The sequence below is a fragment of the Brienomyrus brachyistius genome, chromosome 15 (genome assembly GCF_023856365.1).
Source record: "Brienomyrus brachyistius isolate T26 chromosome 15, BBRACH_0.4, whole genome shotgun sequence".
Lineage (NCBI taxonomy): Eukaryota > Metazoa > Chordata > Actinopteri > Osteoglossiformes > Mormyridae > Brienomyrus > Brienomyrus brachyistius.
In genome coordinates this window covers 8,136,653-8,280,831 of record NC_064547.1, presented here as the reverse complement: position 1 = coordinate 8,280,831, position 144,179 = coordinate 8,136,653, and the positions used below count along the sequence as shown (strand labels likewise).

At 39.2% G+C, this 144,179-nt stretch overlaps 1 protein-coding gene and 1 long non-coding RNA gene across 3 annotated transcripts; one reads left to right on the top strand and one right to left on the bottom strand.

Moving 5' to 3' along the window:
• Window positions 1-17,163: 17,163 nt before the first annotated feature.
• Window positions 17,164-18,116, top strand: LOC125708440 (uncharacterized). Its single transcript, XR_007382475.1, has 2 exons — window positions 17,164-17,415; window positions 17,534-18,116. It is a non-coding gene; the product is annotated as an uncharacterized LOC125708440 (long non-coding RNA).
• A 54,959-nt stretch (window positions 18,117-73,075) lies between these two features.
• LOC125708413 (ephrin type-B receptor 3-like) lies at window positions 73,076-118,454 on the bottom strand. 2 transcript variants are annotated; one of them, XM_048975912.1, is made up of 16 exons: window positions 117,815-118,454; window positions 95,258-95,322; window positions 91,788-92,460; window positions 89,355-89,510; window positions 87,783-88,118; window positions 86,419-86,543; window positions 85,937-86,099; window positions 85,330-85,438; window positions 83,654-83,706; window positions 83,343-83,465; window positions 82,039-82,286; window positions 81,320-81,535; window positions 81,061-81,210; window positions 80,775-80,968; window positions 78,743-78,898; window positions 73,076-77,364 (listed from the first exon to the last, which is right to left on the bottom strand). In XM_048975912.1, the coding sequence occupies exons 1-16, from the start codon at window positions 117,876-117,878 to the stop codon at window positions 77,256-77,258; spliced, it is 2,940 nt and encodes a 979-aa protein (XP_048831869.1). In that variant the 5' UTR covers window positions 117,879-118,454; the 3' UTR covers window positions 73,076-77,255. The 2 variants fall into 2 exon arrangements, with proteins under 2 accessions (XP_048831869.1, XP_048831870.1); XM_048975913.1 differs by lacking the exon at window positions 78,743-78,898.
• Between the last annotated feature and the right edge of the window lie 25,725 nt (window positions 118,455-144,179).

Sequence of the window (144,179 nt, the reverse complement as noted above, 5' to 3'; positions counted from 1 at the left end):
TCAGACTTGATTCAGCTTTGTACCTTTGTGTGTATTTCCAGTGCGATTATTATTGGGGTTTTGCAGCTCTGTCCATATAGCTCTCATCTCAGATTCCTTGAGTTGATTGGGTTGTGTTTAGTTTGAATTTGGGATCTCATCTGAGCCTGTATATATCGTAAAATAGACTGCATCAATAAATCATGTTATGGCGTGGCAATGAATGGGCTGTTTGGGTTGGAGTGGCCATCGTGTTTTAACAGAAATGCAAATGTGCGGTAATTTTAATTGTATCTTTGTTAGTCCTATACAAATGCTATAATGACCCATATAATGAGGCTGATAATGGCTGGCTAGACTATAACAGGGTTAGGTATGTGATATTCACGAATCATATTGATTTGCAGAATTCAATATGAATCAACTTGCACAACTTTTAAAACAACGCTAAGTTAGGAATACAAAAAATCGGCAATATATTAAAAATGGTTCACTTTGCCATTTTTTTTCATGGAGATTGAAATAGTTTCCAGTGAACGGTAAGAAACAGATAAATTTGATGAGTAAATATTCTAGAAGTGTAGAACTCATATAATGATGGTCTCCTTTATGAAACTGGGACCTGCTGCTCTTTGATTCGTAGTTCTGTTAGATATGCAACCCCCACGGCCTTTCCACCCCCACGGCCTTTCCACCCCTACGGCCTTCTTAAGGAGACTCAGATATTCCAACTCCGCTGTTTCTCTCTATTCTCTTTCAAGAAGCCTTACTGAAAACCAGCTCTATCAAAGTAAATGAGTCCTTGAGAAAGATCCAGGTTTTCAAGGAACAACTTATTGCTGGTATTTCAGTCTCAGATAACCAAGTACTTGAATACAGTAAATAAATAATAATGTAAGTGCAGAGTATAATATAATAAGAACATTATCTTGCTATAAATTCAAAGACATACCCTCAAAACACAAAAAAACCAAAAAGGTGATGCATTCCCCATGAACTTGACTATCTAAGGCTCCAGTGTGACTGGCCATGTCGCTCTCATACATAAAACTGCTTTTTGAAATTTGTTTTAGATCCTGCCCCATGAAATATTGATGTTGTGTAAGAAACATGGACTAGGCTCCTTCCACTAAAACCTTGCTATTATCCATGGACTCTGAAGAAAGTTGTCATTGTAACCAGATGATAAACCTGCTTTAGGCCCCTTCTGATTGCCATGAGCAATTGGGCATGACTAAAGGTGTTCCTCTTTCTTTTGCTTTTATTGTTTCTAACCCCCCCACCCATGACAAATGAAAATCCCACTCCCTTGACTTACTTGATGTTTTTCCTGTTTTCCCATGTTCTCCACTCCTTTAAAAGTAATCGGTGTTCTATTTGACATCCCTGCGGCCTACAGATGAATTGAGCAACTCTAGTATTTCCCCTAGGGGGGGCTTCATGCCCGCTTCCCATCACCTCTTGCTGATACCGTACTCTGCGCAGAGAGAAGACGTTTGTGATTCATGCTTCTCAAACATTCGTTAAAAAAAGAAAACTAAATCGAATAAAGGGTTCTTTGCGCCCATTAATATATAGAGCTGTTTATATAATCAACAAAATAAAGCCGACTCTCGGCTCCTTCAGCCAATATTTACATTCCATCAGCACTGATCAGTGCCGCGTTTCCACTCGTTGTCTCTCCATGATAATTCCGCACCAGGCATCACTAAGCTAGCTCCTTGGTGCTGCTTATGAATGTCGACCAAACAAGGTTTTGTCTAAATGAAAGAGAATGTTTGTTTTCCACTAGTTACTTTAAAAGGTTTTAAGGTTTTTGTTTTTTTTTTTTTTTTTTCTGCAGTTAGCCAAAGAAGTTCCCGTGGTGTTACTGTCTTGAAAGCGGAGAAGTCTCCCTGGATGAAAAAAGGCGAAAGAATCCTTCTTTCTTTGTGCCAAAGCATGCCAACACATTTTATCATACCCAAATATATGCGGCTGTAAATAATTAATCTTATGTGCTCCTCATTATTTCTGAGCTGCCTTCCTTCTGAACAATAAAACACTCTAGGCAGTGTTCCTACAGTTCTTTTTCCGCATGGTGCCAGTATCTTCATCATTATGGAGTTCAAATAAGTACTGATAGAGAGATATAGGGGAAAAAATGTAAATCTGAAACGGACTTCGCTGCAAACTGTCTCTTACATCATTATTGAGTAAAAACCAGAATGACGTTAACGCTAATTTTATCAATTAAACCGATTTTCTTTTTCTTCGGGAGTTTTTACTATAGCATTGTTAATATCTATATTAGGGAAGTAGCATTTAGCTCTTTTAAGCTTCCTAAATGAACACGATTTAATTCGTGAAAAGGACAGTATGATAGCGAAAATGACAATGTGCTGCCTATTCTCATTGACCTCAAGACTTTTTCTGGATATTAAATGCTGAAATAGTTGCTTTGATCTTTTTAATAGTCATTTTTATGCGTTTTATGCACATAGGCTGATTAGGCGATGGGAGCTCCCTATTTAGTTCTTGAATTAGTTTTTAATCTTTACATTTTTTGGATACAATAAAATATCCATCCTTACTTTTCTTCATTGTTACTGAGTGTATGCTTTTTAAAACTGCATTTTTTTAAAGCACGTGTTTCAATTATATTGAGGATAAGTCCATTTTTTTATTTTTGAGTGCATATAAGTCTGTTATTTGTTTGCTGTTTTTTACAATAAATGCCAGAGAGAGACATTTCCAAATCATAATGAATAAAATAAAGATTTTGAGTACAAAACAGCATTACTGAGCAACAATGTGATTAGATGAGCATGACCAATACAGGTGAAATTAATATATCCTACTTTTGTATCCTACTTCTTTCACATTATGCAAACTGCTGGAGAGGAAGAAAACGCTAACAAAATACAAGAAAAATTTGTATTAGTCTGATAAAACATTTCTATCCATCCATCCATCCATTTTAGTACCTGATTATCCTATTCAGGGTGTAGGTGGTGGGGGGTGGGGGGGTCCATAGCCTCTCTTGGAAGCTATGAGCACAAGGCAGGGAATAACTCAGGATGGGGAGCCAACCCATTACAGGGCACACTCACACACACCAGTCAAGGCAATACAAGTGTATTTATATAGTACAATTCAAATGCAAGGCAATTCAAAGTGAATGCACGCATTCACAGGCAATTTGGTAACTCCAATTAACCTCAGCCAGATTTGGTGAGTGTTTGGGGGATGGATTGAAAAACCCAGAGGAAACCTCACGACCACACGAACATGCAAATTCCACACACATGGATTTATTTATTTTTCTTAATTGTTTAAACGGTTGCACAGTCGGATAAGAGCGGTTCAGCATACATCTCACTGCGTATTGTACGTGTATAACTATGCACGTGACAAATAAGGAATCTTGAATCTTGGGTAAAAAACTAAGAAAAAAAAGTTATGGCGAAGACTCGAACCCTAGTCCCAGAGGTGTGAGGTGCTACAGTAACCACTGTACTAATCACATCAAAAAGGTCAAATTCAAAATATCAAACTACTGATGCTATCAATCTCTCTTGGTTTGATTTGAATATTTCAGTGCTGCTAATGTGTTAGATGTTCTCCATTGAGTAATCAATATAAAGTTTAGGTTTTTATTATTTATTATTATTTGCATCATATTTGCACGTCTGGCTAACAATTGTGGTCAACGGATGCTCTACAGCACATTAGCATCGCCTGATGACCCCCTGTGGAAGTAGTATTGAGGACAGACAACCCAGCTCTTTATATTTATGTGAGAGAGAGGATTAATATTTCTTAACTTTGTCAATAACAGTGCAAGAGAATCTGGCAAGATGAGACAAAATAACTCTGGCCACCTGTGCCTGACATACTGCTTGACCACCCCTTACTCCCAAACCACTTTATTGATTGATGACACTGGAAGCTTTGCCTTTACTGTACTGACCAGAGAAGATTAATGACGGACAGAGCCTCCACGTCTGCTTGGTGAAACCTCGCTGACTGCAAAGGTGTAGCCTCCAGCTACCGATAACACATCGCCTCATCGAGGATGTTAAATACACCACAAGGAGACCAATGGCCAAATATGATTTTCTCAGCTTATTTTTTCAGATTACAATCGTTTTTTCAACCAAAATCCCCATGGAAAATTAAAAATAAGTCAAACCAAGATGACAGTGTCATCCGTCAGGTAGATTCTGCTTAACTTCATCCATCCATCCATCCATCCATCCATCCATCCATCCATCCATTTTCTGAAACTGCTTATCCTGTTCAGGGTTCTGGAGGCTACAGGCGCAAGGCAGGGAACAACCCAGCATGGGGTGCCAACCCATCACAGGGCACAGTTACACAACATTCACACACACACACACACCATTTGGCAACTCCAATTAGCCTCAGCATGTTTTTGGACTGAGGGGGGAAACCGGAGAACCCGGAGGAAACCCCACGATGACACGGGGAGAACATGCAAACTCCGCACTCATGGAACCCAGGCGGAGACCTGAACCCATGTCCCAGAGGTATGAGGTGACAGTGCACCACCGTGCCGCCCCACTTAACTTCATTTGTAACTTTATTTAAGCGCTTGAAACTGGCCTTTTAGCTAGGACTGGCTTGGACCACAGTGGCGCTGAGATCGGCAGGTAGCCATGACAGCTCAATTCGCTTGCCATATTCAGGTTCATCTTCCCCAATTAGTTGCACATGCTTTTATTGAGCTCTTTTCATTCACTTTTTAAGATTCTGTTTAGCTCTGGGATGTCAGGTACTCAGTTACTCGTTTTTGATGTACGAGGTATGTATAACTAAGAACTATCATTAGTCTTTACCGAGATTCTTCCTTTAAACTTGTTTTCCTTAGAGAAACTGTGACACATTACACCTATTAACATGATGCAGAAGTGATTAATGGTGAAATACTGTGTGTTTCACGTAGCAATATAGTACTTGTTATACAGTTGACATAAAATTCACGCTAGATAAAAATCAATGTTATATAACGGTCAGAATATTGTTTGGGATTCTGTGCAGGGGAATTATTATTATTATTATTATTATTATTATTATTATTATTATTATTGTCATCAAGATTTTTTCTGTCACTCAAATATGTAGCTTCCATGCTTGAAGTTCTGTTATAAAATTATCTGAATCTATGCTTGCAGAAAGCACTGCATGCAACCTACTGACATGTAATCTTCTTGCCAACTAATACATAACAGTTGGGCCTTTGGAGGAAATGGGACTTGGTACTGAGATGGCAGGTTCATTATGCACACCTGGGTGTTTTGGGTTGTTGCCAAAGGTTTGTGCACAAAACACAATAAAAAGGGAGTGTGGTAGTTCTGCTTTACAAATCTTTAGCTCTTATGCTCAGTGGGTATTGGTACTACAATGCGAGAGTTCTGTAAGTAGAACACCTGTCATGTAAAAGCAAGAAATGACAGAAAACAAGGCTTGGTTTACTTTTTGTACAAGTATGGGAACAGGTACATTGGAATGTGTTAGTTTTCGCATATCCCATCCATCTTGAGCTCCTTTTTTAAAGACACACACACACACAGGGGTCTGAGCACACGGTCAGCCATTCTTCCAGCATCCTTGTAAATGATGGTAATGACAGGAAAATCTTACAGTGGCCCCAAGGCTGCAATGAATAGAAATGTATGTGCAAATACACTGTAAACCAAACCTTTCTCTTCAAGCATTGCATGTGTCAAAGGCTATTCAATCTCATTTGCTTTGCACTCATTAGTCATCGTGGATATGAATAAATGTGATTTCCACTATACTGCTTCAAACCAGCCATCCCTCTTGAGAAAACATTAAAACCTCCATTTAGGAGCAAGGACTACTGCAACATTATCCAATATAGCAGAGTAAACTAACCTGATCCTAGCCAACATTTGTTTCCTATGTTGTATGAAATTCAAATTAATTTAGGAAAAAAAACACAATGCATTTACCAACACTGAAAGTACAAAAACAACAGGAGAGGAATGTAAACACACAAGTTTACTCCAACAAAAAGGATAATTAGAAGAAGGAAAATTAAATACAGACATTAATATAAATAAATATAATAGCCAGAGCAAGGGGCAGAGATGGGTATCAGGTTGTAATAATATTACATCTGTCATTACTTTGTAATTCTATTATATTTCATTCTATTATATTGAATAGAAAAAGAAAAAACTCACTCAGAGAGGTCCTGTTCACAGCATTGATATCAAAGTTCACCATAAGCTTTTACATGAAGCAGGACTTGTACATTAAGCTGTTCAGTCCATGGACATTTGTGTCATTTGCCCTTCAATCTGTTTTTATCGTCTAATTTGCAATCCATTTGGACCAAACCAATTCTGGGTTATTTATAGAGCTGATTTAATATTGCGGTGGGCGCCACGGAAATTGATGCCACCCCTTAACTAAATCATGAGCATTGAATCCCTAGAAGACTATTAGGGAGCCAAAACAGCTGGTCCGTGGTATGAGCTGGCCAGTATCAATCTTTAATGAATGCAGCGCAGAGCCGCTCCGCCGGGATAATTGGGTTTACCTCGTATCATGGCGAAGGCTTGGAGACGTTCACATACTGATGCCAGAGGGGTGTCTTCAGCACATACAGTACATGGCATCAGCGCTCACTGCACTACATCAGTGCTTGCTGCTCCCTAAGCAGAGAGCAAAAGGGATCATTGAGCAGTAATTGGGCCTGTGGAAAGCGAAAGGGGTAAAGCGAAATCCCTTTAGCTTTCGACAGTATAGTTACTGAGCTGTTTTGCTTGTAACTTCCTAAGATGCTGGAGATAATTTAACCATTTCTACCAATTCTGCCTCTAAGAGCTGTATAATAACTACAATGCAAACAAGCCAGTCACTATATAAGAATTATATACAGCAAAATTTCACTGCTTCTGTAAAGTTATTGTAAGAACATGAGATCTCATTTTAACCCAGTAGTGCATTTGTTGTCTCGATTCCTTCTTTGCAGTTTTACGAGAAATACAAAATAAGATCAAATAGATCTCTGATCTAAAGGTATATGAGCAATTTCAGTTAGGAGAAGAATAATCTATACATAATCTTATTTCAATATGCCTTGAGATCCTGACATTATAGATAAAGTCATCAAAGGTTAGCATGAGGGTGCACTGAATAGCTATTGACCATGTCTTTACTAAATTCCATAAAATTACAAATTCTCTGTTTAAATTCCGACGCATGCACCCCCTGTCCTTTTCAACAGAATCTGCTTTTTGTTAATCAGTTAAACGTGCATGTCTTACATTGCCTTGCCAGAATGTATTTGATTCAGAAAGTTCAAATTCAGCACAAATACAAGTCTGGGTCTTATACAAGTCATGACCAGTACCAAAGGGTATTAAATCTCTGCTAGCACTTTCCTAAATCTAATGATTTACAATATGTATTCCCATTTTCAGTAAGAGATATGGGTTATATGATCTGCAAGAATAAATTATGAATTGGATTAGCTATAGATTGTAATTTTGGCTGTTGTGAAATTCATTTTGTCTTCTGCTTTCCCCTTCTCTTTACTGAGATTTATCCATTTCACGAAATCTTGCATACTACAGTCATCCATCGATGCTTGACATTTTATATAATGGAGCTTTCAGACACAAAATGTATTACTAAAACGTCATTTTATCATTAATTTAAATTACACAAACAGCTTCTTCCGACAGGAATTACCTGATTACTGCACTCTGACTCATTACAGCGCTGCACTTTCCCCCTAAACCACTGTAATTGCTTTTAGAAAAGAGGAGAACTATTTTGGCATAGACATAGCAATAACTCACCTGAGACACTGGCTTATAATTGACTTGGAATGACTGTTTCTGTCATATACCATCCCCTTTCATGCAGGGAGTTAGCACCTGAGAGAGTGAGTGGATTAAAAGGCAGGCGATATTAAGAGCGCTAAATTGCATTAGCTTTACAGCTGCGGTGCGAGTGAACAGTAAATTGGAAAGCATTGCTTTGGCAGTCTTCCCCAGAGTCTCTGTAGGCTTCTTCAAGTAGTCCAAATGCTAGTCCAGTGCTTTCTGGCAGTCTGCCTGGCAGGAATGGTAGTGACGAGGTAGAGGAGTCACAGGTCTGTAACACTATTAATACTCAAACCATCTGCTTTGACATACAGCACAGTCACCCTTCTGCTCAATGAAACACTTAAATAAAAACATGTAGACGTATCCTTTTTTCAGTTTGTCAAATTGTTACTTACATTGATAATTGTTCTTAGTAAAATATGTTAAAGGAAGCACTGTACATGTCTGTACATGTGGAGTTTTCTACTCGTATGCAATATATCATTTATCATTATTTACTCATGAGATGTTGCATCTTAAAGCAGCATAAAATGTTAATTGGCTTTCATATGTAATGCATTAAGACAAGTGGTTATAGAAAATGGATGGATGGATATGGCTTACATATACATAGTTCATCACAAAAACTATTTTTAACAATGTTAACTGGATACAGGTTCCTTAAGCTAGTGTCAAGAAATTTTTACAAATTGTTTAATGTGTACAAAATAATCTAGGGAAAAATTTGTTATATATGTGCATATATGGGGCGGCATGGTGGTGCAGTGGTTAGCACTGTTGCATCACATCTCTGGGACCCGGGTTCGAGTCTCTGCCTGGGTTACATGTGTGTGGAGTTTACATGTTCTCCCCATGTCGTCGTGGGGTTTCCTCCGGGTACTCCGGTTTCCCCCCCACAGTCCAAAAACATGCTGAGGCTAATTGGTTGATAAATTGCCCGTAGGTGTGCATGTGTGTGAATGGTGTGTGAGTGTGCCCTGCGATGGGCTGGCCCCCCATCCTGGGTTGTTCCCTGCCTTGTGCCCATTGCTTCCGGGATAGGCTCCGGACCCCCCGCGACCCAGTAGGGTAAGCGGTTTGGAAAATGGATGGATGGATGTGCATATATGTATCATATACATATTTTTTTTATGGGGATATAAAAATATTATTTCATGAAATGGTCATTCAGTCTATTTACTATGTAAACGTTGATCAGGTTTTGTCCTCCATAAGTTCATATGTTTCTCTGAATGCAAGACGGACATTTGATAGTGAGTTTTATGTTAAATTTGTTTGCTGAAAATTCAATATAATAAGCACTTTCCCGAAGACTTAGTATTCTTAACATTTTGCAATATTTAATGTATATAAAATATATTAATAAGAGATTTCACACATTAGACATATTACTGTAGCTTAACGGGCCACTTAATTTCTTTGTACTGTTTTTTATTCAAGTTTGTTTTGAACATTATGTGTCATTGACAATATGGGGTACATTCAAATTTTTATTCTTTCATACGATATTATGTTTTTCAAGAAAGTGCTGACATAACAGGACAAAAGAAAACCGAAATGTAACATCCACTGTTATGCTTTAATATCTGGGTGAAATTGCTCCCCTCTACCCCCGTATAGCAAACACAGAATAATATTTAGTCTAAAATGGGTTTATTGATGGTATTTTTGAAGATATGGCCAAATTATAGGAAATGTGAAGAAGCAGTAGAAGCATCTCTCGGCACATTATGATTTTGAATTCACTGTGTAATATACCACTGAAATAGTTGCCAAGCAATAAGAAAAGCCATAACCTCCTAGGGGCAGCCTGTGGGGTAGGAATTGATTCTCCCATGGATCTCACACTGTGCTGGGCTCTGCGTTCCTTCTGCAGCTCCCTCTTTCCCTCAGCTGGTTCTTATGAGCTGTCAGGCTAATAAGACTTGTCTGTGTACAAGAAATGACATCGTGGTTGAATTACGCTAGTTAATGTTTCCTTTAAGTCTCCATAGCAAGAGCTCACTTTTTTTTTCTTCTTGACTTGATGCTTTTCATGTTTCCATCCCCGAGAAATTAATGGAGCTTCTACTGTGCCATTGATATCAGTAAATTTAAATAATCACAAATTTTCAATTTACTGCATGAAAGCTGTAGCAACAATATGTCTGTTGGTATTTCCTGTGTGTCAGATTCAGATGCATTAAACAATCAAAAAACAGATTTTAACAAAAAAGTTTGTCTAATACATGTATGAGAAATAACCTCCCGTGCAAGGTGTTCCCATGCCTTGTGCCTGATTCTCTGTACTGAATAAGTGGCTGGAATATGGATGGATGGATGGATGGATGGATGGATAAATAAATAATAACTCTTTTTTTTTAACTATTAACAAAATGCAAGGGCACTCATTAACAGCTCATGGACATGAATAGAACAATAAACACAATATAACTATTAATTTGATGTTGTTCGCTTATAGTCTTAGTATTACAGAGAATAATACTGTACCCCTAAGGATTGGTTTATACACAATAGTATCGGGCCACCTGCATTCTAGGATGGTCATAATTCTTGAGCTAGTGCACCAGGCAGCCGTGTGATATGACACTAGGGCTGAGGTGGCGCTGTAGAGCAAAGCACCTCTTAAGTTACATTTATGAAGTGTGGTATGGATGCCATATTGAAAATGGTAGAAATTTTGGCTGCTATGGATATATTTTTAGCTAATATTGTCAATACTAATAACTGCATAACCTCTGAGCTACTACTGCACTACTTGCAGAATTTTCCGGAGCAGTTCAGCGAAATTACATTACATAGCTTACAGTATTTATTCTGTGGAAAATGAAAGATCGATATGTGAACCAGAATTCATAATGAATTATAAGAGGTCTGAAAGTACCAGTTCATAAGTGATGAATGAACTAATGCAATCCCTCGTCAGTCTTTGGTGCACATTCAATGAATGATCGAGGTGTATTTGCATGGACCGTCTGGATTTTTTCAATCTTTCAGTGCTATACACCCTCAGACATGACCCCCCCAGTATGGTTTCCATGCCTAACTTCTGTGATGAAAATTATGTTACTATAGCTGCGTGCTTGGTGGTGCGTCCACATCCACAGTAAGCATGAACCACTGTTAATATTGATAACTAAATTCCTTAGCTAATCTTCATAATATCAAGGGTAATTGACATTAATAAAGAGCATAAGACACTGAGAGTGCTTTTATAAGTAATACAAAATAACGTCAAATTAATCAGGTTAAGGTCCATGTGTGGGACAGTTCATACCCGTATATGTTTATCAGACAGGTGCTAAAATACCCTCCAAAATTCTCTAACTAAAATGTCAGGCAGAAATCAATACTAAACTGGAACAGAACCAAGTCCAAAACACAATCAGATGGGGAAATGCAATTAGAATTTGAATGGCTAGGAAAACTAGATAAACACTTGGTACAGAGAAACTTGTAATGCTTCAAACTCAACCATGGGACTGGAGCAGTATTTATGATTTTATGTAGGGAATTAGTTGGCAGTTGTAATCATTTAACAGGTAAACAGATTTTGAGGAAGAGTAAATGCAGACTGGATTCTGGATGCAGAGGTCATGCCCTATAGCCGATACACGTTAACCCGTCCCTCCAATGTCAGCATCTGACGCGCTGCACCTCCGGCGGTGCTGACGGCTGCATCTTTGTGGGGCTGGACGATCAGGGTGATTCCAACGGAAGTCTGACAAGTGATAGATCCAGGATATCACCCACCAGAACCCATATCCCTCCCTGTCTATTAGGTATCGGGCTATAACGGACAGGCTTGAGCAGAGAGACATGGAACATTGGTGATATCCAATACCAGGGAGGCGACTGGAGATGGTAGGTTACTAAGTTAGTTGTGCTGACCTCGGTGGTATAGGGGAACAAGGCAATGATGGTGATCGGCAGATTATTTTCTGTGCCCAAGTTGCCCATTGCAGATGAATGTGTCTTCCAGATGTATCCTCTCCTCCAGAACCATTCATTTAATGCAGACATGTCTGTGGGTTCTGTCACCCGTAACTATAGTTGGGGGTGATAGCCTGAAATATATTGAGAAGGTGTCATATATAACGAGGTGTGCACATCTGAATTTTTGCATATTCCACCAGGGTAATATCCTAACTCCATTCTTATTGGTTGGTAGAGAAGTATTGCTGCAGATAGCAACCAATCGCCTCAAAAAGTCACTTGGACTGTCCATTTCCTGGGGACGGTAGTCTAAAGTTAAAGCTACATTCACTCCTAGGTATGTGCAAAAAGGCCTGAAATACCCTGGAGGCAAACTTCAGACCCCAGTCTGACACAATGCCTAATGGTATACCAAAAAAAGACTTGATTCAAGAGACTTTCAGCCAGATGTATAGCCGTGGGAAAGGCCATGAGTGAGATGAGGCGGCACATCTTTGAAAATCAATCAACAATGACCAGGACAGTTGTTTTTCAATTTAAGGGAGGTAGATCTGTAATAAAGTCTAAGTCAATATGAGACTATGGCCAGTGCTGAATGGGTAGCAGGTCTAACTCCGCAGCAACTGTCCCAGTGTTTTAGATTCTGGGTACGTGGGGCAGGACAGGACTTCTTCCATCGATGATGGCAGAATCTCCAACTCCTGGGTTCTTGTGATTCCTGGACGGTCAGTACTAAGGGAGGTACAGTTTGGAGCCCCTGGAACAGGCGAGGATGGATCTGGCGAGGACAGCTGTTTATTTAGGGCTGTTTCCAGTGGCCGTGTTCCTTTAGATGGTTAACTGCAGTTCGGGAGGATACTGACGACAGCCGTGACTTACAGTAAGGTGTAGCTTGGTCATGGCTTTGAACCTATAGAAGTTTGTGAACCCTAAAAACTGCTGCAGCTCTTCAACCGTCTAAGTCTCAAGTCAGTAACTAGCAGGCCCTGATCCATTCATTCCCTGGGGACCCAATACATAACCCTGATAGGAGTTTGTGAACCTATGAAATTCACATTTCTCAGCTTCAGCAAAAAGAGGATTTTTCCCCCCTCAGGTATTGTAGGACTGCTTGAACATGGTTATAATGTTCAGCCAGGCTTGAGGAATAAACCAATATGTCATCAATAAACAAAATGACAAACTTGTCAATCATGTCGTGAAATACCTTATTCACAAAGGACTAAAACACATAGGTGGCACTGGCTGAGCTGTACAGTATAATGAGATATTTATACCGCCCCTAATGGTTATGAAAGTGGTTTTCCACTCATCGCCCTTGTGTATGTGAACCACATTATATGTGGGGCAAAGGTCAAGCTTAGTGAAAACGAATCTTTACAAACCAATTCTAATGATACTGGGATAATGGGCAGCAGGTAATGAAATTTCACGGTGACATCATTCAAGGCTCTGTAGTCCATATATGGACAAAAAAAATGGATCCTGGCAGCAAAGTAGAGGGTGTGATACATCCATTGGTCAGCACATCTTCAATGTACCAATGTCAGGATTCATTCTCAGGACGGGATAAGAGAATAACCTTACTTTGCAGAAGAACTTTGCAAACACCATTAGATTAGTATTTCTTTACTTCACAATTAAGCTAGGGGTCGCTAAACACAATTATATACAGTAAAAGTAAAAATATAAAATATAAAAGTATGGTAACAGAGAAACTCTCAATACCTCACATTGAATCTCTGTACTAGTATTTACAGTGTATGATACTAGATAGGAAATACTTTGTAGGTACGATCAGTTAACAAATTAAATTTCCAGGCATCTGGATCCAGAGGCAGATGGGCTGGAGGTTATGACATAACCAAGATAAGTGTTATATGATTGGTCATAAATGGCAAAGGTATGATTTATTGTTATCATATGTTTTTTCATGGGTTACTTATTAAAAATGATAACTTGAAAAGTATGACAATGAATCGCAAGCTCATTAACCCAAACAATTCACTAGTTTCAGGTTTTTATAATTTATCATTACCAATGACAAACTAACATCAGTCAATTCATTTCTCATTCGCAGGATCTACGTTTTACCACCCATGAAGCAGATTTCTTTGTTTATTTTTTATTTATTTTGTACTGGATTTATTCGTTGTTTGTGTTTGTTTATTATTCCTCAGCATTTTGTATGGTGACATGTCATGTGCATTGAGTTACACACACACACATACACACACACACACACACACACACACACACAAACTAAAACATTAAGTGGGGCACTTTAAGTGGGCTTTAAAGGAAATAACAAGGAACCTAATTATCAATCTGTGTGCAGTGGGCAAATACAGAGCCATGGCACTAAACTGTTTACAAACATTTAACATATGCGTTGTAAATGAAAAAGGAAAATGGGCTTGCTGGGAGATGCAATTAAGAGGCTTTTAAAACTTTAGGTCCCCTACTTATAGCTCGCCCCCCCTCCAAGCCACTTCCTTTGTTAAAATATTGCCCATATCCGAGAATTAAGGGCACCCACTTTAAAAGGGGACGAGGTCAAATGTTAACTGCTGCTCTCTTGTCTGGAAGGAACATGACAAGTCTTTAAAAACTCCAGTTGCCAAAAGCAAATCAAAGGGCTCAAACAATGTGTTTGAAACCTTTGGCCCCTCCATCATCTTAATTGCAGGAATAGCAATCAATTTGTCAAATACAGAAAAGAGTCTGAGGCCTGGAAACATTAAAGGCAGTGGGCAGCAATATCAAACCATCCTGGATCCAGCAAAGAAGGGACTGGTAGCCAACTGCAGATTAACTAAACACCTTTAAGGCCTGATTGTATGATGGTTGGTATTTATTTTTATTTTTCATATGCTGCTTCTTCTTACATCCATGTTAAGGGTGAAAACTTGATTTTCCACTGTAACTTTAATTTCTTGTTATAGCTTAATTGTAAACTGGCACTTAATATAAATGAAGATGAAACATTTTTCTCTGAATCTATCTTAATTTCTTAAGACGTTTTTGCCCCCTTTATCAAAATTACTGTTTTTTTTTTTATTTATTTGCACATGGTTTCACATGTAATTAAATGTGCAAGATTCGGGAATCTGAGTGCCTGGTGATGGGTTAGCACCTGATCCTGGATTATTCCCAGCCTTTCACACATGGCTTCCGGGATAGGCTCAGGAAGCCAACGTCTCCTGGATGGATGAGCAAATGAATACAGGAAGTATCATTTCTCAGGCATGGGATGGTGGATCACTTGGCTTTGTTATCATTATATTTATGTGCAAAATCTGAATTAGCTAATTAAACAAATGTTTGTTTTACAGTATACTTTTATTATTATTATTTTCTGATGACCCCCTCATAGACAGCAGTAACTACAATGATCTTTTATTACTCTCCTGACCTCATTCTGACTTCTGGGTGTCATTATTCATAGGAAAGGAGGATAGTTTCGACGGGGTGGGGGAGTTGTGGGGGATTGGGGTTGGGGACAGTCTGCACAGTGATCATCTATAACTCAGCTCAGCTTCAGATATTTCTTCTGAAGAGACAGAGTTGAGACCATTACCCAGAAAATGTTATAACCCATATGCTATTTTTAAATCTTTCCTCTCCACAGCCTTTTGTAATTTAAGACTGTCCTGCTCAGGCTAGGAGCAGAGAAGGCGCATTCATCACCAAGGGAAGACTGGAGTGCAAAAGTGTAGCGGAAAGAGGAGTTGGGAAGAAGGTAGTGGTGTTGGGATCCAGCAGGAGAGCCTGTGGTTCCTTGTTAGGGTTGATCCAGAAACCATTGCTCACCAACAAGAAAACATCTGTTCCAGGCCTCATTAAACGTTTCAGATGAAATGTGTTTAGCAACTGCAGTTGATTATTTACCAGAATGCTTGTCAGAAACTCAAACAGCAAACAGTATAGTGAATCATCCACGTAAACATCATCCCAAAACAGAGATATTTCTGCTAGCTTTTTCACAGATTTTGAAAATTATACATTTAAAAATACATTTGTGAGAAGAATGAGATTTAGCAGAATCCTATCATGGCTTTTGCTGTTAAAAGCATTCAATGCTAGTATCAGTTTATTAGCAGTTTGTTTCCTAACTAATGAAATAAATAAAATGTTGACTTAGCCAACATGATGTTGAACTGAATATTGTTTCTCTGAACCGAACATTTTAACTTGAATAATCTCCGAGTTGCCTTATATAAGTGCAAAGATTAAATATTCCATTAAATTTCAGTTTATTGTATGGTATTCAGTTTATTTATTCATGGAATTCAGTGAACATACAGTGATGTATGTTGATTAACCAACCTACATATGTAAAGTCAAACCTTGTACAAATATTCAAAAATGTATTCCACCATATACTATATATCTGCAGCTTCTCCATGGCAAAAAAAAAGAATTGAAATGTGTTTCAAAACTTCGCAAAAAAATTTAATTGTACTTTTTGGTATTTAGATGTGGATTCAAATTTTGAATTGAACTAATTTAACAGGATCTCTTCAGTGATAAACAGAAAGAGTTGCTAAGGGACTAAAAAAAATGAAATGATGCAATGAATGTTGACATCTCCTAAATCTGCACTGTGAATGATGCTGTATGAATACTGGATGTCACTTGTTCCCTAATTTAAAACCAACACATATATAAATTTAGCCAGAACTCAGTAGTTCTAAATTTTATTTCTCGCATGGTCTAACTGTAGCTCCTTAGCCGTGCTTATGTTAAATTTTTTATTTATTTTTTTGACAACTGTAAATTTATTATGAGGCAAATGAACCAGTCGAAATGCCCAGAAACAGAGTCAGAGGAGAAGAAAAAGCAGAAGGAGAAATGGTGAGATTCGGAGTTGGTGACACATAACAAGGTAGAGTGGGAGTAGAGGTGCCCTGTTCTCCTGTATTCAGCCCCTCTATTTCCTTCAATTAGAGCAAGGGTCGCGGCCTGCTGGGCTGACTCCATGGTGTTAACTTAATGCACCGTGAAAAAATCATTATGCTGTGCTACAGATGGGGCCGGTCATGCAGAGGGATCCTTGTGCTCCCTTCAGAAAAACCTCTTTAGACGTGGCCCTAATAAACTGTACTGAAGCAAGTGTACTGACAGCAGCAACCTGTTCAACTGGAGGGTAAGTGAGGAGAGAATTTGCACACAAACACACACACAAGCACACATTTATATAATGCATGGGTGTGTGGTAAGAAAGGGGATTTATGTAATTTTTGTCAGTTTTTCATTCTGGGTTTATCTACCTATCAAAATGAGCTATAGAAACATAAATGTGTGAATAACTCCTCCAACCAGTAGGGGGTAGCAGTCCCTCTGATATTGATCTGGTGACACTGAGGTCATCGTTCCATGACTGAGTCATGAACCTGGAAGTTTGTTCGGTCAGCCAGCTATAGTTTCTGTTTGGTAAAAACACAGGGTTTTTGACTTAATCACTCACTCCCTGCAAACCTGAGCAGGATTAAGCGGGTGAAAAATGAATCGACTGATGGATTGCTGTTCACGTCTGCTACCTTTTGCGAGTTCTTTGACAAACCTGTTTTTCTTTTCTGCCATTTAATCCAGTTTGTGTGATTTTACTTTTCACATAAATTTTGCCTGGGTATGTGGTACTTTGCCTGGTTTGCTCTGAAAATATGTTTTGGTTTGGGCTTAATTTAATCACAAGTTTATTTATTATTTATAAATCCTGATCTTGGTCCTGTTCTTTATTTTCATAGACGCTCCACTGTTGGGGAAAGACAGCCATTTTAGGCAGAAAACCAGACACACAGAAATAAGGAGGTGTGACATGAAAGTCGACTGAACATCAGAGACGGCACATAAGAAGGAAACATATTTTTGATTATCTTTTTCTTAGAATTTCCACTTGTTTTTTGCTGTTCAAAGTCAAAAGCATTCTTCTACTGCTGGGAATATAAACAAAGAACAAAGTAAATCATAAGGAATGTGTGTGTACATTACTTGTCACATGGAGGATTATGTACTTTCTAAAAATAACTAGGATCTTCTTTGATCAGAGTGATACAGCACACCCTAAAGACTACAGGTTATTGCAATGGTAACCTCACATTGCCCTTGGTCTTGGCTAGCGTAGGAATTATAAACATGTTTCATAGCTCAATAAAACTATTAGTCAGTCAAACATTTTTGTCTCTCCATACCTTTTATACTACAAAAAGAAACATTTTGATGTATAACTAGGAACATACCAGTAAGTAATGGATTGAAGTATTGAGTTGCATAGTAACGTTGTTGTTTATAATGTGTGGTATTTTTAATAAATACTTCATGTGAGCGCTATGCAGTCGTCTCAACTTATTGCAGCTGCAGGTTCTATGGAGCTGCTTATTACTCCATCACTCCAAGTTTTTCTCCTTTGTTAATATAATTTATCAATTTACAATGCAGTCTATATGAGGATACTGTATATAGCTAGTTAAGGATACTTTAGTTATCCTGTATATATGCTGTATATATGCACATTCATACTGTTTTCATACTGAATGTATTCTCCATGTCTTTCTATTCAGTCCTGTTGTCTTCTCTGTTCTACAATACTTTACAATACTTTCTGTTCTAAAATACTGAATATGTATATAGGTATAGTGCAAATTTACCCCTCTCACCCTCATTGATATCTGTCTTGTGTGCTGTTGTGTTTTATGTCATGGAGAATGACATTTCGTCCCACTGTATCCTTATTGTGTGTTGTTGGGATGACAATAAAGCTCTGCTTATAACTTCTACTTAGGATGGATATGGCTAAAGCAAAGTCATTGTTTAACAAAGAAATGAATGTTGCTGAATATGAAATAAACCGAAAGATCATAACATTATATAATATGTATTATGTATGTGTGCATGTATGTGTGCATGTATTAATTCATTAACATTAAAGTATTACATGTGTGCAGGTGCTATGATGTGCGCCTTTACTATCCCGATGTTCACCTGCAGGGTATTAAATCAAACCTATATTAAAGCAGGCTTCTCAGTCAGTGCTGTGCCAATACCCCAGCAGAAAATGAGGTGTTAGATTTTGCTTAGATTTAATTTAATAAACATTGTACTTTGTCAGAAGCCGGATGTACTGTATATTTTCACAGAGCGGCTTACACCAATATGTGTAGCCTGCGCCTATAATCCAGGATATTGCAACACAGAATAAGTAATTATAATACTGTATGTATCCACAAAAATTCTTGTTTTGTTGCAGCTCCTTTAACAGCAGTAACACAGGACGTAATGAATTTTGAATGATGTTCTATCACAAAACCACAGTAGGCCTGAATGACCTTTAACTCATACTTAACTTTAATTATGCACCCTGATTGTTGTTTTTAATTGTACTTCATCATTATTGAGTGTAGCTAGGCAGATTTCAGTTATTTATATGTTTATTTCTTTAGGTTAGAGTGTGCCTCAACAATAAAAGTTAATATGATAATTAGATGTATAAAATATGATTTACATGTGCAGCAAATGCATAATTAGCTGTCTCTGACTGGAATACAGAATATCATTTAGGTTAATGGTGAAACAGTGTTTGCCTGCACAAATACAGTACAGTATATTGTACAATCTCTATTACACAATGTATAAAAACTGAATGAACATTACAGTGAAGTTAATGACAGCTCTTGTACTCAACAATTGCAAAACACATCCCAAGGAAACATTTTATTATTCAAGTCAGTTTCAAGAAATGTTAGAATATGCACAAGATCTGCCTAATTTATGCTACTTTATGCTCAGCCATCGTGTATGAATATGGTTACTCCTCAAGGCTTTTCACTTATTCCAATTTGCGTGACCTCTAAGGGCTTGGCTGGACCTCCTAATAGCATATGAACATCACAGTTGAGGAGTATCCACCATTGCTGATGATGACCTTCCTTCAGACCTCTATTCCATGGCCATCTTAAGTCTTTAGCAGACATCATTACAGAAGCTCTGAGATTTCTCCTAATCTCTCTGAAAGATGAAATAAGATTTCAAAAAGAAAGATAATAAATTCAGACCCAAAGCATACTGCAACACTTCCTCTATTTTGGCAGTTACCTGTATTTTCTTTATGTCGCTGGTTATGAAGCATGTAGTCAAACTTAACTCAGGATAACAAGACAAAAATAATTTATATGTATCGTCTGATTATGGATTGTTGCATTTCAAACACAGTTATGAAGTACCTGTAAGGACTCAATAAAATATCAGAACTAACAAATAGATATTTTGATGTTATGAACAAATAGGTATTGATGTTATGAACATGCAACACAGTGAAATTCCGATGAATTTCCCTTTAATTTAAAACCACAGAACATCATTTACTACCCAGAACTTCATCATGGAATTATTGTTTCTCATAATAAAGAATTCCCGCATGGGCTTTACAGTATGTAGTTCACCGGTATGGTTGGTACACAGTGTAATGAAAGCAGCTTCGCTCCTGAAATCTACCTTGAGTCGTACATCCATGAGAAAACAACTGGAGGAAACAAATCCATCAGTAGCTGACTCACACACATCCATGGCCTAAGTCTGGTATCTTTTATGTACAGCTCTAAAGCCAGTGATGAATAGGGAACGACAGGAATTATTAATTAATAATTCTGCTCACAGATTAATGGCAGGCCGCTAAAACATCACTGATGATTCAATCGGGAGCTCTGTACTCCAGCCTATGCACAAGCCCCTGTAATTAATTCTCAGTTTGTAAACTTGCTTTTCACCTCCTGCTGATTGCAATTGCATGCCATTTTTGAAATCCGGTTTTTACTTATTTATGTTGTGCTTTATTTCACAGTACTGAGGTGGAAATATAGCAGTTATTTCTACAGCACAGCAGGTTTTCATCGGGAAAAAAAAAACTGCAATAAAATTGTAATAAAAGATTGTGATTTCTCTGTTCTGTGTTTGTCTCTTTCATTTCCCCCCATAAACAGAGAAGGCGTTATAGGAAATGCATGTTATATTAACTCTGAGTCATGCGACATATTAAAAGAAGAAAAAATACAACATACAGTATAGTGAAAATATAAATGAAAAGATCGAAGGAAAAAACAGAGAAGCAATATAAATCAGTGCATTTTATTTAAGTAAGATCAATACCATGAGTCAGATTAATAAAAAAAAAATCAGAAGTATAATAAATTATCCTAAATTTTCCCCCAACAGAACTCATCCTGATTTTGTGATTACTCATCAAAGCGTATGATGCGTTTAATAGATGATAGAGCAGTTTCTACAATGGTGAGGGGAGAGAGAGAATATGCTGACAATACAGAATTTCTCATGGCTTCTACCCACTCAACCGTTGCATTGGCAAAAAAATAAAAAATGTGTGAAATGGCGACTTTACATGTAAGTATAAAGTGGCATCCCTGGCTGTGCATTAAACGCACAGCAATTTACATATCCTCTGACTGATTTACACATCCTCTGACTGATTTACACAAGAACGCAGCAACACAATGTCACTGGTCAGCCTTCAAAGGTATGATGATGAATGTATTTCAGAGAGACACATTTGCATGGAACATATTTACCCATCGTATTGTGGCCATAAACTAATAAGATCCTTGCGTCTATATTGCAATACATTTAAACGTAAGATCTAATAATCTTACTGTATTATGTTTTTTGGGGCGGCTGAGCAGACTGCTTTTTTTTCTCCTGTTTTAACGCTAAACTGTAGCAAATGAAGATACGCTATAACTTCGATGGGGAAATTCATTAAAATCTTGCTGGGATTCAAACCCAGGGTCGCCTGTCAACGAACGAAGCCACAGCACTAAAAAACGTGGGATGAGATCTAAAATATACAATATGACAAAAAAAAATGAACTGATTAGCAATGTACCACCACATAGTCATTGACAGTTGGTGATACCATAAAATCGACCTGCCTGTCGTTATGGGGCGAAACTTAAAATTATACTGGATTATAGGGTTTGCTACATCAGACCCTATGATTTACTTTTCTACATCAGGCATGAATCATAATGACTCTCGCTGACATGATTAAACTTGACCTGGAATGAGTCTTCCACACCAAACCAGTTCTCAGCCGAAGTGCATTATGCTGATAGTGCCCATAAGGCCTTGGTTTATATCACTGGGATAGTTACCTTGCCTAAATGTATCCCCTTTGTATTAAACTGACAATAAGTTGTTCATCACTCACTGTGCAGTGCCCATTCTCCAGTAACAGATGTTGTTTGGGCAGGTGCGTATACTCCTTTGCCTTTTATATTCTCACTGGGGATTGGCATGTATATTCCCCCAGTCTTTATATATCAAAGACATTTTTATTTTTGTTAAATGGCTATTTCAGTAGTGATTGTTGTGTTGTGATTGTTCAGTACCTTTGTTGTTGACATGTTTGTCCAGATAGGCTGAAAGCCAGACAACCATTCACCAAAGACTTGCAAAGTCAATATATTCGTTTCACATTTTGAAGCATGCTAATATCTTTTTTTCCCCATTCTGAGGACCTCTCCAGTGGCCACTTTCAGTATTACATCAGCATGCTTAAGCAACAAAGGTCTGATTTTATTCTTTGGAAGCTCCTACGCTGCTCATACTGATGACACATTGACCACAGGGCTTCCAGAGTTTCACCTAGAGCTGACTCACAGAAACTCATTCAGTGCTAGGAAATGGATTCTGTTGTGATATTCTAGAAATAAATGTGAAGCCTAGCGGCTAGAATTGTACCAGAATAGCAGCAGAAATAAGATAACAGCTATGGGTACTGGCTGGTAGTATATATACGTGAAAGAGTAATACAGAAAAATAATCCCTTGGGAAATGAACAGGAGCTAAAATTTTATATGTATTTATATATAAGTTTTATGTGTTTGTATGTGTGCGCTCGGTTTTCTATGGTACACCTCTCTCTTTTTGCAGTGGTATGTGGTGCTTAACTGTTCTTTTCAGCTGGAACTTTGCTTTTTCCATCTGACCTCCTCAGCCAATTTAGTAGTACTCTCCCTGAGAAGAACAGAGATCAGGCTTGCAAACCTGTCGCCCAGAGTGCTAGAAATCCCCCAGGAATGTTAATCTTGTTAATCTTCTAGCCAACCTGGCACAAACTTGAATAATCCAACTTGTGCATTAACTGAACCACCCCCAAACCTTAGAGTCATAAGGAAAATCCAGCCGAAAAGGATACACTGTACTTATTTAATCACTCCAGCACTGTAGAAATGGAGAGGACAGCCCAATCCTATGCATCCTCCGAGAAATATCACACTGAAAGGATCGTAGAAGAAAAAAAAAAAAGATGGTTTATTATAAGGGGTTTGCAAATAGTTTTTTTTGCCCTTCTCTCCCCATCACTGCTTCCTGTTTGAAAGAAAAACAGGAGGATGAGGTTTTTAACTTTTTGACCTTCAGACAAGATTTAATCTGTTCCACTGCCAAATTCAACAAAAGACCCTCAGAAAAGAGAAAAAAAATAATAAATCGGGACAGGCTATCATAAAGAGACAGAGAGGTAGGGATCTAATGAAAGAACTAACTCATGCGCAACATTTATTATTTCAAAACATCTATCTGCTGCAAGAAGGAATTTTAAAAGACACTAATGAATTTAATTATGAAATGCATTAGCTGTGGGCAGCATGGCAGCTCATTGGGTACCTCACCGTCGCCTCATACCTCCAGGCTTGAGAGAACAAATCCTGTCCCTGCTCTATGTGTGTGGAATTTCTATGTTTTCCCAGCATGATGTGGGTTTCCTTCTACAGTCCAAACACGTTCAATTACACTAATTCTCTCTCTCTCTCTCTATGTGTGTGTGTGTTCTGTGATGGGCTGGCATCTCGTCCAGCATGTAACTCTGTCCTGGGCCTCCTGAGATAGGCCCCAGAACACCTATCCAGGGGAAATGGTTGGAAGATGGACATCTGTTATTATGAGCAAGTATAAATTATCTTACCATTTTCCATAACAATAACACACTTCTCAGGCTTGTGTGCAGTTCTTCTGTTCAATTTCCATGCATCCACATACCCCCCTCCAACCTCTAATTATTAAACTAAAAGTACAGGTGATGGTAAGATATGTACTTATTTTGAACTTCAACCGAATAGAACAATATCATTACATACATATTTTCAGATTGAATTCAGTTACTTTATTAGAAAGATTTGCTTTTTCCATCTGAGCTCCTCGGCCAATTTAATAGTACTCTCCCTGAGAATTCAATTATTTTATTAGAAAGACATCACTGTGTCTATATTCTTATACAGTTTAACAAATAAGGGGTTATTAATGATCTATGTAATGATTTATGTAATGTTAGCTCATCTGTATTTTTGAAACATTCCTGTTAAATTCTGTATTTATGTTCTACCATTTCAGCACTATTCCTTTTGTATTTATATTTATACCATTTCAACTGGAACTACAGAGCAGGTCAGGTATTACACTGGTAATGTTGAATTAAGGTATTTATGAAGAGTTTTAAGGGAGTTTTATATTGAATAGAAGCCAAATATTTAATTCCAGGCCATGTTCAGTGATCCAGTTCACTTTGAGTATCGGTGGGTATGGTATTAATTCAAATTGTCTTTCACTGATTCACTGATGATTCATCCTGCCTTTAACTATATATGCTGTTTCCATATATTTTAGCTTCAAATTTCTGGAACAGCCAAAAACAACCAGGGATGCAATGAAAGATGACATGGATCTTTTGAACTTTCCATACCAAAGAGCTCATTCAAAATATAGTCCATGCTAGTCAAGAATATATTAAAATCACATCAAAAAGAACAATGTTTTGAAAGGTAAAAAGCAAATGTGCAAAGACTTCTAAAAATGACAATACTGACAAGCTCATGGATAAAGCAACTATGTTTAGCTATGTGTTTTCAGTTAACAAAGATTATGTATTTTATATAATCACCACCTTATCATGAGCTATGTTGTTGGGGGCAGTTGTCCCCGTTAAAGTCTCCCAAAGCAAACTGGACCTAGGTGAGCGGCCAGACAAAATGTCAATCGAAAGCACCCCATAATGATAAATAATTATGTAACCTCACCCACATTAGGAAAATGGGGACCCCGCCCTTAAGCCAGTCCTGGGGGGAGCTTGCAGGTGAGCACCTGGTGGTCAAGCTTCTATCCATGGGGCTAGATTGGGCAAAGCTCACCTCCTGCGGGGGGACCATGGGGGTGAGGTTCTAGGTGGATCGGATGGCAGTCGAAGGCAGCGGCCGTAGCAGACTAACCCACAGCTACTGAAACTAACTTTTGGAATATGGAACATGACCTCTCTGGAGGGAAAGGAGCCTGAGCTAATGTGGTTGGTAGAAATATACCATCTAGATATACTCAGGCTCACCTCACATGGTATGGGCTCTGGAACCAAACTCCTGGAGAAGGGCTGGTGATAACCTGGGTGAAAGGCACAAGGCAGACGTGGATCTACTTGTAGGCCCCAAATTCAACACCATACACTGGAGCCCCAGTGAACAAAAGCATTGCATCCCTTTGGCTTCATGTCGGGGATGGGCTCTGGCCTGTGCTAATACACCATACAACAGTTCAAAATGTCCAGCCTTCTTGGAGGGGTGGAAGGTGCCCCCACTGAGGACTCCATTGTTCTACTGGGAGACTTTAACGCTCATGTGAGTAATGACAATGAAACCTGCAGGGGTGTGACTGGGCAGAATAGCCTATTCTATCAGAGCCCCGATGGTGCTTTCTTATTGGACTTTTGTGTAAGCCACAATTTTTCCATAATGAACATCATGTTCAAGCATACGTGCACCTGGCACCAAGATACCCTCCGCTGTAGGTCAATGATTGACTTTGTAGTCATATCATTATATCTGTAACTGTACAGTAAGTCTTGGGCACTTTGGTGAAGTGAAGGGCTGAGCTCTCAACTGATCTCCATCTGGTGGTGTGTTGGTTCAGATGGTGGAGGAAAAGGCTGGACAGAACTGGTAAACCGAAACATATGGTGAGGGTGTGCTGGAAGCGTTTTGTGGAAGCCCCTGTCTAGGAGATCTTTAACTCATACTACCAGCAGAACTTTTCTTACATTCCTAGGGAGGCTGGAGACATTGAGTTCATGTTCCATGCTCCCATTGCTGTGGGTATAATGTTGTTACTGCCTATCATGGCGGCAGCCCATGGATGTGGTCCCTTGTTTAAGAAAGGGGACTGGAGGGTATGTTCCAACTTCAGGAGAATCACATTCCTCAACGTCCTTGGAAAGGTCTATGCTAGGAAACTCGAAAAGAGGATCCATCTGTTGGTTGAACCTTGGGTTCAGGAGGAAGAGTGTGGTTTTTTCCTGGTCATGGAACTCTGGTCCAGCTTTTTACCCATATAAGGATATTGGAGGTTCATGGATCTTTGGCCATCCATCCTACATGCTTCTTTATGGAAGGCATATGTCCCTGTCCCTTGGAGGGTCTTGTGGGGAGAGGGGCATGCTTCAGGAGCATGGGGTGCCAGGCCGTTTTCACAGGCTCTGTATGTATCTATTATTGAGAGCGAGAGATTGGTTTAAATTCGTTCCCAGTGGTCGTCGCCAACGCTGCCCTATGTCACTGATTGTGTTCAGAGTATTTATGGAAGTGCAATCAAGGGATGGAGGTCGTCCAGTTTAACTGCTGGATCGTATCTTTGCTTTTTTCAGATGATGTGGTCCTTTTGGCTTCATTGAGCAGTGATCTCCAGTTGGCACTGGAATGGTTTACAGTTGAGTGTGAAGTGACCAGGATGAGTACCAGCACCTCAAACTTGGAGGCCATGGTTTCCAACCGGAAAAGGGTGGATTGCCTTCTCTGGGTTAGCGATGAAATACTGCCTCAAGTGGAGAAGTTAAAGAATGTCCAAAAGTCAGAGATCGACAAGTAGATTGGTGCAGTGTCGACAGTGATGCAGGCATTGTACCGGTCTGTTGTGGTGAAGAGAGAATTGAGTCAGAAGGTGAAGATTTCAATTTACTGGTCAATCTACTTTTATACTGTCACCTATAGTTATGAGCTTAGGGTAGTGACCAAAAGACCGGGATCATGGATATAAATGGCAGAAATAAGCTTTCTTTGCAGGGTGTCTGGGCTCAGCCTTAGAGATTGGCTGAGAAGCTCAAACATTCAAAGGGGGCACAAAATATAGCCGATGCTGTTAGACATAAAAATGAACCAGCCGAGATGGTTCAGGTATCTGTCTAAGATGCCTTGTGAACACCTTCTGACGGAGGTGCCAACTGGATGGAGACCCCAAAGCAGACCCAGAACACACAGGAGAGACCACATCTCTAAGCTAGCCTGCAAACACCCTGGTATCCCTCTTGAGGAACTGAAGGAGATGACTGGGGTGAGGGTGGTTTGGGTATCTCTGCCTAGACTGCTGCCCCCGAAGCCAGATTAGTGACAGAGAATGGACAGATGGATGGTTATATTGGAGATCATTGACAGCTGATTATTAAAGCTGAATGGCATTTTCATTGCATACAAAAACCCTTTAATTGGACATAGCAAAAGGTTCTAATTTTCCTCCCTTGCTGTTGTACTGTGATCAGACCACCTGTTCACTTTTTTCGGATTATGGATCCTACCCCCCAACTGCCTCTGAAAATTCAGATTTGACCTTGTAGCCTTATCTCACAGTATTACAGTCGTGTTCTATGGCCGTGCCCAGGGTGATTATTTAAAAAGGAATGATAATAAATGATGTAAAGCCTTTTATGGACTGCAAGACATAGAACAACAAAGAATGACAGGAGCACAAAAGATGTGGAAAATCTATCCCGAGGAAGTCTACTTCAGTTACCCACTGAGATAAAGCCCAAATCCACCTTAAACCAATTTGTAAGGCCTGCCTGCGTCAACCCTCTGCTTTGTTCTTTATTTTAAAGCGACACGGCCTGAGGAATGTTGGTCATTTTCCTGAAGAATGAGAAAGAACTATAATAACAGATTGTACCAGGCTTTCTATACAAAAAAAAAATGTTTGTCTGACACCTTGACAGTAAAGTTACCCCCTATAATCAGACACCTACTATATCTTTTTCACCCACCCTCCCCCCACTCTGTCATAACCAAGAAACAGAAACTCTTCTTATAGTAAATGCATCATCTTCACATACTCGTGCCAAGACCCCGAAGGGGTGCATTACTGACATTTTTCATCAGAAATTTTTAAATTTGAAATCATTTCACACTGATACAGTATCCCAATTCCAATTTCTAGCTTGTCATATGCCTTGTTTGAAGCTCTACTCCTAAAAGAGAATCTATAACATAATATAAAAGGATAATTCAGTATTATGTGGATTTCATGTAATGATTCATGTCTGTAATTGGTAAATGACATGCATTTTTCTCAACAACACATATAGTACACATTTTCATAGTTTACTGCTTTCTATGGGTGATGAGAGTGGAAAAACATCCTAGCTACATCTAAGCAGAGCTGAAATAGCCATCCTTTGCAATACCAACTGTGTCAAGTCCTGTCTTTTAACGTAGCTGCAGTACTGAATATTATAGTCAGCTATGGAGAGTATAGTCAGCTATGGAGAGTATAGTTAGCTAAGCAGTCATGGAGTAAAACTCTCGTTATTATCCCTGCCAGCCTCTGGTTTATCTATCATGCCACTTCAAATCCAGGCAGCTTAACCAGACCTTTATCAAAGGTCTAGACCACTATGTAAGGTTTGATATCCCTCTCAAAAGGAAATACAAACCCAAGGTACTTTTAGATATCCACTGTCAAATGTTCAATAATAGATACATACAGTTCATTAATGTACACTGCAAACGGAACAGACAAACGAATGCTGTCTTACTAACACTTCAGCCATCCACCTGCATGATTGCAGGTTTTAAATTGGCCCCTGAGGTCTGGCTGTTCAGAGTTTGCATGCCGTCCCTGTGGTCATGTGGCCGTTGCCTTGGGATGCAAATAGATATCCCTTGGGTATATATTAGTGAATGCATGTACTCATGCTCTTCAAAGGGGTGGCGGCACATGCAGGTGTCCTGGCATCCTAAACCCTTCATGCGCTAAGACAGATTCAGAATCATGGGATATTTTTCATTATACATGCTTGACCATTGTGTTCCCATGTACACGTTTTACATCATCTTCCATTGCCCAAGACCGGATCCATTACTTAGAACAGGTGTGCAGACAACCGCGAAATCCTTGGATGTCATTCTTGTCCCTCTCCAAATATTAAGGATGCATACGTTGCATCCTCACTAGCAAGAACAATCCCATGATTCATTGCATCCCAAGTTTGTTGCCGAGAAACACAAGCCTGATCGTCGCGTTATTGATGCTGAGAAACACCCATGATCAGTGGTTATTTAACAGAACATAATTCTGTAATTCTATCTATGTTAACCTGAACAGAACTTGGAGTGTGTTCTGATGCTAGCTGACAGCCGAGACTCAGGTATCAGTTGCTACATCCTTGGTGGCTCAAGGCATGTACCCTTTCTCATTAGAAGACGCACCAAGGACAGCAGAAGAGGCTGTCAAATTAGACGCTGTTGCTGAAGCTGTAGGCTGGTGAAATAAATAAAGGAATTAAACACTTTCAAGAGTATCTGGGACAGATATAGGCATTTATTCACCACCACTTGTATTTCTATATGTTCTACTCACTGCTGAATATTCTCATGTAGTCTTTTAGCAGGGGTGGCATGGTGGCGCAGTGCTTAGCACTGTTGCCTGATACCTCTAGGACTAAGGTTCTCCCCATTTCGTCAGGGGGTTCTCTCCAGGTTCTCTGCTTTCACCCCAGCACAGAAACATGCTGAGGTTAATTGGAGATGCCAAATTGTCCGTAAATATGCATGTGTGAGTGAATGGTGTGTGAGTGTGTCCTGAGATGCGTTGGTGCCCCATCCTGGGTTGTTCCCTGCCTTGTGCCCATAGCCTCCAAGAGAGGTTCCAGACCCCCTATGACCCTGACTAGGATAAGTGCATGGTTACATAAAATGGGTGGATGGATGAATGAATGAATAGTATTTGAGCAAAATAAGATCTGTTTTTATTGTCTCCACCTTGCTGCACAAGTTTCTATTGGATACCTCAGTTTCCTTCCCCAGTGCAAAGACATGCATTTTGGTGTTATTTGGTGTTGCCATATTCCTCGCGGTGTATATCGTTGTGTGTGGGGGGTTGGATTAGGTTTATATTACCAAATGTCCCCCACAATGTGATAAAACCTGTTTTCTTGACATTGTTGGGACCTCACAAAGATCTGTGAATGCAACCAAAAAAGTAAAAATGCCAAAAGTCTCATGTTTTGTTTGATTACTTATGGTTACGGTTAGGGCTGGGTAGGGGTTAAGGTCATCATGTTGGGATTAGAATTTTCCCAATAGAAATGAATGGAGAGTCCCCACAAAGACATAATTACAAGCATGTGTGTGTGTGTGTGTGTGTGTGCAGCCTAGATGGGCTGGATCTACCCCAGGCTCGTGTCCATAGCTGTTTGGAGTCCAGGAACCCGTGACTTCGATTGTTGTTGGAAGATGGTTGCACGGGTTATTTTTGTTGGCGTTATGGATGTGCTCTAGCATGTCAGCTGTCCCTTAACAGAAATGCAAAATACATATTTGACCAAATACAATGTGCTTTGTGTTTTCCATTCCGAAGATGACGGGCTGAGAGGTATACAAATTTTTGTATTCATGTATGGGTGCACGTGACTACATCAGGACAAGGCACTATTTAAGTAAAAAATTAAAAATTGCTGGCTAACAAGATTGACTGATGGTTTGAAAGATCTGACATACAGATTTTTTTCTGTACAAACTTCAGTTATTTTAACATTTGTGCTTTGATTATTTATAAGTAGGAAAGTTGTGTAGTCAGTGGTAGTCTGAAATAGACAGCTCATGACAATCCTACCCTCACTCCCCATTGATAAAAAAAAATCCCACCACCTCAGGTCAACAAAACATACCACTGCACCAATTAAGCTGCAGAAACATCTCAAGGATGATCAGTGGAAACAGGATGCACCTGAGCAATACTTATGTAAATGTGATTTCTCAGTTTTTTAAATTTTTAATAAATTAGCAAAAATCTCAAGTAGAATTTTTATTGACAGCTGTAGAATTTTTTAGGAAAAAAAATGAATTTAATCCATTTTGGAATAAGGCTGTAACATAAAATGTGGAAAAAGTGATGCACTGTGAATACTTTCCGGATGCACTGTAAATCCCGGAACTTCACAGATAAATAAAAGTAATTAGGAGACCTTTCCAGTGCATCATTATACAAACTTCGAGAAAACAAAATATCTGAATAGCTTAGCTACTCGAGTGTATGAATTTCAGATGTATTTGGGGAAACTGATTTGACAAAATACCGGATAATTAGAGCACACATCGGTTTTATCTCTCCTGAGATCATTCGAGTGCCACAAAAATCCACTCCTGCTAATCAGATGACACGCTTCAATTAAACAATTAAAGGATAGGAAATGCCCTCTAATGGCAGAGCCTTGCATGTTTGAAATTCTACTGGTTGAAGCAGCACTAATGGTAGAAACAGTGTAGATTCTAACCATGAAAAGGAGATGAGTTCCTAGTGGACATATGTCTATGCTTATTTTGTCATTTTATGGTAAAAAAGCAATGAAAATATATATTTGTACTTTAAGTGTAGATTCCACTTACTGAATGTTATGCAGGTCTCTGATTACTATCTCCTGTAAAATACTTTAATGCATAGCATTGAAAAATCAGCAACCGTAAAACTAAACTGAAACTGTTCTCCTTTGCAGTGTAGTGCTTTTGATATAGCACTGACAATCTGAAAATAGCAAGTGATGATGTAGTTTGGCCACAGGTCCAGTGTGACTAGAGATCGGTAAAACGGGAAATTTAAGTTTGACTTGCAAAAAAGATGCCTGGAATGTAAAGTGGAAAATTCAAAGTGTCACAATTCAGGACAAAGCAAAATGATCAAATGAGTAAAGAAACAGATTCAAGCACATTACCTCTCCTTTCTGTGCGTGGATGATAAAATCATAAATTCAGGATCCTGGTTAAACCTATTGCAAGCAGCAGTGAAGTTGATATTACACCAGATCCATTACCTGCAGCAGAGAAAATGCACGCTATTGCTTCTCTTAAAATGAGCTAACAGCAATTTCCAGGGAATAAGGACTAGTATAAAGTTAAACCTGTCATTCATTGGCCCATTTATGCTCGTCTATCAGGTAAATGGATCAAATAAGAGACTGAAAGCTAAAACAAAAACCTCAGATAGTAAAAGTGAGGGATTTATAAATGTGTCCAATATTATATATACTGTGTTTGTGTGTGTCTAGACATATTGGAACTCAGAAGGCTGCCGGTTCAAATCCCACGGTTGGCAGCCTGATCCCACCCTTGAGTAAGGCCCCTAACAGTTTCCCTGTATCCTGGACTCCCATGCTACCCTGCTTGACATGTCTGCAGCTGATCATGACAATAGCAAGATGTAGGTTATATGCATTTTTAGCAACATTTTTCAGGATAAACAAGGTTACCTCCGTCCTAGCTGTAATGGACTATTCTTCTTTGAGACTTTGTGCTACTCAGCTTTCTTTTACCACTGGAGTTACTGCCAAGCGAACTGGCCCAAATTAACCTAACAAGAAAAAAACAGCACAAAGATAAATGACTAACATTATATCTCCGTTGTCTGATACTGTCTCGTTAGAGTAGTAGACAGCCTGACACAAGACACAATTAAACGAACGTATGTAAAAAATCAAGAAGAAACTTAGCAAAAGAGGGAATGATTAAACTTCTTAAATTTAACCAATCAATCCTCCGGCATGATACCCCCCTCCCCCCATCAAGCAAATTGTACCAACAGCATTCCTGCCCCCACCCTGATCAGTGAGTTTTACCACTGACACCCTACACAATGATTAGAATATTATTGATGTTCCATCCTTTTTAATTCCCTCTCGTTTCTCTTTGGGCTCCAAAAATATCCATAGTGGCCCAGTTAGGGGGCCCCTTACTCATGTTAGGCTAGGGCCCCCAGAGCAGTTTGCACTTACATTTTGCCAAGGCTACCTTAAATCTGACAAGTTACCCCAATAAGCCAGTAACCTCACTTCGTAGTACAGGCTCCAGGTCATGTGATGTGACACTATTACTCTCCTTTGTAGGCAGCTTGGTGTGTCCAAACTCTTAACTGGTACTGCGTGCACATATGCACAAACACGCACAAACACACACAAACACACACACACACACAAGCATTGTCTTCTTAGTGAATTAACTTACAAATTGAATAGATGCTTTTATCCTAAGCAACATAAATTGTATTTTTGACAAAGCAGGGTCACACATTCCCAGCAGCATCAGTGGGTTAAGGGCCTTGTTCAAAGGCCCAGTGATGAATCCTCTTTTCTATCCCTGGGATTTGAACTGGTGACCTTCTCATCACAGGCAGTGTCCAAACACGCTGAGCCACAAACCAAACTATATGCCTTGGCAGCTTTTACTCAGCACAACACTTTATTTGATGAATTACACACAACAATGGATACTAATGTTCTGTACCTGGCGAAGCAGGAACAAGAAGATGTGTGATGAACTGCTTCTCTAGATCAGTATCACCTCAATAGAGAGAGAGCAGGAAGAATAGCAGGCAGGTATTACGGGGGCCTTTCTGAGACACCAAGTCGAGATAAGGGTGGGATTATTTGCTGTGTTTACCATGTAATGGTAGAACTCTTCTAGGTCAACACAGGCTGACTAATGTCCAGATTGAAACAATGATTGTGTGATGGATGGTTCACGTGTGACACCTCACAACAGCAAGGACCAGGAACTCCGAAACCTAAATCAACCAAGATCTCTCATATCATAATGTGGGGGACGGGTAAACAAAACATTTAAATCAATCTTTTAGTGTTTTGACAAATATAAACAAGGTGAAAATTCACTCTGTGTTCCTGGATTCCTTTCAGTAAAAATCAATATTACAGAGCTGTTCAATTTTCAAAAGGAAACATTTTTGTTGCAATTTTTTGCTTTGTATCACGAGTAAATGTACTGATGTATGTAACAATAAAGATCTGCTGTTTTGGAGGCTGCAAATTATTCTGTGTTTTAGATATTTAAATTAAATTTAAATTTATGAATTGGTTACATTGAGTCAGGAATAACATTGAGTCAGGAAGCATAACCAGGGGTACATCCTGGTTGTAATGAATGTCCTTTGCCAGACATATGTAATCACACTAAACAATGATGATTTATATATTTTTATGATTCTTAAATATTATAATTGATCAAATTTGTTTTCATATTAGTAATTTATACTTAAGCAACAAAGGAAACAGCTACTGAAGTTCTAGGATGAAGGATTAGGTGAAATAACAGAATGTTATTCTATTTTAAGCTGTGCTGTTTTTTTCACTTAGAATGTTTCATTTTATTGCTAAAGGTATGTTTTACAGTTGAATTATTTATGCAAAATTTTGTGGAAAAAAAAATACAAAAAAGCACAACTTCCATGTACTAGCAAGGCACAAGAGGAATATTACATCTGAGACGGCAGACTGAGATGTAAGATCAGTAGCAGTGCGACAGAGCAGTTGGAAGCACTGTGGGACCTTTCTCACATCACACGGGTTTTCAGATCGAACAGGACCTTGAGACAACTGGGCTGTGAGAAATGAGAAAATTCTGAGAAACATGCGTCAAAGCAGTCATGTTTCATCTTTGTGCTTCATTCAGGAGAAAATGAATAGTTTTTTATTATTTTTCTACTTTCTACTTGGAACTGCATGGTGGCGCAGTGCTTAGCACTAGGGTTTGAGTCGCGGTCATGTCTCCATGTGTGTGAAGTGTGTAGGTTGTCCCCATGTCATTGTCGGGTGTGTGTCTAATGGGCTGGTACCCCAACCTGGGTTGTTCCCTGCATTGCACCTGTCACCTCTGGGATAGACTCTGGACCCCCTGCTACCCTGAATAAGACAAGTGGGAAAAGATAATGGATTGATGTTTTTTACTATTAACTGTAATACAAAATGGACATGGCAAAACTTGCAGTTACCGCCATTTGGACCATAGAAGCAACCTTTTGCATTTATGTGAATTAGTTGTGCAGCTCTATGTAATGCATAATGAAAAGGTTTTTTTTTGTGGTGACATGAATAGAAAAATCTGCTTCTGCAGATGTGTCAAAACTGCTAATAAAACATATACCGTAAATGTACTTTGCCAATTAAGTCCATTCACTGAAAAGGTAAATGTGATACTTAAAAGCAGCACAGATGTACAGAAATTCATTTGTATTTAAAATGACTGAAATATATGCCAGTGTAGTTTCTGACAAAGTTTGATTAAAGAAACCAAATTTGAATTATAAAGAGAAAGCTCAGGGGACAGGTGAAAACTGAAGAAAATGCAAATATATATATATATACATATATATATATTTTTTTTTTTCTGTGCAGGGAACATTTGCATTTTAATCCTTTTCAGTTTACTACCGGGGACAGGTAGAGTCAGGCTGTATTCTTATTCCAGAGGCCCATAAGGTTAACACAGGCATATTGCCAAATATTAAGGACACATGCATAATTACTGCCTTGCAAATTATTGAATAAGGATGAAGGAAAGACTGCTATAGATACTGATGAAACTACAGGATGGTATTAACTCAGCCGGTGCAGGTAGAAGGTGGCCTGTTTAATTTTAACCTGACATCATCACTTTTACAGTGACATACTCCAGTTTCTTAACAATGACACATCTATTTTTTAATGCCAAAATAAGCATTGCTGTTTTCTGACAGAAGATGGTTTTGTGAATCTCCCACCCTCTTCTAAGTGAAAGGTGGAGGTCAGGTACTATATCATTTAGGTGGCTAGTATGGACAGGAAGGACACAAATGGGTCACACCTTGGCAATGGGCCATAAACAGTAATATCCATCCATCCACTTTCTGTAACCGCTTGGCCTATTCAGGGTCAGGGAAGGGGGGCAAAGTCCTATCCCCAAGGTTATAGGTGCAAGGCAGAGAACAACCCAGGATGGGGTGCCAACCCATCACAGGGCACAGTCACACACCTTTCACTCACACATGTACACCAATGGACGATTTGGTAACTCCAGTTAACCTCATCATGTTTTTGGACCGGGGGGGAGGAGGGAACCAGAGTACACGGAGGAAACCCCACGGTGACATGGGGGGGACATGCAAACTCCACACACATTTGGACCAAGGTGGAGTCTCAAGCCCTGGTCCCAGAGGTGTTTACCACCACACCACTCTGCCACCCAAACACTGATAAATAAATATATATTTACTTTGAGAAATCTTGATAATAGTTCCCTCTTCAGAGATTTTTCTTTTCCTCAAGTGAATTCATTGTCTGCTGAACTGTGCCCGTTCACAGAACATTATCCTCCATAAGGAAAATTATTTCTTTTAAACTGTTTCTATAAGAATGATAAAATACTCTCATTCTTTCATAATGTTATTAAATGATTGCTTATGGATATGGTCAACTAAAGCTGAAATCAAGCACATGGTAAATGCGCTTTGGGGCAACTGCTGTAAAAGCTCAATTTCAAATTACTGTAGGGTTCCTGAGTCTAGATGTATTGTGCATTGACAATTGAATGATGATTGTGTACAAAGAGTTTAAATAGCACTGAGACAGGTACATTAATTCCTTCAATTCAACTAAATAACATGTATTGTAATAATATATTACATGGGCTTAGGAGAAAGGGCTACTGTTTTGCAATGAAACAAATGAAAAATTAACATCATAATGTAAGCCTTTTCTCTTGGTCTTAGAAGCAAAGCAAGTACACCCATTTCTGTGAGACACAACAATAAGATGGAAATTCACCTCCAGCTACCAATACACTTTCAATTACAATGCTTCCATTCTGCGTCACTAAAAGCCACAAGAGATTCTGAATAACAGTCCCTGCCCTGTTTCAGACTGACTGGAGTGTCATAGTGAATTCAGTACATCTCTTTGACCTCTTTCATTTACATTTGTTTGCCATTTTGCTACATTAACCTGATGTACATAATTGTTCATTTCAAAATGAAACAGTCTATAGAATTTGAATGTTTGAATAATATTACAGTAAATATCAGGAATACCACAAAAAGCACATTTATCAAGAAGGGCATGTGGTTCCCATATAAAGTGCTAGATGAGTCCTGGTATTCTTTCCATTTACCTGCATCCACCAGGCTAATGAACAATAGATGCATCTGTCCAATAATGTTTTGTTTTATTTTTTTTATTTTACTTTTCCCCATTTATCTCCCTAAGTGTGTATAAAGGTATAAAACATATATACAGATGTCAAAAGTATTTTTATACTTAAAATTAAATATCAGTTGTTAAAATTGTTAGTGAAGCTGTTGAAAAGCATTATTATTCTACAAAAGACGGATCACTTTGTTTGGTTGGGTCATTCTACTGCAGCTCATGTTTGCCTCACCAGTCTGGTCTGTTGGTGGCTAATGACACGTAACCATATCAGCATGATTTGCTGTCAGTAAACATAGATATGTCACCGCACAGCTTGTGAAGGCCTGCCAGGACATGCTGCTGGAGCCTGGCTGACGTCTGATCTTGCTTGCTAAAGGGCATATAGCGTTAAATGTAGGTATTGCCTTCTTAAAAAAAGCACTAAATAAAAAGCATCTTCAAAACAATCTGCACTTTCAACCTCAAAGGTATTTTATGCATCCACATTCTTTTTGCTGGTTTGTTTGTTTTTGGATTGTTTGTTTTTCTAAATACATATATATATTTTTTTTTCTCAAAATGTGTTCTAAATATCCAAAGCCTTCAAAATTTAGGTGTGAATGTCAGAGGAACAAGGATATCTAAAACCTGATTGCTTTGTGTGTGTGTGTGTGTGTGTGTGTGTGTGTGTGTGTGTGTGTGTGTGTGTATATATATATATATATATATATATATATATATATATATATATATATATATATATATATATATATATATACACCATCCTTGCCATAGCTACACATTTGAGATATACCTTTTCTTGCATGGGTGTAGATGCATCTCCAGTGAACCTGCTGAAAATAAATGGCAACTACTTAGCTAGAAGTTCAGTTTGGTTCACGTTTGACAGATGCCTACAACCTGAACCATTAATTTTGTGGAGGGGGTCAAGAAGACTGTGGCCAATCATTAGATGTGGGAGGAATCTGCAGTCTCTGGCAACTAAGGTCTCGTGGTAAGAAAGGGTCAGTAGTCTAGGTTGATAAGCAGTTCCTTAGCCGCCTCCAAGGAGAAAGCAGTCTGACTCTTAGCAGTGAGAGAAGTTAACAGCCTTAGAAAAGGCCCCAGATTGTCTCAGGGCACCTCAGGTGAGGGAATCTCATCCAAAAATATGTGGAGAATTGAATACAACAAATGGCTTCCTATTGTCTTGTTTTTGTTTATGTTTGGTATCTGCCTTTTTTATTCTCTGTAAAGCTTTTTTTCCCAATGTCATTCAGCCAACAGGAGAAGTGGGTTTTTGATGTTATAAGATAGTGCTTCGCTTTGTTAAAGATTTTATTTGTGTTTTCTACAATTGCACTTGGATTGCAGAAATTTTTTTTTCCTTGCACCACCAAGACAGCTATTTTCAATATTTGATGTTGTTGATGTTTGCAGTCTCAAGCGTAGGCCAATCAAAACAGTCAGGGCATGTAAACGATGAGCTGGGAGACATTGTGTTAAAACAGAGTTACTAATACAATAAAGTCTTAATGATCACAAAGTTATCTAATCCACTTAACTATATAAGACCACAGTGATAGATTAGATTTGAAATAACTGCTAAAATAACCATCTTATCACATGCATACTGATGAACTGTTACCAAAGCATTCATACACATCAGAAATGACAAAAGAATATAGATTTTGAATAAATGTGAGTCATAGAATTTAACAAACAGTCATTGAAAAAACTGAAAAATATACAGAGAATAAACGATTGTTTCCTCATGTACATGTGATATATCTTGTGACACGGACCCTTCCGACCAATTTCAGCCTCACAGTGGATGCCCTTCGTAGATTCCCCCTCTGCATTCTGCGCACAGCTGTAGTCTGGCCCATCACAGTATATCACAATTTTTAGCATTCATCCACACCTCATTCTCACACAGTAACTTATACAAAGACATTTTGTTCACATGGAGCAATTTACTGTAGAATGCTTGCCATTGCTGGTGCGACATTATTTGGATTACCATAGTTTGACACCAAACGGTCATACTTGTTCCTAGGCTTTATGTTTTACTTATTTTCTCTTGATCTATAGGCAAACTAGGGCTTGTATGTCAAAGGATGGTAAACACTCAGGACTAGTTATGGATGATTGATAGATCAGCTTTACTGCCAGTCATTTAAAGTAACATTGTATGTACATTATACATGTATTGTATTACATTCTGAAATATGTATTGGTCTTGCTTTTTAGTTTATTTTTTAGAACAAATGCATTTGAGGTGATTGTGAGTAGAACCGCAATCTCTGTACAAGTGGTGTGTTATATTTCTCTTAGAAAAAACGTCTTTGACAATTTGTTGACCTCTGAATTTTACCTTAGGGTAACTAGATACAAACGCAAACTTTTAGTCAAAAGAATTTCACCCAAGGGATGTATGTGCCCTTGAGAGGTAAAGTGGGCTATCCCACAAAAACAAAGTTTTGAGAAAATGAGCCCCAAAGTTGAAACTTTTTTCAAAAAATCAGTGTGCCTATACCTTACAATTGTTATATATCATAGGTAGCACAGAGGTATGACTTAGATAATAACAACTTATCCAATTGAAAATATTCAATAAAAAGGGGGTAGGAGTCAGAAATGTGGGATAGCCCACTTTACCTCTCAAGGGCACATATGATTTAATAATTCATTTAACATGATCAATTATTCATGTCGGTTACTTGATTAAAATATTTTAGTCAAACATCATAATTTATAGTTAACATTTTAGAATTATTGCTCCCTAAATAAATTTCCATATTTGCTAATTGTTTGGCCAACATGCTTGAAGGATGAGGGTAAATGATCACTATTCTAACAACGAAACAAATCTAAATACAATTATGCCAACAGTTCAATATTCAAATGAGCAAAATTGGTTAAATTTGTTACTGTTTCTAATAATTGTAATAAATGTTCTTCTATTAAAGAGCATTAGCATTTGCATAAATTTCCAGCATGTCACCATGTCAAGCATTGAAAATGTGAGGACGAATTAAATATTTGTCTTGTACCTGAAACTCACAATTAAACTACAATTACTTTTTGTGTCCATGTTTTGAAAATAAAAATGGCATAAAAATTGAGGGGGGAGAAAAAGAAAATATTAATATTTCATATGTGTTCCCCATTGTTTTAACCTATGATTAACATGCTTCTTGTGGCCTCGAATTTAGAAGTTTTGATTATTGCATTAAAATTATACTGGGAATTGTTGTCTGAGGATCGTTTCAAATAAGGTTGTTCTGTCTTAGCTTTCAGTAAGATAACCTGCTACGTCGCTATTGCAGAGACACAGCCATTACTCATTTGCATTCCGCTTCTGGGGCTGTCAGAGTGTCGTCGTGTGTTTGTGTTTGTTTAAACTCTGCTCCAGCACCATGTGATGTATCACACTGTCACTGCTGCACGGAAGTCCTCTGTCAGGTTCCTCTCCCCTTTCCATCTTGCATTCCTCTGTCTCTCTCTTCTTTCAGCACTCCCTAACTGAGTCTTCCCCTGCATGTCCTCCAGGTGTGAAACTCCACTTTAACGGTGTCATGTTCTTCCTTTTGGACAGACAGCTGAGACAATCTTAAGGCAAAACGAAGAATAAAATGAAAAAGAAAAAGATCCCTCCCAGTCTCACCTCAAAGCCTAGTAACTAGCATTCAGTTTATTCAAATAGTTTAATGTTATTTTACAACAAACTTGCCAAACTCACTAAACCTGGGAATGAACATCACTATAAGTTTGTGGCTCCCTGGGCTAAGACTCTGGTTGTGATCGGAAGGATTCAGGTTCAAATCTCATTGCTGGCTGATGGGTTGGACCCTTGTACTCCTAGGCTTGGCTGACTCTGCTTTCACAACTGTATGTTGGTTTAGATGAATGTGTCTGCTAAATACATAAATGTAAATGTCCTATGGTTTTCATGAACATATTCCGAATACAATTTTCTTACTGTAACCATGGGAAATAGTCTGTATCCAAACATTTATTATATAGTCTCTCCCAAATACAGTATCCGTTTTATATCCAGCATGTCATTAAATGACATTCTGTCAAAGATGGAAATTGAAAATGGTAACACTTTCCTTAAGGCCATGTCTATAGTAATTTATAAACATATTGATAATGCATTATAATGCATTCATAATGCATTATAAACATAGCTATAAATATTTATAGAAAGGCATAACATCTTATAGCCATGTTTTCCATGCATTATTATTGCCTTGTGAAGCTGTCATGTATAATGCGCTATAGATACCTTTATAATGTAGTCCTTAATGCTTCTACTGACCATTATAATGTATTATAAAGGTATTTGTAGAACATTATGGATGAGTGCTATGTAAAGCATTCATAATACATAATACACATGGCTGTTGCCATGTTTATAATGTTTTGTGAAAACATTATTATTTGTCATGAATGTGTTTATAAATTACTAAAAACATGGCCTTAAGTAAAGTGTTACCAAAGCGAAAATTAATCAGGCTGCCCATCGCTATCAAAATGATTTTCTTAATGTTAAAAAGATTAAGGGATTGATGCTAATCTACGTTAATGAATCCATACGACAGAAAGCAAAACAAACAGACCTGCAATATAAAGAGCAGATAGTCAGAAGCTTAAAAGAGCAATACAGTGATGAGTGGGTGCCATGCCAATTTAGCTGTTGTATTCAGATTATGTCCATATTGGTTAAACTTCCCGTTTAACAATATAGTTCTCATTCTGTTTTTCTTCTTTGAGTCTCCAATATTTGGAGAGTTACATCTTCATAGCTATTCTGTTCCTGGGGCTTTTCATTTCAAAATCCAGGTCATATTATTCTGGAGGAGGGCTCACTGGTATGTGTTGCGTTACCACTAAGCAACAGCAGTGGTCAAAGTGGGAACATTTTAATTTAAGCTTAGTGGGATAGTGCAGGGAGATGATGATTGAATGTTCATAATCTTATTGATTCACTTTCATCCATCTATTTATCTACTAAAGATTCAAAGTAACCGTAGAACCTACTGAACAAAAGGAAATACCATGTAAGAAATGCTAGTTCACCGTATGTATTACACACATCAAATTCTCAAATAAAATGTAATATTATTTTAAAACGTACATTTCGTTTCACTTGTGTGGGCAAGTAGGTCCCTAAGCATTAAATTCTTCTAGATTTCTTCTAGTAAAATGTATGCTTGCAAAGAGCTGTTACAAGACATTGAGATTGTATTTCTTTGCTGCCTTCATTGCGTAAACACATTCTATGAGTAATAACCAAATAAATGTAATTCACTCTGTTTCTGATATTTAGATTACAGCATTTAGCAAACACTCATTTCCAGAGCGACTTACAACAGTAAATTTGTAGTCCATGACTGTTCTTCAATCTACAAAGCTAGACCTAAAATCAACAACTGTCATTAAAGCTACAGCTAAGTATGTTGTATAAAAACCTTGTTAGGGGAAAACAGTGCACAGACAAACATTGTTATTGGGATTTTTTTTTTTAATGGAAAGAGTGGACATTAAGGAGGTATTAGTCTCCTAGGGACTGCTTGAGGTGCATCTTCAGATGAAGTTTGAAGACGGCGAGGGATTCAGCCGTTCTTATGGCAAGAGGAAGTTCGTTCCACCACTGAGGAGCCAACATTGCAAAAAGTCTTGATGCATGTCATCCTCTTAAGTGTTGGTGGTTCGAGATGAGCTGTGCTTGATGCTCTGAGAGGACGACAATTGACACGATTCTTGATATTGAATTCATAGGGATTGTTTCTTTTCTATCAATACAAGTCACATCTCTTCTGCTAGTCCAGTCTTTACAGAGGCAAAACAACAGGTAAGTGATTAAACCGTCAAAACAACTCTACCATCTTACCTCTAAGACCTTATCAGACCCTGCATGCTAGCAAGGTATCTACAGAGCTCAATATCAGGGCATTTAACTGTACCCTGTCTGAAAGGTTGGAAATTAAAGCCTTTATGTAGTGTGAGCAGAGCATTTGTTGAAAGTCAGGTCTATATAGCCTTTCATCAAGAAAGAATTTAAAACTGAACTGAAGGCCCTGATGTTCATAATCCTCAATGAGCTTCTTGACCAGGAAATTTGCACAATTTACTAAGCATTGTCCTGTATGCTTTCTTTACTGTAGTCATTGGCAGTTATTTTCAACTTAAAATAAATAGTCTTAATGCTTTAGTTGATAGATCACTTAATTTCCCTTTTAACTCAGCTCAAGATAAGCAGATTGATGGATGGAAGAATGAATCTATGAGTAATTTAATTATCTAATTTCCAGAGAAAATCTCTTCCAAATTGAGCATAGCACACACATATTTGTTCTCCCCATAACTGCTACCATTCCTTTCTTTGAAAGCCTGTTAGATGCAGTATCTTTTATTTAATTAGTACAATGTCACTAATGCTACTAAGACTAATAACATTACATTATATTAAATGACATTATTTTAAAATAAAACATTCATCTTGAGATTACATTTTTTGTTAAATTAGATGGTTTAATTGGATCACAAACTGATTATGACATGTAAGGGAAGACGTATAAACTTCTGTGACAGTATGGAAATTCTTTATGCAAAATATTAATCAAATTTATATAGAAGATGAATAACAGCAGCTGAAAATTAATATTGGAAGAATAACAGTGGTAGGTTAATACGCTGTGTGGAAACCATAAGCTTTTAGCTACAGCTTTGTAGATTAACATTATTCTGAGAACTGAAGCTAAACTAAACAAAATGGGAATAAAATAAAACACTTCATTCTTATATTTATTTTGCATATCTCATTTCGCAGATTTCCTGGAGAATATTTATAATACCTACTATAATATTTATAGGTACTTTATCTAGACTCTCTTTGCTTGTATATTTTTAGGCTACTCGTGTGTGTGTGTGAATGTGTCTATGTAAGAGAGACAGTGAGAGGAAGATAAATTTCCAGTTGTACTGCCTAAAGCAATACACTTCCCAAGAGAGGAAGCCGCTCAAACAGTGCCAATGAGTTAAAGGTAAAAGACCTGTTCTGTCCCAGAAAGTCTGCGTGGAGAAAGAATGAGACAAGCTAGCGCAGTGCATTGGTGTGAGACATTAAATGCACAAACACAAGCGTGCTCCTTTCTCCTCCAGTGTATATTATAATAAAAAATTTGAAAAATGACAAAATAAAGCGCATAATACAGGAGCCACCAGTCCTCTACAAAATAAAGAATAAATAAATCAAAAGCCAAAATAAAGGCTACATTTCAAGTTTATCTTTCCCATGCAAATTTGAAAAATATTACAAGATGCACGGTATTGCCACTTACACTAGTTACAGTACAGCATGCCTAACTTGGGCATTCAGTTATGCCCCTTCCAAGTCAGTGACGCGTGTTTCTACATCATTTGTACTCCAAACACTGCACTATACATTTTCTTGTTATATATTTGTTTGTTTGTTTTGTAGCATGGTTATTCTTCTGGACTGCTTATCGTTTTTTTGTTTGTTTGTTTGTTTGTTTATAGTGATGCAATTGGACAACAAAATTTCTTCACTGGGGGAGTATCAGCTACTGCATTTGATGTTTAAATGCATGTTTTCTTAAAATTTTAGGAAATTAACACCCATTCCATTACTCAAAGGCCATCAATACTGAAGCGGAAAGGGTTGACCTAAGTTCATAACTGAAATATACTTACACAAACTGATGTAAATTATTCAAAATAATCAAAACTAAATCTCAGGCCAAAAAATTCTTGTAGTGGATTATGGACATACGTCAAATGTGCGTAATATTTCCTTTTATCGGAATGGCTTATTGATTTACATACAGTAATGAATAATATTTACGGCTATCTAGCATACAGGTTAACATGCCCGCAAGGCTTTTAAATTCCCTTTCTCTGAGAATCATATTGGTGACCACTGGCTAAATACATAATTGCAGAAACCAAATATATGCATTATTTTGTATGACAGTGATATAATAAAAAATAAAAACACATGATGCTGTATTAGGTAAGAGTTAAGAACCGTAACAGTAGAATTTTTGACATATTTTGGGCAGTGTTATAGAGTCATCCATTATGTTTGCAAGAAACTAACTAGTGCCTGGTTCGTGGAAACTGACAGCAGATGATGCTGTACAGTGTATTCCATGCTACTCATTACTTCGTTCGTCTCATAAGTTCCTTTATTTTTCTTTTTGTACAGACATCAAATAAAAAAAAAAACACAAACTTTAGATTAAAGATTCTTACAACGTAAGAAATGATACCAGGATTTTTCTGAGCATTTCAGCTTTGAAACTTTTGAAGTCTTTCAACCTTAATTGCCACGTCAGCAATATCCTGTAGTTTAGTGATTTTTTTTTTCTTCATAATGACTTTTTATCCTGCTGTCTATTCTGCCTCATTAAAGAAATCAATTTGTGTTTCAACAGAATCCTACACTGTCGTTTTTATTTACCTCGGAATCACTGGACCATGGCTATGGCAAACATACCCCAACTGCATCTCAAATGTTAGGTGCTACTTGTAACAGATGGCCAGTTCTAGCTGAGCAGTGAACTGCTAAGCAGTCAGGTCTCAAAAAATGATATCTGATGGGAGAAGTGAAATAATCTACCAGAACTATGAAGCAGCAAAATTGCATGAAAGACTAAGGTTGAAGTTTTTCTTTCTTTCTTTCTTTCTTTCTTTCTTTCTTTCTTTCTTTCTTTCTTTATTTCTTTCTTTCTTTCTTTCTGTTTCAGTTGAGTTTTCATCATCTAGAAGTGGTATACATTACGAAACAAATGCATTTAAGCAATAACATATGAGAAGGATGTAGTCCAATATATCGCGGCTGTGATTTGGTCATAGGCACGAGGCCACAGGCAGTTTCCAATAAAATTACTCAAGTAGCAGATGTGTAGCAGTCATTTTTTTCAGTTTTAACGTAGAGCACACTTGCACAATGTATGCATCATAAATATATAATCAATATTTGTTACATCGGTTGGTTATCTGGAATCCTTTCTCTTTGAGGCTACATTTGATGCCAAAAACACTCATGTTAATTAAAGCCTAATTAAATGTACCCAGCATGTTTAATGCATTGTCATTCTGTGGCTCTGCTGCTATACTTATATATTTAAAAATTCTAACAATGAACTGCCTTTTTCAAACAATCAGGAGACTATTTTTTTTCTATGTCGTATTAATGTCAGAATTAACCTCACATTTTCTTTCCAAATAAATCCAATATTCACTTTGGTTTGATTTCCTTTGTGTGGCAAAGCATAGAGGTCTTGTTTTATTTATGTAATTTATGTCTAATTTATTTCATTTTAAAAAGTCTATAAATTAATTACTATTAATTCTATTTAAAATGCCTTAAGATGGCTAGACTGACATCTCATCAACATTTACATCACCTTGCATTAAATATTTACTTGAGCAGACTCATTACCCGGAATAAGACAATAAAATGAAAAGTTTGGTGCTGAAACAGATGGGTATATCTTTGAGATAAAAAAAAAAAACAAATCTCATTGCCTGTTGCAGAATGTAATGGGACAAAATGAGGATTCTTTTATGACAAAAATATGTTTAAAAGGCCTGGACTGGAAGGCAGGGAGTAGACCATTAACAAACAACTCTACATGGAACAGCAACATCCCAGAGCTCTCACATGTTAACAACAGACAGGGTTGACTAGCAGAATCCAGTATGACCTCCTCTAAGAGCCATGAACCAGCAAGACAAACACCAAGAGAATGGGTCAAATTTGCAAAATCTGCACTCTTATACTGACACACAGCTTGCGTGAAATTGTTCCCTTTGAGAATCCATGCCTGAAAATGTCACTCCTGCCACAGGGCTGTGTCATTACTCAGCAGGAAGGACCTGCCTTTCATTAAGGGTCACTTCTTCAAGGGGATGACATGTCTCTTCTTCTCACTCTCTGCCACCTACCACCTCCTTCTCCTGTTGCTATGACTACTACCTAGCAAGAGTTGGGATTCAGAATGTGCCTCAGTTCAAAGAATCCCTGTCACTTTTTCTTCATTCTGCTGTTCGTTTCTGTCTTTTTGTTCCATTGTCCATAATCGATATATTGGAATAAAAAAGCAAAAAAAAAGCATCAGAACTAGGTTGTGATATGTATTACTTTTATAATAATTGTAAAGGGAGGTACCAAAAGCATTGAGTTTCCATTTATTTTTAACATCTATCATCACTATATTCTTGTGTGATGAATTGATTTTATTACTTCTTATTAAGAAGCAAATTGAAAATTCCTTTATCCATAATAAAGACACAATGCAGAATAAACGCAACTTGCATCTGAGAAATGTTAAGTCTAGGACTTAATTATAGATTTACAAGAGATTTTAGCTTATCAAAATGGTAGGCATTGACTTCTCATGAAGATTCATAATGGTTAAGGAGAATAAATTTTCTTACGGTTTCAATAATAGAGCGGAAAGTTAAGAGGAAAAACATAAAACCATGAAAAAAGACAGACACATTTTAAGATGGAATCAAAACAGGAAAAGGAACAGCATATATGCTCAAAGTAGATCAAAGTGGAGATGAGAAGGCAAGGGGGAGGGGGAAGAGTGGGAATGGGGAGGCAGAATACATCTGTGACATGGTGAGAAACAGTGATCAAAGAGCAGATGAGAAAAAGTGAAGGCAACAGGGAGAAGTAATGAGAGGCAAAGACAGAACCTGCCTTAGATTCCAATGGGGAAGTAGCTGTTAGTCTCAAATTTGGAGCAATTGCTGATAACGGAAACTGATAGCAGTATTGTGTCCACTCATACCTTCCCACCACATTGATTTCCATCAAGTTCAAAGCTTTTATCCGGCTTATATGGGCCCATTGTCTCACAAATCGGCCAGCTAAGATAATGGGGAACACATTACGTTATGACAATAGGCAAACGATTTACCTTTAAAGCAAACATAAGCGAGAAACATGCAGAAAGCCAAAATAGGAATCTACAAGCAACATGACAGGACGCCATGCTGCTTGAGGACATATTCATGACTGATAGCACTTTAGTATAAGGCTGTGTTTCATTTTCATCATTTTAGATGAATTTTTCTCATGTCCTCAGGTAGATGGTTACGTTCCATTACTACCTGGGTTTGAAGCCAAGCAATTTCTAATTGACTTATATTTATAGCTGTGTGTGTGTGTGTGTGTGTGTGTGTGTGTGTGTGTGTGTGTGTGTGTGTATGCATGCATGTGTGTGTGTGAGAGAGAGTGTGATGATTTTTGCCTTGTTGCATCCATAACCATCGTAAAGCCCCATTAATGTAACTGCCTGATCATTACTTGACTTTAAATGAACATGCTTATCCTTATGTATAATATATAAAGATTGAGAAATTTATGGGTAAACAGGTCTATAGAAGAGGGCCACTCTGTCACAGGTGAAAAAAAAACTAAACACAATTGTCAAATGCCTGCAGAATATTTATTTCGAGAGAGGATGCAGATATACCATGCATGTGAAAGTTTCTAAAAGTGCACGGAAGGTGACGCAAGTGACAAGTTGAAAATATATAAATAATAGGGGACTGTCAGTGGTTTTTATGAATGATGCGCACATATTTGGAATTCAGTTATAAAAGCAACTTGGGCAAGAGGAACAAGTCTCATGAGCTCTAATATAACGCATGTTCTTCGTGGCTGAAAGAATGAACAAACGATGAAGATGATCTTAGGTGTATATGGGACATCAAACAAGCTGAGCGTGAGAGGTGGTGAGAAAAGGAGGAACAGCTGGGGAATGGTATAAATAAAAGAACTGGAAGAGGGGAACGGGAGGAATTTGGACGATGAGAGGACAGGTGATACCTGAGAGTGTAGGGGTGACAGACTGATGGAGAACATGACGGCAGCTGGACTTTGAATAAAGACAGAAAGCATAGTGTACACATCTCTGGAGGTGATAAAGGCACATATACCACGCCTATTACGTTTAAGGGTTAATTCAATTTCACTTCAGTTTTATTTGTATAGCACATTCTCGCAATGCTACATTATCTCAAAGCGCTTTGCATTATCCCCGCCTAAAGCCCCCAGTGAGTAAGATAGAGGTGACAGGGGCAAGGAAAATCTCCCTTGTAGGAAGAGACCTAGCAAGGAAGCAGATTCAGAGGGGGAGCCCATCTTCCAGGGGCTGGCAGAGGAAGTCAAATTAACGAAGTCTTAATTCATACAATTTATACAAAGAGATGTAACTCGTGAAGCTAGTTTTCAGTAAATCCGAGGAGCATGTATAAGAGACCTTGGTAGCGTGACACAGGAAAATTGGCTCTGATGTAAACATCCCTTTCTCTGTAATTACTCAATTGCTCCAGTTTTATAAAGGTTACCATTGTCTTAGAGTCAATAGATTCAGTGCTGAGATTGTATTTTTATATACATGACTGGCACCAAGCCATAGGAATTCAGCAGACATTTTGCAGCATTGACAGTAGCCAATCAGGACCAGGCCTGGTCTGAGGCTTCCTCTGTGAGGCCTATACAGGAGTATCGATCTGCTAATAGCAATAATAATTTGCTTATCTATTAATTCTTAACAGCAAGGCTTTCCTGCTGTAGCCCTAATCAGTACTACAAATGAACTGCTTCATAAACATTTGCAACATTATTCACAGGTATTGTTCAGTACATTGGATGTTTATTCAAGGCACGTAACTGTTTATTGTAGAATATTATTCAATCAATGTGAAAGATAAAAAAGGTGATAATTTTTTTTTACATATGCTATTTATATTATATAATATGTTATGATATAGTCTTGAGCTAAGGGTCTAATAAATGGAATGGAAAATAAATGTAGGAAAATATTCTGAATGCATTTCTGTCCACTACTGAATCTATCAAAATTACCAATTAATATTTATCAGTCCAACTATTCTAAAGTGTTTTGATTTTCTGGGCAATTCCTTGACTGCATCTAAGCCTATCCTAAATTGGGGGCTTTTATGTAAGTAATTACGATGTTTACAGTCAATGTTACAGTCAATGTTTCTTTCATTACCTGGCCTAGTAGAACTGCATATGTTTTTCTTGGCTGGGTGATTGATTGCACGTAGCATTGTTCTGAAATTGCCTGGAATTTACGAATAAACCCAGTCTATTCGGAGCCTATCAAATGAGACATGAATGTTTCAGCTCTTTTAGCAGCAACTGAAGCATACAGTTAGAGTTTTCTTTCATAACTCAAACTGCAGCAGTCTTAGCTTCTGTTTTCCGTTCTTTCATGATATCAGGAAGCACATACTGTCTTAAAGTCCAATTAAAGGAAACAAAAAATGTATCACATCTCTACAAAATGCCTTAAACTAATTTCTCATTAATCATATGCAATGTCATTGTTTTCAGATTTTAAAATGTTTCTGAAGTGAAATTTTCTTTTCTTTTCATTACTGGCCATACAGTCGTTCCCTGGGAAGTATTTGCAGTTATTGCATCGCATATAGCTGAAAGATATCATTTCATCTTGTACATACTACTACTACTTTCATTCATTTAGCAGATGTTTTTATTCAAAGTGACGTACAATAGAGGAGGGTCTATCAGGCAGTCATTGGGCACATGAGGATTGAGGGCCTTGTTCTGCTGCCCAAAAGTAAAATCACGGTCACCTCTAAGATTCGAACCTATGATCGTAAGAGCCTCCTAAAATACTTAATTACATAACAAGCCCTGTAATTCGCTAAACTGTTTCTCATGTATGCATGTAATCATTATTAATATGTTGTAATATCAGATTCTGTTACATGGGTTGATATGTTCATGACTTATTTGCTACTTCAAATGTGAATTTAAAAAATTGACAAAAAAATCAGTTACGTAAAAATCGAACATTTGCAAAACAAGCATTGTATTCATTAACCTTTTGAGTTTTTACTTGTAACATTATCAACTTGAGAATGTCTTCAAATTGCATTAAAATCTGCACCAAAATTCAAAGTTCCCAGTGCCTTAGTTTCTATTACATAAAAACACTCTCAAAGACAAATCATTCCCAGGAAGGACAAGTGCATTAATTAACAGCACATCTCTATGGCACAGTTTTACTTTCACCAAATATCTCTGCCTCTGTCTTTGAAAATTCAGAATTAATAGCACTTCCAATTAATGTTACAAGTTGTCTCCTATGATCTGACTTAAATAAGCTGTCAAGTGTATTGTTTTAGCTAAATCTTTTCAGTTTCTCTTGTACAAGAAATATTATCTAAAACCCTTTGTGTTTTATTGAGAATATAACATGGACATAAATTAAATTGGATTCCAGGGCCTGCTAAAGCTCGAAGATGTAACCTTTATATCAAGACTCCACAAGAATGAAAAACACAGTAATTATTTGCAATCAAAAAAAAAAAAAAGTTGTATTACAGAAAAATGACAAAACAATACTGTTTTTAGAATTTATATTCGTCGATATATCGTCTGGTTCTCAGAAGATGATTCAGAACATAAAATCAGAAATGTAGACATACATTTTTGCCTAATACCTTTTAACAGAGATACAGCCTGTTACTTGCGTACCGTTATACAAGGAAACTACAATTTAGCTGGCTTTTAAAAAAAAAAAAAAAAAAATCATACTTTTCAAAGGCTTCTTGTGTAACTAAGTCTCCAAATTAGAACTATTCAACAAAAGCTAGGGTTCGGGCTAGAAAGGTTGTGACTTTGGCTTTTACTGGCAGAATAATGTGTTTTTGTGATAGTTATGTGCCCCTGTGTCCAGAAAAACCAGAATATGATTGGGTTTGATAGCATTTTTCCAACTTTACATGATACTGTTGAGTAACAAGTCCCCAAATTTGGGTTAACCAACAATAGCTAAGCTTAGGGTTAGAAAGGTTTTGGCATTTACAGATATCCAATGGAATTTTTATAATACTTCTGTGCTCCCTTATCCAGGGAAACCACAATGTAGTTGGGCTTGATGACATTTTTCAAACTTTGCAAGTGCCTGTTGTGACAAAAATCAGGGTTAGTTATGGCTTATAATATACAGTACAGACATCCGAAGGAGTTTTTATGCAAGGTTTGACCCCCCCCCCCCCCCCGAAGCAGGCAAACCACCGTTTGCTGGGTTGTGATTATAACCCTAAATCTCCAAATTAGGATTAGTCACAAAAATTAGGGTTAGAGTTACAAAAGTTATACTTTATACAGACATCCAAAGTAGTTTTAATGGTAGTTCTGCTCCCCTTAAATATGAAAAGCACAATTTTTCTGGGTTTGAAAACATTTTTCATACTTTACAATGGATTGTCATGTCATCCTAAATTTACAAAATTAGGGTTGGCCAATAAAAGCTAGGGTTGGGTTTAGAATGGTTTTGGTTTTTAGTTAGATCATTTTGTAACTTTATTTACTTGCAGTGTTAATCATCTTCGTATTCTTACCTCTCTTTAGTATCGTATCACAGCTTAGAACATTTATTTACTCAGCGATACTTATCAGGGTGAAAACAATAATTGTGCATGTTGGAAATAAGTACATCCATGTTGGAGAGTCTGAGGTTTTACATCATATTTTCATACTCTGTGTAAAATAAAAAATAAAACCCAGAGAAATTGCAGCTACATCTTGTGCCCTCGCCATATAAAAGAGAGTATATGACGTTTTCAGTAGAATTTTCTCATTACTTGCTTGAATTTAATTGATGCTTCAGAAACTAAATCAGGTTTTATTTACGATCAACACTTGTTTTGGGAAAGAGCAACTGTCACCACAATAGTAGTCAGCTTTCCCTCAATGTGTAGCTTAAGAATATGAGGAAGTAATGATGCCGATATTTATCTCACAATGTTACAGTGTACGGACATATTTTACATAATGTACCCTTAGGTTTTTATTTTCTGTTGTCTTAATCAGGCCCTTCTTGCCCATCTGAAATGTCCTTTGTTTTCTATCTGTGACACTTAATTTAAGAAAACTGGCTGTCTTCACCCATGTGATCACACATGTGCAGTGCACCTGTGCCGATACTCTCCCATTGTGAAACAAGACCTGCCCGGCTTATGCACTACATCTTAGTCATTGGGCTTCCTGCTAGATCAATTACGATCTTAATATTTCCTAGGTAAGTACTACGAATAATCCATTTATCCATTTATTTGCCTGAGCCAGCTTAAGTGATTTGTTTTCTTTTGTTTCATTTCTACTTCAGACTAGCCTCTTCCACTGCCCTTTTTTCCCCAGTTTGTCACTGTAATTGTAATGTTGATGTAGTTCCGGGCCTTGCCACATAGTATGTCAAACTCTCATTTTCTTTTTTTTCCTGCAAGAGTTACAATTAAAATGTTATAATGTTTCATGGGGTTTAGAATTGTGTTTTCAGCAGTTCCACCAACATTTTATATCATGGCTTATCATTGCTTAATGAGACACTCATCGCTCTGCTCATTTGACTATCCACAGAACTGAAAAAGAACTCAAAGAATCATGTAAATAAACGTAAATGCCAGCATTATGTGTAAGTGCAAAATTCCTCATAAATCTATTTCTGACAGTCCAAACGGGAGGACATTCCCACTGTGTCGAACCATGTCCTATATTCTAGGGTTGGTTCCATCCCTTAATTCCAGCCACATGTACCGACACTCCACAATACACCCACCTGACGCTACAGAGATAGTTTGCTTGTATTTTGACGATTCACATTTTTCTTACAGGTGTAATGAATACAGAAACAGAAATTGAATAATCTTCATATTCTGTACTATAGATCAGAGATCCATCAATGGATAAGATAAATTTATCAGCCAGCACAAAACATTTGCAGGGCTAACACAAAATCCATAGCCCATATTTATAAATTCCATTTTGCATTTAAGGTGAATTGGCCTATCAGTTTTACAAATTGGTTAGACTTAGCTAATCAATATTATGTTACTACTGATTTCTTAATGTATAAAATGGCATTACATGGAATAGAATTTCTGTTTTATTATAAGAAAGAGTGATTTTGTGTTATTCCAGTGAAAAAACATTTTTTATATATTTGTCTATGGCCAATTGATATGCATTGTTTCATTCGTAACAGCTCCAGAGAACCAATCAAAATAACCAAATAACAAAGAAATGCAAGCTTTTAATATCAGACTCCTGAAATGACAAATATATGTGTTGGGTACATTCATAATCAGAGGCATTGCTATGTAATTATAAGTGCACTTTGGAACATTTACACATGTAAAATTATTGCTGGAAGCTTAAAAGATATTATAACACCATTTTTCACATTTGGCTCTTTATTCTGCTTGTTGCAGAAAAACAGAAATCCAGCTAAAGTGGGATAGGCATGTAACATTTCAGATGAATTACTTTTGTGACATTTGTTACCTTCAAGCCTTTTTGGTTTTTACAAATTACATTTATGCGCTAATTTTGTGACCCCTACCTGTACTATTATAACAAAATCAAATGTAGGGCACTGCCATATATCCCCTCAATTTCCCTCTCAAAATGTCTCTGTAGAATGATAGCAGTCTGTGATGAGCTGGCCCCCCATCCAGGGTTGTTCCCTGCCTCGTGCCATAGCTTCCGGGATAGGCTCCGGACCCCCCGCGACCCAGTAGGATAAGCGGTTTGGAAAATGGATGGATGGATGGATGGATGATAGCAGTCCGGTGTACAGAAATAAACACGATTAAGAAATAAATACACTCTCAATAAAATTTAAAACTGGAGTATTCTAATATCTACCATTAATAATGAATAGCATACATTTTCTGGTTTTATGCTAAGCTATACATGAAGGAAGAAGTTGAGTAAGCAAGATGTTGCAAAAATAATAGTTTTAGAAAAAAAGCTTTCATTTTTTATGCTTGCAGCTTATTTCTTTGATAGGTTTGGATATGAAATGAGACAACACTGGTATTGAGTTTTATTTTGATTAAAAGATGAAGTTGATGGATGACAGTGAGGTACTTGCAAGGTATGGCACTCGCCTGCTTCTTTGATACTATTTTAATTTTACATTATGAATGACTCTCTCCATGAATATCTTGTCATGCTTTATGGTTTAGCTAATGCAACCTTCCATTTTTTTTTTCCAATCATTTACGAACAAAGCGTTTTGCAACATGATTGATAGGTTTGTTATTGTTTATGAAAATATACTCCCAGAATCAAACCAACCACAGTAAGCATGTGCAAAGTTTTGTAAATGCCGTGCAAAAATGTGAATTTCTGGTCCTACAATTCCTTACTGGAATATATACAGATAATAACAGATGCATAAATGGTTAGTGCTATTTGTGATTGGCGCAATGGTTCTCAAAGTATGGATGTGGAAGAAACTGCAAGTTAATTCGGATCCAGCCAATAATGCACACACAACTCATCATAATCCAACCCCCCCCCCCCCTTGTATATTTCTTTGGCACAAGTAAGATTGTAGTTTTCTTGAATCGTTGAAGTTGGTGATATGCATCTGTAACAACTAATGGCCCTTACGTACCTTTAGGACAGATGATAGGATGGCATCAGGTCTGCTTGATTTTACCGATGCTTTACTCATGTTAGCCTCTGATACCTGTAGAGGAGCTCTTCGAGCTGGAGATGCCATCATGCCTGTCGTATCTGAGCCACGACATTCAAATTGGGTGTAGAAGTTTTTCAGCTTGTCAGAGTGTCACAATTGGTGAGGTTCTGTAATCTGTTATCGCAAGTAGCCCTTTTCAGATGCAATGTAGGTCACAGCCACCAAAGTCAGTTTCCAGCTTATTCTTGTGTTGTTTTTTAGCAGTTTTAATAGTCCTCTGTAGCATACATCTGGAATTTTTGTACTGGTTCGTGTCCTTGTAAATGAAAACTGCAATCTGCTCCTTCAGCCCTGAATAAAAACAGTGGTGTTAATCCAGGGTTTCTGACTGGGATATGAGTGTACAGTGCAGAAAGACACAAGTGATTTTATGCAGAATCTGACATATCAGTATGCTTGAAAGTGGAGCAGTCAGTCAAATCAAAGAAGTCTTGAAATTTGGATTTGTGTTTGTGTGTCTAGCACTATGCTTCTATAAACACCTGCTAGGTATGCTTCAGTTCCTCATGGCAGGAGCAGAAGCACCGATCACTGGTCAGATTTGTATGGCTGTGCAATTGACTTGTAAGTACCTTTGATTGTGGTGTAGCAGAAGTTGAGAAGTCTGATTGCTTCTGCTGGAGATGATGTCATGCTGGTGGTATTTGGGGAGGAGTTTCTTAGGGATGCAGTTGTTCAATTCCCCGGCTATGATGGAGTTAGGTTCTCGGTGCAGACTCTGATCTACAAATGGCGGAACACAGCTAGTCATGCGTAGCTGGAGCCGCCAGCAGAATATAAGCAACAGTGAACCGCACTGAGGAAGGTAGAATGACTGGAACATGATCGTCAGATACACCGGCACTAGCAAACTGGACTGGGAAATTGCTTCCATATCGGTGCACCAGTCGTTGTTAAAAAAGCAGTGTCTGGGGTGTTTGGGCCCAGCCAGGTCTCAGTGAAGCAGAATACACTGCACTATTGATGGTCCCTTTGAGAGTTGATACGGCTGTGTAGTTTGTCCAGCTTGTTTTTCAGGGACTGGAGGTTAGCCAGGAGGATATTGGGGATGGGAGGTGGGGTTGAGCACTAAGGCAGCCTGGTTAGCATAGCGCTTTGCCACCCCTCCCCCAACAGGTTTGCCGACGGTCGCTTTTGTTCTACCTTTTTGAAGCATTGTTAAAAACAATATCTAATATTTCAGAAAGGTTTGTTGAAACATTATGTCTCATATTCAACAGAGTGTAGTGTTTAAGCACAATAAAATGCATTACATTTTGAAACAAATTGAAAGAGTAGCTATAAGCATATATATAGTGACAAAACAAACACCTTCAGCTGGATATGCCATCATGCCTTTTGGATCTGAGAGATGACATTCAAACGTTGTTCAACTTATTGGCGGTATCTTTAAGCACAATTAGTTCTGTAATCTGTTATCACAGGTAGCTCTTTCCTAGATCAGTTTCCAGCGTATGTCTGTACTGTTTTTTAGCAGTTTTAATCCTCTATAACATACATCTGGAATTTTTGTGCCGGTCCATGTCTTTGGAAATGAAAAATGCAATCTGCTCCTTCAGCCCTGGGTCAAAACAGAGGCGTAAATCCACGGTTTTTGGTTGAGATGGGAGCGGACAGTGTAGAGAGACACACATGATTTTATGCAGGATCTGAAGCAGTCCATCAGTTAGTCAGAATGCTTGAAGACAGACCAGTGAGTCAAATCAAAGCAGACTTGAAATTTAGATTTGTGTTTGTGTGCCCAGCACTGTGCCTCAGTTTTATCTGCCTTTATTTTTGTTTTTTTTTTTTTTGCTTGTCGGGATAAATTTTTTTCAGCGAGATTTGTCCAACTGTTTCCTCTCTGATACCAGTAATGGATATGGGCAGTCACCTCAAACACTGTGATATGATATAAATGGTTGACTTGCTCTCAGTGGGAGTGTGGAGAGAAGATCAAGGCTCATCAAGCATTGTTGGATTATAAACTAGCAAGTCAAGCAAACAAAAAACAATTCAGAGGCAGTACCATTCATTTGGTACTAATACACTTGATTTTGTCAAGAGTTGGTAAGCACTGATTATACACAGAGGACATGGCAAACTGGAGCAGGATAAAAAAGGAATAATTTACATATTTTTTATTTCTTTATAATCTAGTCTATGATTACTTAATTTTTTTCTCAGTGGTTCAATAACCATTGAGTTGTACTGCTGGTTTAATTAGTTTGTACCTGTGCTTTTTATCAGTCTCTAATCACATCATATCTCTGGTCATTCCAACTTACAAAACCAGGGAACTCCGTTCACTTAAAATGGTGTTTCGTAACCCAGTCCTCAGAGATCTATGCCTTTTCTCCCTCCCAGATCTCTACCAGGAGCAAAAATGTGGACTGCCTGGAAGGGAACTGGGAGAAAGCAAAAACATGGACCGTTTGGGGGTCCCCGTGGACAGGCTAAGAAACACTGACTTAAACAATATCCCATTCTTACATTATTAGGGCACTGCAGTTTGTATTATGCGGCTAAAGAGTTTGCAGTGAATATTAGACATTTACCTTGTTTTTGATTGTTGCATCTAATAGTAGTTACGTAAAGCAATATTTCCGAACCCGGTCCTAGGGGACCCCCAGAGGGTCTACGTTTTTGCTTCCTCCCCACTCCCTGCCAGACAGTCCCCTTTTTTTCTCCTGGTAGAGATCTGGGAGGGAGCAAAAATGTGCACTGGCTGTGAATCTCTCAGGACCGAACTGAGAAACGCTGACCTAAAGTATAGATTACAAATAAAGTAATAAAGACTAATTTATCAGAGATTGGTGGTAATTAAAACTGACACTCGGGAGGGGGGGGCAGGCTGAACATCAAGGTTGAGAACCCTGCCAGAGAATTAGGGAGTGCCAGTGTTTGTATTGGCAGCAGATGTTTTATGTTAATTCTTGTTTGTGGTGCCATGTTGTGAGAGCTACAGGTTGAAGGTGGCATGCTGAGTAGCTCATGGCGGCAGGGATCTGCTGCTGGGTGCTTAAACGCTTACTCCAGCCTCTGAATATCTGACCGGAAATAAATGCCTTCTGATTTAGGTTTCCTAGGGCAATAAACGTTAATGTTCAACTGCATTCTTTTGGAATCCTTCCCTATTCAAGGGGGCTTTCTACAATGATCCCGTTTAATAATGTATCTGATATATGTAAAGTTCTACCTTTGAGACATTTTGTAATCATTATATATACACAAAGCTGCTATACATTTCTAGAAACGATGTTAATGCAAGCATCATAACTGTCAACTGGCTGACTGTAGCAGAAAGGAGTCTCGCAAGAAAAGATTCAAAACCTTTGTATGGGACTTATACTATCTGCAGTACAAATGTTGGTTATTTAATCAAGGTATTGTGAAGTGCTTAGTTAATTAGCCGGTCCATCAAAATGAATCTCACCCTGTAATGGACGTGCTGAAAAGGATCCAGTTTGCATTGAGGCCATAATTTGTAATAATTACTTAGTAAGTCTATGGACATTTTTGTCATTTACTAAAATGTAAAGAGAGAAAAATCTCACCGTTTGTGCTTAATATGAACAAAGCTTAATAGAATACATAGGATTTGAATTTGTGACACTTTCATATTGACCACTGGAACACACGTCATTTTAAAACATTCGGTTTTACTTATTGTGATATTTCAGGTTCACTGCAAACAGGAGCCTGTGTGCCATCTGATCTCCTCATTATAATCATCTGCTGCCCTGTTACTGTAATGTCTCACATGCAAGGATATTAGTTCCATTTCCTTGAATTTTGTGTCAATGTTCAGTTTTTACACAGTAGCTAATTTTCTCAGAATTTCACAGTCAAACTATTATTATATTAGATTTCAATTATATTTGCAAATCTGTCATAGAACTTCATCCATCTTCCAGCTGCTCATCCAGAGCAGGATCGTAGGGGACGCCGGAGGACAGCCCAGGCAGCACGACCGACGAGGCAGGGGTATATCCTGAGTGAGAAGAATCCAAAACCAACTAGCAGTTACAATTATATGGATTTACATTATTGGAAAATGAAGTGCATATATTCAAGTGCTTATGTTTTTACAAATGAATGTATGTGTGTATTCGTACAAACCAGGGCCATACAGAATTACACAAAGGAACTTATTACACAATTATTTTCCCAGAGGGAAGTCTTCAGCCTATTCAGTTTGCTTAACCACTGCAATTGCTAAAAGTGTCTAATTCAGCATTCATTGTTTTCTTTTGTGTTTTCTCTTCTTTATTGCTTTATTGTACTGTGTTTCCCTGCAGAACCACATTATTTGTGCATTTCCAGCCTGTAAATTCTGCAAAGTGATGGAAATGTTGTTTTGCCTATTTAGCTTGCCTGCCAATTCAGCTGCACCCAAACTGCATAATATTTACACTTATTTGCAAAAGTAAAAAAAAAATCTTTTTTGGATGATGAGGATGTCAGACTCAGGCATTCAGAGGCAATGTTCAGTAAACAAGCCTTCATTGTAATTTCACACCACTGAGAGAAGCATTCGGCAACACAGAATTTATATTCAAATCAGTACTTTAGTTTTGATGCATATTTTTAAACAGGCATTCTATCAGGCAACCCTATTTTTCTCTTGGGGGCACAAGAGGCCTCTTTTCACCTGAGACCAAAGGTCAAATGATCATGCTTCTTTTATGTGTCATTCTAATGCATATTTTAATTGCCAACATACCACAGCTAACAAACAGAAAATAATAAAGTAAACTAGTCATGGTTAATTTTTCAGAAGAAAATTATTTCAGTTAGTATTGCATAATGTGCCAATATCCTTATTATTATTTTTATTGTTAGAAGTAGTGGTGTCATTAATCATAATAACAATAGTGATCATAATAAATATGTAATTTGTTGAATCACCTCAACCTGATGTCTTATTAATTACCAGAACTACTGCAGTGGATCTAATTCTTTGAATTGAAGTTATCGGAGCCCTACATAGCAAATCTGACCTTCGTTTCCCTGTGCCTCATTAGCAGTCCCATTGGTTACCCATTCAGATACATGTTATTCATTTCATCATTCCAAATTTTTGTTTTGTTTGGCAATACTCTTAGAGTCCTGACAGGCTCTTTAGTCTTCACGATTTGTTTTGAACTGAAGAAATGTACCAAAGAAATAATGTTTTGTATTTTAGGGTTTGGGAAAATTATGAATTGTATGTTAATGAATGTCATAGTCATAAAATTACCACTTCCTCAGCATTTCAAAGTAATCGTTATTCTGATCCATACCGTTTAAATCTAACAGTATCAGCTGAGGCCACCTAAGCCCACACTCAGCATCATTCAGAAAAATCACCCCTTGTTGATATAAATCACAGTATTTTCCTTATAATCTTTCATTAATGGTGTATTTGGTCTATATCTGATTTATGTGGCTTATATTTTATCATTACTATTTTTATTAGTACAATTTCGTTTTTTAAATGTTATAATTGTATTCTTTTAATAAAAAGTTTTTTTTTTTACAAAATGAAACACCTGGATTTATACCTGGCTCTGTGTTTATTGCAAACTGAGAAAGCAGTACTGTGGTACTGGAAAGAATTTATTGTTTTCCCCCTTTGTCTCATTTATTGCTGTTTTTCTATGAAATGGGATGCTGCTTCTGTCTGGTGTGTCCATATATTGCCATGTTAAAATATCAAAGGTTTATGTCTGCTTTGAAGTTTCAAACTGAAAAGAGACACCTGCGTTTTCCCATAATTGTCATTGAACATTTCCTACACTTAACTCATAATGAATAAGCAAAACATTTGCTTTAACAGGCCTATTCTCAACACAGAAAAAGGCAGAGGTGATACACATGAAAACACCAAGACAGTGGGAGACAATATGCATTAGTTTAGTGAGATCATAAAAGAAGGATTCGTGTGAGAAGACTGATTTATTGTATACGTGACTGCATTTTAATATAGCAAAAATATGGAAGTTGAAGAAAAATACCAAAGGGATTGAAGGTGTTCTTTTTTTCACAGATCACACAAGGATGATGCATGCTTCGCTAGTCTGTTGATGGCAGGTTTGTGGGATAATTGACTGATGGCTACATTGGTCAAGAGATTGGAGACAGTCTTGTTTTCATGCCAAAGTCAGTCCCCAAGGAAGGTTACCTGGAAGTCATTGTAGTTTGACAAAAATTAACAAGTAGAAAATACAATATATATGGCATGCAACATCATACATTTATTCATAAAATGAGTAGAGTAGAGTAGAGTAGAGTAGAGTAGAGTAGAGTAGAGTAGAGTAGAGATTAGTGGTACGGTAGGTGCTTCCATGCTGAAGAAGGCTATTAATGTAATGGTAGGTGCTATAAAAGATACTATAAAATTGTAATCGTATATTCGTTGAATCCTTTATAGGACTTCCAGCAGCATCTAATTTTAGCTGACATTCAGTTCAGTCATTTATAATATACATTCTGTCCAGTGTTGTACTTGAAGAAGGATATAGATGAGACACAAGGTATAGAACATGCAGTATAATTTCACTATGTATTGCAAGCCGTCTAAATTGCAAGTGAAACAGTTTCCTCTGAGCTGTATTAAGCAACAGCAAAGACAAAATCTGAAGTGTTAAGAGGGCATAGCAGATAGTTTGGTGTACCTTATTTTTTTAGTGGATACCAATATTTAATCATATTTGAGTGTTTGTAGCCTAAAACAGGAAACATATATTCGTATTTTGTACTTCTTTTCTGTTGATACCATAGCCGTTGGTCCCATTACTAGCAATGATGGGTGTTCAAACCAGACCGAAGTAGTGGAGCACTGCTATAACAACCACCCCATCCTGAATATCAGTGAAACAAAGCAGATTGTTCTGGAATTCACGCTCCACAGCAGGATTCACGCAGCCATCACCAGTGATGGATCTCCTGTGGAACCTGTAAGTGACTTGAGGTTTCGGGACAAAAGCCTGTCAGCACCTTCACATCCTGAGACAGCTAAGAAACAGTAGGATGACTAAGCCAACACTTATCAACTTCTACTGCAATATCTCTGAAAATGTCCTCACCAATGGTCTGGTCTGGTCTGGTCTGGTCTGGGCACAGCTCAGGTTGTGAGGCCAGCCCAGTAAATCAAAGGGCCAGAACTACCATCCATTGACTGGATATATAGCTACCACTGTTAAAGCAAAGTGAGAAGTGTATTTACAAGACCCAAACCATCCTGGCCACGAGCCTTTCTTACTCCTGCGGCCCGGTTGGCAGTTTGTCAGCATCAGAAGACCGATTACCAGATTCAATAACAATTCCTTCCCACAAGTTATCCACCAAAGCAATAGCTAAGTCTGGACTATAATAATGTTACTTACACCTATTATTATCTAATGGCCTTGTGTGATGGTCTGGTGGGTGGCTCAGTGTCATCGCACCTCAAGTGTTGGGTACGATATCCACCACCGCTCTGTGTGCATCAATTTGTATGCTATCGCCATATTGTCTGCATTTCTGGAGTTACTTCTTTTGCCCAAACAACTGAAGGTGTCCCTCTTTTGATATTCTAAATACCCCTGTTTGATAATTGACAATCAAGCACAATGTATCGAGGGACCCCCCCCCCCCAAAAAAAAATTTTTTACTAAGGCCCCTAAGCCACGCCCTACTCCACCCCTCAATTTGCAGCTACCCCTTATAAAGTCTATACACGGCATTGGCCCACCAAACCCTGCAACCCTGCACTGAACACGACATTGTAAAATTGATGGAAACCTCTGTTGATGATATCGTGATGAAAAGAAACCATTACTTGTGCATTCTATTGATTTTCAAGACCGCAATTATATCTCAGGCTATTCTTAATCATTTAAAGATCTCTGTTCTCTAGTGATAACATTAATAACTTGTAGCCAGCCGTTGACATTATGCGAATTATCCCCCTTGCTGGAGTGGCCTTTGCGCCTGTACGCATGCCTGCACCCTCTAGGCAGCGTGTAGTGCATGAAGCGTAGTGCCCAGATCAGTGTGCATAAAGCTGTTAAAATATATTTAGAATTACAGTACAGAAAACACATACTTTTGAAGTTGTTAAAATAACTCTGTGTTTCACAGCTCCTCCTTGATATATTAACTGCCATGTAATCTGGGTGCATCTCCAAATAAAGGGTGCTTATAGTTAAATTGTATGTTAAAAATACTTCATTTTAAACATAACTGAACAAAACATAAATGCAGACAAATTTTATTTTTATTATAAGCTACTTTAAGCATTTTAATGCTAAGGGAAAAAAAGAGTACGTGCTTGATCTGTTAATAAATCATTTAAAATGTTTTGATTATGTTGTATTTTGTCTGCAAGTAGCACTTCTAGGGTTGGGGGTCAGTATGCAGCACCTGCTATATGTTTGGAATTCGCCATGTTTCCTCCATGATGTCCTAGTTGTCTCCTTGACCACTGTATGCTTGTGTTGTACTGTCTGCCTCGCTTGCATGTTGCTTCGAACAAGAGCATCTGCTAAATAAACAACGCCACCCCACAACAGGTTAGATCTGCGGATGAATTATTTCACACAGAGAGCAAAAATGTTGTTAGACTATTTAGTCAGCATGTTGAATGAATGACTTTTCCATAACTCAGCTTATAAATGTGAACATGATATTTTAAATTCCATTTGTATTGTAAGTATTCTTTTAGCCTGTGAGAAGCTACAATTGCAGCTATTCTGTGAATGTTTTGTATGTAACCGAGATTGGAGAAAACTTTGAGTATATGACGTTTAGTTTTCAGAATTTAGTCTTTAGCAGCACAGAAAAGGCCTCGAAAGAAAAGGTTATTTTGGGGTAGGAACTTTTACAGTATATTTGCATTTAAAATGCATGTCCGTTTAACGCTATTTTTATGTATTAATTTATGCCTTTGGCCATTCATTTAAACTCTAATCTAATAAGCTAGAGAGGTAATAAGAAGATAGGAAGACAAGTCCATTGATAAATCCAGCCCATTAATTGTCAGTGGGGGTTTGCTGAAATGAAAATATTTTTGGAAAATGTGACACAATCCTGACCTTGCTACTCAGATGGCAGATGGCAAAGTGGAAAGTAATGAAGACATGGGATCAAACAGGAAGGGGAGAGCGATTTGGAAATGATGATCCGGCCCAGGGTTGAGAATTCCATAGCACAAAGAGGGGTTACGCTAATCGCCACCACTCTCAGCAATGAAATCACTCCACTTCCACCAGCTCTCCGGTGGGGGACACCTCATTAGTTGCTTTGCCGCCGTAAATGAGTAAGTTTGGGGGCGGGGCCTTGGATGCCAGGCTTGGGAGATGGCTCACTGAGAATGATAATATGAACAGTAGGAAAAACCATTGCCATTGAGTGGGTTGAATTAAAGAAGCAGGAGGGTGGAATGGCCCACATAGCATACTATTAATACAAAACGTTTCCGTGTCTTTAACACCGATACACTAGATCAGCATTCAGGAATGCAATATGTTTGTTTAAATATAATGTGATTATGAGTAAGTGTGAATAACGCTTGTGTTAATGTAACATCCTGTCATGGAGGCTGATTCATTTGTGAGTGTCTGAGAAGTACTGAAGACTAGACATAACCGGATCCAAAGGGATTTTTTCACCCATTGTTATATATTGTTTTGTATTTTTTCCCATTGTTTTGGTGCTAACAAAGAACACTTACATTACTTTTGCCACAAAACTCTCCAGTCCAGATACTGAAAAACTAACAATATACTTCCAGGAAGGAGGGAGTTTCCTACCTTACAACACAGGTACATCAACCTGATTTGTCAAAATTATGGTATTAATGCATTGCTACAGCTTTTAAATACATATTAATATTTCCCTATTATATAAATATGTCCCTATAATAATATTTAGATCTAAAATTACTTATAAAAAGTACAAGCCATGACTAGAGCATGGTTTGTTACAGATACTAGTTACATTTGTTAAAGATATTTCATTTGACTAATAGACATTTCAAGACATTTCAAATTATGACTAATAGCAGCAAATAAGTATTTGTACTTTAATTATATTACTGAAAATATTTATATAATATGTGCTATTAAAGACTTGTGTTAAAATAAATATTAATTATCATGGATTTCCAGATTCATTTACATTTCTCTTTATGATGGTGTGAATTGCAGAGTGTTTCAGCTATTTCCGTCAGCTTCCATTAGTATGCGAATGTGTCTCTGCTTTTAATATCTATTTATAGGGATCGACAGCCTTTTAAGGTATAATTCCTATAGAGTTTTTTCTAAAAACTCACCAGCGGATCCTTTTGAATCCCACACTTCCTACGCTGTCAAATGTATTCTCTTTCTATTGTTTTATTTTTACATTGACAGTCTGTATTTTAAAATTGGGCTTTGGTTGAATATAGTGTGTGTATATGTGTATGATCTTGTATGTGGCAGCTTATGCATTCTTTAATAGTTCAGTCTTTTCTTTTGCTTTAAAAAATAAGCCTGAATTGCATTTCTGTTATGTTCCATTCATTTATGGTTCCTTCTGTCACCCTCCTCCCCCAAGAAGATTGACATGCATAGCTCATCTCCTTACATGCCTTGCATTGTCCTCTGAATCACCCCGCCACAAAGACTGTCACAGTGCTGCTGCAGTCACAGAGAAGCATTTTTTCTTTTACCTAATCAAATTAATCTCCACACATTTTGATAGCGTGAAAAAAAACGCTTATTGCTCACAATTTTAGCTTCTTGCTTATGTGTATCTGACATTAATAGGTAAAGAAACCACTATTTTTGAAATTCTTCTCCTCTCGTTTTCCAAGGGAGAAACCCACGAATAACCAGCTGTGAGAACTTTTCAAAGACTTTTTTTTCCGCTCTGGTGCTTTATTTCGTAATAATTTCCTTTCTTGTGGTGTTTTCAGGTCAGTGGCAAGGAATAAAGGTGAAGCAAGCCTTATAGCAAGTCGACACTTTGTTGCACATTTAACCACTCATGCTCTGTCCAATCACAAAGCTGCAAATGAAGTATGGTATTCACAGCCCTTGCCCGTGTGTTCTTTGTCAGTCTGCCACCTTCTATTAGGTTGCCTCGTGTGGTTTTTTTTGCCCTTGAAAGGTAAGCAAGCAGGGATTGAAGAGACACCTGCCATTGTTCTTCCTCAAAATGACAGACTATTGATGGCAGTGGGAGCACATTTCATATGTTGTACAAATCAGGCATCAGTTCATTTTTTCTTTAAAATAGCACTTCTTTCGTTATTTTCTTCAATACGTTTTCCATTCGTTAGGAATTTTAATAGTTGGACTATCTACATAGGCTTGACTGCCACAAGAGCATCAAGCACCCACTTTGAAAGAAAGCCATTTACATAAAAATCCCACATATTTGAACTCTAATGGATAACTTTTCTTTTCAGTATCCGCATGAATGAAAAATAATATCAACATCCATAAATCTATCAGTCTATCTATCCAAATGCTTATTCATGTATTTTCCATATACTTACCATGGTTAGGGTCTCAGAATCTATCCCAGGCTGCACAGGATACAAGGGGGGGGGGGGGGTTAGGGTTAGAGTTGGGTGTACCCAGGATGGGAGCTGGCCCATGGCAGATAATATACAGTAAATCCACAGACTTATACACTACGGGCAATTCAGAGACGCCAACCTGCCAGACTGTGTTTTTGGACAATAGGAGTAAATCTGAGTAACCAGGAAAACCCAAATGACATGGAGAGATCATGCAAACACCTGTTATTGATATATATGTGTGTGTGTGTGTCTGTGTCTGTGTACCGATACATCATGACCATCCTCACGTGAAGCGGATAATGTCGACTATATCATAAAATGTGGTGCATGTCAAAGTCCTGAGATATACTACACGATTAGCTAGAAATCAGTACTCGTAGCTGACTTGTTGAATGCACCGGCAGGGGTAGATTCTGAGTGACTCTGATAAGGGCAAAATGGCCAGATGACTGGATCAGCGCATCCCCGAAACTGCAAGGCCTGTGGGGTGCTCTCAGTACCTGCTGAGAGTGGTCCAAGGAGAGAGAAACCACAAACCTCTGACAGGGTATCGGGTGGAAAAGACTCATTAATGAGAGATGTGAACAAAGGCTGTCCCGTCTGTCCAAGTCTTAGCAACCCAACACCTTGTTGGTGGATCATGAGGTTTTTTCCTTCTGTGACCACTCGCAGTAAGCACTCACTAGGGCTGAATGTAAGCACCCCACAAACCTTGCAATTTCAAAGATGGTCTGACCCAGTGGTCTAGCCAAAATAATTTGGCCCTTATCAAAGTCAGTTGGGTCTTTGCTCCTGCCCAGTTCGTCTGCATTCAACACCAATGTGCTGAGTACTTGGCTTACTATTTAATATATCCCAGATGTTTCCTCAAGACATTGAGTGTTATTTGTGTCTCATGTGGTCGGTTACTATATTTTGCATTATCGGTGTATACATACATATATATATATATATATATATATATATATACACGGTACAGAATAAGAATTTATTCATTATTCTCAGTAGGTTACAATATGTGACATAAAGTTGCAGTGCTTACAGAATACAGCACATCAGTTATATCTCACACTTCACATTATGTGCAAATAAAGGTACATGCTACAAATACATGTGTGTGTGTGTGTGTGTGTGTGTATGTATATATATATATATATATATATATATATATATATATATATATATGATTTGTCATGTATATTAGAAATTAACTTCTTAGCGATTTATTCCTAAACAATGAAGAATTTTTGTTGTCTTGGCTTTGTATTTCAACTATGCAGGCTCTCCTGTGTATTTCCTCATGCTCTTGAACCAACATTTCCCCAGTTGGCAGCTATTGCCAATTAGCTCATTTTGGAGTCTGGAGTGTAAATAGTGTTTTCAGTCACCCATGTATGTAAAGAGCTAAACCCAGACCAGCCCACTGCTAAACCCCACTGTGTTTGTTTGATAATTATGTCGAGTTTCCTTGTCACGGGGCAAACTTGACCAATTAGCCAAATGCAAGAGAAGAGAATAAATTAGAGCAGAAAAGATGAGGAAAGTGAAACACTGGAGAGAAGGAGAGAGTGGGTGGAAGGGAGTCTTAAGGGAATGAGAAAGAAAGACGGAGCAGACAGAATGGATTTTAGGGGAAGGAAATGAGTGGGTTTTCTTTTCTCAAGCTGCATTGATCCTCTTTTGAAGCGAAGTGTCAAACACATCACAGAGGTACACTGAAGGGTTTTCATAAGCATATGCAAAACTGCACTGTCAAAGAGTTTGATTACAATTCAGTAAGTTAGTTATAATCATTATTCATTTGTATGTGATGGAATGTTAAAGCAAGATTGCTTGCATTTTCTTAGCATTTTTTATTTACTGTCCAATAGTAGTATGTGCATTTATTCACGTACATTCTAAGCTACTGTACATATTACAGTATAATTTGTTGCATTCTTTTTCATGCATTTTGTCATTCATTATACTCATTTGAGCATGTCGATCACCTAGTACAGTGGAAGGTGTTCTCATTTGGGTTTGGTATGGGGGTATTCTTCATCCAAAGTCAAATTTATTCAGAAAATACTACAAGACGTAATCCTCTCTTGAGAATTTCCTAAGTGCATCAACCAGAAAGTTCCTCCAATATGATCTGTGCCCAGGTACTGCAACAGATTTTGGTAGAAATTCAGTTTAAATGGAGAGGCAGAAATAAAAGTGAAGGAGAGAAGTGAAGAATTATGTCATTTTATGTAGAAAATAGCAATTATATAAGAACAAATACTGAAAATATTTGATTTAATAGATAAGAAATATAGGTGGTAAGGAACCTTACATTTAATCTGTCTTTTAAATGAATACAGTACCAGTTAAACGTGGGCACACACCTACTGTCAGGAAAAAAAAAACCAAAAACACCCACCAACCCCCCCAAGCTGTTTGAACAAAGGGTGACGGAGTGCTGTGGCGGGTGATGGGGCCTTCGCAGTTACCCAACTTACCGGACATGGTTATGTATGATATGGAAAGAGTTGGACGGGGTAGTGAAGCAAATGCAGTCACCAAGTGCACATGTGGAAACTCCTCCACATCTGCTGGACAAGCATCCCAGGTGGCCACCTCATGAGGCTGGCTGGGAAAATGCCAGCAGTGTTCCAGGTCGTCATCAAGGCGAAAGGCGAATACTTAGAAGAACTGAAAATATAATATAGCTTTGATTTGATTAACGATTTTCTCAATCACTTTGCAGTTGCATTCGATACATGTTATTTCATACTTCTGTCATTTTCAATATTATTCTGAAAATCAGAATCATCTGGTTGTTGACTTTGAATATAATTGTTGCTTCATTTCTGTGTAAATGATTTAAGCAAATTTTCAATATAAATGTGCAAAATATGAAAAGTACTACTCTACTTATGAAGCACGAAGTAGCACGCAAAATCACTCCACTTACTAATATACAAAGTCTCTTGACTGTAATCCTGTAACAGCAACAGAAATCCTCACTTTTCCTCCATGAAATACTAGAAAGCCAAGAATTTGTTTGCATCTAGAATGAGACAAAAATTGAACAAATGCTTCTGCAGATTTGGCCATTACCTATAGTATTATTTTGAAAATTTTACTCAAAATCCATAAATATTCATCTACCACCAGAATAGTATTTTAAAGGCATTTTCTATGTATTAAAATGTATGTATGTATGTATGTATGTGTATATATATATATATATATATATATATATATATATATATATATATATATATATATTCTTTTTTTGTAAAAAGCAACTGCTATGAAATTTAATCACAAGTACCGGTAAAGAGAAAAATATATGTTTTTCTTAATATTGGCTCTGTCAGTCGAAGTGGAACAGACATTTAAATGGTATCGGTTGTGTTGACAGAATGCACTTATCCAAATTAAGGCTTTTAAACTGGACAAATAAGATCACAGTCTTTAAGTGCATTAAATAGAGTATCCTTGTCTCATTGTTGTCTAATTGGTAGTACTCATTATCCTCTAAGAACCACGGCACAAGTTTAGCTCAACAGAATCTTTAAAATGGAAAATCAATACATCGTATAACTGCAATCCCTGTAAATTGAAAGGAAAAAAAAACATCTAAAATGAAGTGAATTGGATTACCTTAGGTTTTTCCTTCCATTTCAAAGTATTTTTTGATTTTCCTTGTCAATACAAACTCCTTAAATTTTAATTAAGTTGTATATTTATAACAAGAAGTACTGGGATTTACACTTGTGGTGTTTTCGATGTTTATATATCTGTCAAGGAAGACTTAGAGTTTATTTTTACAATAACTTTAAGTAGTGAAGTAGCTGTATACTCCGTTGTACAATTTAAAGATGAAATATCTTTCATAATATGACATGCTGAATTTGAAAGGTATGTTTCTATTATTTAACAGAATCCTAGAGTGCATAATATAATGGACAATTGAAACAGACAGAAGTAAACAGAATCAAAATCTGGATCAAAAAACATTTCTGTATCAAAAAAAGCTTAATGTTTTAATATGGAAGCCAAACCACTTTGACGTTCATGCCCCAAACATCACTTCTGATAACAGAACTGGCGTATTTAACTGGCTGATTCCCTGCATCTGAGAATGGTTTGCATAGTGAGCCTAAACTCAGGTGAATAGCAGTGTAAATGTGTGGCCTTCTTGGCCGGTGCCACATGCCCTGTGTAAAAGAGAGCACTCTCCACAGGAGCACTATAAAGCCAAAAGAGCCCAGCCTATGCTTTGTCCTGTGCTCAGGTCTCAATGCAGTGGAAGCTGGCTCTTTAACAAACAGGATCCTAACATGTGAGGGCTGCTTAACAAGGTATTTAAAACGCTCTCACACAAGGAATTTATCACTGCCTGGTGTAACCCTAAGTACATACACTATACGGACAAAAGTACTGGGGCACACCTTTTAATCACTGAATTCCGGTGTTTCGTTCAGACCCATTGCCACAGGTGTATAAAATGAAGCACCTAACCATGCAGTCAGGTCTACAAACATTTGTGACTGAATGGGTCATTCTGAAGAGCTCAGTGAATTCAAGTGTTGTATTTGACGCTACCTTTGCAATAAGTCAGTTTGTGAAATTTCTTGATTTTCCACGCTTAACTGTAACTGGTATAATTATGAAGCGGAAGCATTTAGAAATAACAGAAATTCAGCCATGAAGTGGCCGGCCATGTAAAGTAACAGAGGGGCTGCGGAGTGCTGAGACTCATAGTGTGTAAAAGTCACTCAGTTGACTCAGTAATTGTAGAGTCACAGACTTCCTCTGGCATTAACCCCAGCCAAAACTGCGCGCCAGCAGCTTCAAGATTTGGGCTTCCGTGGCCAAGCAGCTGCATGCGAGCCTCACATCACCAAGAGCAATGCCAAGCATCAGACGGAGTGGCGTAAAGCACACCGCCACTGGACTCTGGAGCAGTGGAAACATGCTTTGTGGAGTGATGAATTACGCTTCTCTGTCTGGCAGTCTGATGGATGAGTCTGGACTTGGCGGATGCCAAGAGAACGTTACCTGCCTGACTGCATTGTGCTGACTGTAAAATTGGGTGGAGGATGGATAATGGTATGGGGTTGTTTTTCAGGGGATGGGTTAGGCCCCTTATTTACAGTGAAGGGAACATTTAATACTTCAGCATACCAAGACATTTTGGGCAATTCTATGCTTCCAAATTTTTGGGACCAGTGTGGGGAAGGTCCTTTTCTGTTCCAGCATGACTGTGCCCCAGTGCAGAAGGCAAGGTCCCTAAAAACGTATATGGGTGAGTCTGGTGTGGAAGAATGTGACTCACTCACACAGAGCTCTGACCACAACCTTACTGAACTGCAAGCCAGGCCTTTACATTCAACATCAGTATCTGACCTCAGAAATGCTCTTCTGGGTGAGTGGGCAAAAATTCCCACAGACACACTCCAAAATCTTGTGGAAAGCCACCCCAGAAGAGTGGCAGCTGTTATAGCTTAAACGGTGGACAAACTTCAGATGATGCCTATGGATTTTGAATGGGATGTCATAAAAATTCTTGTAGATGTAATTTCCAGGACTTTTGTCCATATAGTGTATGTGCGAAATTTCACATTAGAGTTTATAGAGTCACCACACCTGGGCAGGTTCAAGTTTAAACATGCTACCCTAATTTTGTTTTAACAATATTAAAGCATACGCTTAGCAGTTTTCTCAGTGAAGAGACACCCATCCATCTTATTTAAGCATCTTCCAACAGGTTTTCTAACTTTGTTCATAAAAGTCCAAAATCTGTCCATGCACATTCTCCAGATATCATTTTAATAATATGTGTGTGTGTGTGTGTGTGTAAAGAAAGGTAAACAGTATTCTTTTTGAAACCTTTAATAATGAAAATGCATCATGGAAATTAAAATAAGACTCAGACACTAAATTTATATATATATTTCTTAAATAATTTAATTGCAAAAGGATCTTTTAAAAATATTTCTACAAGAATGCATCTTTTCCACTTGTGTTTGTCTTCAACATTAAATACATTTCAATGTTTTCAAAGAGAAAAAAATTGCATCTCTAAATGTTCTTTATCCTTTACTATACAGGTACAGTACTCAACATTTTTCCTTTCTGGCATCGTGTATGATGAGGGACTAGAAAATAAACATTTTCACTGTATTCCTTACAATATTTCTTTCAGTAACAGAAAAAAAAACTATGTAAAAGTAATAATGTGAAAATAATGGGACAGACAGATATTTTGGACACAAACCAGCCTATAATCAAAGAAAGACTCTTGCCACAGGAGGGAAATTTGATATCAGTTCATAATACCAGCACCTTTATCTGCTATCCACAAACTCCTTCATCATTCGTTTGCAAGCACCCAAGAAAATAACTTTGAGTCTGTATAGCCCACAGTTACACAAAACAAAGGTTCAACAGGTTTCATAGCCATTGGATGAAAGACTAGAAAGCATTTCTCAATCTGTTGTATAAACAGAAAAAAAAGTAGCAAGATGTACAATTTTTTACACATTTTAAAAATTTCAAGAAAATTGTTTATCTGACTTATTTTAAAGTCTGATGTAACTGTTTCTTATTCCTCATAAAAGATTAAACACAAGTTTTTTTATTAATTTTTTTTTAGATTTTGTTTTTGTATTCATTTTTGAGGTCTACCGAACCATAAAAATAAACTAATAATATTTTTGCTAAAAATGGGCAGATTCTGCACATTGTAGCTTAGGAATAGAATCCTGCGCTTCATTTTCACTTGGCAAATCATTTGCATCACATTTGTTTTGCAGCGCAAATGTCCATTAGTTGTGTTGGAAAAATAAGAAATATTTAGCTTACATCTTTAGGATCATATTCCGCAGCTCATACCAACCATAAAAACATTTTTTTGCTCACGCTGACCTGGATGATTTTCCATGATCGGATAGCAAGGGATGACAGTTTTGTAGAACTTCTCCTTGTAATATCAAATATGAATTTTGTTGAAATAGGACAATGGCTGTTTGATTGGTTAAAATTTGTGTCATTTGTTTTTGCCTTATGAGCACGATAAAATCAGAGTACCTTTTATTAGGATACCTTATATTTGGGGTTTTTAAAATTGTTTTTTTTTCTTCAAAATATATAAGAATATCCTTAAGTTATATAACTCTATATAATTCTTCTATAAAATCACATCAGGAGAAACTGGTCACTGCTCATTTTGTCATAGTCACCCCCCCCCCCAGAAAAAAAAAAAAAAAAAAAGATTTTGAGCACAGTTCAGCACAGGAGGAGGAACACGGGAAAGCAGATTATCTTTCTCTCCATTGTATTGACTTCAAAATGTGATATTACACCTTTTAAAAATATATATCATATATATTTCAGTAAAAACAGATACAAGATGCTGTAAGATCATAACTGTTATTGTCAGACCTTTGCTGTGCTGCGTTTTGTATTCATAATGTTAATATTTTGGTTTTATTTAAATTTGTAAGTAAACAATGCTTATTCAATCTAACTTATAATTACAGGGTGCAATTTCAGTGGGTTAGTAAGCCCTTTCATGTGATTCAAGTAATGGTATGATGGTTTATCTGAACTGGGAAATGAAGAATCTAATTAGTTCGGGAGTACAAAGGTTTTGCATAATGTGGTTAAAGTCCCACGGAAAGTTAAGAAACTTAGGGATCGTGAAGAAAGGAGTTAGACGGGAACAATATATTCTTATGAAACCTGTAAGAAAGTACTATGATAATGCAGAATATCATCGGTGTCTGTTAATCCAAAAAACAATTACGGATCTTGCTGAACAGCCATACTGGCCGAGCCAGAGGAAGCTGTTGTTCGCTTCCTCTCCCTCTGCATGCTGTACTGTCCATGTCAGGCAGCTGTTATCTTTCTTTTGTTCCATCTTTCATGTTTGAAGCTAAACCTGTAAACATCAGACAGGCTGCCTACCGCTCTAATCGGCCCAAGACAGAATGAAACCGGGCGATTGCAACCGGGCAAAAAATAAGACCGATATCCGCGGGCCAGCAATCCGTCTCTGGCTGTAAATATATTCCTGCAAGTGCTGAATTCCTTGCTGCGTTAATCACTTTGACAAGCTTGGGCCAGGGGGTAGCTGATGAGTCAAAAACTGCACTTGGCTGCCACAAGGCCGAGGGGCGTTAGGCTACGCAAAGGGCTTGAGCTCTGGAATTTTCCGTAGTTTAGCGGGATGCTGCTCTGCTGCCACAAACACTTCCTATATCAAGTACCTAGATCTACAAGGGCGGTTCTCAAATGGCAAACTGGACAGAGCTGAAAAGTAACAGCGTCCAGGAACGGCGTATCTATGCACCTGTTACCAGACTTTCAGGGGAACAAAAGCGTACTGCTAAGTGCTTTACTGCAATACGCTCCTTATGTTCTCTTAAGCATAGTAGATACTGGCTGAAGTGGATTTGCATCTAACCTAATAAAGATGAGTTACACTGTAACATCCTCCGCATAGTTTTCCTCGTACTTATAGAGCCAGAGTTGGGATATTCAGTAGCTGCAAGGTCTTTGCTCTTATGGAAGCTGTTTTTGCTGCCCCTCCCCAGACACACTAACATGCAACCAAACCCTCCCCCAAACTTATCTCGCTGATTTTTCCTCCAGTCGACACATCAATGGCATCTCATTTAAAATAATAATAATAATAATAATAATAATAAAGTTCAGCTTTTTATATATACCTATTTTAGTTGCATGTTATTTATCTATTTAGTTACAAAATGTGAACAGGCTGTTTTGGACAAACAGAAATATGAAAAGAACTTAAGGTAATTTTCTTCTGTTTACTGAAAAGGGAAGAAACGAATGCACTGGTAATACAATTGAACAAACAAAGAACTGAATTTTGTAAATCCTTGTAATTGAAGAAAACTGTATCTCCGTTTGAAATCAGTCCATAAACAATGTGTATACACTTGAGAACTTGCTTGACTTTGGATCCAATAAGCATGTTTATAATGGAATAATGGTTCAATGACGATCACGGAAATAGGACTTCCTTATCACGACGGAATTCATGCAGGTATTTAGTTTGAATGCCTATATGAAGCTGTATTGCACAGTATTTCTCTGCAAACCGTTACACTCTCACATAAGAATGACAGAGGGGCCTGGTCAACATATTTGTGACGCACCATCCTCAACTCCCAGAAGTGCACCCAGTCCTGGTGGAGGGAACGTGACCCCGTGAAACACACTGAAGCGACTGGCCGCCTTAGAGGAAAACTCTCCCAGGAAAACAAAGAAAAAAAGCTGGGTCAAGTTTCCCGAAGCTCTCTTAACGCTACGTCGTTCGTAAATTTACTTTTAACCTAGAACTTACATCAACGTAGTGTTAAGAAGGCTTTGGGAGACTCACCCCTGGTAAACAAACAAGCAAACTGCATGTACATCACTAAGAAAAAAGCCTGTGAGGTTCCAAACCAACCTTAGCTTTGTCTTCATGGATTGTTCCGCTCTGTGGCAAGTCCAGCTAACATGCTCTCCTGCAATGACTGAGCAAACGAGTCCATTTCCACACCCTTTTGTTGCTCTGGCATGTCACCTATAAATATAGCATCTTCAATATGAAGATGGGAATATACACAAAAAATTTGCTACTAATGGAGAGTTTTTTGGTTTCTGTTCTTGCCTTGCAAACCATCAGAATCAGGGAAGCGTGCTTGCTCCTTTTTCTTTCTTCGAATTGCATTTAGTGTGATCCATATGTGGTCTCTGTCTGATGGATTGGGAAACCTGGGGGGGACGTGGGTGGGGGTTATCAGTGGAAGCCGTACAGATCAGGGAATCGGAGACGTTGCTGCCAACTGCACAGATCACACAAATCACACGCATGCAAACGGCACCCCCAGCCAGACCCCGGGAGGCACGCGTGGGATGTGAGTTCCAAAAAAATTTAGAAAAGAATCATAATAAATGTCCATCAGGTGGAAATGCAGTACTAACATAAAAAACAGGAAGTGTGGGGAAATGTCTGAGGCACTGCAAGCCAGTTTTCTGATTGGCAGAGACGGTCAGGCAGCTGGGGTTTCCCATTGGTTCTCTCCAGGACAGTCCCTCCCCCTTATTTCTCAGACTTGGACTGGAAGTGTTTGGTTCATCTGTAGCCTCATGTCCTGAATGCTGCCCAAAATTTTCTTTTGGTGGCCTGCCAATGTTACTCCTATCCGCAGGAGGTCCCTAAAGAGAGAGAGAGAGAGAGAGAGAGAGAGGAGATGGATGTCAGAGAAATCCCTGCAACGCTCAAGCCCATCAGCAAAAACCGAGTTTTCTGATGAAGACAGAGTTCAGTTGGGGAACAGAAGTGTACGCATATAAACACAGCCACATTTTACTCCTCAGAGTTACCTCGGACAGAATTCATATGAAGAGGTTTCTGGGAAATGCTGAAATATCTTGCAATTTGTCAAGAATGTATCTTGTGCTTATGTGTTGGTATAGTGCTGGAGCACTTAAAAAAAAATAAGAAAAAAAAACACACACACACACACAGGAGTGACATTTGCACATAGTTCTGTTTGTTTTTCCCAGCAGATAACAGGTGAGCAAATGAACAGTGGCGTCTGGGAGAGTGATTAAGCCTGTGAGGTCCTCAGACAGTGGGCCTGCCTCTCCCGGCACAGGCTACCACTGGGATTTCACATGGATCTCTCTCATATTTCCCCTATTCTGCTTTGTCACCCAGTACTGGGGGATGAGATAATAAATGAAGAACATTAGCAGAATTACCAGGCATTTAGAACCACAGAAACCAGCTCACACGCTGCACCTGTTAGCCTGTGAAATTGAAATAAATTGCTCTACTCCATCTCCAATCCTCGAACCAATAAGGCTGATGTATTTATTACCATTACATCCAATTCATTATTTGATCCTAAATGAACTCCTTATGTTCCTTTTTTGCATTTCCAATTCATAACAAGAATGATTTTTTTGTTTCCAAGATTATTTTGTTCATACCTCTTTTCATTTCCTTTGTTTTTGTTTATATCAATTGTATACGAGGGTGTTTTCAGTTGTTAATAAAAGTGCCTTGTCAAAAATCACAAGGATAAGATGATCTGTTAGTGATCTGGTAAGAAGCAGTTTAATCTTTAGCATACAGGCACCATTTTCTCCAGAGAAAGCACCAGTATGGATACACTTTAAATTAGTAAATGTGCAAACATTCTTCAGATTTAGTCACATTTCTCAAGAGGGAATGTTTTAATGAGGATTTTCTGCTAAACCAGTTGTAAAAAACCAGCTTGTACAACATATTACTGATTCCATTCTACGCAAAATTTCTTCACAAGGGAACAGCAACAGGGGGCCACTTGCTACTTGAAATTCTAACCTTCAGAGAAAAAGTCCCGCTTCCCGCTTACTACGCTACCTACTTCCTCCTTAGCATGAATATCAGAACCTCAAAAACATTCCATATTCCACCTCTCAACCAGACAACAGGCTTTCAAGCCAATTACAAACCTACTTCCATATTATACGATTTTTATCTATCTTTGTTTCTCCTGAGTATGCAGCAGTGCTGCCCAAAACATCACCCGCCAGTTGCACTCACTCTGCAGTAATTTGTGCCACTAAATCAAAGGAGGTGAAGCCGGCGTTAATGAAGTTGTCACGGTAACGGCTCATCTTGATGGCGTCCAGCCAATCGCCCACAGTGGTGAAGGTTGTAAAGTCTGGGATGCAATGGTCAAGCAAGGGCTGGGAGACCCTATGGTGGGAGAAAGAGACAGAGAGAGAAAGATAGATGGAGAATGAGAGAAGGTATTAGAACAAAGTTGTCCCCACCATAGAACCTTAACCCCCCACGCCTTGTTCGTTCTGCCAATCTGTAGAATCACTGATTACATACGTACACTTCCACTAGGGGCATTGGACTGGACAGACAAACAGATGGCTTTTCACTTACAGGGAAGCCAGTGCATTAGAATAAGTATTCAATCCAATTTCATCTACTGAAGAAAGGGAACTTAAATAGACCTAAGTAATTATCCACATCATTATACAGCTTAATGAAAAGAAGAAGGAAAAAACAGCATGAAAAATAGTAAATAATGGGCCTGCAGAGAGAGGGTAAGTGGGAGGGAAGGAGTGAGAGAGAAAGGGCACTACTGTACTTCCTCTCTGCTCTGTTGGTCCTGGTTGCCTTTTGATGGCATTATATTAAAAATTAGGCTTAAAAAAGGTTAATAATACTATACAGAAGCTCTATTGTAGAGCGGGGTATAGAACGATGGGGGGTTTTATGTTCTTTTTTTTAAATTTTTTTAATAACCCTGCTTTTTTGAAGATATGGCACTCAGGTACAAGGCTGTCAGAAAAGGACCCTTAATGAATCATTGTCACGGTTGCCTTAAGTTATGCTTTGAAGAACTGGTTCTCTGCTGAAAGGACAGCTTGCAGTCGCCCATGGACAGGCGCCGATTAGCACAGAGTCTGTCGTGAGTTTTGACCCTACCAGCAAACACCGCCGATGTCACATTTCCCATAGGGCTGGAAGATAAGAGCAAATATACCTCTAGGTCTCATAAAACGTAAATGTGGCCGGTTACATGCATTAACTGTGTTGCTATAGTGATAAGTTCACACCTGTTCCCATACCACTCTGCCCTCATGATATAAAGGGACCCTTGTCCACACATACGGCAGTTAATCGCTCATTGCTTCGGAGTAGGTACACTCACTGCTTAAGTCTCACTAGTTAATTAAAAGTGCTCACATCTGTTTTCCCCCTCTTAATACAGCTTATTAACCTTTACTCAGTGATGCAAAGGAAATCCTAAATATCCCCTTTTGTCCGAAATATTTCCCTGTCACAATCGACTAACTCATCCCCGAGACGATAAAGGTTCTTTATGCCATGTTGCTTTGGGGTCATAATGATGTTAAGTTCGCACTAAATTTAGATCAGAGACTGATGATGATGAATTTAATTTTGGCTCCTTTACCGCTCAACAGTATAGATTATACGACCCTGTGACCCTAACTTGGAGAACCGGTTAGAAGATGGATGGATGGATGGATGGATAAAAAGGTCATACATAAGATGTATTTCTCCACTGATGAAGGACCTCTCACTATCATGGACTCCTCAGTGTAGATACACTGAACATCTGCAAAGCTTTTGATGATAAGTTACCCTACACCTATTTTAGACAACGCTAAGTACAAGCGAGGACGTTGCTACATATATGAATGGGAAATGATACACTTGGATGTATTTATTCATTTTGACCATCAAAGAGTACAGAATTTTTACTTAACATCTGTTACCATTTATGTGCAAATAACAGCCCACCTGTGCAGCTACTGTACATGGTATGAAACAAATCCATAGGGAGACAGGAATACATTTTATAAAATCAAGTGACAGCTAGTTGAAGTATAGTTTGCTTATTAAAAGGCTTCTAAGAAATAGGTGTCAACATCTGCCTTCAGCTATAATGTGATACAGAGATACAGTAATCTCTCAGGATTGCGTTATATCGTGTTGCCTATGTCTGTGCTGTACCCATGTGTTGCTTGTGATTCGCTGTGATTCACGAAACGCTTATTGTGCTGGACGTGTTCGGTCCTGTCTCGCTCACCCTGCCTGCGTGCTGTTGACCACCTTCAGGCTGGCCGCGTTGCGGATGAGCTTGTCCAGTGTGTTCACAATCTGCGAGAATTTGGGCCTGAGATTCCTCTCTTTCACCCAGCAGTCCAACATCAGCTGATGGAGCGCGGTCGGGCAGTCCATAGGCGGCGGCAGTCGATAATCCTGCTCCACGGCATTGATCACCTGGGGGAGACAGGACAAAGTCGACGATTGAGATTCATGAGGGGATGAAAGAAATTACTGCAAAACTGCAGGTGAACACATGTCTCACTCACATCCTGATTGCTCATGTCCCAGTACGGACGTTCACCATATGACATCACTTCCCACATCACGATTCCGTAACTCCACACGTCACTGGCTGAGGTGAACTTCCTGTAAGAAATGGCCTCGGGTGCCGTCCAGCGAATTGGAATCTTTCCCCCCTGCACACGCAAACATACTGTCAGAAGCAGAGCTACATACAAGCAGTGGTAATGCTATTCAAAAGTACGCATAAATTGTGCTTAGGTACAAGGGAAAAAGGAAACTGACCAGTGAGCTTGTGTAGGTGGGGTCTGTGGTGTTGTCCTCCAAAAACCGGGACAGGCCAAAGTCAGACACCTTGCACACTAAGTTGCTGTTGACCAGAATATTGCGGGCAGCAAGGTCTCGATGGACATAGTTCATGTCAGACAGGTACTTCATCCCAGCTGCAATGCCCCTCAGCATCCCCACCAGCTGGATCACGGTGAACTGCCCATCGTTCATCTAAGAAGGAAACCCGAAGCTCATAAAACACACTCATCCAATCCAGAGATCTCTGTCCTTTACTCTCTCCTACTCCCAGTCATTACTCGCTTAATATTCCTGTGAGGCACTGATTTATTGTTGAACTCCCCTTTAAATGTCAGAGAAAGAGAGCGTGTTTGTCAGAGCCATATAGCAGTAGGGATAGGGCCTTGTTAAATAGAGTAAAATATGGGCAAACTGCTTCTATATTGTTGTATGGATTCAAAACCAGACTAGAATGCAGGTATGTTATTATCCCCATGGTGAAACAAGGTACTTTTTATATACCCCATCTTGCTCTCCTCAGCCAGACAGCGTTCATAGACTGTGGTTTATGTTGATGAGAAGTTGCAGTGGCAGTAATATTTAGAGCTGATTCTTGAAAACTGTGATTGGCTTATGACAAAAATATCTGTTCAGAGCTTTCTTGAGACATGAGATGAAGAAGGGGGTTTGTGACTGCAGGCTGTAGGTCGTCTTACTCTGAGAAATGAGTCCAGCGCACCGTTCTCCATAAACTCTGTGACAATCATGACCGGCCGGCTCTTGGTGACCACTCCCTCCAGGCGGATGATGTTGGGATGATCGAACTGGCCCATGATGCTGGCCTCGCTCAGGAAGTCCCGCCTCTGCCGCTCCGTGTAGCCCGCCTTCAGCGTCTTGATGGCCACGATAATTTCCCGACGGCCAGGCTGCTTGAGTCGGCCACGGCAGACTTCTCCAAACTCTCCTGAGAGAGAAGAACGTGGCAAAAAAAAAGAGAAAGGGGAAAGTGGAGGGGAAAGAGTGGAGGAGAGTGAGGGAAAAAATTAAAGGGAAAGTCACTGGTTAGAACTAAGGAGCAAGGGGCTGTGAGGTCAGCTAGAGCCAGCTGGCGGGCAGGATGCAGGGGTGGGCTGGGCTATAGTGCAAATAAAACATGGAAGACGTAGCTGAGGGCGTGAAGTTAAAGCGGGGGAGAAGGAGGGATGAAGGGGTGGATGTTGTTAGGCATCGGAGGGGAAGATGGAGGGAGAGGTATTACGGGGCGGGGACAGGAGCTTGGCAGTTCTACGGGGATTCGGTCTGGAGCCTACGTGGATGCATATGTGCAGGTAAGGAGGCAGAAAATAGGCAGGAAGAGAGGAGGAGAGGGTGGATTTGTCACTAAAGGTACGCCTAGGAGTCTAAAGGTACTAGGGGCAGCAGTTGATGTTAGATGAGCAAGGGGGCAAGTTGCATTTGCCTTCCATTCCTTCTCAAATCTTCACGGACAGCGGTGGCTGGTGCTGGGATACCGCAATCCTGCAGCTTCTAACAACCACTACCATATTACCAGGATGTAGATTAATACAGACCGCAGTCTGCTCCACAAAAGGGGATGGATGTAAGCTTAAGTGCAAATGAAATATCCAATTAGGTCAACTAGACATAATGTTAACCTTGGAGATACAGTGGTACATTCTGTTCTGAAGGTAAGTCAGTGTTTCCCAATCTGGTCCTCGAGGGCCCACAGATAGTCCATGTTTTTGCCCCCCTCCCAGGGAGATTGCAAAAATGTGAACTGTCTGGCAGGGAGCTAGGAGGGAGCAAAACATGGACCGACAGGGGGTCCCCAAGGAAACACCGGTATAAGTAACATGAGACAGGTGCTGAACTGGAATTCTGAAGATGCCGACAACTCCCAGAGTCATAACAGTGAGAGGGTGGCTAAAGGTCTATGAAATGATGGAGTGACCTTCTAATGTTATGGCCTGAAAGTGTCTAGTTGTCCTCACACTAACGCTGAGGACCTCGCATGGGTTACCTGCCCCGATGACCTCCTCGATCTTCACACAGGAGATGTCAATTTCTTTGGCAAACTCGCGGACAGCTTCATTTGGATCCTCATAGGTAAATGGGTCAATGTAAACCTTCATTCCAGGAGTAACTGTGCAGAACGCAAAGCAATACATTGAACCCTGATCATTGAGAGAAATATATCAAGCAGGCTTTGTCCTACATGCTTATCTAGTTACTAACCAAGTTAACCCAATTACGTATCCTCATGACAAAGCGAAACATCAGAATATGGATCAAGACATTTAAACGTGCGTAATGAAGATGAGGATAACTTACTATACTGCTGTAATTTCTCTGTATACTCAGACTCCGAGCCATTGCGTTGCTTCCTGCAGTAAGAACACACAGATTCAATCACATGATCATTATTCTTAAATTTCCATGACAGCTATTGTATTTAGTATTTAGTATATTAGCTATTTAGTATTGAAAAATACATTTTTCAATACTAAAAATGCTTTCTGTCTTAAACACCCTAACTACTGAGATTGAGAAGGTCACGAAGCAAATGATGTCATAAAACCGGTGTTTGACAGTAACTTAAAATAAGTGACTGAAAGGGTTTCCATAAGTAAGACCTCAAACAATGAACGTGACAATGAATCTTAACTGTTCTGTTTAACCCACTCCACTGTACACTCTCAAATGCTGCAGTTTATTTTATTTTCCCCCCATTTAATATTTCTTTCTTCAGTACCGGTCTATTAATGGAAGGGAGGGGCGGGGGAGTAAGGGCTGCTGAAATTAGATGTTAATGCGGTTCTTTTGTTGTCTAACCAGTAACCGGGGCAATAATACCCGCTGGTAATTTACATCTCATTTACAATTCAAATGCAGTTCCAGAATATGCCAAGGCCTCTGTTTCACAAACACACTACGAAACAGAAACACAGTGGAATGATGAAAGAAAATTAAAGTGTGGGAGAAGGTTACTTAATCTGAAGCAAAGAAGCAATCATTTCCAGTAGGGTGCTTGATGTGCACTGCATCGGCAAAAGCCAGGTGGCTGCCAAAGGGAGACCCCGTGGACAGCGTTCCCAAGCACAGTGCCGAGCGCGAGTGAGAAGCCCATCGGGCTATAACGAGTTCAAAATGCTTATTTAAATCCTTAAGATCTTCCTAGGAACAAGTCACCTTCAACTTGCTGTTACTGGTGTTACTACAGCTTTGTTGAAGAACAGTCACGCTACCTCAACAACAATTATATTCGTTTACAATTTTGGTTATGGTTTTTTTCCAGAAGGCTATTCATAGAAATTACCCATGTAGATCTGAGGGTTTTCAGAGGAATCGCCTTAAGGGGACAATAGCAATTTCCCTTCTGGGTCATCTAGATGTCTGCCATTTCAGCCACAAGATTCCGGCTTCACTTTGTTGCACATAAACTATGTGATACTCTCACGTACACATGACGTAATGGTTTTCCTGACGGCCACTGACGAACGGACAGTTTCAAACTGACATGAAACTTGCAGAGACTGTGTCAAATGAGACTGTATGAAACTGCTACGGATGCTGCATGAGAGAGAGCAACGTGCAGCTCTGCTCAAATTTAAACCTTAGCAATGGTCCAGATATACTGTAGCTGATTCAAAGCCATGTATAATATACAATTAATGAGAGCAGGACTGTTAAGGGAGTTCATCTGGCATGTGTTAAAAACATCAAGATGTGAAATTTTAAAAATTGATTTCAGATATATACAGAAGGCATTTTAATATGGTGCCCTGTACTTCAGGCTTGCCCTGGAGAAACTAATCAGAGCAATCTCAGTGCCTAAAAAGGGACAAAAACTCAAAGGTGTATTTAAGTGTATTTGGAATTAATAAAAATGCATGCATGTTCGATTTGAGGAAAAGATTTTAATATGAAACCGGTAATTTGGATGGGGAAAAAAAAAACTTCTGAATTAATGAATGTCCCTTAGATGCAGGGTCTTCGGAGGTCCTCACCTCAAGCAAACAATGGCGATGACAACAACGGCAATGATGAAGACCAGACCGGCGGTGGCAGAGCCCACGATGAGGGGCAGCTGTTCTTGCAGGGACTTTTCCGGGTCCCCTGAGGTTACAGAAGGGATGAAAGGGGTCATTGACTGCAAAGAGAACTAACAAAAACCATGCATCTGTGGCAGCCAGTTCCACTGATCTTTAAGATGGAAAGCCCCAATATGCACATTCTGTTGTATAATATCTTGCTATTTGTTTGCTGTGGATCTCTTTGAAGGCTCATAATACTTAATCATACATTCTGAGCTGCTCCAGGTTTTAGGGGTCTTTGGCAAAGGTTCTCTCCCCACTGAATTCCATCATGGAGGTGCTTATAGGCGATCTCGTACGCATACAGCGATAACATACCGTGATGCAAAATTTAAAATTGCGCAAGTTGTACATTGTTAACGTAATCTCCTATCTATGACCTGGATAGCTCCCTCGACACATTTGGAACCTGTTATTAGCTGAAAAAAACAAGAACTATAAAGACTGCATACATAGAATATTGTTATTTTAAGTATAATGCCGTTTCCAGAAACAGGGAGGGCGTTGATGGGGAACTCACTCTGCAAGTTGGTGCTGAAATCCGCCGGGCTGCTGTAGCGGCCATAACCGGCAACGGTTCGTGCTCGGACCTGCACGATGTACGGCGTTCCTGCTTTCAGGCCCTCTATCCTGGCAGAGCTGCGCTGCGCAGTCATCGTGTGCGCAATGGCCTCTCCCTGGTCCTGGAGCAAGAGAGACAACAGTCATACACCCCTTCCCCTGCTACGATACTCGACGAGAATTTCTCCGCAGTTAATTTGCAACTTTAGCGCTATTCAAATGCAGATATGGCAATCATTTCTCCTCTAAAATGTAAATCTCCTGTCAGTTTTCTCCCAGTGTTTTGGATTTATTCTTCAAAGGTTGAGAGAGGGAGAGCAAAGAGACAAAACCTTTAACAAAACCTGTCAAAAAATATTCTCTGAAAAGAACAAAATGAATCCATAAAAGACAAAAACTGATACAATAAAATTATCAGCATTGTTTTGTATTGTCGCTCACCTTCTCGCGGTACTTGATCTCATAATCCAAGATAATCCCATTGGGTTTTTCTGGAGGCAACCAGGATAAACTCATGGTGCTGGCTGTAGCCCCCATCAGGTGAACAGTAGGTACTGCAGATGGTGCTGTCATAACAGATAATACACAAACAAACAAACAAACAAATAATGAATGAATGAATGAATGTATAAATAGATAAGCAGATAAGCCTTCAGCATTACCACGTTACACAAGTGTTCCAGTTACCATTCCATATTTGGATTCCTATTCATCAGAAAATATAAGAATCTCATCAGAAGATAACGGGCAAATTTAATTATAGACTGAATTTTTTACTACTTCTCTTTTTCTTCGTAGAAAGTGATTCTCACACACATCCTGTCATGTATTCCCCTTCACTGCCATTCTTATCTGAGAAATACTTAAATCGGTTCTCCCACAAAAGTAAAGATGTTTTCCTATATCCGTTTTATGTTCTGCCGTGTAGAAGTTCTCCCTCTGTTTTTCAGGTCTGTGCCATCTTCTCCCTCCAGCGCCATGTTTTTTTTAAAGGATCCTTAATTCCTACGCATGTGTCTTTGATCCTTTTCTTGTAGCTCTTTATTCTTATGATCCACACCCCCCCCCCCTTCCCTACTCAAACTAAAATTCCCATTTAAAACTGCACCACCTCAATTCTCTTCTCCTCCGTGTTGTCTCCCTAAAGACAATGCATTCTGGGCCGATCTCCTAGTAATCCCAGCCCAAGGATTAAGGGGCCTGTTTCATCTTAGGTACCGTGTAGCCATGGTGGCCCAACTCTGCAGAGCCTTTATTTGTTTTTGTTCTTAAAAGGTGAATGAATATTCTAGGACACCCTGGGAGAATCTTCAGAATAATCTTATTGCAGTGCAAGCACTGCACCCCTCTGACCCAGTGTTTAGATGGAGTTTGGGCCGCCCCTGACCTCACGACTAACCCTCTTTATTGGGCCTGCAGAGCAAACAGGACGCTTTGTCTGAAATTTAGCAGTGGAGATGGGTGATCCGAAGAGTGTCTGAGCCAGTGGTGGAGGAAAAGCAGGCCTAATGCGTAGTCGCATGTCCTACGGACATATCAGATATCTGGTGTAATGTAAAGAAGAGGTGAAACTGTAATCCCTGGTTGCTGAGATGGAAGCAGAAGCCCATACAGGGAGGCCAGATGGGCCGAGTGCTGTGCACTAACTCCAGCATATTATGTGTTTCTGCTATACTGTGAGGGTATCAATTTAAAGCCTACCGTAGGCCATTCATTTTATCATGGGGCAAACAAAAGGCAAGAGAGGCCCTGACATGCAAGGACTCTGGGCGTGTTGATGCGTATCGGATTACCGGAATACCCACCGGCCTGGTTGGTGGTGATGTTGACGGCGGAAAAGTGCGGGGGGTACGGGCTCTTGTTCGACACGCCGTTGACGGCCTGGATCTCGAAGCAGTACTGCGTGTGGGCTTGCAGGTTGCGGACGGCCACGCGCCGCTGTGTCAGGCCCAGGTGGCGCGGGGAGATGTCCACGTTGTCGTCGCATCGTGTGCACGCACCATGCTCGGGCAGACATTTCTTGCAGATGATGTTGTAGAGCAGGTCGTCGCGGCTGCCTGAATCTCGAGGCTCGCTCCATTCCAGCAGCAAAGATGTTTCGTTTACGCTGGAGATGACGCTGCGTGGGGCCGAGGGCACAGCTACCAGCGGCAGATGACAGCAGTTAGGGTATTTAACGCAACAACAGGCTTCCTTCGTTAACACATTAATTAGTTTGCCCCTGCTACCTTCCCACAGATCGAAACACCACAATTACTAAACCTCATACTGTGCGCTGATTATATGAGACAGATTTAATATTATATGCTACATAGAGTACTATGCAAAAGTCTCAGGCAGTCAGAGGGAATGTTTGAAGCACAGAACAGCTTACAACGAAAAACACAACTTAACGTTAGAAAGTATGACTATCACGAGTAACAAAACTAACGAGAATTTCTTCTTTTCTCCAAAAAGTCGCTGACAACTTGTGGGATGTCTAGATGAACGCCGCTTCAGTTCCCAAACCTCTCCTCAGGGGCACCTCGGCCGTTCCATAGGCTTGTTAAATTTCACCACCCACTCACTTAATTAATTGAATTAGTTTTTAAAAGGTCAGTGAGGTATTGATTAGCCATCCGAGGTGTGCCAGTGGTCGGCTCAAAAAACACACCGGTGGATTGGAGGCTTGAGGCAAATTCTGGCGCGACTTTAGCAGAGGTTTTGAAACGGCTGAGGTGACAGACTTTGACAGACATAATATTATAGTTTTCCACCAACATTAAGACCATTTGAACATTTTTTTCGACTGCCTAAAACTTCGGCACAGTTCTGTATTTAGCATAACAGCTTTTACTCTGTTCTTATCACAGGTTATACGTCAGCTACGGCGTTTATACTGGGAGGCCAGTAGCTGTAAGATTGGATCTGTTTTTACCCTAAATTATGGGAGGAAAGTTGCTGGAAGGGTGATGGCAGAAATAAAGGAATTCTTTATCCAATTACCAAGACTGTATCTCCTGGAGCTCCGTGAAAGATTCACACAAAGTACAAAGAAACCTAAAGCGCTGAAGACATTATTTTCCTTTTTTTGATGTAGTTACATCGAACCAATAAAGTCTTCAGTTTTACTGCAGAGACAAAATGATGGCTGAAAATGATGCTGATCACGTTCTGTGTGTGTTCACCGCAAAAAAAATGGTCTTTCAAATTGAAGATAAACTGTTTCTGTCTTGAAAATATCTAATAACATTCAACCAATGGATGCGTTCCTGAAGTGCGAGAGCCTCCAAGAGTTCAGGAGACCAATGGCCTTTCCGTATGCTAATCAGCTGAGGGGGGTGAATGCTGCTTCCACTGATGGGGAGCCGATCACACGGATATAACGTGGTGCTTACTGGTGCAGGCAGAGTCGGGGGAGTCGTTGTCGGCACGGTAGTAACCACTGCGGCAGGAACAGATGTTGGAGGCCCCTGAGCTGGTGCGACTGTTGGGGGGACAGGGAGAGCAGAAGTCCTCTCCTTGTCTCGACTTGAAGGTTCCAGGACTGCAAGCTAAACAGAAGAAGAAAAGATATTTTCCATTATAAACCAAGGATGCTAGTTTTAACGAATCCCCTTGCTCTTCATTTGTTTTACCCTTTGTGTTTGGGTGTTTTTAATGAGTTTGTCTTTCAGGGTAAACAAAAAGACCAGGCAAACATAAAAGAAAATGATGCAAAATTGCATGCAGACCCTCGCATACTCCCAATAAATGCAGGAGCGCTGTAATACACATGCCAAATGCCACCAGGATGCCCCAGCCGCACCAAACTGCTGTCACGCCAGGAAAATCACACTTTCCCTGAATGCATTAGAACACCAAAAAGACGATCCACTTCAGTCGCTTCAAAAGCCAATCCTTCTCCGAGGAGTTATACAAAGGAAATCATCATTTATATTGCAGTCGCTAGAACAGCTTGGAATTTTCAATAAACTTGCAGTACAAAAACATGACACAACTTCCTGGAAATGAGCAGCAAACTTTTCCATCACTTTTCCAAGTCCAGAGCCTTACTTGCTAAATTTAACAACCGATAAGAGTGCATGTCAAACCAACTCCATATATGTTTTATATACATGAGACCTGCAGGAGGCCACAAGTTGTCTATTAAAAGTTGAGTGTAAATTGAGGGAGCACACGGTATTGCTGTAAACAAGGCAAGGCATTTTCTGAAGGAGAGAAAGTGCTGATCATTCCGTTTTAAGAAGGGGAAAGTCAGCCGTTTCCTTTCATCCTTGCTCTCCTTCAACATCCACTCCTGATAGAGTGAGAGAGAAAAAGAGACGGATAAAGGACTGAAAATGCAAATCCTGCAGGCTCTTTTTCGCAGATCTCTCTCTCCCTCTAGCCTCTTGTATAGTGCGTCAGACTTAAGGAGCAGATTAGAATTTTTGCTGAACCTGGAGGTGAGGGACATATTGTGGCGATGGTGCTTTGGCGCAGGGAATCGGGAGCAGGGAAAAAGGCCTCATTGATTAATATTCATGTGGATGTCTTCACACTGTGCTGACAGGGTATTAATGAGTTTGACGGCCTTCGGATTGAGTCAGAAAAGCGCGACGATGGAGATTTCCCCCCCCCTCCCCCGCCTTCGTTTCCGGGACGGCCTGACTCGAGCGCTTTTTATCAGAGGGACCGTAACCTTGGCCTGCCGTGAGCAAACAAATAGGTCTGATCTATAAAATGAAAAAATGGGGGGGGGGGGGGTGTCCTCCTTTGCACCTCCACTATAGCAGGACAGGCATTCAAATTCAGGCAAACTGCCGCAAGAGGACTCAGTGTGTTTCCTTCTGTACCTCCTGCATGCTTTGTGTGCCCTTCATCCGCGTTTTCCATCCTATGTAAAACGGCCCAGCCCAGGGAGAGAGTAATCACACTCCTTTCCCTTTGCAACTTTCCGTTTTACCATCTCAGGCTTGCCCTCCCCAAGGCCTTGCGCCCGCCACACAAATGACATTTGCCCTCCTTCTCATCCCCATCATCCTTATTATGTATCATGTCTTGAAAGTTTTGTTTTCCTTTTTTTTATTTTCTTTACATCATCCAATGTCAGCCTGGTTCTTCAGACACAGATGAGAGCACAGATGGTGGGCCAACCAATGGCAGACTCTGCATTGAAATGGTAGACTGGTGAAGCTACCATGCCATAGAATATAAGCATACTTCAGACAACAGAATGACAAAAAAACCTATAAAACACTATATATGATCAGTTGCTATGCTGATTGTAATAAACAACAATGATTCTTACATCAGCAATTCTTTTTGAACTGAACTGAAGTTTATAGTGTGGTAATAATTTACAGTAGCATCTTAGCATAAATATACTATGTCAGCTATTATATCTATTTTGACAGACTGACATTGCATACTGGATGTACCCCAGTTCTGTGCGCTGTGTGCTATAGGCATAAGACCCCCCCGACCCAGACTAGATTAAGCGACTGGAAGATGGATAGATGGGAGGATGAATGATTTTTTTCTATATGTTTGTCTACCTGAAAATATGACGAATAATAAATTGGCTAGTTATTCTAATGGATGATGTGTTAACACTTTATGCAAATCCTCGTATGCAAGCTGATCTGACAATGAAATATATATATATATATATATATATATATATATATATATACACTACTTAAACACCAGTTAAGGCGTTTATATATATATATATATATATATATATATATATATATATATATATATATATATATATAAACACATTCTTCATGTTGCAGTGTATTGCAGACTGAATAGATTGTAGTAAAGATTGGTAAATAGCTCACCTTGGCATTGAGTGTCCTTTATGGCAGGCTCAAACCCAGCTGCGCAGGTGCAAGCCCCCACCGGAACCATCCATTCTCCGTCTCCGTTGCAGTACAGCTTGAGAGGAACGGACACTTCGAGCGCGTTGGGAACACAGACTCCGGGGGCGATCACCAAAGAGGTGGCTTCTGCCCCCGTGGCCGTCTCCGGGAACACGGCGAAGTTGGCGATGGTGGTGGAGCACTTCTTGTAGAACACACGGACGGAGATGAGGGACATGCAGGCCCCCAGATCCTGGAAGGCCAGGTAGAACCCCGCCTTGGAGAGTGGTCCAAAACTGCGGACCTTGGTGTTGACACGGCCGGATTCCAACATAGAGAAGCTCTCATCGGGGGCGATGGTGTCCACCTTGACGTATGGGTTCTCCATCCAGAATGGACTGGTGGCCGTCGCTGAGTCCGAGTCCGACTCATAGTAGAAGAGGTTGAAGGTCTCCTTGCAGGAGCCTGGGATGTTGGGGATGCTGTTGCAGTCACGCACGGTGAACTTCATTTCCACGTAGACTCGCAGCACATCCTTGCGCGGGATGAAGTTGCTGCGCAGCCAGTTGTTCTGGTTCAGTTCCCGCACGTTGCACACCTGGTACGTCCTGATGGGGTTCATGGCGTCGTCATATCCACTGACCTCCTCCCACTGAGAGGAGAAAGGAAACGCAGCTAAAGTCTATGTCGTGACTGGGCTTCGAGGTAGATGGTATATAAAGCAAAACGCTTAGTAAAACCTAGTAATACCTAGTAAAACTGCATGTTGAAGCAGAACACACGGTAATACATTAAGTACAGCTAGCTGCGTTTCCTGCTAACGCAAGTGTTAGAGTCACACAATTGCTTCTTAAGTAGAGTAATTGTATAATTAGAAAGTATTATGTTCAGGACAGCACTGCAAAATGTGTTAAGTACTTATGGTAACTGCACTTAATTTACATGCCGATTTTTGAAAAATATAGCAATGGTACCGAATGCCACAGAAGACAAGCAGATGATAGCTTTACCCCAGTCTGAACAGCTGCCCAGATACCAATCACCAATTATATTTCTGTTATGGGATATCCGCTACGCTCGCACTGCAGAAGCTAGTGGGCGAAATGTATTGCTTATTCTCTCTATTGTAATTTGCGTTTAAAAGGGTTGAAAATCAAACAATTGAACAAATAAATGAACGCGAGTTAAGCAAATGAGTCAGGTGAATGGATAAGCTCTGGATATGCATTTGTCTCAGTGTTTAATTGTTGTTATTATCAATCTATTAGTCACACACGTCCATTCGGTGCAAATGCAATGCACAAAATATGCATCCAATATATGTCAAAAGCTAAGAATAAGAAATTAATTAACTTCACAAAACAGCAGTTCATACAACAACAGTATACAACTTAAACAGGTCATTCAGGCTAAGCAGACAGTATGTGAATAAAACCAATGGTATTCAGAGAGTTTATTTAAGCATTGCTTAGCGTAGCATATATATACAGACTGCAGGCAAATTGAAATTTTACTTTAATTTAATTACAGTTACTTTAGATGTGTAGTTAAAGTGATAAATGGCATGTAGGCTTAATCAGAGGTGTTGTGCAGCGTGGGTTAGATGCTCGCGGGACGGCGCTATCCCGGCGAATTACTTTCACAAAACTGTTACGCTCGTGAAGTGGAGGAGATGAAATGATTTAATTCATGCATGATGCAACACCGGGATCTGCTTGGCGAAGGAACTGTATTTAAAAACGCAACAGTATGTTCCCACATCCAGTAAGATGCCCAATTAACCAGCCAAACTGAAAATTATACTTTCAAATACTGCAGGATAATGATGGTGTAACTGCAGGTGGGGGAAGGTTTGTCCAGTGACTGGTGTCGAGGACAAACAGGTCTAAAACCCAATTAATTTCTGAGGTGTTTGTGTGTGTGTGTGTGTGTGTGTGTGTAAATATGTCAGAATAAGTCACATATATAAGTCCAAATGGACATTTCTATGCCCAAATGGCATTAAACTACTGTCTATAATTGTCATCCACACTCCTTAGAAATCCCAAGGGCTGTTGCCAGTATCAAATAAGACCTTTATTTCCCGGAAACAAATGGTTCTCCTTGCTCCTCCTCCTCCATCTGTTACCTGCTACCTCTTTTTGAAGATGGGGGGAGAAAAATAAGGCGTGCAACCGAGGCGACAAGAACAAAACCCTGGATCATGTCTGTTCATTTCAGGCTGTTCCATTTGATCGCGCTACGTCTGTTTGTCTAGGTAAGTCAGAAGTGCGGTACTTCATCACCGAGGAGAGGGAATCATTTTCTGCTGATGTCTTGACAGACACAATTCTGATGCAGGTCTTATTTAATCTTCGTTAAACACATTGTTTCTTTGGGTGCTTTGATTTTTACTGTTCATTGCTGAATAACCAGATGCACTGAAATAGCAGTACAACAAGCACAACACCTACTGACGTTATCAACAGAACTTGTATAATACAAAAATAACTGTGAAGTTAGAAAAAAAATGGGAATTAAAGGAACCGAGAAGAATGATTTTAAATTAGTGGAGTACAAACTTAAATGAAAAAGACAAAGAAACAAATGAAAATTGACACCCAATGTCTGATACACAGAGGTTAGAGTTTTGGTGATGTGTTAATTTGACAACACATATCAAGTTTTGATACCATGTGTAAAATTGGTGGGGTGGGTGGGGACACAGGTTCTAGGTGTGAATATTATCAGTCACATCCCCTGGACCTGCACTTTATTGGGGGATGGGGGGGGGGTGCAAAAAGAGGACCAGGAGGCACCCGGCCAGGTGCCAGGAGGCATGGAAAGTGTGGACTGGTAACAGCTGCAGTGGGATGGTGAGACCCCCAGCAGGCGGGTGTTGGGATGGAATGGGAAGACTGGAATGTAAGCGCAATAAAGGGGGTGGCTTTAAAGTGTGTGTGTGTGTGTGTGGGGGGGGGTGTTGTATGTATAGCCATTGTTGTAGGCAGGGGTGCTGTAAGGGGGGGGGGGAGGGTTAGGATGATTCCAAGGGCCCCTAAGTGACAGGGGCCCTAAAAATTTTGGAAAATAATTGAACTGGTGTGGACTGGGGGGCCCGATATGATGTGCTTTCATGGGGCCCAAAATCTTTAACAATGGCCCTGGTTGTAGTTACACAGAGGAGCAGAATACATGCTTGGGAAAGGGCAGAGAGAGAAGAAGAATCTGTGTTTATTAAAATATGGAGTAGCTTGTGCTTATTTTCCCAGATCGTGGACAGGAATAAGTTAAAAATCAGAACTATAATCCTCTAATTGGGCACAGGGGTATTTCTGAGAGTATTTTTAAAAGTTTATTTATTTTTTTTTTTACAAAAATCAAACCGCATTTTTAAGTTTAAGGCTGCGTTAATCTGAGTTTTGAAAACACACCACCAAACACGTATAGCTCCAAACGCACTTACTCACCCCCGTCTCAGGATGCGCTGTCCAGGCCAGTTCTGTCGTGGCCCATTTTGTGTCCATTAATGTTTCTGCAAGACAACAGGAAGAGAAGCGTTACTGCAGCTGCCGTTTCTCCACCGTCTCCTCATGCATGGTGAGCTCACTGTGAAGAGAACAGGAGACGCTGACACAGAAACCGGCGTGTTCTGATATCCCCAGAGACGGATAACCTGGCTGGTCAGAACTGATCTGTAGTGCAACGATTCCCATCCTCATGACCCAAATATTTTGAATCTACCTTTTATTGCAAAAAATGTGAGGGGAAGCCGTATTGTCAGAGGGGAATTCTCTGTTCTGTTACTAAATCTGAGCCCCTGAAATCCTTATCTGAATAACCTGGAAACAACAACGACCACTTTTGCTGGCAGACAGCTGAAAAAAAATAACAGGACATCACTGTGGGTGTTCTGGCAGGCATTGTTAACATTTTATTGAAATGCTAGTTAAGAGATTAATTAGAGGTGTCATCGCTGCCTGAAATGCAGCATGACTGTCACTGACAAACTACTGCCTCTATCCTCAGGGGTAGCAATTAGAATATAAGGAGAATGAAATGTAAATGTTATAGATAACTATATATTTGAAAAATAAGGCAAGTAATTAAAGAGCACACAAGCAAGGTTCTATGCAATCAAACAGTCCTCAGTTTACATACACATAGAAAATCACTGTACTTATGCGTATTCCTCAGTCAGAAAATATAATGATTATATATATATATATATATATATCCGTACTCCTGTACGCACCTTCTACTTAACAGGTATGTGTTATGTAACAGTTGTTATACTGACAAAGCTGGCATTACGGTTGGATCATTTCAGGATGTCAGTAAGTTTGCATGTGTTGTTGTACTGCTGTTTGGATTGACGCTGTCACTCTTGATAGCGACGTGTGATTTCTCTACTCTGCGTGCCGACACATAAAATCAATTTTTTATGCAGAAATTAAACTGACAGCGTCTGAACCCTCACATACAGCGGTGAGAGTAACACCGCGAGTGTACGCTTGTCTACATGCCCGCTCAGCTAAAAGCAGAACTTTTTAGACCGGGCCGAGTAACCCCCCGCCTCCACATTTCCACGTCGTTCTGCTTTGTTTGTGCTTTTGTAATGCTCCTGAAAACGGGCAAAGCTGTGCATTGTACGGCTGGTGTGTGCATTTAGATGAGGAGGCAGTATCGGGTGAATGAAGCCGGGCCCAGGACACAGCGTGTGATGACCCCCCCCCGTCACCCCCACCCAAAGCCCAGCCATAAACTGAGCAGAGGGGTGAGGGTCTATTCAAACCATAATACAGAACAGCAGACTGCTTATTGTGAAGAGCAGTAACCATCCTGTGTGTGTGTGTGTGTGGGGGGGGGGGGTGTATATTACACAAGTGTCCTCCGGGTCAGGTTCTGGACCCCCCTCATGACCCTGATCAGAACAAGGGGTTACACGAAATGGATGGATGGATGGATGGACCAAATGTACCCATAATGTAATAAAAACCAGATATTTTGACCTTGTGGGGACATTTTTTTGGTCCCTATGAGTGGAAACTCAATTGTGAATGCAATCAAAAAAACTAAAAGTGACAAAAGCCTTGTATTTTGTTTGGTTACTTATGGTTAAGGTTAGGGCTGGGTAGGGGTTAAGGTTGCTATTGTTGGGATTAGGTTTTTACCTATAGAAATGAATGGATAGTCCCCACAAAGATATGAATACAAACATGTGTGTGTGCTTGTGTGTGGGGGTGTGTGTGTGTGTGTGTGCTTATGGAACAGAAATAAAAACAGATAAGATTCACTCTTTGGGGTACAGGAAGCTATAGAGGAAACAGGACGCGGAAAAAGCCCCATAAACTAGAGTATGATTGTTAACAATGCACACGTAGGCACCTCATAGTATGTAAAGGACGCTCACCCACTCTGGTCACATAGGGGAAAAAGGGTCCAGTCCAATCACATATCTGAAAGCGCTTAGTTACAGAACATTTTCTGCTACCTACAAAATATGCAACAACATTACTGTTTCTCTCTGGCTTCAGAGAGAAACAGTGTTCAGCTTCATTTTACGACATGAATTACATATCTGCAGCGACTGACTGCGGTCACAGAATTCTGTGTGTAATATCTTGACTTGTGACAGCTTTCAAAATATTGATATTATTTGATTTGCTTTAATAATCAGCTGCATTTAAGGTCAAAGGAAGACGGGGAGATAAGCTTTATCGAGTCACAAATGCACAGGTCCCTGACACATGGATTAGCAAGTTTTTTTCTTTATTCTGACACATAGATTTAACGCACCTAGACACACAAACGGTCCATCATGCAAGCAAATACTGCATAATCCTATAATGATGGGGTACAATTGATAAAAGGGAGACAGGCTCACCAATTCCCAACAAAATAAGCTGGAGTAACACGCACACTCTCTCTCTCCCTCACACACACACACTCACACACCTTTTACTGTGCCCTGGGTTAAGTCCGATTTTTTTTCTCTCCTTTTGTTCAAACAACCTAACCTAAGAAGAGAGAAAAAGAGCCATTATTTGAGTGAAAGAATGCTTGCTTGTTTTAGACCCTGGCTGCGAGGGCACACAGAGCAGACAGGTGAAGGATTACAAGGGATTTTTCCAGAGCTTCTTTTGGCTTTCAGTGCCCATTTTGGTACGCTCTCCTACACTTAAACTCCAGGGTAAAGCACACCTGTAGGAACACAATACGACCCAAGCGCTCCCTAAGCATGAAGACTAGGAATATGCTGAAACGTTTTTATTTTTCGGTCCTTTAACGACAGAAAAGCTGAATTTGCTGCAGGCTGTGTATCCGAGAAGACCTTTGAGAAGACCTTTAGATGTTGATTGCTGTGCACTGTGACCCGGCCATCTCTAAACACGTCTTTGAACAGAATGTGGCTTGGTCAGTCATCAAGACATTCATGCAAACCTTCTATTCCTGGCTATTATTTTTTCTGTCTCCTCATGTATCCCCCGCTGCAGCATTGTAGAAATGCACATCCTTACAGGCAACTGTAGCTCCTAAAAGCAAATGGAGAGAAACCCGGACCGAACTCTATCCTAAAACACTTCAGCTCTGTTTAACCAAGAAACAGAAACGTGTCAACAGCAGACAGTAACACCGCATTAAACTTATTAGAGCTATTAGGCTGATTGCTTTGTCTGCGCCTTTGTCTGGTGCCTTTATTAGCCACGGGGGAGAAGAAGAAGTGTTGTGAAAGGAAGTGAAGGAAGGGCCTATTTAAATTTAAATGATGGCAGGCCTCTCCTTTATACAGTGAGCGAGTTGCTGATTAGAAGGACCACATTTGCGTAGAAGTGGCACCAGTAACTGGTCAACAGGAGTAGGTGTGGGTGGCAGGCTCCCCTGTGAGAAATTCACATAATAGCCCCTTGAAAAGGCCCAAGCCTCAGTCACTGTGCCTTCTGTCACTCACGTCACAATGCCTATCACCACTGCTGCACTATGTATACTAACCAGGCAGACTATCAGAGCTCAAGAGATCAGCGCATTTCCTTTCAGCTCTAATGCACTTCATGTGTTTCTGTTGTGGCTCCGTTCTTTGGCTCTTTTTCAGCTATACGAACAGACACCTATAGGACAATGATATGGGTGACTCCGCCATTTAACACTATATGAAAAATATAATAAAACATACATGCATTAATGTAACCTTCTACTCTTCCATCCAACTATCTTGAAACTGCTTATTGGAAGGACATCCACAAATAAAAATGTTAAATAAATTTTTAGAACAAATATATTGAACTTTTAAAGTTGAAACTTAAAAGGACTGACATAATAATTCTATCTATCTATCTATCTATCTATCTATCTATCTATCTATCTATCTATCTATCTATCTATCTATCTATCTAAATACTAGTTATGTCTTACAATACAATATTAGTTTTCCTAAGCAGAATGTCCGTTACATGTTAATATGTACATTTTTGCTGTTTATATGCTGTTTGTATGCTGTGTCCATGCTATTTTTCTTTTGTTATCACCATCTATTATTGCTGCATTTCTTGTGTTTTATTTGCCACTACAATCAAGAAGAAACATGCCAGTCAGAATGTCATTGTATTATATACACACGTCAATAAAACTCTACAACTCGTAACTTTGAAATCGGCCTGTTTTATGTTCACTTCCGTTCTTGAGACTGAGGTTTTCTGAAGATGTGAACCGACCATTACCCTTCAAGAGCTCTCAGGCAATTCAGTTCAGGAATTACGGCTGTTCCTTAGAAGTCCGTAATTACAGAGCAAGGCGGGCCTGACAGACAAATAACCTTCAGGCCACTGTGTTCAACCAGGTGTGCCTGAGTATATGTGTGTCTTTGTGCCTATTAGTCTGGGTCTGTGTCCAACCCCTGGTCAATGATGATGGTCTACAGAAATCATGCTCAGCGGGCACAGCCATAAACTGCAGAAAGTTCAGATGATCAAAGTGGACAATGGCCAGAGCTCAGATTTATAGATGCACACCACTCAAACGAATTAAACATTTATTCCGCTATATCTGACAAGAAGTAAATGAACATAACGAAGGTTCTTCTATGTGTTTAACAGACCATTAACTTTCATAATAAAAAATCTAAAGATTAATAATTAATCTCATGAAGCTTAAACTCCTGTTACACTTTACCTTTCTTTCTACCTTTAGGTTGCAACAATAACATTTAGTTTTGAACATCTCAATTATCTTATCTCTCTAAATACCACCTCGTATAACAGCATAACTGTGTTTTTCTAATGTCAGCACAGATGTCAGTTGTGTCAACATATGTGAGTGTGCATGCTAACCGGTAATCTTGGGTCCTATGCACTTTGCAACGCACTTCCTCAGACTGGCAGTACCGGCATTTCCGCATTCCAGGTATCGCGCCAACCTTCTATGCTAGCAAAACCTTTCACAGAAAACGCTGATGCAGGTACCTGCAATCTGCAGCAGTAATGACCACAGTATTATTGAAGCGGCAAAATAATAAAGAAATAGACACATTCTCTGCAAAAACCATGGCTTAGTGCATCATTTTTCTGGTGTGGATTCTGACTTCAAATATCACAGCCACACTGACAACATGAGACTGGACAGCAAGAGGACACCTTCTGGACCCATGTAATGATGGGGGGCCACACAGAACGGCGCTCAGAAACCTCAGATGGATAAACTTCTTAAGACAAATATCAGATTTTAGTATTTCTGCCAAAATAACAACAATGCAACACTTGTATGTTATTGGTTTCAAACAGGCAGGCTTGCATCTTCATTTTTAAAATATATATGCTAAAGCTAAAGTACACAGCCTTGTATGCTAAGTAGGTCTGCACAATGTGCAATGTTAATATTGAAATTAGAATTGGGCAGCATCTGACTTTTCATACCGTCATTTCATCGGGACATCATACCACGGTATACGGTATTTTATTTTTTCAAAAAATAGTACTTTCTCGTATTTTTAAAACTTGCCTAGAGAATTTGGCGGGGGGGGGCGTGCACCATAACCTTCCGCCAATCACAGATCATCAATGACTTTTGCTACGACATTTTTATTCTGCCACAGTAAACAAAACTTAGCAAGCATTACAATTTTAATAATTGTTCCTTTTCAGGATTATCTGACTTTTGCAGGAGATCTGCTCTGCATGCCTCATGCTCACGCTTGTCCTCACTCATAGACAGCGTGGTATCTTTGTGAGAAATTTAACAAAAATGTGCGAGGAGAAAAAAAAAGTGAACAAGAACTGGTCACCAGACGACATTAGCATTCCGCGCTCTGTAAATATTCTGGGTTCCATAGAGATGATATTGAGCAAAAGCAATTGGTGCATCTTTGTGTTTGGTGGCATGACTCCATTGGTAGACAATGACGAGTTCTATATGGCTACAGTTTATTTTGGGTGAATTTTCAACTCCTTTTTTGATTTATAAGTATCACGGTATCTCAAAAAAAATCATATTGCGATATACGAAATTTTCCTGATAACGTTCAGCCTTCATGGAAAGCATAGGAATAATGTTGTCATTATCAATTATAATGAAGAAGAACTGTGTAATACAGCCAAGGTGCAGAAATCACCTCCGGGTGCCTTTTAAAGAGATTTAAGGGCCCATATAAGGATTTGAGGCCCAGTTTAAATTATAGTTCCTTAACATGTAACGATTGCATTGCAGATTACATTATATTAATCTACACTTTGTATCTTTGAATTTCAAGCTAAAATCCCCCCGGAGTCACACAAAACAAATTCAGCACACACGCATTTCAATTTCCAGACCACTACCAGCTTAATAATAAGGTACTTAACATCTATCTGACAACCCTTCAGAAGCTAAATGCAATATTGAGAGACATGCTCCTACACGGAGTGGATAATATCAATCTATCAGTCAATTTTATTTACTGTGGCATAATTTAACAAAGTGCTTTATAATAGATTTTCCATGAGTGAGAATAATGGCTGACCATGTTGACAGCAGGGCTAAACTTCGGAAGGTCTCCAGACTCCAGGGCTAAAATCATTTCTGGGCCCCTACGTTCAACATACAATGCTGTATGGCTCGCTACAATTCCGGGGCCCTGGGCAACAGCTCAAGCTAGCCCGTGCATAAGTCCGTTCTTGGCTGAATGAATGGTCCCCAGACGCTGAAAGAAGCTATTTCCTATAGCAGTGGAATGTGTGTGTGTCCTTTGAACATAAAGAGGAACGGCAAAGTTAATGAACCATACCTAAACTGTCTAGCTTTTCTTTAGTTGTTCTGGGAGATTAATCAGCAACCTATATACCACCCGTATTTACATAAAGTGGATGAATGAAAAATACCAGTATTTAGATAGGGTGGCAAAGCATAGCAGTGGGATGAGGAATGCATCCACTTTCCTCTTTGGTACCCTCATTACACTTGTATTTTACGTGTGGGCCTGAACAGATCACCAGCCCTGATTCGTGCTGCAGATAGCAGGGCCTTCCAGACACCCATCCCTCCTACAGCGCACTCCACTTACCTACTTAAAGACCGCTCCCAGCAACAGGCCCATTATGCTGTGGTAACAACAGCCACTTGAGACTGGGAAAAATTAAGGAAAATGCCACTTCGCTGTTGTCTATGGCAATACGACCATACAAAATCAATGGCTCTCGATTTGTTTAAATATTGTTTAAGGGGTATCTATCGATCTGTCTCAGTATATAGACAAAGGATTTTGCTAGAACTTTCCTGGTCTACTATGTACCTTATTCACTGCAAATACTAAAGACGTTTGATTTATATGAAGCCTACACAAATGCTTGCCAGCACATTATATACTAAAAGCAAAGCAGCAGCTGAGTAAACGTATTTCTGTGTTGTTCATACACAGGCTCTTTTGGAAAATGTCCTTTCTTTAACTCAGCAAAAACAGTACATGCTTTATCCAGACCGAGTTTCCAAGAGGTGGAGCCAGCAGCGGTGCATTGCAGGGCATTTACACACTACAGGCAATTCAGAGTCACCGATTCATTGAAACAACTATGGGATGGAACCCGAGAGGCACCACGACAGTGATACCTGATGAGCCTCAGTTGCATCCTAGCAAAACCCCGTCTAACGTGAAACATCCCAGACGCGCAATAAGTCATAAAATTTTAGGTATTACATGTTGCAACTTCACACCGACAGATAGTCATTGGAATACAGTGAGAGTTTCATGTCTCTTCTTAATAGTTCCATTTAAAACCAAAGATTAATAACTACATTCAAAAACATATGTAACAGCTAGAAACAATGGATCAAAATACATGGTGACTCATGCAAAGTTGTGATAATACCTGAGGCCTGTCATAAATTACATCCCATAATGGTTATAGTATTATTATAGAGCAATGGGAGTATTTACTTTTCTACTCTGCAGTGTTTGTAAGCATGTATATGCAGGATAAAGAGTTTCAGATGACACATCAGCCCTGGGCTGCGCAATCGCTTTTGCCGGGTCTCACGTTAGCTGAGGGCACGGATCGCGCTAATGCTTACCTGCCTGCTTCTCAGGATTCAGGTCAGGAACTCGACAACAAAGAGAAGTCAGTAACTGCCAGGAATGCGGCACTTTGGGTCTGGGTTATGCTAACTGACACGCAAAGACACACACACATGCCTAGCTTTGGAGTGACTTACATTAGCTCTTCTAGATTACCTCTTTCATTTATGAATAGACTTCAAATTGCAGTAGCACACCTTCGTGGTAAAACCTCTGATCTGGTATGCGAGAGGTGGAACCTTCTGAATCTCTGTCACGCTAGGACATTTATTTTTTTATCTACTTATTTATCTACTCAGCTATTAAGACAATGATACCCAATGAAAGGTTTCAGGCTTTTTAGCATTCATCACTTTAAAAACAAGCAGCTGTGGGGTAATTACTCACTTTATATATTTATTTTTTCGGAATACTAGCTGTTAGAAATTTTTTATTTGTTATTTGGGCTCATTACCTCCAAAACAGGAAGATCATTATTATTTATTGTTTTTCTATCAAATCACTTTGTAGATAAATCACTTAGGATAGTTTTAGCGCACAGCCACTCCGCGCCCCATGTGATCCTGTCAGCTGGGGTGCTAATCACCGCTCGCTTAATTAATCCTACAATCGGCTGCTGTAATAACTTGACTTATCAGGCCTTTCAGAAAACGTTTTCTGTATTTTTTTTTTCTTTTACTTATGGCTATTGGGAAAAAGCTGGAAGACTGGGATGAGCAGACATTGGGAAAATGAAAAATAGTTTTAACGCAAGTCTGATCTTTGCTGCACCACCATCATGCAAGTCAGTGCAAGGAGCTCCACTTCGAATCCATAGATGCCACATTTTTGTTTAATCGCGTATTTAGGCATGACACCACGACTTGGACCATAATTCACATTTCACTGCAATGAAAGAAATTGACCAATAAATTGATTGACGTCCAAAGCTCGAGGGCCCCATATGGCTGGGGGTTTATGTGTCTCCAAACAATTACATAAAGAGCTCAGTATAGTGGTCGGTCTGCGCGAGGCTCGCATATGGAAATCTGGGGAAATAAATCTAACCACCTTAGACACTGTATGACATGTTTACATACATCCATTATTCAAACATTTATGTTTGCCAATTTTATTATAGAGTGGGTTGGTTCATCGCCGGTTACATCAATAAGTTCCAGGTCATTATATATGCATCAATGTCCTTTGCAGCTCTCGGATCTTAAGTTCCATCCATAACCTTTCTCACCTATAATGACCTAAAATGGTTGTAACTCTTGTAGTGGTTCTTCATAGAAGGACAATTCGACACATAAAGCACACACATTTCATAGCTCCCTGATTACATACTTACAGGCTCTCTGTAAGTATGTATGTAAGTATGTTATAATTGATAATGACACACTAAGGCCATACAATTCCACTTACTGTACTAGATCTGGTTCACGACATCGGTCCAATGCAGATACTGAGGGATCAAAAAAAATTACTGAAATCAAACTCCAGCCCAGCCAACCGACTACAAGAATCCTCTCACCACAACAGTAAGACCGCCAGCAGAGAAACAAGCAAAACAGGCAGAGTATCCCGGATGTGTAAGTATAGTTAAGCGTCCTTTATTGCACTTTGCATATATAATTAGGTGTATTTCTGCTGCTCAATGTTAGCTATGCGCAAGCTGCAAGGGCAAGACACATTTAGGTTTAATCCTGCCGTAAGAACGGCATAACAGGCACAGATGCTACAGTAGAGGGATGTCGAGGGAACTTAGCACATGTGTCAAGCAGAGAGGACAAGCGCACTGGCTAATGTATTATTCAATCTTCATCGATGTGTAACCGAAGCCGCTGGTCAGGAACGCGGCTGCCGATACCCCAGCGGACGGCGGCCCTTTGAGGCGTTAAGCCAGATTGATTAATCCGCTGACACGGGGTTTTGGAGAAACGGAATAAATAAGGGAGGGGGGCCAGGCTACACTCCGGCTGAGGCGGCAGGCAGGAGTGTGAGAGCGGAGCGGCAGCACCGCACTTAGCCAACTGTGGCAGCAGAGGAGGCCGATAAGGACAAGGACAAGATAAGGAATTTTGGAATGGAGGACTAGAAGGAAATGGTCGAGGGAAAACAGGAAAGCAAAGTGCCACAAATTTTACTGTGGCAGGTCCACCCTCCCGTTAAATGTTTATAGAAGTTTGCTTTCATTTTGTCATCAGTTGCCAACTTCATATAAATCACATAATTGTCTCCGAAGAAGTAAAACACGTTGCGTTATCGAGCTGTAGCTAGTACTCAGTTACTTTCGTCACTCTTTTTGTCATGCGCTTACACCTAAATCCATGCACAGACAAATGACATGGTAAAACGGGTCTGTTAAGATTTCCTATATAACCAAACCGGTTTGGTCATAAGATAATATTAATGAAAAACAAAGCTTTGACAGGTTCACTAATAACTGACAAAGGACACTGTGATGACATTGGCCAAGAGTAGAAGCTTTAAATTCTATTGAAAATGTAAGTCTGTGTCAGTTCACGATTACTGACCTAATTATAGACCATTTGACCACCTGCTAGTCTGTTTTTATCACTTTTCTCCCTGATGGTAATGCACTGGTGAGGTAATCTACAAGCAATTACAGCCACCCAACCTGCAAAAGTACAAAAATAGCTGGAGCATAAGTCTAACGTACACTGAATTCAGGAACACACTTTACTGTCTTATAGGTCCATATGCGGATGTTACAACACTGTAAAAACATAATACACTTAAGACAATTATTACAGTCCATTCATTAATAATAAAAAAAGGATTTATACCCTGCAGTGAGTTTTACTGCAATACAGCCATTAGGTACACTAAGAAACTTAATCTGGAGCAAAGAATGATTGCAGTCCATGACCTTTTTCAAAGGTCATATGCAGGAGAGCAGGCAAGCCACTATGAAGGCTTCCACACAGTAAATATTAAGACAAACACGGGACGTTTTGCCCTCTGCTGCCTGATGCTCCTGGGTGGTCTGGTAGACATGGGGTTTGCATGACTAATGGAAAGCGACGGCTTTAAACCTGAATAGATGCTTATTAAGTATGAGGATGATCCGGTCACACATTAACCAGGTTCCATTATTATGCAATAAGGCACACATAAATCTGAGGCTTGCCTGAGTTCTCTGTACTTATCCCTCACCATACAAGGTAACACTCTTCCAGCTGTGGTGACTCACTTTGCTGTGTTTCCAGGCTCATGGAAAGAAGTCAACAAACACAGTTACCATCACCGGTCATTGAAACATTACAACCGTGGCCACATTTCAGGTACTGAAAGGAGAATCACTCTGACTGCAGCTCATCTGAAACTCAGGTTTTGTACTGTCCTGATATCTATGAGGTTTTTTTTTCTTTCAAATTAAGGCAGAACAAGTAGCACATTTAATCAGCTAACTGTAGACCGTGTCCTCTTTTATTTTATTAGCAACAGGAAGCTCTTCCCAGTCTAACCTTGCTTTATTTAAAGCATTTTAAAATAAATAATATAGCGGCATAATATGAGGATATGTTGCATTTAATTTAAAGTACATGTGAAGCATGATGTAGGACACAATACGAAGGATGTAAGTGCTGCTTCAAATCCCAGAAAGATTTTTTTTTTATTTTTTTTTACTTCTGGTACCTGGAGGAATACACTTAGAATACACTTAGCCTGAATTGCTTCAGTAAAAATATCCAGCCACAAAAAAATGGGTGAATTGCTGAACTACGTAAGACACATTGGATTATCTGCAAATAATTAAAGCCATAAAATCGGCTAATAATATTTATGTAAATATTCCTTAGAGTCAAACCAGATGATTACAAGAAATGGTGCTTTGTATTACATATTCAGTGTTGCTTTCTAACTAATTATGACAATGTTTAGTGACAGTAGAGTGACAGTCCATAGCGATACATAAAACGAAGGATAGGCAAGATATTCAGTTGAAGTCAATATATGGAGCATTTAATTGCAGTTCTTGACAAAACAAAGAATGAGAATTACCCCTTTAAATGCTGTTAAACATAATTCTGTGACCTGAATCTGATTATGTGAATACACTTCAACCTACATTATGGATACAGGTTTCACCAGTCATAGAATGAATATATTAGCATACAATAAACAAAACAAGGTTAAGCATATATGGAACACTCATAAGTTATGGACTTATTATTCCAAGTCTTCTTATCAAGGTTCCTTTGCAGGTAGAAGCAAAGATTCAGAAGTAATTAATCGCAGATGCTTCATTAACAAAAATGTAAAATACATTCCCCAGGGGCTCAAACTCTATGTGGTGTTTTAAGGCAGCCAGGAAAAATCATCTTCTCTGGCCAACAGTGATTGATAGAAGGGTAAATTCAATGTCTAGTCATCAGTATCTTTTTAGCCACAGTTCCCCGGGGGGGTGTTCAAGGAAAATTTAGTGCTGAGATCCTTTTTTCCCATCGCAGCCTTGCACCAGTGGACTTTACCACGCTTATTCATGCTTTCTTTCATTCCTATATTTCTTGAACGTTCTCTCTGCAGGCCTCATGTGTGTACACTGCGAGTACATGTGCCCTTGCGAAACGTGACACCATCAACTGACGTTTTTATACAACAATAATTCCGATTAGTTGCTGAGCCGTTCGTAAGGAGTTCAAAGACATAGATAAAACAAAAAGATTTTTTTTTCTTGCACCCAGACAGACCATTTGTCCCGAAGGTGCGAAGACGTAATCGGAGGCGCAAGGTCTGACCTTTATGTTGAACGACCCCCTCAATATAAGAGTGCAGGGACAGTGTCGGAATGTCACCTCTTATCAACGAACGGCAAACGGCAAAATCCCATGGCAGCAAATGGCTGTATCTCAGTGCCACTAAGTGACAAGAATTCTATACCACTAAAGAGAGATTACCGGGAAAGGAAATAAGAGTGCAATTAGGGGCTACCTCTGATAAGAGCCTGTCACAGGAGTAAGGGGCAGGCAGATCAGAGGGGTAAGTTAGAAAGGGTGGCTGGGGTGGAACATATGGCTCTATGCAGTGAGGTGGGAAAGAGCAACTGAGTCAAAGAGTAACAAAAACATGGTGAATGGAAGAAAGCAGGAGCTCCACTCTGCCCCCATCCTTCTTAAAAAGCCACCTGTTTGGAGAGGCTTTATATCATCGTCCCCACGCCAAAGTGCACCCAAATTACCCAACTTGGCCGTCTTCTCTGTTCACTCCTGGTTTCTTTGCTTTTTCACCACATAAATAGGTCTATCGTGATTTTTTTTTTTACTTGCAGTTCCGTGCTCTATGTGGCAATTAAAAAAATTTAATTACGATGACAAAAGCTGACTCATTTGCGACGGTATGTGCGGTTATTCAACTGAAGGAGCCACAGTAACAAATGACAAAGCGGATGGGCTGATGTATATCACGCTATAGATCCCCGCTGAGCATATTATGTCCAAATGGACGACTTCCGTACTTTTAACATAACACTGTCATACTCAATTAAGAAAACCAGCGCAGTAAATGTTTTATTGATACTGTGCTGAGTGTCACTGCATTCCGGCACTTGACGCAATTCGGTCCCACAGTCAGGAGTAAAGATTACCGGCTCATGCGCGACGTCTTCTTTGATCATCACCAAGCCGGTTGTTAAGAAAATGCCCCCTAGGTCACACGGAGACTTCAGCGTTTCATGTGAGAGCGGAGAAATCAGAGGCATGTGCCTTTGGGCACCTAGAGGTGAATAAGCGCAGTCCAGCCGGAGGTGCAGAGATACCCAGGGCCATAATCTAAAATATGAGAATCACACCTCCTCCCCACCCCAATGCTGTGCCATAACTTTTCAGAACGTCCCATAGATGAATGACTATGAGATGGGCCAGCGAAACCAGCCATACCCCCCCTCGCCTTTACTCCAGTCCCCCCAGTCTCACCTGGTTTAGCCGGTCCAAATTCTCTGTTCTCTCATCACCTTTACAAATGAAAGGGCTATATTAAATCTGGGCCAATACTGTACCAAGTGCCTTTTGAAAGTCATCCCTCTCTCTCTCTCTCTGTAGCCCCCCCCCCCCCAATTCCCCCACCCCCCATTCCCCCACCCCTCACCCCTCCTGCCTACCCTGCCATCCCTTTCTTTCTATGCTTCTTTTGCTTTATACAGAGTTCCCCGGTTCAGGTTCAGGGAACTTTAATAACAGATAAGCTGTTCGCCCTGGGTTTAATGTTGCTTCAGAGCACACACCGTACCACGGTATCTGAGAGCTTTCACCTGGCTGTGGAGTGCATTCGGCGAGGAAGCATCGGAGCAGCTAAAGGCGCGCATTCCTGCGAAAGTGTGACACTTCATCCACTTCATCCAGAAAGCGATACTAATGTTGCTCGCGTCACGTCAGTCCTGCCACTGACACTGGAACACGGAGTGTAGAGAACTGAGAGGCTCTCGCCTTCCTAGAGAAGGATTCATTTCTCATTCTCAAAAGCCACGACAAGACCAGAAAATCCAAACAAACACTATATTAAAAATACACCAGTAAATAATTACGTTAAAATATGCTATCTGGATCTGCAGCTGAGTGTTATTTTAACACCAAATGGCTATGAGAACAATGGAGGTGTGAGACTGAGAAGGTTCTTTATGGCCGGTCATGAGTACATTTGGAGCTGCTCACTGTACATTTGTATTGGAATAGATGACACATTCCTTCTTCAAACATCCAATTCATTTTCACGATGATAAGTTACATCTTTTGGATTTTATCTATTACTCATAAGCCGTTTGTCTCTGAAATTTCATAAATGCACCTGACCTGACAACAGATAACAATGAAAATCTATTGTCCGTTGGTTAAGACTAACAGAAGGGTCCCTGTTTGTCTAAAATATTTGCTTCTGGAAGCATCTTATCTTCTCCAGTGTCTTGTGCCTGGAAGCAATCCTGTAATATCCAAGTCAGTGTGAAGCCAGGGACATCCCTGTAACACAAGAGTCCACTTCAGCTCACAGGTTTCCATTTAAGCTAAAGCTACCTGCGTCGTCAATTAATACATCCCGTAATTAATTAAGTTACTTAGTTTGAGAAAATCAAATTCTGCGAGACACGCAGCCCGTATTCCACAGAGCATTAGCCCTTTGTTGTGGTGGCAAACGGTAAAACGGCATGCATTTCGCTGAGTGGGTTAGACAGCTGCTTCATGTCGCTCTCATCATACTGCAGCGACGTCTGCTGTCATCTGGGCGCCTACATGGCCGTGGGTGTAATCATGCTAAGAGCCCCAGCGGCCACGGAGTAACACGGAGCAGGTAGCTGATAGCACACACTTTGGGGTGCGTTAGCCGACACTGCATCAGAGCTGGTGAAGCCATTACACTGAAGAGGACACCTATGAGGGAATACCTGACCGTTCCAAATTTGAAGGAAAAAAAACCCAATAAAATCCATCCATTCAGCCATCAATTTTCAGCACCAGCTGGCCCCACTCAGGGTCATGGGGGTACAGAGCCTATTCTAGAAGCTACAGGCACAAGGCAAGGAATAACCCAGGATGGGGCGCCAACTCATCGGAGGGCACACTCACGCGCCATTCACACCTATGGGCAATTTGTTAACTGCAATTCACCTCAGCATGTTTTTGGACCTTGGGAGGAAACTGGAGACCCCAGAGGAAACGACACAAGGAGAACATGCAAACTCGAATCGTAAACTGAATTCAACTTTACTGTCATTATATTATACCGAGGTACACATACAATGGAAACTGCCTTGTGATTCCTTGAGCTGGTCCACGAAGATTAAAACCGGATAATCGAATAGAATACAACAATGGAATAACAAATAAAGTAAACACAAGTAAGAATACAATGGTAACATGTACATTGTACATGTACATTACAACAGCAAAATAAAATATAGAAATAAAGTATTTAATATTTAAAACCATAGTTGGGGCAAAATCACACCCCCCCCCCTTGCCCCACCAACCCTTTGAAGGAAGACAAAAGAAAAAAAAAAGATCAGGTAAGAGTGAGACTTTCCCTGAAGCTGCCTGTGTTTGATGTGCAGATTAGGAGCAGGTGTAGAATCATGTTGTTGTAAGACGGCGATGGAATTTAATGCCATTACAAAAGGATGATATATGTCTGTAACCCAGGTAGACTATGGCGCCTGATACAGCTGGCTGTTCCATGTTTACTCTGAGGATCAAAGCACGATCTGCTTATTTATTGATGTGTCTGCTGAAGAGGCAAAAAGTAACACAGACGTTAAAACTCATTCTCAAAGAAATAAATAAATAAAACGTGAAACATCTTAAATCAACTTTTCAATAAATGTCTGGGAACCGCCATCGTGCTGCTCTCTGACCTGCGCGGCCACACGGCAGCGATTGTGGTATTCCTGTAAAGGATCTTAGTCATCAGTCGAGAGACTCTTAGGCTCCACTGTGCTCAACAAGCTAGTATGGGCTTACTGTCATTTGTGTGAAAACTTTCGACACCCTTTGAGTTTTTATGCATTAATGCTCGCACTGTATCCTGTCTATGCCAAACGTTTATGCTTGATAAATTAAGGATCTCAGCCAGAATGCTACAGTTTACTCAAGAACAATAACGCTAATAGCACACGTCACTAGAAAGCATTCAGCTACGCTAAGCACTCTGAATCCATGACGTCAGCTCTGGCTGGAACTCACTGTCACTCCACCCCTCCGCCCACCCTCCTGTGCTTAAGGCACGCTGCATCTGTTCAACATGGCTACTCTTTAGCCTGTGGCCCACACCCTAATTCATACTTAATCTCATGATACACTTCCCTAACCTCCTGTAATTTCATTGAATTTAAAAACAGAATGCGTCCTATTGGCTACATGGGAAAGGGGTGAAACAGACCAGATGACTACAAGATGTGGTGATTTGTAACCAAAAAGGCCCCTGGATTTATTTATTAGTATTGCTTATACTATAACACCAACAGCAGCAACAACAACAATAATGTTTGCGATTGACTGTTTCCATGGTGATGATGCACTGTAAATGTAGTTTCTTTTTCATATGGTTCACTCAGTGGTATCATTCAAAGTGTTTAAACGATCCATTATCTTTTGTTTATTCTAAGTGTAGCATTTTTCGTCGCGTTTTTCATTTACACAGTTGTTCAGGGTTGGCCTGTTTTTTTTTTACCTTTCTGAATTACTCACCAAATGGAGTTCCTTTCATTCTACGTCAGTTCAGCTGACTTTTCCGAATAGCCTTGGGCGAACTTCAAATGAGTATGTTACATTTATAGTTACATTTATAGTTTTCCTATGTTACTACCAGTATCCATATTTAAAATAGGTAATATGTTAAGTGAGTGAAGTACAACGGCATCTGAAACAAACCCAACCTCAGTGTTTTTGTGTTTTCGAACAGCGCAGTCAGTAGAGTGTACAGTCATCCTATTTAAAACTTGCTGAAGTAATGCCAAACCAAAGGATTACTCAACATCTTTTTCTGTCTAGTTTTTTTTTGTAGTCTACACAAAACACTTAGCAAAAAGAACGAATTATCTGTTATTTCTGGATTTCTATACAATTCAACAAGTATTGATCCACTCTCCAGTCCTTCAAATGTCACAATGTGTCACGCACATAATAAAAAAAAAAGAACAAAAAACATATCTACTTTAAAAACTTGGGAATTAAATTTTATTCCCTTTTACTTGCTGATGTAATACTATTCCAGAATAACAACTGTTACTACTCGTGTCACATTTTTAACGTTCAGAGTGCTTCATGTAAGACATCGATGATGTCACTTCTATCACTTCACTTCTCAGGGATACTGCTGAGTTTACTATAACTTTAACTGCAGTGTCAGGTACCTGTGAACCGTGCCTAGTTTGGTTAATAAAGTCCCATGCTGTATGCTGTAAATAGCTTGAAATCGCAATAATCTGATATTTCATTATAAACTTTTTATTCGTAACCTTCGCTTTTCTGTTCAGAACATTCTTTCAAATACTTGGCTTGTACTCAGAGTTAAATGGATACTCGCAGGTGCAAGTTTGGTACATTCTCAGAGAGAAGCCATCAACAGGACTGAACACATGACAAGGCCTCTCATCTCATCTCCATGAAAATCGTCCCATTATGTCTCTTCTACACTTGCTAATCTGTGGAGTCTAATTTGCCATCAGTTTACCCTGAATTTTGTTGCTAATAGAGCCTTCCTGGAAATCATTCTCTTTTTTTAGTTTGTAAACGATGCTGTTATTCTCTATATCTGCCATCCTATTTTAACTTGCAATTTAAACTAAACTGGTGACGCTATCTAATACCTTTGTTGCAAATGGAAAGTGCACAGAAATTAGTCTGGCTAAATGAATGGTTCGTTTTGTCTTGCTTTTTTCGGAATTCTTTCTTTAATCGCTGCTTAAAAAAACTAATTAAATTAAAGCCTCATCGCCGCACAAAGAGCCATACCTTTCAAAAAAAATAAAAAATACAACCGACATGGTTCCAGATTTTTCCGTCTCTATCTGTTTATCCCTCGGTGGCCTGCAGGGCTTGGTAAACTCATTGTCAGTGGTATTCTAATGAAGCTTGGCTCTGATTCCATTGCTTAACTAAGAGCAAGTGTTCAGAACAAAATGGCCCCTGCTGGGTTCCAATGGGTTAAGCAATAATAATAATAATGAAAGGCCTTCCAAGCACAGCAGAGTGAAGAGGATTAAAACCAGACCTGAAAACACTGTGAGCCGCACGCTACGAAACGCACAGGAAGAAGTCTGCCGAGGTGTGATTCAACTCAGAGGGACGAAAAATTACATGCTAATGCTATTCTGAATCGCTGTGCATATTGTCTTCACAATAGGACAGGAGTAAATTAAATCTGCTGAAGTTTAAAAGATCGAGCTGACAGATGAGAACGGCAGAAGGGTGGGCAGGGAGATCCTGCTGAAGTTTCCTGAATCGTAATGAAATCGTGACAAATTAGCCCAATGTCACAACATAAGGGTTGGCAGTTAATTTTGAGGTGTTACAATGTGACGTTATGTAATCATTTAATGGAAGGAAAACTTATACCTAAACCTGACAGTGAGCCCCAAAATTAGATTGTATAAACTTCGATAAATAAACATGTCATAATATATTAGACGTGTGTAATGACTCAACTGGAGAATTTTCTGAGGATTTTTTAAGAATCTAGTAAATTTCTTGAAGAAACTCTACACTATAAAGTCTTTTAGACTTTATATTGTCCTCTGAGACATTATATGTAATTGGTACTATAAAAATAGCAAACTATTAAACTACAAAACTTCTGGTCTTGTAGACACCTACATAACAACAACAACAATAATTATAATAATAATAAAAAAAATTTAAGAAAATATATTAGCAAAAAATTAGCGTGGTCCTCGAAAAACATGTCTTAGCAACTGAAATTATTATTTTCTATAATGTTTTTTTAAGTTAAGGACTAATTGTTTGTCACCAAATAATGATCAATAATGTTATGTTGCATAATGTACCATATGTGGATTTGTAGACCATAATATAATTAATGGAATTTACAGAAGGCCATAGTGCACTGAAATGTCACTGACACTGTAAAATCCTTTGAAGAAAAGAGAATTCTCAACGGCACAGTAAGAAATAACCATTTAGTAAAGTTTTCTAGCCCGTTGTTTTGTTTTGGCGCTGACTTCATAGTGATATGAAATTTGTCTCCCATCTGGTAAAAACTGGTTCAATAAAATATCATAAGATGTGGGAAGGAAAGCTTACAGTCAGGACGATATTATTAGATATGAAAGTGTGATTTCTGACAGCTAAGGATGAGAGTCTTAACTGCATGCAGGATACTTTGACCTGCAAATCCGATTTTTTTTTTTTGTTTGTGCAAAGTCTTTAAAGCTAGTAGGACTGCAACACCAGTCTGGGCATAAATTTACATTATTCTGTCATATTCATCGAATTATTATTTAGCTTCCTTAGAATAAAGCACAGCCAGCTGTTTATTTTTACAAAACAGTACTGTTAAATTCATATAGTTCATACATTTTAATTAAACATGGTTCCCATTGAGTAGTTTGTGTTCAGGAGTAATTGCAGTATGGATCAATGAGGAAACCTATCAAAATAGATACTTGAGGCATTAAGTAACAGGTCTCATGCATTCCTTGGGGCGTTTGTCTCAAAAAGGTTCGTTAGTTTAAGCTTACATTAACTGCGTTATTCATATTTAATTTAACAGTAAAGAACTTGTGATTGCGGAAAGTTTGACATGGACTAGAATATACTGCATTCTCTGAATACCTTAATAATATGTATTACACTTCGCTAACCGTATTGCTCTTATCAGGCCACAGAACTGAACTCTTCGGGTTAACTACAAAGTATCAAGAGGTATAATATCAATTTTAATGATAGCATTTTGAACAATGAAGACTTGGAATATTAATTCTGTTTGTGTACGTGCATGTTATCAGTATTATTCTGTACGTTATTAGAGTGTAGCCCTGCGCTCTATTCCAGCGCCCTTTAGTCACTGCTCTCCCGGGATCACCAAAAGCCAGGGTCTCTTCGAAAAAAGCCATATATCACCGGGCCATAATAAAAGCTTAGCTAAATCCTGAACCAGGTCAGCGCGGAAATTTATGGCACCACTTAAGGTGGAAATAGATTGCTTTAACAAAATATATCAACTTCGGCACAATGCGACTCCCTGTTCGCAGTCCTTTATCGCCTTGTGCATACAACACTCTTCACTTTTTTGAGCACTGTGCCACAAGTTGGGATTGAGAAAGAAACAGTGTCGATAGGATATACATACACGTATAATTAAGATAAGGAAAATGAATACATATATATATATGATCGACTATATTAGTTCCAAACAGGTTGCAAAATAATTTCATTCTGCCGAATCGAGCAGCTTTTGATTTATTGATATATTAGACTACTTGTTGAATCATACACAACTCAGGGCAGGCGGAAACTAATCACAGTATCCACTTGATATCTGCATTTAACATCATTTAATTTCCTAACAATACATGCAGCTAGAATTTTATTTCTTTTACACGCCAGTGATGTTAAAGTCATTCCCAAGTGATACCTGGCAATATTAGGTAATGGGATCGATAACGTTACCAAGAAGGCAAATATGTCACTTCGTCTCTGAATATAGAGGGTAGTCATGATACATAAACATACCCGCGTGTTAAAGTCGTTATCTTTGTAATCAGAGAGGAAAGTACGTTAAAGGCAGAGGGTGGGGTGATGTGTGTGTGTGTGTGTTAGTTACGTGGAAATGGTGCGCTGGCAGCCGTTTGTGAGAACAGTATGAATTAGTCACCCAGTTTACGCTTTTCTTTTGCATTTAAACGTGTTAAAAATTAAAAAAAAAAAAAAAACAGAAACGAAAGCATCCAGCAGTCAGTTGATATAAAAATCGTTGACTAATGTTAATTTTTTTAAAACCCAGCTTTCTGTGCATATAAATGCAGTTTCCGTAGTAGTCTATGTTACAGTGCAGTCTCTAGTAGCGCGCGGTGTTACGCGAAAACATAGACCGGTTGTCAGAATATGTTAACGTTTTGTCTTACGTTATTTAAAGTAAACCCGCAAACACATGTTAACGCGTCACATTTATTATGGCCCTCATTTAAGAGCATGTTTATGTGTTTATAGGCAAACAACGCGTGTGTCAACACTGATATAAATTGGTAAAACTCTGACCGATGTAATTAAATGTCCAATACATCCGATTTCATTTGAATAAGTACAGTAGAGATAAAGAGGGACCCCGAGCTGTTTCCTTGCTTTTGCATTCAGCTGTAACTTCACCAGCACGCAGAAGTTGAAACACAGCGCCGTTTAATTCCAAGTAAGACGAAGCCTGTAATTATACTGATATCGTAACATTAAACATTCAATTGCTGAATTAAATGACGCAACGGACTGGAGAAAATCAGGAAGCGTGTGTATTTTATTAGGGACTTTGATTTTGTCTATGGGCACCGGTTTACACAGCCAAGCCAGAGACGATAGTTTTAGGAACGATGTCCCCCCCGCCCCACCCGCTGATAGATCGTGTTGTGCTAATTTCTTTTGAGTGAAACTGAATAGAGGTGCATCACAGACACAGTAATTCTCAATAAACCGCATTACGATATCTTAAGGTACAGGTAGAAATTAGTAATGCTTATCCATAGAGGTACACTGCCGTGGTCGCTACGTACATCGGCTTCGGAGGGATTTTTCCAAAACAGCATGATCAGGGTATCGAAAACAGCAGGGATTTGTCAACTTCTAATATCTCGCATATATAGGCTACTAACATATATTTAATGCGTTTATCCCAAAACCGTCGACATACAAAGAACTGACCTGTGTACATGTGCATCTGTTTTATTTATGGGTGTGTTTTGAAAGCGTGTCGTAATAAATATAGTTTCTCTTTACACTTAACTAGTGCGGTTGCATTTTTTTTAAATAATAGATGATGAGTGCCTTACCTTCTACAGCTAATGCTGCAGGCAGCAAAAAATTGCATAAAAACAGTAAATAATCCATTGTCATAAAGCTGAGAGCGCGAACATGAAAATAAGTTCCAGAGTGAATTTGAATAAAATCCCCAAACGTCTTGAAGCTTTCTCCAACTAAGTCTATTCAGAAATGTTCAACCATTCATTCATCATATTGTCTTTATTTCTTTTTTCCTCAATGCTCGGAGTCCTCTTGCTGCCTAAGAGAAGACCTTGCGTGGACCAAAGTCCTGCAGCACGTAAATTTACCATCTGACGACTGAGCAAGTAAGGTAAGTTACCGCCCGGCACTCGGTCACTTCAATCATTGATGTTCTCCTGCTGATTTTCAACTTTGGTAGAACCAAACAAATCCACCGAAGCTGTGAAGACTCCTTCAAATTACCCCCGTCGCTTTCTGCATGACAATCATAATGCAGTCAATCATTGACCGTACCAACAAGTCTATATTCAGGCGTGCTCAACTAACCCATAAAAAATAATAAAACGTTTTACTGCAAACATTGTAAGTCCCTGAGTAAATCATCGGTGTGGTAGCGAGTTTAAGCTGCGTGTAGGATATATAGCTGGAATAAAGACTGCCTTTCCCCGGACTCCCGAGGAGTGCAAGACTGTGGGGAGAAGAGGAGGGGTTATAGTTAAAGTAGCTGCCAGTCTCTCATAGTCACACCCCCAACTATCCCCGAAATAAGATGAATACTGTCGCCCATGCTGGGCAGGGGAGAAACGATGCAGGGGCAGCGTGGGTTCCAGCGGGGAGACAGCGCCCTCTGTAGGAACACCAAACTTTCAGGAACAAAGTAGATGGATTTAAATTTTGAACTATTACTTAGGCCTACTATCATTGTTTAAAAAAATAAATTAAATTTGAAAAGTAAACTAAGATAAATGTCGACATTATTTCTTGTAAGTGTTAAGCAGAAAGAGTTCCATCGTTAAATGATATAAAAGATTCAATACTAATATTTATTTTAATAGTCTTTTTTTGCTACACATAACAGTGTAACATAGATACCATTAAATCATTAATAACAGCGGTATATCTTATGTTTATAAATCTGTTAATAAACAGACAACTGTAGAGCGCACAATAAACATGTCATTTATTTGCGTTTTATACAGTATTATAATAATTACCCCAATATTCGTGACTTTAATTAACATTTCATTTTTCTTCAGAGAAAGTCGTCTTGCCTATGCAACGGCATAACAAATAATCCGTATTCAGACTTTACAGGGAAAAATCTTATCGTTACTTTTACATGCAAACATAATAATATACTGTAATTCTACTTCGTTTGGCAGCAAAATAATACATTGATGAGGAAAAAAATTAACCATTAACCTACCATTAAAATCTGTGAGTACAGATAAGCCAATGCAGAGAAATAGCGTTGATTAAATTTCTATATTGCTGCAAGCCTAGTAGCTGCATTAATTCCGGAAGCTGAAGCTGTCCATCAGGGGCTTGCTGCGTATCCATCTGTCCCTCAGAGAAGTTAGATACTGTGTACATCCGTCCAGGAGAAGAGAATTCAGATGAAATTTTACGGTGCAATAATCTATTTCATCTTCATATTAGCTTCGTATCTCGGTGCGAATCAATATCAAATAAAAGGAAAACATTTTTTTTTTCCCAGTACAAACTAATTTCCAATTTCTAATTTCATTCCAGGTGGTTAGAAAACGATACCAAATATAAATGGAAAAGTTAAATTCTCTTCCCTTAAATTTGAATAATGAGTTACTATAGTAATTACTCATTTTCTCCTAAGCATCATTATAACTTTTGTTTTTGTAGTTATTAAGTCTGAAAAATGATATTAAGTGCTTTGGCTTGCTGAGATGTAAATCTATGAAATCTGTTTTCAGTCTGAAAGCAACAGCAGCAACTATATCATCATTTTGAAGTTATTTTAATGATCAGACAGCAACAGAATACTGATGTCTTCTAATCTTACTTGGCAAGTACTCCATGTTGAGTAGAAGATGTAATGCTGTATTTTAGTGTCTGAACACGAGAAGGAGTACATTAAATCCTCTCCTTCATACCCATCAGACTGTATTACTCTGGGAGGTGGTCGCCAGAAATGAGACTCTGCTGACTAGATATTCACTGGCTGCACGTCTGTTTTCTCAGTAGGTTTTTGTTGACGCACCAAGCTTAAGGACCCATTGTCTCTGGGGTCACGTCCCGCTCGAAGGTGACCAGTCATTGAGGCCTGTGACAGTTTGAAATACTTGTATGAGTTGCTTTCTTACTGAAAGTCTTAAAATTATACAAGGCAGCATTAAGGCCATAAATTGTGTGGAAAATTACCATGATTATAGAGCACTGTGGTGTTTTCATTCATTTCGATTAAAGATTTTAAAGAGGTATACTTAAATCAGGAACATTTAACCTGTGGCACACATTAATTAGTATATATTAAAGGACAAACAAGACTATTTGTTAACTGTGAGAGTATTTTGACATTTGGTGTTAGTAACTTTGAGGAATCTTTTAAATCACAGATTCATTTGCTTTTTTAATGTAAGATTTCCAAACGAATACACCAGCATGCAATTCATGGGTACATTTATAAGTGATAATAATTATATTTATTAGTTATAATGAAGTTAAATATTATTTGCTTTTATTGACTTTATTTAATCAGTGCATAAATATATTTCAGATTTAAACTGATGTTAGTGGCTCTTACCAAGAACGAGTAATGAAAAGGTTGATAATGAAGTTTTCATTACAATCAGCCAAGAGGTGCACAAACTTCTACAGAAGTACCTCAGTTGATGTATTAATTACTTGTATATAAATGAACAGAAAGTCTTTAGTAGTTTAGTAGATTACTTAATTATATTCCTTCTAGATTATTTTTAAAGTTTTATTTATTCTTATTATTTTAAATTTTTTTGTCTGTGCTTTTTTGTGAGCCGTAATGAAGAACACGCATTCTCTTTTACGTTACATATAGTGTTGCATAAGGCTTTTTTAAAATTATTTTTATACTGTAATAGTGTGTAAGTTGTTTCAATATGTTTCTTTTCCAAACAACGAGCTAAGTACTCCAGTAAGCCCTCCACATCTGACATTTATTAGTTTTATTGTTGATGTTTAATTACCACGTGGATATTTCTCACACTTAGGTCCTGCGCTAGCGACTCAGCTAGCCGCTATCTGGCCTAATGCGATGAGGGCACGGTCATATCGCTTTCCCCGAGGTGGACTGGGACGGCAGCTTTGGGGGGGAGGGGTGTATGTGTGTGGTGGCTGGTGTCTGGAGAACCTCAGGGTGGAATTCTAGCCTGGGACGGGCAGTACCCTTTTCACAGTCTCTAATCCCCAGGCCTCCCTCAACGCCTGAGCACTTAGGCAAGATCACAGGGAGTCTATCGCACCCCAGAGCCAGGGTCTTTTCCTCACTACACTACATTAGTAGAATTTTTACTTGCCGATTTTCCTTGTACGCAACTGTGACTTTCTTTCATTGCCAAGCTTTATTTGTGCGTATACTTTGTTACTTTGTCTCTCTCTCTCTTTGCCCATTCTCACCATGAACTTACCTTCCTACCACTTCTTGTCTTAACTTTGACTTAAACAAGCATATATTTCAGATATTTAATTTTACTTTTTTCTGTTTTTTCTGCTCTCTTTTTGATCATACGTGCCCTAGTAAAAAGCTAGAGACGTAGAAATGTGTTGCTGCTTCCACCTGCTGACATCATATTATTTAACCCTTGATTTTAAACTTGTGTAAAAATGCATTTAAAAACATCGAAACCAGCAGCGGTTCTAGGGTCTGCTGATGCGTATAAAAATATATAAGAGTATCAAATTCTGTCTCTTCCCTTCACAATACATTAGTTCCGTGTTCATTGTGACTACGAATTTGGTGTTTCATAACAACAAAACCACACTATACATTTTACAGTAAATGAACAAAACATGATTAAAAAAGATTTGGTGCTTTTCTAAAGGCATTTGGGAACTTTTACTTATTTTGATAATAAGTGTACTTTTAAATTGCTGAATTCCATAGCATGGGTCTCCAGCAGGTTGTATTGTTTATTTATTTATTTTTGAGCATCATGATTACTAATTACTAATTAACAAATCTCCCAGGTGAAGATCATGAACCACACCCTAAAGCTAAAAACATTTCTGACATCTAGGCATATTGTAGCACTATAGTAACAGACTACATAAATATGTATTCGTGACATGTGTCTCCCCATTGCCCAAGATAATAAAATATTCAAAACTATAAAAAAGATTCTAATTTAATTATTTCTTGGCATTAATTGAAGAAACCACAGGCACATGAATGATCTGACCAATGTATACATGCATGGCTGGGAATCAGAATCTACTGATGATGCAAATAATTAAATTGTGCAGGTACCATAGCTAAGGTTTGTTAATGATGAGAATGTATGCAATTCAGTCACTATTAGATGAATAACTATGATGGAAATATGCAACAGTGAAACATTGCTGTTGAAGTTCGCATAGAATTAAAGAGACGAAACGATGTGCTTTTGCCGTCTCACATATGACTGACTATGAGAGATGCACTGTATAGATATTTACAGAGGAAACACTATGTTCTAGGAAGACTCCTTGCTGTCTGTCTGTCATTGTGTAGCAGCCTTGCTCAACACATACCTGCCATCAGCATGAATTTTTCTGCGATGCAGTGGGAAAACACCTTCTGTCCTAGAAACTGACTGCCCAGGGCCTATGACAAAATTCATTTAGTTGTTTCCCTGGTCAATACGCATTCTGTCCACCTCTATTTAGCACAGTTCCACCCAGCTACTGGCCCTTTAAGTATATCTTTTTTTTTGTCTAGTCAGTTTTATGGAGAGAAATCATTACGCAATTATCAGATTTTGGCACCTCTCTATCTGCCTGTCTGTCTGTGTCTGTAAAATTGCATCTGTTTGTTGCAAAAACTGATTCCTTGGAGAGTTTTAAATTTGTGGTTTACTGGTGTCTCAATGTTGCAATGCAGAATGCACACTAAGGATGCTTAACTCACTGGACCTATGGCAAGATAAGAAGGCTTATGAGCAGCTTGTTTTAAAATAGCCACCTTCTCATAGCCATGCTTAGATTCCAAACTATTTCATAAGTATAGTAGTAACAGCAGATCTAAAATTTAAAGTTAATAACGAGATCACAGATAATCTCAACTGCAGCAATATTATGTCACATTGTAGCTCAGTGAAGGAAAAAGGATAAAAGTGAAGATACTTGCAAAGAGGAAAAGGCTCCTAAGGTAAAGGCAGCAGTAAATACAAAGGCCAATGCTAAGATGACACAAAATTAAAAACGGTAGAGTGGGATTTCGTTTTTAAGCCAGTGAATTTCAGTAGGTCAGCCAGTGACGGAGCCCCGCACACTGTGCAGGCTGGTGCAGCTTTTCCTAAACAGAAAAAGAAAGCAAAGGATTACAGACATGGAAACATGACGGATATTGGTGGAAATGCATTAAATATGCTTCATGTCAGAAAACTAGACACATTTCAAAGGAAAGAAAATCGTTTTTTTAGGTGTGTTAAGCCCAGGGAACTGGATATACATATAATAAAGATCCAACTATTTTCCCATAAACATCCAGCATGCAAAAATTAATATGGCTGTAGAAAAAAAATCCATAAAACTTGGTGCTAATGAGCAGCAAACTCTTAACTCCAGAACATCAGCTACTGGTGGGGATGCTGCGATTTGCCAATGGTGCTTATTACACTCCAGGCTGATTTACCGTTACCGAAAGCCATCCATCTTGCACCTTTTATCCAACCTGTTTCTGTGAGGTGGATTCAAGACGTCACAAATGAGTTAACCCTACATCTTTTATTATGTAAATCACTACTAAATTAACAAATCTAGTTGCACCTTTAAGAATGTTAAATCAATGCACATTACATGACCCTCAAAGCAGGTAACTTAACGTATCAGTTTCATAAATGTCACTAATGCCTTTTCCTCCGCATTAATGATTTTAAGGATATCAAGGTGTGACCCTGTGAGACCCGTAATGTTTTTTGAAAGGTTTCTCAAGTGAATTATCAGAAAGACCCCCACCCGATTTTTCATTAATCCCTCATATGAATTTAAGACCTTTTGATTTCTTCTCACTGCTAGGGGCGAAGGTGTTCTCAATATGAAAGCTGCAAATTAAATTCACACTTGATGAAACAAACATGTCCTTTATAGTTATCTAACCGGATGAAACGAGATTCTTGTTAAAAGGATGTACCTGGTCCAACTCTATTTCTCACGATGTGCAATTTAATTAAATTATATTCCTTATATACTGAGTTTCTTTGTCACTCTTTTTGGACAAAGGACCAAAAGTCCTTGGCGTAATATGTTCTTATTAAAGTGCTGAAAAACATCTCAAAACGGATACATTTTTATGGCTGTTCTTTTGGTAGCAATTTGTCTGTTGATCCCATTGTACACCTATAATGATTTATGTGAAGCTGAGGTTAGTTTCTTTTTCAATTCCAGTCTCATTGAACTAATCGGTCGGGGATCTACTCATTACCCACAGGTACAAAGTAGGCCTTGTGTGATGGGAACAACCACATGGTGATTATGGAGAGAGATGCAGTGCTGTCCCTTTGTTAGCCCAGTGGAGGTCTGCAGACAGATTTCACAATTGCTTGCTACCTGTGCCGGCTGTTCCTTAGCGCTCATTAGATCATTCTTGCCTTTGTTCATTCTTTTCTATACAGGCCGTCCCCAGGTTACGAACGAGATCCGTTCCGTATGTCTGTCTTTAAGCTGAATTGGTAGGCAAGTCAGAAGAATTGTAATACAGTAATAAATAATTATTGCATAGTAAATATAAAAGTAATTACATATGGTACTACACCTGGAGTCGACTAATTGCACTGTTTGAGTGTGCATTCATTATTACGAACCATTGTATTTCATTTTTAATATGATTGGACAGTCCGTTCATAAGTATTAGTTGTCTGTAAATTGGTCGTTCTTAACCCAGGGGCTGCCTGTATGTATTATAGCCAAGGAAACATTAAGAGACCACGCTATATGTTTAAACAAATCTGTATTTTTAAATCCTAGTTTAATCCTGGTTCTGCTGGCAGAAGGTTATGCTGAACAGCAGGCTGCTTCCAGGTTCAAAGTTTCTAAGACAGCAGTACACAAGAATAAGGTGAAGCAGGAGACACTGGGAACGACCAGGAACCAGCCAGGTAAAGTGCAGAAGCAACATTCTAATGCCAGAGACTTATGCGATAGTTTCTCATGAAACGTAGGATGACATCAAGTGACCTTCAAAAGGAAAGGGAATTATTAAGTGCAGATGTGAAGTGCACTGCTAGGATAGTTTGTAACAGGCTCCTACAAGCAGGACTGAAGTCCCATAAGGCAAGGAAGAAGCCCTTCATTAATGAGAAACAGAGAAGATCCAGGCTGCAGTTTGGGGAAAAATTTAATTCTCAGATGCACACCCATAAATTGAGAAAAGAGTGAAACAAAAAATTGTGCTGTGGTTCCTTAATTTTTTTTTCCACAGCTGTTAAACCACACTGCGGTGAACAATTTCCGTATACCTGCAAACCTCTGAGTGGCTTATATCACGCCGAATGAACAAAAGAGAACCAAAGAATAACCTAGTCATGGTAAATTTTTCATAAGAAATGATTTCAATCAACATTTAATAATGTTCCACTGACAGATGGTCTGGTATGGATACTCACTGGAAGTGATACGTCCATTAAGTTTCTATCAAAATCATCAACAGATAGGCGCATGTGTTTTGAAAACCAAGGAAAATAATGCCTATAAAAACTGCTTATTTATGAGTAAAAAGTCACACAGGTTTTTACATGAATATGTTTTATAAAACATTAAAATGCATTAATATGTACCTATAAGTTTGCTACCAGAACTACCTGTGTGGTTAAATGAAAATAATCAACATCCACATGACATCTCTAAACCAATAAGAAAATACTTTTTACAAAAGCGGTAATATAAGCACTATTATTGGACTCCTTTTATTAGTAAATTCAGCTAAAAAAATTTTCCTGAAAAGCTTTGCAGAGTTGTGTAAATCAGAACCGAAATTAAAATTGTAGGTTTTCAGCTCAGTTCCCTGACAATGTAGCTAGTGAGTACTGAGGAAACACAGGGGCATTGTCACGCTGACATGTGTGTTGACATCTGAGAGTGAAATGTGTTTCTTATCAATTCTCCAGTGAATGAGTTTTGAATTGAAAATTATAGTCATTGCAATGTGACAAATCCAGCATGAACTTCAACTACAGAGGAAACATGTATTTTCTGTCATTTGTGTTGTGATTCACTGTGGTCTCTGGAATATTGTGGCACAGCATGTGCTGTGAAATATGTACTTGGTATGCAAATATCTGTAAGTTCCTCCACTGGCGCTTGCCTTAAGTTACCAAGTTAGCTCTACGAGCAAGCATTGATATCTGTGGAATGACAGCCCACCTGCATCAAGTCAGTCATTATGGCCTGAATTCCTTCCTTCCCTTTACCATCAGCAGATGAGCAGTGCCTTGTCATTCTTCCATAGCAAGGAAATGAGTCTTATTCTAGACATTTTGCACGTGCGGTTCTTCAGTGATGGAGTGAGATACCTAGTGTCATCCGGTCTGCAGTGACCCTCATGACCTTCAAGAAATGGCACAAAACTTATCATTTCCTTGAACTCTTCAAAACTGGTCTCCCTAACCAATCTCTTCCCAACCAGTGACCGTAACAGATTCACTGTATATTGTTAACTTGTTTCATTGTGAGATGGTCCGCTTGACACCAGTAGGTCTTCCTCTGTGTTTTTGTATATTGCACTTAGACATTTTTCTGCTTTGCCCTTAGACCTCTGTTCTTGCCAAATTACCACCTGATGATAAACAGCGCTCGTATATCTCTTTTTATCCCCTTACAGTTATCTTGCCCTTATTTCTGTCCCCTCATTGGAAGCTCAGCCTAACAGCACTTATACCTAAATTGGATCCCTGACAGCTGTTTCCTCGTTATGTATAATCACTTGTATGTCACGTTGGAGAAAGTCTGCAAATAAATAAATATAAATGCAAATTTGGTGGTTCACAGTCCCATTCCGCAGTATGCTTTATTTAGGTTGTTTTATTTAGGAATATACAAGCTCAGGATTTTTACTGCTAAAAACAAAGGATGTGAATGTGGCTGTTCCTGGAAATAGCTTCTACATCCTGTACCATGTAAATGCGACGACAGCCATGGTGCTATTTGAACCTTTGTTTCTCACACTAACAGCAGAAATCTTGACTATATCACTGATATACTGACAAACTTCAGAGTGCCTTCTCCCCTGCAGAGTTACAGCAAACGGTCCTGCTGGACGCCTATGAAACTGACTCTGATCTTACTTCCCACCTGTAGGGTTGCTAAGCAAAAAATCTGGTTCATACACTTCAGACACTGATGCAGGAGCTGCACTGGGGATGCCTCTGGCGGGAATTAGCCTGACCGCCAGGCCAAAAGTGCCACATCACCAATTGGCAATGGCTGCTCTGAGCTTTACATAAACATATAGATAGCGAAAGTAGGGATGTTCCGCATATATTTGGTTTCTATCATATTTCAATCTGTACTGGAATAGAGAAACATTGACATTCTAACAGATGCTACATACTTAGCATTAAATAACACTGGCTTATAGCTAAACACCTGGCAAGGTTTCCTTGTGAAAACATTCGATTTTGTATATATGGGAACATTTTTAGATATTTGACAGCTACGCATGTGAGACTTACTACAACTGAACTGCTTACTTCCGGCCGGAATGTTCTCTGCATGCGATCGAAAGTGCGGCCGATCTGCCTTTTTTTTTTTGTCACAGCAATTTCATTTTCTAGAAGAGACTTAATGACCTAATATCTGGTGGCTCACCTCAACTTTCCTCCCATTTAAGGGGATCAGGCAGGGAGCTTCTACAACAAACCTGATTAGGAGGTGCAAGGTTAGGGGAAACCAGAAAAAAAAGGATTGAAACTGATGAAGGAAGGCAGAGTTAATTAGCTTAACGACATTGAGGAGAGCAGGGAGTGGCTGAGGGGAGCGATCGATGGGGGCGGGGGCCTTTATAAAATGTACCCCATATGCTCGGGGCAGTAATCTGCTAAAGTAAAGCACAGGTGCTCCAAGGGGTTAAAGTAACGCTCCATTTTGATCTTCCGAATGAGAAAATCATATTTCATTTATCATTATGTTTTTCCACCCCAGACGCCCATCCCTGATTGAATTTCAGTTGTCCGGCGTGCTTGTCTGTAGCTGCTGGCAGGGCTGGGAAGCCGCGGAAGGTGGTGTGATGTCTCCCATTGCCACTTATGTTTGCCCATGCTGATAATTTCACAATATTACACTGTGATTTTGGGTGTTACTTCCTCTGCTATGAAGCCTTATTTTCTCTGCCGAAAGCCAAAAACAGTTTCTTCAGTTTCTTTGCAACTTTGGGCACAGAACAGTAAACGAACAAATTGCAACCAGACACTGTTTGATCTGTTCTGTGTGCGTTACAGGGTGGGGGGGGGGGCAAAACAGTGGTATGTTACAGAGAACAGTTTACTGGTAATTTAAAATATTTATGTGGGTACTTGGTATGTTTGCTATACTTTTGAACTATGCTGCATTTAAAAAGAGGCTGAATCGCAATAGAATTGTTACTATTGAGTCATTGGGTCCTTTCAATTTACCTTAAATTTGTATATATGAGGGAATCTGAAGTGGCTTTCTCCACTAAAGAAGGATTTTTAATCGATCCATACATTCATCTCCAACCATTATACGATTTACTTTAATCTTTAAAATAAACTCGCAACCTATGCAATGGTGTAACATCGTAATGTAACTGTGACCTTGACACACTGTCCCAAACCACCACTGTGCCCAAAGAAAGTCTCTTTGTATCCCGTTGTAATGTGTCAGCCTGCGATCATGCCGAAAACAAGACTTATACCATCCATCCTCAAACTCTGCTGCACATATTTTGTATTTCATATCAGAGAAATTTGTATTTTTTTAGCTGTAGATGTTATTCATAGTATAAAAGCATCTAATTTCAGTAAAGTACAGCTATTGCTTGAAAGTGTAGTCAACTGAACTATTGTTTATGTTCAGGTGAATTGGCAAATTGCCCACAATGAATAAGCGTGTGCCTGCCAATGAAACTGAATCCTATTTAAGATGTCCCTCTGCCTGTGTCCTGAGCATTCTGGGATACATCTCAGGAACGCTGCGATCCTGTACCAGACAAGTGGTCATGATGCATAGAAATGTGGATTTATCAAGTCCCTACTTTTTTAGTTTTTGCTAAACATCTAATGACTCAATTGTTTAAATTGCCCTGGTTTATAAAATAAGTGAAGTGAGCTTTATTGCCATCCCATCCATGTACAATATATAGTGGAAGCAAACAATGTTCCCCCAGGAACGCAGTGCAACACGCATACAAGATGTACACGAGATTATTGTGCAGTAAGACAACTGTGACAGTCCAATAAATACACACACACATACAACAGAAAAAAATATGGGGGTGGGAGAGGGGGTTTATAAACCCCCAAATAATCAAAACCAGTCAATACAACCCCCTGGACCCCCTTAAAAGTATGGAAATCTCAACAGCCCCAATGCTCAACCCAAGGTTTTGTCTTTGTATGTATGTATATGTGGTGTAGTAAAGTGGCTAATGTAGATGGGATGGGTGGGGTCAACTTCATTTAGCACAGGTGGAGGGGCCACAGCAAGGTTTTCGAGAACTTGAGAGCATTGGGGGAAGAGGAGGTTACAGAGTGTGTTGGAGCCGGTCTAGATGAGCAGGTGGGTAAAGAGTCCATGGGACAAGTTGGAGGGGTCGGCCAATAATCTGGAGGCCATTGGTGTTTTGGAAGGTGTCCTGAACGGGGGGAAAAGAGACCCCAGCGTTCTCAGCTGTTTTTACTGTCAGCTGCAGCGACTGTCTGAGACAATTGCAGTTCTCAAACCAGACAATGATGAAGTTCAGGGCAGGACGCTCTCTATGGTGCCCCTGTGGAACGTGGTGAATATGGGGAGAGGAAAGTTTGGTCTGCTCAGTCACCACAGGAAATGGAGCTGCTGCTGTGCTTTCCTGGCTAGAGGGGGTGTTGGGGGATCAGGTGAGCCGAAGATGGGGAACAATCAGCACAGCAGGTCCTGAAGTCAAAAATCAACTCCTTTGTTTGGTTTGTTGCTCTTGCGTCAGCTTGCGAGTCGCTATGCCACCACCTTGAACGCTGAATCATCAGTACTATTGATGAGTCCCAGCGCTGTTGTACCATTGGCAAACCTGATGATGTGGTTTGAGAGTGTGGTTGTGAGTTAGCAATGTGATCAGCAGTGGACTGAGCACATAAGCCTCCATGCCTCCAGGGGTCAGTCTGATGGTGCAGCGTATGCCCTTGCCTACCTGAGCTGTCTGAGGGCTTTCAGTCAAGAAGCCCAAGATCCAGTTGCTTAGAGCAGTGTTTCCCAACCCAATCCTCTGGGACCCCCAGATGGTCCAAATTTTTGTTACCTCCTAGCTCCCTGCCAGCCAGTCCACATTTTTGCTCCCTTCCCGTTCCCTATGGGGAACCAAAAATTAGGACTGTCTCGAAGGACTGGATTGGGAAACTTGGACTCAGAGAAGGCTCAGCTACCACATCAGTCTCTGGGGGATGATTGAAGTAAAGCTCCACAAAAATCAATGATGAGCAATCTTACATAAGTATCTTTTTAATCCACTTGGGACAGAAACCAAACAAAGGGCAGAGGACATAGTGTCCTCAGTTAGAGCAGTATGTGAAGTCTAAGGGGTCTCGTTAGATAGGGAGTCTCTTTTTTTCAGTGGCCTAGACTAGTTGATTTAAGGATTCATTTTGCAACCCTGTCATTTTTCATCGGTCTAGCTGTGATTATCTGTGCTTCCAACACTCTTGTAGAGTATCATTAATCTCTGTTTTTACTGGAAACATGGCACCTAATTTAGACTTTAATCTGCATTACATGTAAATTTCCTAAAGCCAGCATTGTCTAGTGCACAAGAAATACTCTGACACCTAAAAATCTATAAGAGAACTTCCACATTTTCAACTATTTCTAAAGCAAAAGCTAGGACAGGGGACAGGTTGAACAATAACTGATCTGAATCTCCACTTGTTATATCTAATTCAAATGTTTTCTGCATTTGAATTAGACATTTTTGCCAAAATGAAGGCATATGTAGCCAAAAAAAAAAAAAAAAAACTGGAGAAAATACACATACCATTTCTAAGTACTTCTAACTATTACCAGTACCGATAATGTCCAGCTCTGTGAGGAGGAGGGTTAGAGTGGGCCTGGCCCATCCAATCGCAAGTTTGGCCCACCGTAATGCTTAGTAAGTTCTAACCAATCACATTTTTATTGTAACTATATAGGACGTAAACCTTTATTATTGTTCAAAAGCACTGCAGTAGTGAAGAAGGACATTTACAAAACCCTAGGATCCACTGTGAACTATCCCATTGTCTTAGCTTGCGATTTTCTCTGTTGTTCACATCAATTCTCTGTCCTTGGGCACAGTATGTTAGTAACACACTGGTGTACCTGTGCGTCTCTCTGTTTGCCTGCAAATTAAAAGTAAAACTGTCATTCTGTTGTATATTTTTAATTGACTGCTGTGGCCTTTCACTATAGCAAAGACATGGTTATAAATTAAAATCTTTTTTCCCCCATAATTTTTTCCATCAGTTTTAATAAGCCCAAAAATCTTGTAAGAGCAATGTGTGGATCAGAGGAGTCATTCTGAAACTATTTTAAGTACAACGGATTTCAGGGGTTAAAGGCTTTAGGGAAGCTCTGTATTTTGAGAGAAAAAAAAACAATGTTTCACTCATTAGAACAAATAAATGCTTACAGACATTATATATAAAAGCCTGAGTTATTCCTCTGTAGTGAACAAAGCATTTTATCCAAAATAACAAAAAGCAGTGTTTAATATTGGTTACAAACATAGAATATATAGTGGAAACAAAAGGAATGGAATGTATTAAAATGCATAGCCGATATCTGTGGAAGACAGCATTGTCACCTAGAAATAATTAACTTATTTTTCAGAAATAATGGTGGTAAAAAGTACAGCCCATTGCATTTATACAACTGACAAGTGAAACTATATTCCCAAATGCTGGATAAATATTGCCTATTGTCAGAATAAAATGTTGGATATGCATCCATTATGATATAATGGCTGGATGACATTGTACTGCTTGTTTCACACACACACACACACACACACACACACACACACACACACACACACACACACACACTCGTTGCTGAATATAATTAGTAGCTCCTTCCATGAATTTACTAAATCCTGAGATATCGGCTACTCAACACTAACCCCTCCATGCTAACTCAGGTCTTTCCTTGCCTGCACTGTTACAACACGTTTCTGCGCGGGTCTTATTGAATGTGCTCTGGTCTTCATAGATGCACGCTCAGTGGTCCTGAGCACTCTCGATTGGGGCCTGGTCACAGCCGGATTTAATTTCAGGATCCTAGTTCTAGGCAATCATGCAGCAAATGGCTTAGGACCTTATTATCTATAGAACATCATCAGGGGCCTACAGACTGTCTGGACCACAACAATCAACAAGAGCAGGAAGTTCAATAGTCCCTGGGCAACCTGTAATTGCCCCTCTAGATCTCATTTTGTACCGCTGTCCTCCACCTGAACAGGTCTGGACTGACCCCGATATGCCAATAGGCATGTAGCCCCTGCCCCGATGGGCCAATAGGGATGTAGCCCCTCCCCCTATGGACCAATAGGCAGGTAGCCCCTCCCCTGATGGGCGAATAGGGATGTAGTCCCTCTCACCACCTCCAGCGCCAACCACCACAAAATATACCTGCTTAGAAAAAAATGCTTCCAATATCTGTAAAGACTGATGACCAACATCCCATATTCCAATACAAAATAAATACCAAAGATTTAGCATTTTAATATTGTTTTGATAATTGTTATTCTTAATTGTTGTTACTCTTTTGTATATTAAGTTATTGTGTCATATTTCTGAGCTCCACATTTATTTCTTATTGGTTTTATGTTGCTTTAAATAGGCGAGAGTGTGCATGCTTATTTATCTGGATATAGATTTAACTGTAATTAAATTTCATATCATGTAATTAACTATCATATTAATATCAGCCCCCAAATGAGTCCTCTGGCCTGTATTCTAACGTCATTTTTACTTTTTGTCAGATTTGCTAATAGAATCGGCTGATTGATTTAATATCAGGAGGTTTAATTTATCACGGATTTATTGTATTATTTATTTCATTTAACACTGTTTTAAAACTGTTTTTTGATAATGACCTTACTTGGTCATGTATACAAAGCTACATTCCCCATATTAAAATTGCTAAAGGTGCTCTTTATATAATTTCAGTGCAGCAGTTATTTGGACCGGCGCTTAATCCAGATCTTAAACTTGCCTGGATTTCTGCCAAAATGCCTCAGTATCTGGATTTCCAGGTGGCATCGTTAATTACCTCACTCTTCCTTATACATGTGGAACCTTTCAAATAATTAGACAGAGAAAACCACGCTTATGGTCTTGAGAAGCTTTAAAGTGAAACTGTTCTAATACCGTGTAAAATATTTAAAATGCTATAAGGCACTTTATTATATACATTATATAGGCACTGAAATATATAATAGTGGCATATATATGTAACATATTGTATATATGTAGCAAATATTTTCTTTCCTCCTGCTATTTTGATCTTTTTGAAATGTCTTTGCTCACCAATACTCTGAATCTTCCAGAAGTACAGTGTGCTAGCATTCAGTCATTAATCCCACACAAGTAACACGCACTCCACACATCTCGGATCAAATTATTCATCTCTCATTTTTCAGAAGAACCATTTATCCCTTACATATGATAAGTGCTGCTTCTTTAACATGTGGATCAGCAAATTCCTATCAGGTTATGGGTATGGCATATTGACTTGCCATTGTGAAATTGTACCCAAATCCCAAGCCCTAGGCTTTAAAAACATGATGTCTTTGTGTGAAAAGAATGATGAGATAAGAATGTTATGTACACAGACAGTTTTGAAATGAAAACTGACATTAAAACTGTAAAATCTGGCAGTAACAAAATTGTATAGAATATTACATACTTAATGCATTTAGTTACTGAGACTGCTCATCCAAATTTAAGAATTTAAATTCATTTTCCGTAAAAGTTTTTCTGGAGAATGTCTCAGAGCACAAAGTGGGAGTCGTTTCTGGAATCGGAATGGGGTGGCATGGTGTAAAGCCATGATGAGAAAAGCATGAGTCTTAACGGAGTTCCACTCATTTTCTTTTGAACTGTCTCTCACAGGATGCAGGAGAAAGCCAAATGGTTGGCAACAGTGTATCAGCTTGGCTTTGACTTCCACCACTGAGTCCTTATTTTAGAACTTCCTTCATGTGTTCCCATCGTAAACTTGTCTGCCATCTACCTGTCAACTCCATTAGCATTTTCAGGACAGACACATTAAATTTATGTAAAGAAAACAATGATGCGAAGTAAAATACTGCTGTTCTCCATATGTTTTGTTCACACGGTATTTATTTTCATAGCAGTCGGGTGCGTTTTCGATGCTGGCAACACAAAAACAGCATTCACACCAAACGAGTGGAAGCATGGATTCATTTACATTTATTACCAAATCCTGACTCCACTTATCTGATATGGAAAATTATGGACAATGCTTATGTTACTGGTTATCCCATTTCAACTCCCAATTGTGTTAGTATATTGTGATGTGAACATGTCTAGTGTAACAAAAATAAAAGCTAGAATAAATAAAAATAGCATGAAAGCATTCGAGCCCGTTTCCAACAAAAGCTGGGAAGCTATGTAAAATATAAATTAGAACCGAATGCAGCGATGTGCAAATCATATAAACCCATATTTAATTGAAGATAGAACAAAGACAACATATCAGGTGCTGAAACAGAAATTCTAAATATATTCTAAATTTGAATTTGATGCCAGAAACATATTTCAAAAAAGTTAGGGCAGGGGCAACAAAAGACTGGAAAAGTCATATAATGGAACACAAAATACCTGGTTGAGTATCTCACGATAAATTAGGTTAATCGGCAAGAGGTGAAGTTGGGCAGCAGTTCATCACTCTGTGAAAGACCATGTATGCAGATAGTGTAACAATTTAGGAATAATGATCCTCAATGTAATATTGGGAAGAGTTTGGGAATTTCATCATCTACAGTACATAATATCATTAAAAGATTCAGAGAATCCAGAGAAATCTCTGTACGCAAGGAACAAGGTCAAAAACCAGTATTGGATGGCCGTGATCTTTGGTTCCTCAGGCAGCACTGCATTAATAACACACAATTCTATAATGGAAATCACTGCATCGGCAAAGGGAACACTTCTGAAAACTAATGTCTATGAACACGGTTCATCACTGCATCCACAAATGCAGTATGAAACTCTAACATGCGAAGAAGAATATCTAAACATGATCCAGAAACACCACCGACTTCTCTAGACTTCTCATTTATGATGGACTGAGGCAAAATGGAAAACTGTCCTGTGGTCTGATGAATCAAAATTTCAAATTCTTTTTGGTAAATCACGGATGCTGCGTCCTCTGGGCTAAAGAGGAGAGGGACCATCCAGCTTGTTATCAGTGAATCATTGAAAAGCCAGCATCCGTGATGGTATGGGGGCGCATTAGTGCCCATGGCTTGGGTAGCTTGCACATCTGGGAAGGCACCATTAATGCTGAATGATATATACAGGTTTTGGAGCAGCATATGCTGCCATCCAGACAACATCTTTTTCAGAGAAGGTCTTTTCAGCAAGACAATGCCAAGACACATTCTGGAATATTACAACAGCATGGCTCCATAGTAGAAGAGTCTGGGTGCCTGCAGTCCAGACCTGTCACCCATTGAAAACATTTGGAGCATCATGAACGAAAACTATGACAAAGGAGACCCTGAACTGCTGAGCAGTTAAAAATCCTCTATCAGGCAAGAGTGGGACAACACTTCACTTTCAAAACTCTAGCAATGCTGTTATACCTATGAATTGCACTAACTTTTATAACATGAAATCTCTGAAAAGATTTTTTTCTCTTGTCGTGTAACTGTTGTTCATATAAGTATATGAGAAGGATACTGAAAATGAGAAACAATGCCTCACGCCAAGGGGATCTACTGGGAATCGGTATAATACAGATTATCATGCCAATTTAAATAGCAATTTCAAGCAAAACTGTTCTTATTGGTTTTAGATAGACAGATGTGATTGAAATAAAATCTAATATCCACAGTTATTATTGACACAGATTTTAGAAAATATAGGTTATGTTCATAATTTTATTTTATTAATGTTATAAATTTGGTTTCTTGAAACTGGAACGAGTTAACTTAAACAAAACAAAATGTACTGAAATTAAAGGAACAGATTAAAAATAAATAAAATGGATAATTCTGTGGTGCTGGGGGGTATTTTTGTTCAGCTGAAACGACCAAAAAAGCAATGTACTGAATGTGCTGTATGCTAAATATCTCACGATTTGGAATTTTGTTCTCAAAATAGTCTTTGAATTGCCAAGAAAGTGCTGCTTTTTTCCAGACAACATAAGTTCATGCATGAGCTCATCATGTTTAAAACTTTGTTTCACAGTTGCAGTCATGCAACAAAACATCTGTTTCACTGCTCTTCTTCAGACAGTGGCCTGGATTGTGAATCCGGATTCTGATGAAATGTATTTTTAACCTCTTCTGACCTCAGGATTAAATGCTATATTTTTCCAAAATATAGAACGATGTGTCAGAATGTTGCTCAAACCTTTAGTGCTTGTCAAAATGTGCTTACAAAATTTTTATGGAGAAACATAAACACTAACTAATTGTTTATATTTAAATGCCAGATTTTTGAAAGAATATACAGTATTCTCCTTTCCCTTCCCAACACCAATTACTCCAAAGCCCATCCAGCTTCTGAGAACAGGGATTTCATTGCTTTGCTATTGTTGATGCGCAATTTAAGGTGTTTGAATAGCATTACTAAATTTTCATACATATGCCCTTTATCTACAGTGCACCCCAGTTCTCTGGTAAGGCAAAAGCTCTGGGGAATTAGTATTTCCGCCGTGTTTGAGAGCTCTGACATGCCCTGAAGAATGACAAATTTTGCTTCGGATTAATTTGCTACCTGAGAAACAGGCTGCTTGAAAATATGTGGCACATTACCGATTCAATATCCGCAAAATTTTCTGATGTTTTTACATTTGACTGGGCACGTTTATCATTTCTTAGCAAACGTGATAAATGGCAGGCTGATCATCCAATCAGTCTTTTTATTCTGTTTCATACTATTTAGTTAACTGCTTGCCATCTTCTTAGAAATTCCACAGCCTTGCACAGTCTTACAGACATTTTTTTGCTTTGATTATTAAAGTGGAAAATAGTTACTCTGTAACACAGCAGCACATGTGGACATCCTACAGAGGATTCTGCACAATATTACCCTAAAGACAATGAAATTACACATATTCCTGACAGCTGTGTGGAGAAAAGTCTGATTGTCAAAAAAAGCTTCAAAGGGCATAATATCAAATTCTTATGCAACTTGAAATCACAGTACGTTGTATTTATGTCCAGCTGGAAAAGGCTAATCTGATAGAAATTTTGACGTGCAATAAGTCTTGGTGTTAAGAAAGTAATGTGACACTTTTGTAGAATGTATCTAATTCCCATATATATGTACACACACATACACATATACATATAGTGAAGAATCTATTGTTTTCATTACTGCAAAATGATTCAGTCCTTCCGTATTGTGCTTTTTTCTTTTAACTTTGATTTTTCATTTCTCAATTCAGTAAAATTACTCATGAAAGTATAAGATGCACCCTTGGAAATGTAAATGAAGAAAAAGTGGGAAAGAGAGTAGGAACTGACATGCAAACACAAATGAAACACTTATGTCTGTTTATCAATGTGTGTGAGTGTGAACAAGAAGGAGAATGAAGTGTGAATTCCCCAAAAAGGAACTTAGCTCAGGCATTAATCTTCAACATTTGACAGCTTGGAAAGTTCTTAAAGAAGCAGCGCTTCCTTCAGCCATTGTAATGCATCAGCTCAAGCACAACTCTTAATAGATGGGAAAGATGTTCTCTGGAGAGGGTTTTGGTCTGAAATGACAGAGTCTTGCATTACAGAGCTGTTGGTTGTATGTGGGGGTGGGAGTTTGATACAGGAGGGGGAAGGTATTGTGTCCTCCACTACCTCTTCATACCATATTGACAGCCTTGACTAACCCAGCTAACGTCCAACTTGTCCACATAAGACAAGTACCCATATACATGTCCAGTGTCCCCCAGCAAACCCTTTACATTTTTGTTGAGAAGAAGTTCATTTAATTTAATGTACCTCCTAACCATTTTCAAAGTACTTTTATGCTTAATAAGCGAATATAAGCTTCCTGTTGGGTACACCACCGAAAGATAAAAAGATTACACTGCCATAAAAAGATTACTTCTGCGTGTTCTTTCAGTCCGTCAGTCTCTAATGTCCAGAATAACAAGCAACAAGTCCGTGGCAGATAGAATACATCTCAGAAATTGCCCAAAAGCCGTACTACAGTTCTGATCAGAATCAGATCATTTTTTGATGGCTTGTTTTAATGAAACCCTATTCGACGCTTACAATTTGACATTACGATTAGGTGCTTGATGGGGAAAAAAGGAAATATTCATAAATAACAGAATTGTGGAAGCATGATGGTTCAGTAGGCAGCTCTGTGGAGTTCTGAATGCTGCCTCTACACTGTATGGAGTTTGCACCCAATGCAAGATACGGTACAATCTGGAAAAATAAAATGCAAGTCTTATGCTGATAAAAAAACCAAAATCTATCTGTTTACGTTGTGGGAATGTCTGTATAAGTATTCTACATCATGAATTAAATCTTTCATAAATCTTGTTACAAGCTTGATGTCCACAATTATCCTCTTGTGCATTTGTGCAGTGATTTATGCAGTGCTGTGCATGTGGTAAGTGGATGCCACTGTTTCACTGCAGGAGAATAAGTCTCATAGTTGACAAAAAATTATCTGTCGTTCATCTGCTGGTCACCAGTTGACAGTAACAGACTGTCCTTGCAGTCAGTGCAACTCTGCATGTGTCATGTAACAAATTGGTGAAAACAGCTATCATGTTGTCAGTGGGGCACGTGTAACGAGCACACGTGTAACGAGCACACATGGGCTGCAGGTAAATTATCCTGACGTCCGTGAAAGGTGAAGCTGGCAGCTATATTTGATAAAAAATGTTTATCAACCCATACAGTGATCTGTATATGGCTTGTATATTGTGTATTGTATGTACATTGTCTGTCTAACTTGAAAGATACCATTCGCAGGAGCCAAATTCCTCGTGTAATTTAACATACTTGTCCAGTGAATCTTATTCTGAAATCAAAGATGAATCATATCTATGTTAATACATTCTTTGAGTACACCTGTAATGAGAGTCATTGGGTTCATAGAGTTTAAGTCACACATATATTAACAAAAAAATAAAGTACACATGCCTGGACATGATATCCATTTGAATAAATTTTAAATGATTCTGTATTGCTTCAGTTAATTGTTCATACTTCTAGCTATGAAATTATGATAGTAGATGGCTGGACAACCAATAATTACAAAATGATTCTGGTCGAACATAATCCTGCATATATTTTTATTTATAAATGCAAACCGTGGTATATCTGAATGAAATGAAATCTGAAAATCTGACTTGTATAATAAGCTAAGCTATTCTGTCTTTTTTCAGAAAGAATCTTTAGCTTCTGTGTGGTCCTTCATCTCGACTTGTGCAAGGTACGCCATGTATGATGCGGCACATGTGGAATTTTCATTACGCGGAGAATCCAAATAAGCAGCCCAGGAAGAGCCCTTGACAAAGACGAATGACTGAGAAAATGAATCTGCCCTCCAACTTGTAACTTCTCTTTCTCCAATTGCAAATTAAAGCACATTTACCAAAAAAGAAAGAAAAACAAAAATGTTAATATTAATGGCAGGACCTAATGGGAAGGACTATCATTCCCTTCTAGCTAAGGAAAAGTAGCAGGCAATCTGTATGACAAGTACATAGTTCATCTCAAGCTGCATTCTTGTGTTGTGCAATCTGGAGCTTGCGTGTAAGTGTCAAGGGGTTGTGGAGGGATCAGCTTGAGCGTAAAGGGTCACCCTGTACTGCCGTCCTTCCCCAGCCATGGAGGGATTAGCTTCCGTTCCAGATGTGGTGGAGGGGCCAGTCAAAGGCATACAGTGGTTCACACAAGGGCATGCACTTTGTCTCCGACACTGCAGTAGACTGTAGAATGTCCCCTCCTCTGACCCATAATGTCATTAAGAGTGATTGCCTGATCATAACATCCTTCATATCTGTGAGTCACGGATCTGGGTAAACGCATCCAGACAAAGCCATTCAGTTAACCTTCTATTTGAAGTACTCTGCATACACATTTAACCGGTCGCAACTACAGTAAACACGTCATGCTTTCTAATGTTTTAATTGTCCATCGGTGACGATAACACAGTAATGCTTTGATCACAATTCAGTGCATTAAAGTGACATGTCTACATTTCCACATGACTAAAATCTATATACTTATTTCTTTTTTAATGAAATTTTATCATGTTCATCACTGCTTCTCCTTCCACATTGTAAAACAGCATGACCTTCAAAAGTGAAAATGGGAGAAAACAATGTGTATTTCACGGAAAAGTTACCCCAGGTTGGGAATTATACTTGGATATGGAATACAGCACCTGACAGTTAACCCTGATGACTGATTAAATGCAAGTGAACATATTGCAGAATTTAACTCAAGGAACCATGGTGTCTGGTAATCATATCAGGGAGTCACAGCTGTTAAAAGAGTAAACTATGGTAGACTATAGTAAATACCCCAAAGATACAAACATGTCACACTGAAATGTGGAATTTGCATCTGTACTCTTATTTGCTTTTTAATTGTCAAATATTTGACTAATATTTGAGCTAAGCTGTAGCATTCAGAGGTAGTATCCACATATATTTAAAGCTTAGTGTTTCTTGTTGTCCAACATAAACCTTGAGCACGGGTATAAAACTCCAGTCCCGGGGGGGCCAGAATTTTTGGGATTCCCCTCATTTAACATACCTGATTCAACTCCTTGTGCTAATTACCACGTCGCTCTTGAGCCGAATCATTTGTGATGGAACAGGGAATGAACTAAGCTACACAGGGCTCCGCCCCCCCAGGACTGGAGTTTGACACCCCTGGTCTAGAGGAACCAGAGGCAACCAATGAAAGAGGCTACTACTAACTGCATATGTTTAATGCTGTGGTTGAATTCCTATGGTATGTCAGAGGCCAAGTTGAAAATCAGAGCCAGGCCGTGGACCAGGCAAATTTGGCTTTTGCTAGGGACGCCAGACCACTAGGGGCACACTGGGATGCTTGCAATAGTATTGCGCAGTCATCCTGTGCACCATCTTGGTACAACCATATACAGCACACTGCCTATGATAACATGAAATAATGTTATGCAATATGAAAAGAAAACCCACGTCATCGAGTGTGACACATACACATGGCTGTTTATCGTTATCATATTTTCGACATGTAATGGTTAAGTTAAACATTGCTCTGTGCTGTAATGTAAATGTTACAGTGTGGTGCTAATTGTCGTTGTTATTACAACAAATCTAGTCCCAAGTTCACTACTAGTGACCAAACGTGCAGAGTGTCATGCACCACACAAGAAACTATGCACCCAAATAGCGGATGAAAACATTTGCTTAGGGTGATGTCACCTGCAGCCCTGCTTTTTTTGGGCGCAGCGGGGTGGCGTTAACTAGTTTTTGCCTGGGGCACTTGATTGGTACGCTCCAGCTTTGTTGAAAATGATGCAGTATTAAATTATACAACAAAATGAGTAATCATACATAGTAAGAGGATGTGATATTGTTTTATGCATCCAATAAATAAGGGATTTCAACCTCAAAATAGGATTCTATCTATCTATCTATCTATCTTTTGTTTGTTTGATGCTTGCTTAAGGAAATTATGTGATACATAAATGATCTTAAGTCATTCAAATGACATCAAATTAGCTAGCATTTTTAGATGCTAAATCATTTAATGAATTGCATAAATTATTAAAAGCTTAAAACATCTTCAAAGACAATATCCATCCATCCATTTTCCAAACCACTTATACTATTGGGTCGCGGGGGGTCCGGAGCCTATCCCGGAAGCAATGGGCATGAGGCAGGGAACAACCCAGGATGGGGGGCCAGCCCATCGCAGGGCACACTCACACACCATTCACTCACACATGCACACCTATGGGCAATTTAGTAACTCCAATTAGCCTCAGCATGTTTTTGGACTGTGGGGGGAAAGGAAACCCCACGACGACATGGGGAGAACATGCAAAGTCCACACACATGCGACCCAGGCAGAGACTCGAACCCGGGTCCCAGAGGTGTGAGGCAACAGTGCTAACCACTGCACCACCATGCCGCCCCTCAAAGACAATATGAATGTAATAAATATTTTGGATTCAGATATCAATGATCAATAGAAAATGAGTGTGTTCAGTGATGTTTTTAATAAATGATATGAGAAGGTAGCACTTAAGTAGTGCTAAACATTTGGCTTTAAAGTCATAGAGTAACAACTATAGCTGTGTACTTGAGGTACTGAAATCAGTTATAATATCAAAGTAAGTGAAGTACAAAAATATACATTTTGAATATACATTCATTTTTTTTATATGTTCACAATTTTAAACCAATTTTTAAATATAATGTATGAAATAAAATGATGCTTTATTTGCCAATAAGTACCATACAGGTTCATTGGAATGCTTCATATTCTGTTGTGCTGTGCTATGTGACATACACAGATGTGTGCGTAGGTGTGTGTGGGGGGGGGTTCAGTGGTTGCCTCAGACTTCTACGACCAGGGTTCGAGTTTCCACTATGGCTCCATGTGTGTGGAGCAGGGAGGGGAACAAGTTGCTCCTTGGTGAGTCCAAATCAAGTCCCGAGTCAAAACATTGAGCCCAAATCTTTCCATCGTTTTTGGTCATCAAATTTGTGACTCAAGTTTACATTGAGGTGCGAGTTATGTAACTGACTACCTATGTCAGTGTTTTTTTTTTACCTTTCGTGTTTAAAAGTAGCTACAGCAAAAAGACACAAGTTGATAATACCAAGACTTCTGGAGTTATGGAGTATGTGTCGTGTCCAAGTCTTGAGTCATCTAACCTCCAGTCCAAGTTGGGTCCAAGTCTTTCCATCAGTTTTGCTGAGTCAAGTCACCAGTCATCAATTTTTGGGTCGAATCGCGAGTCAGTGACTCGAGTGCCCACCTCTGGTGTGGAGTATTTATCTTCTCCCCGTGTCATGGTGTTTCCTTCAGGTACTTTGGTTTCTCCTCAGAGTTCAAAACCATGCTGAGGTTAATTGGAGTTCTGCATAGGTGTGCATGTGTGAGCGACTGGTGTGTGTCACTGTGCCCTGTGATGGGTTGGCACCCCATCCTGGGTTCTTCCCTGCCTTGCACCCATAGCTTCAGGGATAAGTTCCGGAAAGAGCTGCAGATAGGCTGAGTGGAGCATGACTGCTTGTGAGTGTATGTACTGTATGTGCCGTCTGATGGATTCCAGTTCCAGGTGTACGACAACTATGTGCCCTACACTGCCTGGGATTGGCTCCGGCTCCCCCATGTGACCCAGATCAGGAAAAGAGATTAAAATGTAGATGAATGGAATGATATATTATCATTCAATTTGGGTTTATTCCAACAAATCATGAACTTTTCTGAATCATGAACTTTTCTCTTCCGTTTTGTTTTACTTAACATTCCTTTGGATTGAAAATAAGAAAAAAATAGCTGCACTAAGTCAATAAGAAGACAGGCAGCAGCCTTGATCTGCATCTTGTAGCTTGTGCCACACAGAGATCTGCACAGCGTGTGCCCGGCATTTTGCTTCCTGCTTTACGCTTGGATTTTGTTGCTGTGCGTGTGGAGTTTGCCTGTATTCTCTGTGTCATGCAGGTTCCCTCTTGGCATCCCAGTCTCCCCCCTCAGTTCAAAGACATATAATTAGGCTAATTGGAGTCTGAATTGCCCCTGGATTGTGGCTGTGCGGGTTTGTGCCCTGTGATGGTCTGCCTTGTGCTCTGTGCCGCCTGGGA

Bases quoted from the DNA above. Each gene is read 5' to 3' on its own strand.
- LOC125708413 (XM_048975912.1), bottom strand. From the start codon at position 117,878: ATGACAATGGATTATTTACTGTTTTTATGCAATTTTTTGCTGCCTGCA. The intron at 83,466-83,653 runs GTAAGTTATCCT...CGTTCTGCACAG, and splicing joins AGAGAAATTACAGCAGTATA to TTACTCCTGGAATGAAGGTT. The intron at 80,969-81,060 runs GTGAGTGAGACA...TGTCTCCCCCAG, and splicing joins GGGACATGAGCAATCAGGAT to GTGATCAATGCCGTGGAGCA.